The sequence below is a fragment of the Megascapheus bottae genome, chromosome 7 (genome assembly GCF_031878675.1).
Source record: "Megascapheus bottae isolate mThoBot1 chromosome 7, mThoBot2.hap1, whole genome shotgun sequence".
NCBI lineage: Eukaryota > Metazoa > Chordata > Mammalia > Rodentia > Geomyidae > Megascapheus > Megascapheus bottae.
This window is the reverse complement of record NC_143515.1, coordinates 77,775,627-77,919,805: the sequence shown is the minus strand read 5'-3', so window position 1 is coordinate 77,919,805 and position 144,179 is coordinate 77,775,627. Positions and strand designations below refer to the sequence as shown.

General features: G+C 43.4%; 3 protein-coding genes across 3 annotated transcripts; 2 read left to right on the top strand and 1 right to left on the bottom strand.

Annotated features, from left to right (window-relative positions):
- The first annotated feature begins 29,039 nt into the window (after window positions 1-29,039).
- Cimip5 (ciliary microtubule inner protein 5) lies at window positions 29,040-31,497 on the top strand. The gene is made up of 3 exons (XM_090336218.1): window positions 29,040-29,374; window positions 30,389-30,428; window positions 31,295-31,497. The coding sequence occupies exons 1-3, from the start codon at window positions 29,142-29,144 to the stop codon at window positions 31,487-31,489; spliced, it is 468 nt and encodes a 155-aa protein (XP_090192344.1). The 5' UTR covers window positions 29,040-29,141; the 3' UTR covers window positions 31,490-31,497.
- A 4,538-nt stretch (window positions 31,498-36,035) lies between these two features.
- Slc66a3 (solute carrier family 66 member 3) lies at window positions 36,036-46,024 on the top strand. Its single transcript, XM_090337441.1, has 7 exons — window positions 36,036-36,272; window positions 38,959-39,041; window positions 39,155-39,224; window positions 40,148-40,205; window positions 40,635-40,755; window positions 43,618-43,659; window positions 44,580-46,024. Exons 1-7 carry the CDS (start codon window positions 36,130-36,132, stop codon window positions 44,669-44,671), a joined length of 609 nt encoding a protein of 202 aa, XP_090193567.1. The 5' UTR covers window positions 36,036-36,129; the 3' UTR covers window positions 44,672-46,024.
- Window positions 46,025-47,849: 1,825 nt separating this feature from the next.
- On the bottom strand, window positions 47,850-138,405 carry Rock2 (Rho associated coiled-coil containing protein kinase 2). The gene is made up of 33 exons (XM_090337440.1): window positions 137,804-138,405; window positions 107,063-107,144; window positions 104,715-104,815; window positions 93,762-93,899; window positions 91,594-91,854; window positions 89,418-89,562; window positions 88,181-88,319; window positions 83,698-83,789; window positions 82,349-82,508; window positions 81,082-81,142; window positions 79,333-79,344; window positions 77,507-77,586; window positions 77,355-77,403; window positions 75,346-75,481; window positions 74,951-75,042; window positions 74,483-74,729; window positions 73,714-73,820; window positions 73,001-73,160; window positions 71,220-71,380; window positions 70,833-71,017; window positions 70,240-70,309; window positions 68,584-68,687; window positions 67,857-68,043; window positions 66,729-66,822; window positions 66,532-66,626; window positions 65,642-65,821; window positions 65,306-65,468; window positions 62,900-62,970; window positions 62,207-62,295; window positions 61,708-61,786; window positions 58,982-59,243; window positions 58,687-58,900; window positions 47,850-50,122 (listed from the first exon to the last, which is right to left on the bottom strand). The coding sequence occupies exons 1-33, from the start codon at window positions 137,942-137,944 to the stop codon at window positions 50,119-50,121; spliced, it is 4,161 nt and encodes a 1,386-aa protein (XP_090193566.1). The 5' UTR covers window positions 137,945-138,405; the 3' UTR covers window positions 47,850-50,118.
- Between the last annotated feature and the right edge of the window lie 5,774 nt (window positions 138,406-144,179).

The following is a 144,179-nucleotide window of genomic DNA, read 5'->3' as shown; positions in this document are numbered from 1 at the left end:
CAACATAAATAAAGCTAAGCGACAGTGTCCAGGTGTCATGCTCTGAGTTAAGACCCAGTTCAGGTACAAATGAAAACAAAAACCTTCACCTCCACAGTGAAGACAAGAAGCCCAGGGCCACTGGGAATGGCAGGGCTCCCACTTCATTCCTCTGTAGAGTTTTGTTGTTGCCCTGCCTGGCACGTCTCCCAACGTCCAGCCAGTGAGCCTCCACCCAGAGCTTGCTCAGTGGGAACGGCCTCTTCCCTGGGACAGTTTTAAAACCAGTCCTGGTGCCCAACACTGTGGCTACTGCCTGCAACCAAGATACCAGTTGGGACAAAGAGGGAGTTAAGGAAAAACCTTACAAAGCTCAGATGAGACGGCCGCGAAGGGCTTTGAAACACTCTTCACATTCCTGGGCATCTGGAAAGCTTGCACGTGCCTGACAGGGCCTTGTATCCAGGGGAACCTAAGAGGACCCTACATTCTCACCTCTGGCTAATTGTGAGAGTGACTAGCCAAAGTGGGAAGTGGGGGGTACAGGGTATCCACTGCCTGGCTGAGGCCAGAGAAAGATCCTTCTGGTCCATAGAATTAGTCATGAAAACCAGCGTGTGTCAGATTCCCATTCGTACCACAGAGATACCCATAATCCCAAGGGCTGGCAGAGATGTGGAGAACCTAGAAGCCTCCTGCGCTGCTGGCCAGGGATGTAAAATGGCACAACCACTCTCAAAAACACTCCAGCACTTCCTCAAAAATGGAAACTAAGTTTACCTTATGTTCTAGCTATTCCATTTGCTAGTACTCCAGGGGTTTGAGCTCATGGCTCTCCACTTGCTAGGCAGGTGTTCTACCACTTGAGCCACTCTGTCAGGCCTGTAGCAACTCCCTTTTTAGATATACATACATACATATACATTTATATATATTTATATATATATTCAAGAAAACTGAAAACATGTCTGTGTAAAAACTTGTGTCCAAATGTTTCCAGTAAGTTTATTCTTTTTTTTTTTTTTTTTTTTTTTTTTTGCCAGTCCTGGGCTTGGGCTAAGGGCCTGAGCTCTGTCTTTGGACTTTCTCAAGGTTTAGCACTCTACCACTTGAGCCTCAGCACCACTTCCAGCTTTTTTTTTTTTTCTATGTATGTGGTGCCGAGGAATCGAACCCGGGTCTTCGTGCATGCTAGGCAAGCACTGTACCACTAGGCCAAACTCCCAGCCCCAGTTGATTCTTAATAGACAAAAAATGGAAAGCAAATCCAATCAACTGGTGATCAGTTATTTCCACCCCACCAATGCATCCAGCCAGCCTTACTGAGGAGGAAAGGGCCCAGCCTTCGAGCTGCACTCTACAGCTCAAGCTGAGCAACGGCAAGCAACTGGGTTCTCTTCCACTGTTGAAAGCTGAGTATTGTTAGGTCCAAAAAACGATGGAAGAGGGGAGTTTCCCCAGGCCCAGGCCCTGGCAACCACGTTCCCACCCTCCCTGTACCCTCCATGGACCCCAAGACTCCAGCCCTGTGGATAGGGCCCACCTCCTGTGGCTCACCTCGCAGCACCTCATGCGCCTGGCACATGGCTCTGTGGGCTCAGAGCCAGCAGGTGTGGCCTGGCAGGCTTAGGCAGGGATCTTCTCCATTTCCTGAGTAGCTGGATTAAGTGGTGTGAGCCACCACCCCAGGCCCTGCCCTGGGTTAACTGCTGCGTCCCGCGCTCTGCGTGCGCTCTGCGTGTGGTTTAGGGAAGTCTGACGTCAGCTGGGTTCCCTGCCTGTCTCCAAAGCCCTCCCCCCACCACGATGCTCCCTCCAGAACCCCCTGGTTTATTCCAGCTCTTCACCTCTTCCAACACAGCGCTGGCTGCTTCTTCTGTGCTGTTCAGACAGCGGTCCACGGTTCCTTTCTTCCCAGGTGTGGTTGCTGTTAGTTTTTGTGATTGTTGTTGTTTTGTTTTCTGGTCTTGGGGGTTGAACTCTGGGCCTGGCCACTGTCCCTGAGCTTTTTTTGCTCAAGGCTGCTGCTCTATGACTTGAGCCACAATGCCACTTTGGGCTTTTTCTGGTTCATGGGAGATAAGAATGTGGCAGACTTTTCTGCCCAGCTGGCATCCATCCATGATCTCCACCTCCTGGGTAGCTAGGATTGCAGGCGTGAGCCACATCTCCAGGCTCAGCTTGATTTCCAACTCAGTACCTAATTTAAACCATTTTCACAGAGCTCCTTCCTCGGCCATGGGTTGGGTCCACCTCACCGCTCCTTCTTGTCCTGTCTCAATGCAACTTCTCCCGGTTCAAAAGGAAACAGGGCTCTGGGGTGCAGTGTAGAGAGGGTAGCAAGGTCCGGGTCTGGCCCTGGACGCTCTGTATCTGGTCACGGGTGTCCTCAGAGGGCAGGACGGGGGCTGAGAGGAGGATGAGGCTGCACTGCCCCGTGATTGAAGGAAAAGCTAACACAATGTTCCACGTGGGCTTTGACCCAAGAAGCCAGCGAGTAATTCCAATTTAATTTTTTTTACAAGGTTTAATTGCCCCCTCCCATACGTGGCCTCACAATTCCTCACGGGGGCTTCTCCCTGGAAACTCTGCCTGCCCTCATTCAAGCAAACAGCATCTCCAGCTCACGTTCTAGAACAGTCTACCCCAGGGCAAAACCAACTGGAAGGCTCCTCCCCCTGCAGGGTGCACAGAGGCCCACAGCTCCAGCACCCCACACCACCCCAACAAACAAAGCTGACATTTGTGCAGGTGCTTTTCTTTTTTTTTTTTTTTTTTTTTGCCAGTCCTGGGCTTGAGCTCAGGGCCTGAGCACTGTCCTTGGACTTTCTCAAGGCTAGAGCTCTACCACTTGAGCCTCAGCACCACTTCCGGCTTTTTTCTATGTATGTGGTACCGAGGAATTGAACCCGGGTCTTCATGCATGCTAGGCAAGCACTTTAACCACTAGGCCAAACTCCCGGCCCCAGTGCAGGTGCTTTTCTTTAGGTGAAAATACCAAGTGAAAATGGAAGAAATGTACATTTAAAACATGTAAATCCCTCACATTTCAGTCCAAGATCTCTTCTGCCCAGCACCACAAAGATTGCATTCAAGACCTCAGCGATAACACTGTGCCCAGGGGTGGGTGTTTTGGGGGTGTTTCCCCCTTTTTTGTGACCGTTGTGGGGCTTGACCTCAGGACCTGGCTGCTAGCCCTCAGGTGTTGCCGTTGTCATTGTTTTGGTCAATGTTAGCACTCTCCCACTTGAATCACAGATCCAGTTGCTGGATTTGGGGGGGTTAGATGGAGGTAAGAATCTCTCAGACTTTCCTGCCTGGCTTGCCTTGCAGCCATGATCCTCAGATCTCAGCCTCCTGAGTAGCTAGGATGACAGGCGTGAGCCCCTGGCGCCTGGATGCCCCGTATCTGTGGCCACATCTCTGACCAAGTGTTCCATTCCCGGGCCGGCATCCGTCCCCGCTGGTTCCCCGAAGGCAGAGATTAAAATCCCCAGGGGAAAATCTCCCTCCGCCTGAGCCCAAGTCTAAACAGGCGGACATAGTGTCTGGATCAAGTTACAAGTCTGGCACTTCAGACCCCAGGACATTACTGTGTGCGTGGAGAAGAAGAGGGGCGTGACAGCCTTGCGGATACCACTCCCCCTATTGGTGAAGAAGGCATCGGACACAGAAAAACAAATGTGCTCTCCACTCTAGTTAAACCTTTGCACACGTGACAAGCCCTACATATGTGAACCCGGCAACTTAGCAACATCTTCAAACACTCTGGTCCACTCTACTCTTAGCCACCTCTCCTCATGGCTGCAATATGGCTGTTGGTGTCTACCCATCACATCAAACTTCACAGGGCAGGCTGACCTTAACAACTGGTCATTGTCCGGAGTTGGTGCTCATACCAAGCTTCAAGTGATCACAGAGAGGGAGAATGAGACTACAGTGAATAAACTCTACCTTCCTCGAGCCAAATGGAGGCTGGGTGAAATGTCTAGATAGAAATAATGCCGGAAGGAAGAAGAGCTGGACTTTGAATAGGACTGACTGACTTGTGCCTTTCCACTGCACTGTACCATTCCATGTTCAGTCACTACAAAGGAGGAATTTAGATGCCAACAGCACAATTGTCACCAAGGCATTGAAAGGCACCAGAACAGTACAAATGTCCTGTGGTGCTCCTTATCACAGATCTAAATTCCATTTCATTTCATTTGGTGAAAAAGTCATATTCAGAACTCGCATTTCACTCCCTCCCAGGGGCTTCACTGTTCTGATTCATACCGCCAATAAACACTCCTACCAGCCTGTCAGATAACATAAATAAAAACGAGAACAGGAGAGATTTCTGTGCTGTGTGCCCTTAATATCCTGGGGCAGAATTTGGCTTTATTTATTTGGAACAACATTATGGCTTGTAGAGCTTTGTAAAAAGCTCTAAGAGCTGTACGTGTCTAATAAACACAGCTCTTCAAAAGCAAATTCCTGCGGCAATGGAATGGCTTTGTTCCCTGGTACTTTAGAAAAGTCAAGCTACAAACACAAATTAAAATTTCAGCTCTCACCTGAAGGCACCACACAGTTCAGATGCTGACGTGTACGCAGGCCAGCTGCCCACGAGGAGAGGAGGGGAAGGAGAGCTGGGAGCCACCCACAGCCCCATGGCCGCGGCCCATTCTGTCTGAGGCTCTTTCAAGGTGAGGGAATCCATCTCCACTCACCTGGCTGCCACCCTAACGCACTGACCTCCCTCTGTTTCTTTGCATGTCTAAAACGCCCCTCGCTAGCCGGCACCAGTGGCTCACGCCTGTAATCCTAGATCTGAGGAGCTCAGCTCAAAGCCAGCCCCCCGGGAGAAACTCTGTACAGCGCTCATTTCTAATTAATCACCAAAAGCCAGAAGCAGAGCTCGGGTCCGGGGGTAGAGGGCCAGCCTTGAGCACAAAAAGCTCAGGGAGAGCCGGGAGTTTGGCCTAGTGGTAGAGTGCTTGCCTGGCATGCACGAAGACCGGGTTTGATTCCTCAGCACCCCACATACATAGAAAAAGCCAGAAGTGGTGCTGTGGTTCAAGTGGTAGAGTGCTAGCCTTGAGAAAGCCCAAGGACAGTGCTCAGGCCCTGAGTTCAAGCCACGGGACTGGCAAAAAAAATAAATAAATAAAATAAATTTAAAAGCTTAGGGAGAGGAGCGCAGGCCCTGAGCTCAAGCCCCAGTATGGGAGCACACGCAAAGACCACCCCAGCATTCTGTGCTCTGCCCAGGGCTGCATTCCCCTTTGAAGGGGACTCCTTGGGCTTTGGGTGACCCTTCCTCATGTCTGCAGTCTTAGGGGCAACTTAGTCCTCTATGCTGCTCTCTGCCTGAGACATTGGTGCCCAGAGCCTCTGCACCCCAACCACACTGCAGGACCCCACATCTACAGTCCTGCCCAGATGGTGCCAGGCCTGCACTGGCCTCTACTTCGCTGCTAGAGGAGGCACGCACCCCCAAGCCCAAGGAGAAAGGGGGGAAGCTGGGGCGGCACAAAGCATCTCCCTCTCGGGCGAAGCCGGGGAGGTCAGAGGAGAAATGGGGAGACCTAGAGGCCTGGTCATTGTGGAACCATTACTTCCACAGAGAACCCAAAAGAGCTGGTGAACCCCGAATGGGAATCTGGCCACGCAGGTCCTGGGGGAGGTGGGGAATGGCAGTTCGGGGGTGTGGGTCCTGGCCTGCGTGCATTTAGGGAGAAGGGCTATACAGGTTTATGTGCAGCACCCCAGCTTACACTGTCAGGGCAGCCCTAGCGTGACCCTGGATTTGAACTTCATCCTCAGGGTGTTGCTGTGGGCAGCACTGTGGGGGCCTGGAGGCGTCCAGAGAGCTGGACACTGGGAGAACATATGCAATGCTGCATCAACATTCACAATGTTGCCAAGTAGTATCTCACCCAAAGCCAAGGAACTTCTGCAGACTTTGTGTAAGGAAGTTTCTTTTTTGTGGTTGTTGCTTTGGTTTCTTCTGCTTGCTTGTTTTGTATCTTATTTCTTGAGCTTAGGGCTCCTAATATAGCTGAGCTGTCCCTGGAGATCCTCTTTCCCCAAGTCAGCTCCCCAGGGCTGGAATTACAGGTGTGAACTACCATACCTGGCTCACATAGACTTCTGCTTGAAAACTGCATGCTCACCATCTCCATATTTCACCTTCCCAGGTCTGAAAATGAAGCGCATTGGGATCATGTAATTAATTTATTTCCTTCCTTCCTTCCTTCCTTCCTTCCTTCCTTCCTTCCTTCCTCCTGTCCCGCCTTCCTGCCTTCTGCAGTTCTGGGATTTGAACTCGGGGCCTCACACTTGCTCTCGCTAAGCAGATATTCTACAACTTCAGCCACGCTCCCCACCCTTTTTAGCTTTGGGACTCCTGTTTCTGGCAGGGGCTGGCCTCGGATGGGGATGCCTCTCTCTGGGACTGGGATTGCAGGCAGAGTCACCACCCCCAGCTTAGTTAAGATAGCAGCTTTTTGGCTGGCCTGGAAACACGATCCTCCTCTTCTCTGCCTCACACATAGCTGGGTTTACAGGAGTGAGTATCATACCCAGCCAGAAAGCTGGTAAATATAAAGGGGCACAGATTTCAATTGAATCTATGCTCACCGCACACTAAGCTTTGTGCTGTGCGTGTGTGCACGCACACACATGTATACACACGTACACACACATGCTGACGCTAGAGCTTGAACTCAGGGCCCTTCACTTAGCTTTTTCTCTCAAGACTGGCACTCTACCACTGGAGCCATAGCTCCATTTTCAGTTTTTTGCTTCTTGCTTAGAGATGAGGATCTAATGGCCTTTCCTGCCTATGGCAGCTTCAAACGATGATCGTCAGAGCTCCCCCTCCTGAGCAGGATCGTGGGCTGCCAGCGTCGGGCTACGTGCTGCTTTCTTTTACATTTTCTTTTACATCGCAGAGATGATGTGACATTTTTTTTAATGCTGCTTCAGAAGGCTGAGAGAGATGTGCTGGCGCTGGCAGCTGACTTTCCCAGTGAATCTAGGGATGAGTTGAAGAACTCTGGCTCTGTGCGCTTGGAGCCCCGGGGAGATGCAAGCTGGGGCGCTGTGTAGCCTGCAGAGAGCTCCTGCACTGCTCTCCCAAGCCCCGAGGTGTGGGGATGGCTTTGAAGAGAGCACTTACACGCGGGGTTGTGTGGGGATGTGTGGCCGCTGGCAGAGGCCGCCACATTGCGAGTGTAGACGCTGGTTTGAAAGCCATAATAGCCGATCGCCCGAGGAAGAAGAAAGCCCCGTTCCATTAACACCACTCGGTGCAGGAGCAGAGAAGCTTTTAACGCTTCAAGAACACGCACATACATTTTCTCCTCTTTGAAAAACAAAAATAGAATCCCCAAATTAGTGCTCACCCCTCAGAAAGGTCCCCAAATGGTGGTTTTTTGGGGGGGGAGGTGTGGGGTTTTTTTTGTCATTAACCCTGCACATATAAATTTATCAGCCTTCTGAAAGAAAACTGGTACATGCAGACCGACCGTCTGTTCAAAGCCAACTTTAGAACGGAAATCTGCCTCAGTTATGTCTGCCATCCTCCCCTTTCTGGGGGAAAGTCTAGGAGTCTCCCCTTTGTCTCCTGCTCCTGAAGACAAAGGCTCTGTGGTCCTGAGGCTGTCTGTCTGTCCTGTGTCTCATCATTCTTCATCCCTTTCTTATTTTGAATGAACCTTTTACCCCCCGGATCTCTTTTATTTCAATAGATCCTGAAAGAATGTACATTCTAATTTCTGTGGGTAAGGAAAAAACATATTATTTTTTTCATCTCTTACCCTAAAACATTTGGAGGTAGCTGGACCCTAGTGGTTTATGCCTGTAATCCTAGCTGTTCAGGAGGCTGAGATCTGAGGATCGCAGTTCAAAGCCAGCCCAGGCACTAAAGTGTGTGAGACTCTTATCTCCAATTAACCACGAGAAATATGGAAGTGGCGCTGTGGGCTCAAGGAGTAGGGCAGTAGCCTTGAGCTGAAGAGCTCAAGGACCAGAGTTCAAATCCCATAACTAAAACTAAAAACAAAACCAAAAACATGAGACTCTTATTTCCAACTTAACCACCAAAAAGCCAGAAGTGGAGGTGTGGCTCAAGTGATAGACCGCCAGCCTTGAGCAGTAAAGCCTAGAGAGAGCTCAGGGTCCTCAGTTCAAACCCAGTACCAGATATTTTGGGTCTCCCAGATCAAAAAGCCATTGTGAGTTGGCACGAAAGTCCAGACTCTTTACTGGCCTTGCTCAGTCACAGGTAGTCACAGCTGCCCTGTGAACGGCACAAGCATGAGGGAAGGCACCCAACAGGGCGCTGCAGCCCGGACATCCGTGCTCATCCCTTTGTGTGTGTGCTCGTTCCAGGACTTAGACTCAGAACCCGGGTGCTGGCATTCTGCCACTTGAGCCACACTGGGTGGCGTCCGCAGCTCCCCTTTGGCTTTTTGGTGATAAATTGGAGATAAGAGTCTGGAAAGAAAAAACAAAAGAAAGTTTGAACAGCCAGGCGCCAGTGGCTCACATCTGCATTCTTAGCTACTCAAAGGGCTGAGGTCTGGAAAATTGTAGTTGATGTTTAGAAGCCAGACTGAGCCCAGAAGTTTGTACGAATTGATTTTCTTTAACAACAGCAAATGGCAGACTGGAGACATGGTAGAGCATCACCCATGAGAAAGCAAGCTGAGCAAGTCTGAGGCTCTCCATTCAAGCCTGTACTAGAAAATAACAACAACAACAAATTATATGTACAATAAAATTGGGTCCATTTCTTATGTCATACTCTAGAACGGATACTATATGGTTAAAAGTTATAAATACAAAACACCAAATGCTTCAGAAATACTAGAGGAAAATGTGCAAACCCTGAACACTTTTTTCACAATGACTTCAAATCAGTCAGCAATAAAGAAAATGCAGAATAAATTCCAATACATTTAAAAATTTTTAAAGCAGTAAACAAAATAGTAAATTGTCCATTTTTAAAAACACCCAAAAAAACTTCTTAAAAAAATGAGCTGACAATTGCAAAGCCAACTTTGTAGAAACATAACCTGGGAACAGGAATGGGTGGTAGCTTGGATTTCAGATGTGAGTGCCAGTGCCTCGCTTGTTGGTAACTGATTCATAAGAGGAAGAAGTCACTGTAGAAGGCTTCTTCTAGCTATCCAAGAAAGGGAGAAAATGTGTGTTGAAATTTGTCAGATGAAAGTCTCCGCAATACAATATGAAAAATTGTTGTTTAGAGGAAGCAGAAAGCAATAGGACGGGGAGAACTACTTTAGAAATTAGATAACCTGGAATATGCCTGTTTCATAGATTTGATATAAATATTTCACGTATTTGAAAGCAATATTAAACTTTTAAAAACAATCTCGCAAAAGCAAAAGCAAAGGAATCTCATGGGTCCCTGGAACAGGGAGGGGGGCACCCCCCTGCCGCTGACTGTGTCTCCCTAGGGGCAGCAAGTACCCTCTGCACAGAAGAACTTGGGGAAATTAAAGATTTGCCGTTTCTAGGGCCAGTGACTCACACCTGTCGTCCCAGCTGTGCAGGAGGCTGAGGTCTGAGGATGGTGGGAAACTAGGTAGGACTCTAATCTCCAAATAACCAGCAAAAAGCTGGAAGTAAAGGTGTGGCTCCAGTGATAGAGCATCAACCATAAGCAAAGAAAGAAAATCCAAGCGTGAGTGCGAGGGCCCTGAGTTCAAATTCAGTGCCTGGGGGCGGGGGGAGAGAGGTGGAGGAGGGCGCGGGGGAGCTTACTGCTTTTTACTCTCCATCTTATTGGCCATAGCCTTTGCAGGTTTAAGATGGAACTAGTTGTGAGCTGGAATAGCTCATGAAGCTAGGTGTGCCTGGCCAATGCCTGTGATCCTAGCTACTCAGGAGGCTGAGATCTAAGGATCACAGTTCAAAGCCAGCCTCGGCAGGGAAGTTCGTGAGGCTCTAATCTCCAAAAAAAAGAACTACTCAGAAAAATCCCGTAGTGGTGCTGTGGTTCAAGTGGTAGAGCACTAGCCTTGAGCACAGAGAGGCTCATGGACAGGGCCTAGGCCCTGAATTCAAGTGCCAGGACTGTTTTTTGTTTTGTTTTGTTTTTTGTTTGTTTGTTGTTGTTGCTTTTTAAAGCAAGCTTGTGCTTTGTGGGAGTGAGAGGGGGGAGTTTTGCAGTGGGCTAAGGGAGTATAGAGGTAAGAGCCTCTAGTTTAAAACCTGTGTAGTCAACATTTTATCAACCTGAGCCACTAAGCAAGCCAGAGAGCAAAGACTAATCCAGAAGTCCTGACCACGCCCTCCCCACATTGTCCCGTAAATACTGAGTCCATATGAATAAGTGAGGGCTGCTTAGAGGAACAACCGAGCTCCAGTGCAGCCTAGGAAACACGAAGCAGAGCCCCAGACACTGCGCTGGGCCCGAGGCAAGGAAATCACCAAAGAAAACAGGGCTAACATCCACCATCCACCAAAGCTCAGCGCCTGCGCAAGGAGACTCCCACTGGCTAAACAGCAGATGGCCTGAGCAGAGTCAGGCAAACCATTTCCAAGGATTAAAACACATCCGCTATGTTTCGCTCTGCACAGTAGACGGGTACTGGAAGACCAAACAGCTGGGAGAGGGCTGAGAGGAAGCTCTAGGAAATCTGCCTCCAGCCTACATGCCAAGAGCTCTGCAGAACCTGTGGGGCACAGCTGGATTAGAATCTACTGAAGGTTTGCCCAGAGAGGCTTGGGTAGGAAATACCGTGTGTGTGTGTGTGTGTGTGTGTGTGTGTGTGTGTGTGTGTGCTGGTACTGGGGCTTAAACTCAGAGCCTGGGTCCTGTCCCTGAGTTTTCACCTCAAAGCTGGCATTCTACAATTTAAGCCACCACTCCACTTCCAGCTTTTTGCTTTTTACTTGGACATAGCAATCTCATGGACTTTCCTGCCCAGGCTGGCTTTGAACTGTGATCCTCAGATTCCAGATTCCTGAGTAGCTAGTATTATAGGGGTGAACCACCGCAATCAGCATCTACATCTATAACTATCTATCTATCTATCTATCTATCTATCTATCTATCTATCTATCTTATACACATCACACACACACACACACACACACACACACACACACACATATCATGGAATGACTGCCTCAAGTCGAGTAATAATTACTTCTTTCAATCGCAGCCTGATTTGCAGGGCTTGCTCTGTCCTGATCCTCCCCTTTCCCTAAGTGTAACTCACGTCCCCAGCAGCGGTCTGGCTCCTGTATCCCACCCACTTACAGGCCAGCATCCTGCCCTGGCTCTGCCTCCTCTTCACCCAGCTCTTCTCCCCTCCCGGCCCGTGCCTGCACACCTATGCCCACACCCCTGTGCCCACACCCCTGTGCTGGTGACCTCGCTTGCTGGACACCCCTCCCCACAGGCCACTCTCCTTGCTCCCTGTGTTCCAGCTCGCTCTGCAGGGCTGCCTCCTGCCCCTCTCCCTCTAGAAATGCCCCGATCCTCTGCCTTGGGCTTGGCCACCCCATCACCCCCATCGCTCTCTGCCTCCATCTGCTTGTGTCAGGCCACCTGCTGAGGCCTGCTTCCCACCCCATCCGGGCGCTGACTCCCTGTGCCAGGCTGTGCAGGGACACAGTCCCCCGGCCCTGCCATGCACAATGACCCCCGTTCTGGACCTGCAGCATCCTCTCTGCTTTAGCATGGACCCCTGCTCTGGCACAGGTGCCCACACTGGCACAGATACACACAGTGGCATGGACACCTGCTTTGCAGCGCCACCTGCCGGCTCCACACTGAACTGCTCAGGAAGAGAGGAAGGAAGAGAAGGGGGGCTCTGGGCGCTTCTCTCCTGGGGTGGCCTCAGGACTCGCCCTGTCCAGCCGCCATCACACCCACACAGATGCCATTTCCTGCTGCAATTCCGCTGCTTCGAGCCTCTTGTTCCCAGGCCTGCCCTTTCCATGGCCAGCACTGTTCCCAAGATCCTAAATGTCCCCCACCGCCAGCCGGTGGTCCAGGCAGGCAGGCAGTGCTCCGTGGGCTCCCAGGGCCTCCCCTCCTGTGGGTTGGGGCCTGGTCTGGAGCCGTCACACGGGGGCCCTTGCAGCTGGCTGGAGGGCAAATCAAGGTGGTCACCATGCCTTGTGGGTTGGCTCTGACCAGCCATGGGTAGGCGGGGGAGGCAGGGAGGCAAGCGCCCAGCGGTGGGGGTCACCGTGCAGGCCCAGCCTTGAGGGAGATGGAGAGAGCAACGGGGCATGGAGAAGGCAGCCCAACGGCCCAGTGGCCCAGGGTGCCCGCTCTGCACACATCCTGCTGAAGCTTGCCCTGGAGCCCTACCCCCACAGGGCCCTGCCTCCATCTCCCCCAGAAACCCTCCAGCAGCCACAACCTGGCAGAGACACAGACTGACCTCAGTTTCCCTATGTCTCCAGATCCTTCTGAGGACAGATGCTGACACCCACAATGTCACATTCTACAATAAAGTCATTTGACTCAGCATTGGAATCTGAGTACCCCAGACTGGAGATGTAGTGGGCTGGAAAAGTTCTTGGCCTCTCCCTAAGCAGCCTGGGACCACAGCAGGCCCACCGTTCTCAGCCCCACAGGGTCCTGGCTGCATCTTGACTAGCTGAGCAACCACCTCTCACTATTCTCCTGGGTACAGCCATGCTGGCCCCTCTGTGAGGTCATCTGATTCACAGGAATAGACTTCCACCCTGTCTATTAGTATCTCCGCATTGTGTCTCAAAATCCAGGTAATAACTTGCTCTCAGTTTCTTGTGTGATAAAGATTCAGCCAGGTACGATGGCTCACGCCCGTAATCCTAGCTGCTCAGGAGGCTGAGATCTGAGGATCTTGGTTCAAAGCCAGCCTGAGCACTAAAGACCGTGAGACTCTTATCTTCAATTAACCACTAGAAAAGTGGAAGTGGTGCTATGGCGCAAGGGGTAGGGCGGTAGCCTTGAGTGACAGCGCCCAGGCCCAGAGTTCAAGCCTCATGACCAAAATAAAAAATAATAATAATATTAAAGATTCATTATCCTTACAGACCCCGAAGCTCTGTCTTGTTGACTTTACTTCTTGTCAATGCTCCCTGAGCAGAGATGTGGTCAGTGATGTCAGGTATTCAAGCAAGTGAGCCATTTCTCAGGGTCAAGAGCAGCCTCTGTACCACCCCTTCCCCCATCCATCTGAGGCTTCAGTCAAGAAATGGTTGCTCTTGAGCTAACTGGCTCTTCTAAACCTAACCTGATGAATCCACATGGTAGAATATTACACCACCATTAGAAAGAATGCAATTCTCCTATGGGCCTTTAATGCCATTGGATAAGGGAAACATTGTATTTAGTGAAACGTTTCATCAGGAATGGTACAGAGGCCTGGAGGCAGCAAGGAACCATCCCCTGGGATTAGTAGGGTATCCGCTTGGCCTTGGGTGTCCAAGGCACCCACTAGGGCACAGCTGGGCCTGGTGGAGCTATCTTCTATAGATTAGGCAAATGAGGGTCCCTGCCTGCTTCTCTGCCACCAGCGGTGACACATGACAGTTATTAAGGAGAGTGTGGTCCAGCTGTCATTTTTTGACATTGAAGTCCAGAAGGTTCTGGTGACTGGAGAGCTTCCCTCCCACCAGACAAAGCCGGCCTGGGGTGTGTCCTGTCCCTCAGTCTCCCGCAGCCTGCACGTGGAGCAGGAAGCCATGTGGTCCTGGTACTTCCTGAGAGCGCGTCTGCAGCCATGAGCTCATGCAGCCGTGCTGGATCGGATCTGTCAGTTTGCACACAGACCCAATTGACAGCCAGTCCTGCCCACATCACAGAGACATGGCCACCCCTGGCAGCTGCCTGGCCCCTGCCCTGTGCTCCAACAGCACACACTGCCACACAGCCCTGCTGCCACGCCAGCACAAGAATGCCAGCCTCGGATGAGCCCTGTCCAGAGGGCCCATCACATGTGTGTGACAGCCGCACCAGCCCACAACTGCAACCTGTGCAAGGCAGGACAGAAGTGCCAGTGCACAAGGGCTGGGGACGAGGGTGGCCTAGCTGGGCTGTGCCAGAGAGCAGAGGCCACTCCAGGCCAAGCAGTGGGCTCTTGCTGGCACCTCCTGCCTGCTTCAGAGGTGGTGAGCACACTCTCCTGCTGTGCCAAGCACCCAGAGCTTAGCAAGCCTAGCAGGCTCCAATAGGTAGGTAGGTAGGTAGGTAGACAGACAGATAGACAGACAGACAGACAGACAGATAGATAGGCATACATATAGCCATGGAATATTGCTCAGTCATAAAGAAAAATGAAATTATGCCATCTTGAGCTGGATAGCATGTTGATCAAAATAAGCCAAAAGCCAAAATACCACTGTTCACTCATATGCAAAATCTAGACTTCAAAAGATGTACACAGACATGAATTTATACATATACATGTACACACACACACACACACACACACACACACACACACACACACACACCTTGATTGTAACTGGTATGGTGCAGATGAGAAAGGAAGTGGGGACAGAGTCAGTCATGGAGGATGGATAGTACCAGAACTCTTGCTGCCATGCTTGACTATGGAATCACTGAAAGGGGTGGGGTGGGGAGAGAGCAACAGAAGGGGGATTCTGATGAAACTGTCACATGACTTTGTGGAACACCACGGAGAAAACACTGAGCACAATGGACATAACTTTTTAAAGAATGACCAGAGCGGGACGTGTGCTCAGGTGTCAGCTGTGGGAGGAGGATGAGGAGGACAAGGTGGGAGTGTTTCATATGGATATGTGAAAATAGAGCAGTGAAACCTGTTAAATCCGGTACAGAGGAGGAGATGAGAGAATGGGGGGTAGTGGGGGGGGTGATGGGGTGATATAGTACGCATGTGTGGAAATACCACCATGACACCCCTTTTGCAGCTATTTACACCAATACAAAATCTTACAAAACTAAGTGGGAGAGGGAAAAGGAGGAAAGGAAAGGAAGGCAATGGAAGGGATAGAAAAAGGTGAGAAGAAATGAAGGGAATGGAGGGAAGGACAGAGCGAGAGAGGGGGAAAGGGAAGGAAGGAAAGAAAGAGGGAGAGAAAAGGGCAGGGAAGGGTAAGTGATAGAAAAAAGGGAAAGGAGGAAGGGAAGACAGGAGAGGAAGGAAGCAAGGAAGAGAGAGACAAAAAAGAAGGAAAAAGGAAAGGAAAGAGGGAGGGAAGGAAAATGAGAGAGGAAGGAAGGAAGGAAGAGGGGAGGGAAGGAGGGAGATAAGAGAAATCCCGGGAAGAATTAACTGAATGAATTAACCTGACACACTGCTAAATGTTCTTTACAAATATACTTTCTGGGCCAGGAGTGTGGCCTAGTGGGAAAGTGCTTGCCTACCATGCCCTTGGTACCACATACATGGAAAAAAGCCAAAAGTGGAGCTGTGGCTCAAGTGGTATGGGGCTAATCTTGAGAAAGCTCAAGGACAGCACTCAGGCCCTGAGTTCAAGCCCCAGGAATGGAATATATACATATACATACATATATACATATATATACTTTATTAGTTACCAAAGTAAATATAAACATTTATTATATATATAAAGCAAGTTTTTATGTTACTGAAAGTATTAAAATTCAGTTACTATTGTCTATGATATTCAGAGGAGTAATGGCATTACAATGCACAATTTAGATGTCCACACCAGATGCATGAAAAACTAAGAGACCCTGACAGCACCCAGGCCCTGAGTTTAAGCCTCAGTATGAGTACCCCCCAAAAAAGGCTCACAGACAGTGTGTAGGCCCAGGGTTCAAGCTCCAGGACAACACACACACACACACACACACACACACACACACACACATAGGAAAAGTAGCAATATGAATGTACAGAGAATAGGACCATTCTGCTAGCAAAGCTAGCAAGTTTTTCTCTTTTCATTTTTGAGTATTTCTTTTCTGCTGCTCTGGAGGAATGAATAGATTCCACCATCTTCAGCATGAATCTCACTGCATCATGGGTCCCTAAAAGGGCTGGGTAGATATTAGCATTAGACTGGTGTTTTACCATATTTATTTTTTCTCTCTTAAATTGTCTTCTGTCCTTACCTGGATCATTAGAACTCGTCGAGCTTCAGCCACTTCTCTCTTCAATACCCAGCCCTGTGTGGTTTGTTCAGTCATTTGGGTTTTTTTCCTAACCTGTTTGGATGAGGAAGAACCTGGGAAATAGTCAGTAATGGGTTCCACATCTGCCGAAGCATGAGGCAGCAAGCTCTGTGGTGAAGACACCTCTCTGCCATTATCACAGAATGAACCCAGTTTTTTTGGTCATGTCCTTTGGAACTGCAGCTTCAGCCGCGGGAAGAGAGGCCCTGAGCATGCCCAGTGAGCAAAACGCCCACCAGGGAGCCAAATGAATCTGCTCGAAGATAATGACTTCAATCACGTTTCTCCATATTCTACAGCATGAGCCTCTCCCATAGAGAGGGACTGCAAAACCCTGGCTACAGCAACTAAGCTCTCTAGACACACATTTTATTTGCAAAACAGAATTTATTCAGAAAAACATTTCACCAAGCCTCCTTTTCTACTTAAAAGAACAAAAACAAGCCAGGCTCTAGTGACTCACACCAGTAATCCTAGCTACTCAGGAGGCTGAGATCTGAAGGTCAAGGTTCAAAACCCACCCTGGGCAGAAAGTCCTCAGACTCCATCTCTAATTAACCAGTTAAAAACTAGGCTGGAGACATGGCTCAAGCTGTAGAGCATCAACCATGAGTGAAGACGCTAATGGAAAATGTAAGGCTCTGAGTTCAAGCCCCATTCTCATTAACCCTTGAACAACAGAACCAAATATGGTCTCCAACCAATGGAAACCTCACCGGTACAAGGTGGAGTCCCAATACTGCAGCATGATCCATGTTGAGAGCCCAATGCTAAGAGAAAGAAGCCAAACGGTGGAGGCACAGAGCAGTGGCACAACACCCGCTGGCAAGCACAAGGTCCTGAGCTCAATCCTTAATAAAGGAGGGAAGGAAGAAAGGAAACTGACTGGCTCCTGCTTATGTGATGTTCAAACAAGGCAAATCTAGAATCCCATTCAAGATGGCTAGAGGTGAGGCGGCAAAGTGGATAGAATGAGGGGGTGGTAACTGATAAAGGATGAAAGGCCTTTTCCTCCCTCCCTCCCTCCCTCCCTCCCTCCTCCCTCCCTCTCTCCCTTCCTTCCTTCCTCTTATTGTTCTGCTGGGGTTCAAATACAGGATCTGGGCTTTGTCCCTTAGCTTTTTTGCTGAAAGCTGGCACTCTACCACTTGAGTCACAGCTCTGCTTCTGGGGGGATTTGGCTCCTTCTTGGAGATAAGAGTCTCACAGATTTTCCTACCTGGGCTGGATTTGAATCTTGATTCTAAAAATCTTAGCCTCCTGAGTAGCTAGGATTACAGGCACGGGCCACCCAGCACCTAGCGGGTACAAGGTCCAAATCTCCATGTTGGACATCTAGACTTCATTCTTTCTATCAGGTTTTTGGGTACAGTGACGCACGCCTATAATCCTAGCTACTCAGGAGGCTGAGATCTGAGGATAATGATTTGAAGCCAGCCCAGACAGGAAAGGAGAGAAAGAGAGAAAGAGAGAGAGAGAGAGAGAGAGAGAGAGAGAGAGAGAGAGAGAGAGAGAGAGAGGGAGGGAGGGAGGGAGGGAGGGAGGGAGGGAGGGAGGGAGGGAGGGAGGGAGGGAGAGAGAGGTCTCAAGAAAGCAAGCAAGCAGGAAATGGAGCTGTGACTAAAGGGGGGAGAATGCTAGTCTTGAGGGAAAAAAAAAACAAAACCTCAGGGACAGTTCCCAGCCCCTGAGTTCAAGCCCCAGTACAGCACCAAGAACGAAAAGAAGCTGCATCTGCAATGCTAATTTAGTGGCTGAGATGATAAGGTAGGGTACCCTGGTGCAAATGATGAAGAAGACTTAACAGGCAGGTCCACCCCAACTACTTCACAGATGAATGAAGAGATTCCGTGGGCACAGGCCATCCAACCCAAGCATGGCACCCGTGAGAGATGCCAACCTGCACACCGACACTGCACCAACAGTGAGGAAGTTTGTGCAAAATCATTATTTGAAAAAGAAATGATCACATTAAGTTGACTTGGAAAAAAATAAACATAGAGTTGGGAAATCTAGTGTGGGTGAGAACTCAGCTCGGACCCCAATGTGTTAACACGCGTGACGTCCCCGAGCCACTTCACATTCAGGCACAGGCCTGGAATTAAAACGTCGCTGCTTTTCTTTAGCCAAATGGTGGCTCTAATTATAGCCATTAGACTGACATGAATATTTATTTGCTCATCTCTAGTCGGGGCTCGTAATTAGGAGTTAGCACGCCCTACCTTAGAAAATGGTGACAAATTATTACAATGTGTTCTGGGGCTGTTTCTGATTAGAGCAGGTGGCCAAGGAAACTGGGGGTGTTCTCCGTTTCTATAATTATGTCGTCATGTTACATTTAATGTGTGTGGTTGTGACCAGAACAAACACACAGGGAATGCACACAGCCCTACATCCGGACCACCCAGGAAGAGGTGCAAGGCACGCAGGCAGGCTGGCACTGCTCCTTCCCAGCCAGCGACCCAGAGAACGCACGGAGTTCAGGGGCCTGTGAGCCCACCTCTCCCGTCCTTCCCATTAAACAAATTTGCTCAGCAAATGGAGGGTGCAGGTTAGCAAAAGAATTCAGCTTGGTCTCCTGCACTGACCGTGGGGGTCATGGTGGTAATAGCCCACTGGGGGCCCCTTTTCCACAGCCCATCTACACGACTAAACAAACAATGCCTGATACCATAGGGGACATTACACAGGCCACTGTCTGTGGCCATAAGGAGTCCAACAAGGTGGCACCAGTGTCTCATGCCTGCAATCTCAGATACTCAAGAAGCTGAGCTCCTGAGGGCCACCGTTCGGAACAAACCCAGGAGAATCGGAAGCCATCCTCATGGCGTGAGGAAGTGTCAGCAGACTGTGGGCCTGGTGTTCTCCCAGGCTTTGTCCAGTCGATTGGTGGCAGGGTCCCCTCACTCAGAGCCATGAGAGGCCAGTGGGATGCTCTGGCCCTGCACAGAGCTTCAGGGCACAGAGGCCGGCTGTGTCTTACCAGACGGCCATCGTTTCTTTCCCACAAATGCCCACTGCTCCTCCTCTAGTCCTCAGGAATGGGGACAGTCATCCAGGCCAGCGTCTCATGACGGCCATTCCATAGTCCTGCCTCCATATCCCTTCTGCTCCATGGCACCGTTCTCATAGGAGGCAAGGAAGAATCCATAAAGCTTTGCTCTCACCAGAGGACTTCAAGGGAAAATCCATACGTCTCTCCTCACATAGGAGGACATTGGATAAACCCATAGGCCTCCCCCACACAGTAGGACCTCAAGGAAGAACGCATAAATCCCTCCTCTCATAGCAGGCCTTCAAGTTCTGTCCGGTGTGTCTCCTGACACACAAGACAGCCCCTCTTGGCTCTAGGAACACCATGCATCTTCCCTTTCCAAGGCTACTTAGCAAAGTCCTTAGCCCGTGGCTCCCATTCGGCCCCCCTCCTGCTACAGATTCCCATACTCTCTGACCTGAACTCTGCTCAGCCTTTACGGCTTCCTCTTGCCCTTGGGGACAACACCCACATCTGGGGTGTTAGGGACAGGGCTCCCTGGGGCCTGTGGGCCACCGCTGTTGACCTGATGCCCATTCTGCAACACGAGTGGCCTTTGCCCCCAACCCCTGCGGTAATGGTACTCACACTCAGCACCAGTGCTGTGCTTGTCCCGGACTTGAGCTCACAGAGGCAAAGTGGCATTGCTATCTAGTGAAGTGCAAATCTGGACTGATTCCCAGATTTGATCTCCACGAGAGAGTGCTGAGCTTTTAGACCCAGATTACAATCACAACTGTTACACTGACAGCATGGAGACGTATGTATTTCATACTTCTGCCGCAGTGACAGTGACCTGAGAAAACAACTGCACGAGCGAAGGGTTTATTTGGCGCAGGGCTTCAGAGGCTTCAACCCATGTTTAGTAGTCTCTGTTTCCTCTGACCTGTGGTAAGACAGACCATCACGGCAGAAGTGGAACCAGAAAAGGGCCAGGGACACACGCCCCACAGCCCGTCGCCTCCAATGGCCAGACCTCCGCACAGCCTGGACCCAGCATGGACTGAACATTGAAGTAGGTTAGCATCCTGGTTGTCTAGCCAGCTCTCCATGGTGCCACCTGCTGGAGACCAAGCTTTCAGCACAAGAGCCTTTGTGGGTAGGAATATTGCTATTTCCAAATCCTATCAGAGGGACCCTGATGTCATTTGGAATTTTACAGAAATGTCTGGAACGAAGCTTTTCAAAGTACTTCCCAGGGCTTTGGAGGGTCCCCAGAGGCCATGTTGGGGTCTCTGGAGCTCTCTAAGGGACATAACAGGTGTGTGTTATTCAATACCAAAAATAGCAGCTCCTACAGACTCTGGGTCACCCAGGCAGGGGTGTGTGGTGGAGTTCGAGATCTTCAACACTGCAGAGTGGCCATCATTTCCCAACACAGAACACAACACACACCTGGTGCCAGAGGCAGGTGACACAAGGCAGGCCCTGTCCTCGGGGAACTCCTGCCCAGGGTGACAGGAAAAAATTCTGATGTTTTCACCCAGGCTGCTTTCCTTCCCTGCAGAAATTGTGGCCCAGCAGTGATACGGTGGCAGGGCAGGGGCTACGGATACGATGGGGAGCAGAGAGTCTCAGGACTAGGACGTGACCCTTCCACCTCTATGGGTGGTTGGGACAGAGGGGCCATAGGTGGGTGGCACGAACAGGCCCTGGGGTGTCTCCTCATTCCTAGGCCCAAACAGCCAACCCAGAAGGCTCAGAGGAGCAACTGAGGGAAAATGGAAGCTGAGTCAGGGCCATGCCCCGATTCCTCTTTGGGATTTTTGAGGATTTTTTTTCCCAAATGCCCCCTCCCCAGGGACTCTGCCACCCATCTGTCCTGAGACCTCTGTCCTCACTAGGACCAGAACCACCAGAAAACACAGAGGCTCAGTGGCTCCACGTGACATGGGGGGGAGGGGACAGATGTACAGGAAATGAGGATCGGTTGAGAGCCTGGCTTGGGGACTTGTCAGAGACAGCCACTCCAGTGGAGCCATATGTCCCCAGGGGAACAGTCTGAGGGAACCAGTGGAGTCCTGACCAGACCCCAGCCAATCCACCGAGCAGCTGGAACATCAATCAGGGACAATGGCTGAGCTCCCCCAACCACAGACTCCACCAGCACGTGGTGTCATGAACGCCAGCAGTCAGGACCACCAGGAGAAGACCAGCCCCCCCCAACCTGGAGAGTGCCACCCCTCACCCATCCGTCATCCAAGGAAACTACAGGAGGATTCGGGCTGCCCCCCTCTCCCTATCAGGTGGGTGCAAACCACGCACTGAGGCTCAGCTGAGGTGAAGAAGCCATTTCATTAGCACCACAGGCTAACTATTCTCTCACCCATTAAAACCACGTGTTTTTTTCTAGGTACCATTGACGCACACCTGTAATCCTAGCTACGCAGGAGGCTGAGATCCGAGGGTCATGGTTTAAAGTCAGCCAGGTAGGAAAGTCTGTGAGACTCTTACTTACCTGTTAACCACCAAAGCATCAGAAGTGAAGGGTACTCAAGTGGTAGGGCACTAGTGAAAAGGTACCTGGGGGCCGGGAGTTTAGCCTAGTGGTAGAGTGCTTATCTAGCATGCACGAAGACCCGGGTTCGATTCCTTGGTACCACATACTTAGAAAAAGGCAGAAGCGGTGCTGAGGCTCAAGTGGTAGAGCCCTAGCCTTGAGAAAAATCCAAGGACAGTGCTCAGGCCCTGAGCTTAAGCCCAAGACTGGCAAAAAATAAATAAATAAAAAAGTACCTGGGGGCGAGGGGGACGGGTGCCCTGTGAGAATGACACAAAGACAATCTCAGGAACCAAAGTGGGGCAACTGGTGGGGGGAGCACTCCTCTCTGAGGACAAAGACTCCTGGTTCATCTCCCAGGCAGTTTTTATTGCCATCAAGATGTAGTAAGAGAGGTAGTAAACTTAGTGCATGACTATGATGAGTAAATAAAATTCTTCTCTAACACAAAGCACACATCATTTTTTAGAAAAGTGACCCCCCTCCAAGCTCAACAAATTCTAAGATAATATACTTGAGTCAACTAGCTACATTTTTATCTTGGTCTGGGAGAGGGGTTAGGGAAACCAAGCTCAGAATAGGCTTTTTTTTTTAATTAAAATATTTTATTTACACTGATTTTTTACATCATATTTCAAATGTCAAGCTTAACAAATAATCAACAATGGGATCTCTAGATGCAATCACTGGCACATAAATTTAAGAACAAAATTAAAATTAAGCTGAGAGTTTGTATTTCATAGATACATAATGATCTATATAATAGATCATTATGTCTATAGAGTATATATCCCATCATAGATTTTTATGTCTGTGTAGTTTTGTTTATATCTCCAAGACCATGTCCATAACCTTGGGTACCCAAATATTGAGTCATGGCTCTTGTACTGTTTGGATCTAATATCCACATAACAAGGAGACCATGCACCTTTTGTTCCTTTGGTCTTGACTTACCTCACTCAACGTGATTTTTGCTGTAGTTTCATCCACTTTCCAGCAAATGCCATTATTTTATCTTGTCTGTTGGGCTATGTAGAATTCCATTGTGTGTGTGTGTGTGCATATATATATACCACATTTTCTGTATCCATTCATCTGCAGTAGGGCATCTGGATTGTTTCCATTGCTTGGCTATTGTGAATAGTGCAGAGATGAACATGGCTGAGCAGGTGTCCTTATATATCCTGGGTTATGATGCTCAGGGTAGAAGCCCAGGAGTGGTATGGCGGGATCATAGGGAAGGTCTGTTTCCAGTTTTTTTTTTAAGAAACCTCCACACTGCCTTCCAGAGTGGTTGTACTAGTTTACATTCCCACCAGCAGTGCAGTAGGGTTCCTCTTTCTCCACATCCCACCAAGCTGAGCATAGACTCTTAAGCTAACATTCCTGAGTAAACTAGCTGTCTTCTGGTCTTGGTTTGGGAGAAGACTCAGGGAGCGTGGGGCAGGGCCACAGTTCTCTGTGCGGGCTCTGCCCTCTGCATAAGCAAGTGCCACCTGGGCACCCTTGGCACGGGGCCTTCAGCTTTGCAGGGAAATCAGTGGTCCCCAACACTATGACATCTGGATGGACTTTCTGCCCAGTGCACTTGCTTACTCAGTTCTCTCTAAGTAGTTTTCTAGTAAACTTTACCTTTCAAGTTGGTGTCCTTATTTTGACCTGATACCCTAATATCCCAAGACATTTCCAACAGGTCAGAAGGATGAACCACAGCCAGTAAGCTCAAGTGGTACAGCACCCACCCAGTAAATTCAGAGCTCAGAGTTCAAACCCCAGTATCATCAGGAAATAGAAAGAGAGGAGCTCTGGTCCATCCAATCCTGCTCACTCCAGATTGAAGCCAAGCAGTTTTCCTGTCACCCACAGGCTACAGGCTGGGTTGGGCTAGTATGGAGAGAACGGGGCCTGTGGTTCTGAAGGGCTGGCACTGGTCCCTCTACCACTGTCTGTGATGAAAACAGCCCATCATCTGCTATCATGCATGCCTAGAACAATCCCCAGGTGCCCTGAGGGAAGATACACAGTAACCATGGCTGCTTGCTGCCAAGGCACAGCTCCAGCTCCACAAGATGCTGTTTTAGCCACAATTGTTTCAAACAAGTTGGGTCTGACTTTTTATGTTCACAAGCTTGGTGAACTCTAGCAGCCTTTTTCCACATAGGCCAGAGCACTTCCCTCAGTGGTTCAGCAGAATTTCTTTGTTTGTTTGGTTGGTTGGTTGGTTGGTTGGATTTTCGTTGTGGGGCCTGACCTCTGGGAGCTCTTCAGCTCAGGTATACAGCTCTACCTTGAGCCACAGCACCACTTCCTGTTTTCTGGTGATTAATTGTTAGTAAGAATCTCACAGAGTTTCAGAGTTTCATGTCTGGGCCGGCTTTGAACCATGATCCTCGGATCTCTGCCTCCTGAGTAGCTAGGATTACAAGTGTGAGCCACCAGCTCTCGGCGCTTATGATTTCTGGGTATAGCAACAGGACCCAGCCAGCTGATGGTAACAGAACATAGAGGCAAAGCCACTGCTCCGTACTGGTCTTTGAGCTAGGCTTGGGCCAGGCTCCTGTAAGAGGCCCCCAAGGGGGGAATCTGGTGCCCCTGGCCAAAGAGGGGCCAAGTAACATCCTCCCTGCCATGGCAACCACAGCCAGCTGGGCTCCTCGGCCAGTCCTGGGAACAGCAGGCTGGGTGAGGGGCCATCTTACTGTACCTAGCTTCACTTGGCATTCAGAATTCCATCAGATGACCACAAATGGGCCTGTGGAGACCCTTTTTTTTCCCAATGAGTGAACACTTGATCAAGTCTCTTCCAGTACAAGCAATCTGAGTCCTCAATTTAATCTACCATATTTAAAAACCCACACATAAAACTGACTGACGTGCCGCACTGAGTTTCAATAGTTATTTGTGCTTAGACAAGGTGTAGCTGGTAACCCCACATGTTATGTTTACAAGCCCATACTGAGGCCACCGCTCTTGAAAGAAAGCTTTACTCACGTGGACACAGAATCTAAATGCAGCGACTTATTTTGTGTCCGTGGGTACTGGAATTAGGACTCAACCATGTCACTTTGAAGAGATGTCATTTTGCTTTGTTTGGGTTGGGTTTTCTTTGTTAAGGAAAAGTCTCCTTCTATAGCTCAGGTGAGCCTTGAATTTGTGATTCTTCTGTCTCAACTTCTTATGTGTTGAGATTATAGGCATGTACCACCATTCCAGGTTAACGTCCATCTTCAAGGTTTCCTTTTATCTCCATCTTTCTTTCCTTTCTTCCTTTTTTCTTCCCTCTCTCCTTCCCTCTCTTTTTTTTTTTTTTTTTGCCAGTCCTGGGCTTGAGCTCAGGGCCTGAGCACTGTCCTTGGACTTTCTCAAGGCTAGAGCTCTACCACTTGAGCCTCAGCACCACTTCCGGCTTTTTTCTATGTATGTGGTACCGAGGAATCGAACCCGGGTCTTCATGCATGCTAGGCAAGCACTTTAACCACTAGGCCAAACTCCTGGCCCCCTTCCCTCTCTTTCTTCCTTTCTCTCCTCCTTTCCCCAGAAAGCAAAGAAAACCACAATGTTCCATGTATCTCATTTGTGCTATGGATTATCACTCTCTCCACCTGCTGTCAGAATTTGGCCTCCGAGCCTCTCACAGCTGTCCACATTCCCAGCCCAAATATTACAAGAAATATTTGTGTGTGACAGTGACTGCTTTGCCAGACACTTGCTGTGCGTTTGTATCAAATTTTCAGGCTCCTTGGAAAGCTCAGGAGCAACCACAGAGTTTGAGGAATGTCGTGGTGGCCTTTCTAATTGTCATAACCACGCCTCAGCTGACAATCTGTCTGCTTCCTGGGGTCATAATCCTCAAAGTAAAAAAAAAAAATGGATATGAGCCCCAGGACTAAGAACAAAACAGGTGTAGGGCATCAGTAACTGGGCTCTACCAAGGAGCCCCGAGTGAATAGGAGGCACCGCTGGCCCATTTAACTCCATATTGGGCATTCTGTAACTTTGTGGCTGGAGTTAAAGCAGCGCAGGTTTGCCAGACACCTGTGACTCATGCCTGTAATCGCAGTTGTTCAGGAGGCTGAGGGTTGGCAGACAAATCTGGGAAACATTGTAACTCTAAGCAGCAAAAAGTAGGAAGTAGAGGTGGGCTCAAGCTGGAAAGCACCAGCCTGAGTGGAAAAGGCCAAGCAAAGGTGCCAGGACCAGCTGGGAGCTGATGGCTCACACCTGTAATCCTAGCTACACAGAAGACCAAGGTCTGAGAACCGTGGTTCAAAACCAATGTGAGTAGGAAAGTCCATGAGAGTATCACCTCCAATTAACCAACAAAAACCAGATGGGAAATTGTGATGCAAAGTGGTAGAGCAATAGCCTTAAACAAAAAAGCTCAGGGACAGTGACTGCTTGGCCAAACACTTGCTGTGCAAGGCCCTGAGTTCAAGCCCCATGACCACCACCAACAACAATAAAAATGAGAGTTCAAGGGCCTGAGTTCAAGCCCCAGTACTGGCACACATCTTCCCCATAGCAGTGAACCCAACAATTCCATCAACATGACCCCATGACCACACACTATGTCCCAGAAATCAGATTTTTATTTCCCTGGTAATGATTTAAAAATTGTTCTACACTAGAATTTTGTTCAAAATTAGCCAATCTTGTTAGCTGATTTCAAGAATTTTCCTCATGCTCATTCTTGGAAACTAGAATGGCATTTCCTATTTTCAGATTCTGGCTTTTTCCTAAGATCTTGATTCTCACCTGTGTGAGTTCTTCCACTTGCCTGGTTATGAATTATCTGAATGTGAAATTAGAGACTGTCGCTTCTCTGATTTGAGAAGCCTGATCATGGAATGTAGAGATTAAAGTTGAGTTAACATCAGTAGACCACTCAGACCTGCCAGTGAATGTTGAGAACTGATTTAATGTTTTAAAAAAAAAGAATGGAGAGAAGGTAGAAGGAAGAATGGATAAACACTGCTATAATGGCCAGTGGCCAATGTGAAACAGAACCAGGTAGCTGGGGTAGATGAGGGGGACTGGCCAATGTGAAACAGAACCAGGTAGCTGGGGTAGATGAGGGGGACTGGGAGATGCGGGGAGAGGGATGGAAGGGTGACCCTGCTCAAGACCCATTGTCCTCAGAAACCAACATGTTGAATTGAAACCCCTGGTGCAACTATTGTGAATAAAGAAATAAACATGGAAGAGGAAAGAGAAGAGGAGGATGTAGTGAACCACAGCAGGATGGCAGAAATAGTGAGGCCTACAAACATGCAAAGCTCCAGGCTGCACCCTGCTGGCCTGGGAGTGTACCATCCACTCTGCTGACGCCCAAACTGAAAGTGTACCATCCACTCTCTGACCCCCACCTGGAAGTGTACCATCCACACTGCTGGCCCTCCACCTGGGAATGTACCATCCACTCTTCTGACTCTCCACCTGGGAATGTACCATCCGCTCTGCTGACCCCCCACCTGGAAGTGTCACATCCACTCTGCTGACCCCCCACCTGGAAGTGTCACATCCACTCTCTGACCCCCACCTGGAAGTGTACCATCCACACTGCTGGCCCTCCACCTGGGAATATACCATCCACTCTTCTGACTCTCCACCTGGGAATGTACCATCCACTCTGCTGATCGCCCCACCTGGAAGTGTCACATCTACTCTGCTGACCCCCACCTGGAAGTGTCACATCCACTCTGCTGACCCCACCTGGAAGTGTCACATCCACTCTGCTGGCCCTCCACCTGGGAGTGTCACATCCACTCTTCTGACTCTCCACCTGGAAGTGTACCATCCAATCTGCTGATGCCCAAACTGAAAGTGTACCATCCACTCTGCTGGCCCTCCACCTGGGAGTGTCACATCCACACTGCTGGCTCTCCACCTGGGAATGTACCATCCACTCTCTGACCCCCCACCTGGAAGTGTACCATACACTCTGCTGACTGTCCACGTGGAAGTGTAAAATCCACCGTGCTGACCCCCCACCTGGAAGTGTACCATCCACTCTGCTGTCACCCTACATGGAAGTGTACCATCCACTCTGCTGACCCCCCACCTGGATTTGTAATATCTACTCTGCTACCTCTCCACCTGGAAGTGTAACAGCCAGTCTGCTGACCCCCCACCTGGATTTGTAACCTCCTCTCTGCTGACTCCCCACCTGGAAGTGTACCCTCCTCTCTGCTGAAACTCCACCTGGAAATGTTGCATCCATTCTGCTGACTCCTCACCTGGAATTGTACCATCCACTCTGCTGACCCCCCTCCTGGAAGTTTAACATCCATTCTTTGACTCCCCACCTGGGCCCTGATCTTCAGAAAAACAGAGAGAAATCCACCAGCTGAAGTCTAGAGGTTTGAATTCGGGGAGGGATCCCCGTATTTCCTGGTCCATGGCCCCCTGTGCCTAAACTGTGTGGAGGTGGTCTAAACGCCTGCTTCCTTCCTGGCATCTGGCATGGGGCACATGCCGGGAAGCAGGTGCCTGCAGTGACCAGCCTCCAGTGAAGACGCTGCGTGTGACCCTCCTCCAGGGAGCCTCCTGGACACTGGACCCCCGGAAGCTCCCAGAGGGGTGTCTCTGGGCCGCTCCCCGGGTGTCTCTGCCTTCCTTGGCTTCATGTCCTTTCCTCCAGCTGCTTGAGCCCCTGCTCAAGGCTGAGGCTGGTCCAGAGCCTGCAGCACAGGGCCAGCTCCAAACTGCAGCATGGATGTGCTGAGTCTGACCACTGATGCCATGCTGACAACTGCAAGAGCACCAAATCTGAACGAGGCCAAATGTGAAAAAGATGAAATCCCTAACAAAAGACATGATGAATGGTGGTTTGGCTACCTCCAAGACACCAGTTAAAACCAGAAGCACAAAGCTTACAGAGGACATGAAATATGCCTCTATCTCTAACTTGAAAGGCCAGTCCGGGCTGATGGCTGAGGTCTGCGATGGAAGGATTGTAGCGGGGAAGTTTGTGAGACTCTCATCTGTAACGAATCACCAAAAAAGCCAGAAGTGGAGCCGTGGCTCAAGGGGTAGAGCCCTAGGACTGACAGACCTAAGTTAAAGCCCAGTACCAGGGGGCTCGTGTACACACACACACACACACACACCCCTTTCCAGCACCCTCAGCAGCCGCCTGTTCCCAGGACAACGGTCAACACAGGCTCAGGGAAGGGACAGCTCTGTCTTTGCAGCCACCTGAGATCTGAGATTGTGCTGGGGCGGGGGGAGGGGGGCAATGCAGACCCTATAAAGCTCCCAGGATTAGACTAGCCAGGGTTATCCGGGAGGGAGAGCCAGCAGGAGCTCCTCAGGGTCCAGGCAGGAGGAGTGAGTGAGTCTGTCTGTCTCTCTCTGTCTCTGTCTCTCTCTGTCTCTGTCTGTCTGTCTGTCTGTCTGTCTGTCTGTCTCTCTCTCTCTCTCTCTCTCTCTCTCACACACACACACACACACACACACACAGGCTTACTGGCACCATGCAGAGTCACCTTACCCCTGAGCTCCAGAGAACCACATCAGCTGGGTATCGACTGTCCTCCACCAGGCCGCCAGCCTCAGTTTCCCCAGCTGCTCTGAGCGGCCCTGTGGCGGGCAGGGGTCTGGCCGGTGGTCGCCGTGCTCCGGGGACCCCTCGGGAGGCCCTGGGGGTGCAGCAGGACCAGCTGTGGCGAGAGATGGTGGAAGCCGAGGGCCGTAGCCGGCAGCGCTGGTGAGTGTCCCCCCCCTCCTGCCGCCCTGCCCCACCCAGGGGGGTGGTCTATGAAGCTTCTGGAATTGGGGGGCTAGGTGGGAAGATATTGGGGATAGGGGGCAGAACGGAGTCTAGGAGAGGGGGCCAGCCCTGGTCAGAGTTGGCAGGGAACGGGGAAGGAGAGGGTGGAGGAAAAGTTGGGGAGGGTACAGGAGGAGGGGGAAGGGGGAGGATGGGTAGGAAGAGGAGGCAGGCCAGCACAGCACAGCCCCTCACTGCCTAGAAGGTGTTTGAGGCGGGGCGGGGGGGGGGGGGGGGGGGGGTGGAGCCCTCTGGTCCCCAAACCAGGGAGAGCCATCTCTGAGGATGGAGGCAGGGATCGCACTGGGGAGCTGGGGGTGGGGGCCCGGGTCCTCCAGTCCCAAGCCTGGGCTGGAAGCCCCCCTGGTGGAGGCGCCCAGGGCGCCCTCGACTCAGGAGGCCCAGATCCAAGGATCGCGGTTCAAAGCCATTCTGGTCAGGACCGCCGAAAGCAGGAGATGGAGCTGGAGCTGAACTGGCTCAAGTGGTAGAAAACCAGCCTGGAGCCAAAAAGCGGAGGGACAGTGCCCAGAGCTGGAGTTCAAGCTCTAGTACAGCAGTTATCATTCATTAATGAACTAGTTAATTAGATAAAATCACCGAGGAAAGTCTCTCAGAGAAGGTGACAAGCAAAGACTCAAATAGTAGAAGAGGCCCAGAGGGAATTAGAAGAGAAAATCAAAGACTGTTCAAGCGACCCTAGCACAGTGAGGAAGTCGGCAGCCAGAGAGGGGCTGCCAGAGTAACTGCCAGGGGTCTCTGGTCTTGGAAGCCTCTGTTCGCGTTGTAGGATGCATCTGGAAATGCTTGGCTGACACTTGTCTGGTCACAGATTATTTTAGTTCTTCCATGATGACACACGGTGACGTCAACTTACATACTTGGTGTGCTGCAAGTTGATCTTAATGTCCCCAAGAGAAGTCACATTGCCAATGTGCTTTTTCTTTGCAGGACTGAGCACTGGGGGTTCCTGAAAGACTATGATCCAATGGTAAGGTGAATTCACCTCCCTCCCTCCCTCCCATCATGTGCACAGTCTCCTTTGTGTTTGGCACTGCCATGGTGGATAACACAGTCTTATGTTAAGAAACTCCAAGTCTGCAGCCAGTGGATGGTGGCGCCCACCTGTGATGCCAGCTACTCCGGAGGCTGAGATCTGAAGACCACAATGCCAAGTGAGCCCCAGCAGGAAAGTCTAGGAGACGCTTTCCTCTAATGAAACATCAAAAACACAGAAGTGGAGCTCCAATGGCTGAGTACCAGCCTTGAGCCAAAAAGCTAAGAGAGCACCCAGGCCAAGTTCCAGCCCCAGTGCTGGCACATGGCGGAAGTGGAGGAGCCCGTGTGCCAGGAGCCATGGCAGGGGGGAAAGTCTCTCTCTTCACAGGGTATATAAGCCAAGGGAAGCTAGGACTGAGGAGGGGATGGCAGCTAGGTGGCAGAGGCTATGGGATGATGCTATCCTTGTCTGTGCCAATCCGAACAGGGACGAAGCATTCAGAGAACGCTTGCCAGGACAGAGGTGGTCTGTTCTGTCCTCTCTCGTTCTAAGAGTCTCCACTGCAGGAAAGCCCTCCTTTGGGTGATGGATATGGGTTCCTGGGGCCTGAACTCAGGGTGTGGGTGTTGTCCTTAGCTTCGTGCTCAAAGCTGGTTCTCTACCACTGGGAGACACAGCTCTACTTCCAGGCCCTTGCTGGTTAACTGGAGATAAGAGTTTTGCAGACTTTCCCATCTGGGATGGCTTCAGACCCCAAGTCTCAGATCTCAGCCTCCTATCCTTCCTGTAGCTAGGATTGGCAGGTGTCAGCCACCCATGCGCCACCGTGCGGTGACCTGAACTGTCCCCTCCCTCAGGGCAATAAGAAGGAGCCTGAGACGTTGCCAGAGTCCGTGTCGCTTTTCTCAGGCACAGTCCCCAACTCCTCCAACCATGTCGTGGGCAGCAGGGTGGATACGGCGCTGGGGAGGGCACTCAGCCGCATGGATCACTTGCTCTTCTCCGAAGGGGCTCGCAAGAGGAAGCTGGCAGAGGAACTGCAGCCGGTATAGGAGCAGCCCCCCCCAGGTGGGTGTGAGCATGGTCAAGCCACGGGTAGCCCACATGGGGCTGTGGGCACCTGTGGCCCCCACTCAGCCATGCCAGGAACTGGTTCCCTGGATGGGATCTGCTCCACCCTGACCCTCCCCCTTTACCCAATCCTTCTACTTCTCCATCTAGTACTGCCTGGTAACAATGGGGCCACAAGTTGAATGGCTTAGGACCCCACAAAGTGCCATCCTACAGTCTGAGGGCTAGAAGCCCCACCCAGGAGCAGGGGTCCCACAGATGGGCTCTTGATGGCCCTGGCAAGGATTCACTCCTTCCATCTTTTCCTGACTTCTATTTGGGGCATTGGGTTGGGGGGCTCAGATTTTCTAGGCAGGCACTCTGCCACTTGAGCCACACTCCCAGGTCTTGGCCTCCAATTCCTGACCCTCCAGCCTCAGCCTTCTGGATGATGTGAGCCACCAGGTTCTTTCCTCCTCTAGTTCGAATCCTTCCTCATCTCTCTGGACTTTTCTCTTCCTCTACTCCTGTGATTCTGGCGGGGCTACCCTGGTGATCAGAACAATCTCTCCATCTTCTCAGAAGGCCTTCTGGAGAGAGGAAACCAGAGGGGTGGGGATATTGGACTAGTTGCCACTGTTCTGACATTATGGGGGTTGTATTCATCTATGGCTGACCTGTACTGTCACAACCTTGCATTTGGGAAGACTTGGAGAAAGACTGACTTCCCAGTCTCCTACGTTCACCAAGAATGGACTACCAGTGTGACTAGCAGTTACAGGAAATGTTGTTTCTTTTTTCTTTTGGTGGTACTGGGGTTTGAACTCAGGGCCTCACCCTCTCCCTCAGCTTGCTTGCTTGGCTGGCATTCTACCACTTGAGCCCTGATCACAGCCTGGCTTTTTTGCTAGGTAACTGGAGATGAAGTCTAACAGATTTTTCTGCCTGGGATGACTCCAGATCTTGATATTCCAGACCTCGTTCTCTCGAGAATCTAGGGGCGGGGGCACACACATGAAGACACGTAAGGCAGGCTGGCAGCATGCAGCCTTCACCCTTGATCTGAGACGCAGCCTTCTTTCTGTGAGTCGGATAGTGGCAGCAGCTGGGAGCCTTGTCCAATCTGAGATTATAGGTCTGGGCAACAGTCTGTGGTCAGGCAGTAGAGAGTGAGGTCATATCGTGCAATGGTCAAGTGCCTGCCGTGGGCTTGGTGGGTATAAAGATAGCTGTCAAGAATGTTTTAAAATGAGTGTAGGGACTCGGATCTGTCATCCTAGCTTTTCAGAGGTCAAAATTGGGAGGGTCCAGGTTAAAGTTCAACCCTGGCAAAAATAAAAGTTATAGAGACCCTCATCTCAACAAACAAGCCAGGCCTGGTGATTCGTGTCTGTGAACACAGGAGTCACAGGTAGGAGATTGCTGTCAGAGGCTAGATCCGTGGCAAAGCTATGAGATCTTATCTGAAAAATAAAGTGTGGGAAAGGCTGGGTTTGTGACTCAAGTGGTAGAGCACCTGTCTAGCAAGTATGTAGTACTGACCTCAGGAGGAAAAAAAAAAAGCCTGATCTGTGGTTTTGCCCCAAGGCCACAGCATGCTCTATGGTGTTTTACTCTTCTCCTGCCCTGCAAAGCATTTGAGGGAGAGGGAAAATGGAGGCTGACTGCCCCTGCGTGGAGTGGAGGGTCTTAAGCAGTATCTTCTCTACCTGTTGGGGACTGTCACCATAGCATCTCCTCTGTAAGTAGTGTTATCAGCATTTGAGAGGTCTGGAAGCCATGTCAAAGATATGGACCCCCACGTCAAGGTTAGCCAGCCTGTGGAGATCAGGGTCTGTCCCCACACCTGACTTCTCCCTACAGTCCACATTCTCCCTGCAGGCTTCAGGACATTGTCAGACCCACGGCTGTGATTTCTGAGGTGGCAGCTCTGTCGCAGAGCCACCCATCCCTGGCACTCCACTGGCTGGCTCCAAGCGTCAGGCCGAGTCACGTCTCACCTGCCTGTGTTTCATTCTCTAGGACCCTCCGCCTCCTGCGGCAGCCTCTTCTCTGCTCCTGTCATCCGCACCACGGCCCAGCCGAACCCCAGGAGCACACTGGAGGCTCGTGCGTGCCCAGTGTCTGTCTGTGCACCACTGCAGCCCGCCTGTGTGATCGCTCACCACTCCCTGCCCCGTTTGCCAACTCCCAACTTTCTCCTCGTCACTCAGGGGCCATGGGAATCAGGACAGACTGGCAGTTGGCCCAGGTTCCTGAGGCAGGCTCTTGTCTCATTTGAGCTTGAATAAAGTGGTCCCAAGGCTGCAGGTCAGGCAAACAGAAGCATGCCTGGATTCATGCACAGAGCACAGAGGGCACCTCAGCAGCCTTGGGCTGGGCAATGGCAGGGTTCCACAGGGGCTGGACTCAGGAGCTGAGGTGCCTCGGGCCTCGGGGAAGAGCGCCTCCCTTCCTTCTCACCTCTGCGCCTCCGCCTCCCTCAGCGAGCAGTGACCACTCTCTACTGAACAAAGTGAACCTGGCATCTGCCGGGCCATAGATAGAGATGACCAGGAAATGATGAGGACTTCAGGTCCTGACTTCAAACCCCAGTGCTGCAAAAGAAAGCAGGGGAGCTGGAGGCCAGTGACTCACACCTGTAATCTCTCGGGATGTTTAGATTGAGGATCATGGTTCAGAACCAGCCAGGGCAGGAAAGTCGGTGAGACTCTCATCTCCGATTAGCTAGCAAAAAACCCAGAACTGGATCTGTGACTCAAATGATAAGAGTGCCAGCTTCCAGTAAAAAGGTAAGGGACAGTGCCCAGGTCCCGAGTTCAAGTCCCAAGATAAGCACATAAATAATAATAATTATTAACAACAACAACAACAATAAGGCATCCACAGCCTGTTTTGAGAAGTATCTCCTTATTCTCCTGCTTTGGCTTCCCAAGTGCTGAGGATAACAGCTGTGCATCAGCAACGGACCCTGACAGGTTTTTAAATTTCCATATTGAAGAATGCTTCTATTGAATGTACAATAAATAAAAGAAAAAGATCACTTCTATTTCTATCATAATAATAACTGATTAAGGCAAGAATTAATAAAAGGGAGCTGGGAGTGTGGCCTAGTGGTGGAGTGTTTGCCTAGTATGCATGAAGCCCTGGGTTGGATTCCATCGTACCACACACACAGAAAAAGCTGGGAGTGGTGCTGTGGCTTAAGTGGTAGAGCAAAGAGAAGCTCTGGGAAAGAATCTAGGCCCTGAGATCAAGGCCTAGAACCAGAAAAAAGAAAAAAAAAGAATATAAGGTGTGGAAACCCTTGGACTTTCTCCTTTTCCTCCTCTGCTTTCTCCCCCTCCTCTTCTCCTCTCCTTCTTCCTGTCATGAGGCTTGAACTCTGGGCTTGGGCACTGTCCCTGAGCTCTTCAGCTCAAGGCTCTAGCAGCACCACTTCCTGTTTTCTGGTGGTTAATTGAAGATTAGAGTCCCACAGACTTTTTGTGCCTGGGCTGGCTTTGAACCTTGATCCTCAGATCTCAGCCTCCTGAGTAGCTAGTATTACAGGTGTGAGTCATGACAGCCAGCTCTTTCTCTCTCTCTCTTTCTTTCTCTCTCTTCCTTCCTTTCTTTTCTTTCTTTCTTTCTTTCTTTCTTTCTTTCTTTCTTTCTTTCTTTCTTTCTTTCTTCCTGTGTGTGGTGGTTCTTAAGAGCAAAAAAAAAAATGCCACTGATCAGTAATCTAACCAGGGCTGGGATTCAATTCTTTTTATAAATTTCCTTCTAAACTTTCTATTCTCGTCTAGCCTTGAGGGGGAGGACGCAGCACTTTCTAGATTTTTTTTCATGGTAGCAGAATGGCCTGGTCGTGGCCAGAGGCACCCAGAAAGGATGGAGCTGAGGAGGCTGAGAGGCCCAGCTCTGGTCCCTCTTCTCCCTTCCCGGAACCAGGGTGGGGAGAATCTGGCCTGCATGTGTGTGTGTGTGTGTGTGTGTGTGTGTGTGTGTGCGTGCATGCGTGTGTGCGTGCGTGTGTGTGTGTGTGCGCGTGCGTGCTCTCGGCCTCACACTGACCGGGGCCCTCATGAGCTGGAGGCCAGGCCGTCGGGGAGGTGAAAGGGCCCTGGCGAGGATGCACGCAGCTGAACTTGAGTTGTTAGACTGAGAGAAAACTTTTCAATCTCAGAAATGCTTAAAAAATGCAAAACCCTTGCAGAGAGTAGAAAATACCAACAGAACAATTCCCACCCACACACACGGGTGCCATTGGTCCGCAATTCAAGGGCGGGGCTGCCTGGGTGTCTCCCGCGGCCCGAGCGGAAAATGAATCAGCAGCGAGCGCAGCAGCCGGGGCGAGGCTGAGTCACCCCGGGGGCGTGGCCACCGGGGGCGGAGCCTCGGGGGCGTGGCCGCGCCGGGGGCGGGGCGAGCCCGGAAGCGGGGATCTGAAGCAGAGGAGGCGGGACCGATGGGAGTCCGAGGGTGGGGCTGGGCGTGGCCAGGAGGCGCGGCTGGGAGGGGCGTGGCCCGGACGGGGGCGTGTCCGGGGCGGGGCGGGAAGGCGGAAGGACGCCGGGCTGGTGTCCTCCGACGGGACCGCATCCTGAGCGGCGGTAGTTGGAGTCCGCTGCGTCTCCCGCCCTCCCCGGCCCGGACCATGGAGGCCGCGCTGCTGTGGTTCTGCAACTGGAGCACGCTGGGCGTGTGCGCCGCGCTCAAGCTGCCGCAGATCCACGCGCAGCTGGCGGCGCGCAGCGCGCGGGGCCTCAGCCTCCCGAGTTTACTCCTGGAGCTGGCGGGGTAAGGCGCGGCCGGCCGGGCGGGCGGCTGGGGACCCGACGGCGTTTCCCCGGGTGGCGCCGAGCGGACCCCGCGCGCCCATTCCACAGGGCGGGAGCCAGAGCCGGAGGAATGCGTTCGAGGACCGCGTCTGCCCGGCTGTTACAAAACCTTGACCCTTGACGCGCCTTCGTTGTCCCCAAGCCCACCCCACACTGTCCACCCTTTCCCTGGCCTCGATCTCTCGCCTGGAAGAGGAGGAGCTGGACGGCTGTCGGGGTGACGAGCTCGGGGCGGAACGGGAGCCGGGAGGCGAGGTGGTGAAACTTTGGGTTGGGACGCTAGCTGGGAAAATACGCCCGGGGCGCGCGGTCCCGAGCCCCGACGGGGTGGGGCGGAGCCCGGCGTCGCTCCCCGCCGCTCCCCGCGCCTCCGGTGGCGGGTACCGCGGAGCCCGGCCCGGTGCCGGCACCCCCGGGGTGCGTTCCACGCCCCGTGACGACCTCCCACGGGGGGCGCCCGGGCAGAACGGCGGGTCTGGAGCGGTGGGGGCTCCCTCCGCCCTGGGCCGGCCGCTGGGCGCGGGTGGAGGCCGTCGGGTGGCGCCGTCGGGAGAGCTCCAGCCGGTGGGCGGAAGCGGCCGCTGCCGAGTTCCAGCCCCGGGCTCCGACCTAAAACCGAAAGGAAGGGGAAACGCCAGGCCAGGCATTCCGGGGCCCGAGGGGAGGGGCTGGACCCTGCCGGAGGGAGGGGCGCATCCGCTTTAATTCTTGCCAAACGAACCGGCCAGAGGCGGGACCTTCGCCCGGCACGGTGCCCCCCCTCCCGCCCCCCGGCTCCACCGTGCAGCCCAGGGCATCTTATCCCCACCCCAGGAGCGATTTACTGCACCACACCACATTCCTGGACCCATCTAATACCCACCTGGCACTGCATTCCGTCACCGACGTGTAGTCACCCGCCAAGCATTATTTCCCTAGGAACAATAGAGCTTGCTCAGCAGGATCCCAGCTCTCTACATTCCCTCCTTCCCTCCCTCCCTGGCTTCCTTCTTTCTCTCTCTCCCTCCCTCCTTCCTTCCTTTTCTTTTTTTTTTTTTTTTTTGCTCTCTTCCTCTTTTTCTTTCCCTCCTTCCCTCCCCTTTCTCTCTCTCTTCCTTCCTCCCCCCATCTCTTCCTCTCCCCCCCCACTTTCCAATCCTGGGTGCCCCTGTGGCTGTAGTGGTAGAGTGCTGGCCTTGAACTAAGAAGCTTAGGGACAGCACCCAGGCGTGAGCGCAGGTATAGACACACACACACACACACACACACACACACACACACACACACACACACACACGACCTATGGCCTGAGCAAGCAGGCAGGTGCTGGTCTCAGGGAGGAGCTCAGCCTTTGCTCTAGAGAAGAGCAGGAACCTGGGGCCCGACACTCACACAGCTGGAATTTTCTTGGAGGAACTAAGATGGTTCCTACTGCTTTTTCCTCCGCCCTTCTCCACAGGGCAGCATGGGAAAGGCCACATCTGGTAGACCAACCTCCACGCCGCCCCCCAGCCACTCTGGGACATTGCCAGCCTGTTTATGCAGATGTCCCCACTGGGTGCTACCAAGGCTTGGCATTGCAGACTGGCAGGCCCCAGCCCAGACTAGTCTCTAGCGATCTTGTTCAGAGCTTTGCCACATGTGAATGTCCTTCTCATTCCTTCTCATTTCTTTCTTTCTTTTTTTTTTTTTTAAATAGTGCAGGTCCTTCCTGGGGCTTGAACTTAGGGCCTGAGTGTCTGGGTTTTTAGTGCTCGGACCCTCCTGACACACAGGAAAGATAGAGAACACACCCCAACAGGACAAGCTGAGAAAGGAGAGGGCCGACTGACCACCCGCACCCAGCCCTCCCCCACCCGAGGACAATCAGCTGTGCCAGGGAGACCTGTCAAGGCAGGAACTCGTTTATTGAGGAAGTCCATTCAACTAATATAGGATGCAGGAGCCTATCAGCACGAATGTGGGCAGGGCGGGGAGGTCCACGTGTTTACTCTCACTCTAGGTCTCAGCAGAGAGTGATAAAGCAATAACATATTCGTACCCAATGGTAATCAAGTCTCAGCAGAAAGTGATTCACAATACCGACGATACAGCTCAAATTTGACATGGCGTTCACACATGACAGCTCATTTATTTGTGTGGTTATCTTACTCAGTGATGCAGATTCATGGGCCAGCCTGAGCTTCCAACGCCTGAGCACTGTCTCTGAGCTTTGGTGCTCAGGGCTAGCACTCTACTGCCACTTGAGCCACAGCTCTACTTCCAGCCTTTTGGTGCTTAATTGGCAATAGGGTTTCACACACTTCCCTGACTGGGGTGGCTTTGAATTGTGTCTGATCTCAGCCTCCGGTGTAGCTAGAATCCTAGCTCAGGTGTGAATCACGGGCACCTGGCTCATTTTCTTCTCTTGGTGGTACTAGGATTTGAACTCCAGGCCTCATACTTACTAGGCAGGCACTCTACTACATGAGCCATGTGAGCATCCATGTGAATGTCCCTTGTAAACAACCTCTTAGCAGTCATATATATTGTTTTCCAACCCAGCATCTAGCATGTAGCGAATGCTCAGTGGCTTTCCATTGCCCGCTGTAGAATTTGGCAAATGCTACTCTTTGGGGTCCAGACAGTGCAGGTAGGGCTGTGAACATGTGCTTCCTTCTCTGCAGGTTCCTGGTCTTCCTTCGCTACCAGTGTTACTATGGGAACCCACTGCTCACCTACCTGGAGTACCCCGTCCTCATTGCACAAGGTACCAGAAAGCCCTTCCACCCTGGGCCTGCCCCTGGCTCCCTTCCGCCTTCCACCCCCTCCTGTCCCCTAACCCCAACTGCCCTTTCTCTTCTCATGGGAGGCTTCTTTCAGATATCATCCTCCTGCTGTGCGTCTTTCATTTTAATGGGAACGTGAAGCAGGCGGCGCCCTACCTGGCTGGGTATCCTTTCAGCATCTGAGAATGAAGTGGGTGGCAGGGGGTGGGGGGCAGTGGGAGAGCATGGGCCTAGCACCCTAGCATGTGCCAAATTCCAGCCCCAGATCCAAACAGAAGAAAAAAATTAGGGGGTGTTAGGGCATGGAATATACTTATACTCTTTCCATTTTAACGGAGTGTCCTCTGTTTTGGGGGGAGGGGGCAGAGTGGTACCACTGAGGCTTGGTGTCAGAGCCCCTGAGCTCTACCATTTGAACCTTAGCTCCACTTCTGGCTCTTAGGTGGTTAACTGGAGAGGAGGGTCTTAGGAAGTTGCCTGCTTGGGCTGGCTTTGAACCATGATCCTCAGGTTTCAGCCTCCTGATTAGGTAGGACTCCAGGCATGAGCCGCTGACCTGCAATACATCCTCTCTTTTTGTGGGCAAGCCCATCGTGGAGTCGGATGGCTCATTAGTCCTCCATGTGGCTATTTAAATAGAAAGCTGGTCCTGATTCAGCCAAGAGGGTTCAAAATCAAGTTTCGTCCATTTGCATTCAGGCCGTGCCGCCTCATGAGGACTCAGCTGCTAGCATTCGGCACTGCTGACTTTCCACAAGCACTATCTGTGTATTTCGGTCCTTTCCTTTAGTTAATGGGATTCATTATACTAACAGCCATCTCCGGGTCCTGTGTGTATGGCATGTAGGAGGTAGAATGAGAGGTCTACTCCAGGCGCCTTGGCTGCCCCTCTTGTCTGGTGCACCCCAAAGTTGCCCGGGGAACAGTCCGGGAACACCCAGTGGTGTTCACCTACAACCCCTTTATCTTTTCTAAACGAGTCAAGGTGTAGCCCAGTTATTTCTCCCCCCTCCATGGTCTGGGTCTGCCTCAGATGGGAGAGTGGAGCTGCAGTGACCCACAGCCACGTCCCTTAGCTCTTGGTAAGATTTGTGTGTTCTTGGTTCGTCCTCAGCCTGCAGAAGTGGATCATGGACCTGGCTATGGTGAGTGGTGCCTTTGAAAACCAGCAAGGTGGAGGAGCAGCGGGCTTTTCTCTGCACCCCACTCCCTGACCCAGTACGGTAGCTGGGGCTCAGAGTGCAGTACAACCCAAGTGCAGACATTGTTCTTACTTAAATATGTGGCGGTTTTGTCTTCTTTTTGTGCCTGTACTGGGGCTTGAACTCAGGCCTTGGGCACTGTCTTTTAACTGTTTTGTTCAAGGCTGGCACTTCATCACTTGAGCCACTTGGCTTTTTGGGGTTCACTGGAGATAGGCATCTGTCGCTCAGATTTGTCTGGCCGGGCTTCTTTGGACCTGGGATCTTCGGTTCTCAGCTTTCTGAAGTCGCTGGGATATAGGTGTGCCCAACTTGACTTTTTCTTTTTTAAACAAATAAGCTCCTGGCTTTCTCACATTTTATCTGCAACAGAATTTGTGTACATTCATCAGCGCAGCCAGTAAGTTTGCTCAGCTCCAGTATCTGTGGAAGGCACAAGACTCAGGAGCTGTGAGCGCACTGACCTGGGGCCTGTCTGCGTACACCTGTGCAAGTAAGGATGCCTTTGTGAAGACCACTGTCTCCCCAGAAAGGGGTTTAATTAGTGTCTGAGTGACCCAGTCCCTGGTATTTTATTACTTTGCAAGTACTTTACAGACAGCCTCTAATGATCCCCAGTGAAAGTATGAAGTCCTGAGTTTGAAGCTCTAGTTGTGACACCACCTTCTCCCCCACAAAATTTGAATCCTTTCTCATGTCGCGGCTTAAAAAAGATGAAAATGGTGCTGTTGCTTTTGAGAATTATGGTACTTTATATCCACAAACACTGCTAATAAGTACTCCAAATATGTATATATTGCCTGTCAATCAAAATACTTGAGACTTCAAAGTGAACGTAAATTTACCATTTCACACATGGTTCTTCTGCAACTTACAGGATATATTTCCTCATCAAGGATTGCTGTTAGGATGATTTTTTTTTTCCGTTATTTTGTGTCAGTCCTGGGGCTGGAAGTCAGGGCCTGGTACTTTTATGATTTTGCTTTTTTGGTTTTTTTTTTTTTGGTTGGTCATGGGGTTGTGAACTCAGGGTCTAGGCATTGCCTCTGAGACTTCTTGCTCAAGGCTAGCACTCTACCACTGTGAGCCACAGCTCCACTTCTGGTTTAGGGGTAGTTAACTGGAGATGAACAGTCTTATGGACTTTCCTGCCCGTGCTGGCTTTAAACTGCAATCCTCAGATCTCAATCTCCTTGAGCCACCAGCACCTGGCTTCACTCAGCTTTTTTTTACTCATGGCTAGCATTTTGCCACTTGAATCATGCCTCTAGTTCCTTGTAAAGTTTTTTATGTTGAAAATTATTTGTCTTCTTTAGTTTTTTTTAGCTCTTAAACTATTGAGAGTGCTATATAGTTATACATATATGTACATATTAAAGATAGATGGATAGATAATCTCCTGTGAGTGAAAAAGCCAAATGAGAGCTCAAGGTCCTGTGTTCAGACCCCAGACACACGAATGGAATGACATTTATAGCACTTAGTCTAGTTTCCTTCCCCTGGCTACTATATTCTAAAACTTACATCTAGGTAGTACCACGTAGTACCTCACTCAGCTTGTTTTAGGGGAATTTACTCCCACCACATAACTGGATTTTTAAACCCTTTGGGTGCTCTCTCCCTAAATCCCCGCCCCTCCGACACACATACACCTGCTCCCCATACTCCATTCTCCCCTGTGTCTATGGTTTTATATCTTGAGATTCCACACATCAGTGACATCAGAGGATTCCTGTCTTTCTGTGCCTGGACAGTTTCACATACACATAACCAGATGTCCTCCACAGGATTCCTTTGTATGGCCAAATAGCAGTCCACTCTGTATGTCTTTCCATTTTCCTTATCCAGTCACCCATGGATGGCCCCTCATCTTAATTTGAGTAATGCCACAGTGAATGTGGGCGCCGGGACATACACTCAGTAGTGGACTTGCACAGAAGACAAGCATTATCTGATCTCACTCATACGTGCACTCTTTTTTGTTGTTATTGTGTCCTAGGGCTTGAATTCAGAGCCTGAACACTGTTCTTGAGTTTCTTTTGCTCAAAACTAGTGTTCTACCAATTGAGCCACAGAGCCACTTCTGACTTTTCCTGAGTAGTTTGTTGGAGGTAAGAGTCTCACAGACTTTCCTGCACAGGCTGACTCTGACCTGTGATCCTCAGATCTCAGCCTCCTGAGTAGTTAGTATTATAGGCTTGTGCCATTGGCACCCAGCCATGGACTCTCTTCTTTTTCTTTTCTTTTCTTTTTTTTTTTTTTTGGTCAGTCATGGGGCTTGAACTCTGGGTCACTTCTTAGTTTCTGGTGATTAACTGGAGATAAGAGTTTCATGGATTATTTTTTTAGTGCCTGGGCTGGCTTTGAACCACGATCCTCAGATCTCAGCCTCCCGAGTAGCTAGGATAACAGGTATGAGCCACCATGCCTGGCTCAATGGACTCTTGTGTCTGTACTAGGGCTTGAACTCCGGGCTTGTATTCTTGCATTCTTTTTTTTTTCACCCATAAGGCAGATGTTGTACAACATCTCTACTTCCAGTTTTTTGCGATTAATTGGAGATAAGAATCTCTCAGGCTCGTCTGCTTCAGCTGGCTTTGAACCTCAATCTTCAGATCTGTCTCTTAAGTTCATAGGATTACAGGTGTGAGCCACTGGTACCTGGTAATACATGGAGTCTTAAAACTTGAACTTGACACCAGGCTCTAGTAGCTCAAGCCTGTAATCTCAACTACTCAGGAGACTAAGATCTGAGGATTGTAGTTCGAAGCCACTCCAGGCAGGAAAGTCCATGATACTCTTACCTCCAGCTAACTGTCAAGAATCTGGAGTGGAGCTGTGGCTCCAGTGGTACTGTACTAGCCTTGAGCACAAAAGCTCAGGGACATTGCTCAGGCCCTGCCTGAGTTTAAGCCCAAGGATCAGCACAAAAAAACAAATTAAAAAAAAAAAAAAAGCCAGACCCTTGAGCTCAGACATCTGACATGTAGAATGACAGTCACCAAGGATTTGGGAGTACAGGGGAGGAAGGGTAGGTGAGTTAGGGACAGGAAGGGGCTACAGTCCAGTCCAGAAACTGCTATTGGGAACAGAGGCTTGAACTCTGGGCCTGAGCACTGTCCCTCAGCTTTTTTCTCTCAAGGCTGGAATGCTACTACTTGAACTCCTTTGGACTTTTTGGCAGTTAATTAGGAGGCTACCTGACTGCCCTAGATTAAGTGGGGTGTCATGGCATGTTCTACCCCATCAAAAGTCTTCCCAGAAATAAGTTTATGTTGGTATACTAAAGGGATAAATTTGAGCTTTTATTTCCAAATGTCAGAAAATCAAGTTATTACCATATTTTCTTTTACAGCAAGAATAGTAACGACATTAATGACCACCAACGATTTCACAAGTAAGCAAAATGCTTTTGTTCTACACCTGTTTATGTTCTGTATGATGCTTCTTTATTCAAAGCCTTAGGGCTGCTGGGTGCGGTGGCTCATGCCTGAAATCCTAGCTTCTCAGGAGGCTGAGATCTGAGAATCTCGGTTCAAAACCAGCCCAGGCACTTGAGTCTATGAGACTCGTTCTCTCCAGTTAACCACTAGAAAATCAGAAGTAGTCAGAGTGCTGTGGCTCAAGGGTAGGGCAGTAGCCTTGAGCTGAAGAGCTCAGGGACAGGGCCCAGGCCCAGAGTTCAAGCCCCATGGACCGACAGAAAAAAAAAAAAAGAAAAGAAAATCCTTAGGGTGTAGCAGATCTATTTGTGTGTGCGCATGTGCACATCAGTACTGGGCCTTGAAGTCAATGAGTATGGGCACTGCCCCTTAGCTGTTTTCCCTCAAGGCTGATGCTCTACCACTTGAGCCACAGCTCCACTTCAGAATTACTTTTCTTTTTTGGATATGGGAATCTTACCGTGTTGCCCAGTTTGGCATTCTAACCAACTGAGCTAACTGGCCAGGATCCATTTTGGTCCTTTTTTGCCTCAGTCTCCTTAGTGGCTGGTATATAGGCATATATTACAATGCCTTTGCTTAACACCGTGCTTCTGAGAGGTTGGCGGATTTTGAAAAGTGCCAGCACCTCCTGGACTGAGCCAGCACTAAAAATGACACGATTGCTCGTGGGGTCAGACCAAGTCACACAAGGTAGATGAGTGGAAGACCATTTCCCCCCAATTTGAGTCAACCTTCTTCTAAGTCTCCTGATCCATACAAGTTTCATTTCTGGACTGGGAGTAGAGCTGTACCTGGTCTTAGAGCAGGAGAAATTTTCCTTTATAAAGTACAATATTTTTAACACCCAGCTTTTCTCTCCTTTTGGTTTCAGTTCTTACACGTTTTGCTGTCATGCTAGCTTTAAATATATGGGTAACAGCTACAGTACTGCGCTACCGGAAGCCTGCTGTAAAGACTGAGTGATGGATGTTGTGCTACACACAAAGGGGAACCGAAAGAAAAGCACTGAAGTCTTCTCTAAGTTTACCCAGTCACTGCAGGAACTTTGAAGGCAGAAGTTATTTAGCTTCACAAGTGCTTGTAGCCAGGCATCGTGGTTATAATCCCAGCACTTCAGTAGGAGGATCACAAATTCAAGTCCACCCAAGACTACCGTAGACCTGGGAAAGAAGGATAAAGGGAAGAACTACTTAAGTACTTGTTTTAAAATGCCACTTCTCCACCCCTGCCCACCCTCTGCTCACTGTATAGCCCAGGTGGAACTTGAATTATGATCCCCCTGAGTACAAGAATTATAGGCTGTGCCTCCTGACATCTTCACATCTGCAGCAATAGTTTAGAGTTGTCCACTTAGACTTGGAAGAGGCAACTGCAATACAGCATTCTATATCCTGCGGCTTGAGGGACAAGGCCCAGGCACTGAGTTCAAGCCCAAGTACCATCACCATAAAACAGTCTTTCCAAAACTAAAATGAACACTAGTGGAGTGGGGTTTTGCAGTCAGCAGAGAAGTAATATGTCAGTAGGGCTTGTGCCCTGGGTGTTTCATTTCAGCACAGGAAAACCAGCTCGGCCTTACTCTTCATCATAATGCAATCAACACCTGTCCAGGTTAAGCCAGGTTGTCAGAGTGAGCACAAGTGTAATTGGGTTGAGTGTGTGCCTGTTGTATGGTCTTTTAACTTCACTTGTGCCTTTAACAAATCCCTAACCTAAGCCGGATGGACAACTGCTCATGCCTGTAATCCTAGCCCCTCAGGAGGCTGAGATCTGAGGATCTCAGCTCAAAGCCAGCCCAGGCACGAAAGCCCATGAGACTCCAATTAACCACTAAAAAACCCGATAGTGGTGCTGTGGTTCAAAGGTAGGGCAGTAGCCTTGAGCTGAAGAACTCAGGGACAAGGCCCAGGCCAAGGGTAGGGTGGTAGCCTTGAGCTGAAGAGCTCAGGGACAAAAAATAAAATAAAATCCCTAACCTAAGGTACTACTAGAGGCAGTCTCTACTTAGGAAGAGGAAATTCCAACAAGCTTTCAAGCACATGTCTACATTTACTTTAAACGGCTGTACAGCTATACAATTACTATTACTGGAATTCTGCACAACATACTAGGTTGAAGTCACTGAAAACTTTGTAGTAAAGGATATTATGAGGCCCTGCCCGGTTCTTAAGGGACTGTCTCCTCCCTAGACAGCTTATCTGGTATCTGCCTCGACATTCCTCTAGGTGGCATTCCTTTTATGCTGTTAAGTAAATGATGTTTACTGGAAAATGCTTACATTTCCTACATGAAATAAATTTTAGTATCTTCAACTCAGCCCTGTCTTCAAGCTGTCAATTAGCCAGTTCATCTTTTTTGGCACTACTACCCAGGACCAGGAGGTCGAGGAAAGCTCAAGCTGCCCACCCACTGTGAAATTTCTTCAGCTGCAATTGTCATTAAAAATAAAATCCAAGTTGATGCTTTTGCACATGAAATTAGGATCTGCTAGTGGAAGTACAGATTATGTGACAGGTTTTTACCTCAAAAAATACTTTTTTTGGTACCCATCCTGGGGCTTGAACTCAGGGCCTGGGCACTGTTCATGAGCTTCTTTTGCCCGAGGCTAGCATTCTACCATTTAGGCCACAGCTCCACTCGGAGCTTTTTGGGAGCTCAGTGGACATAAAGTCTCCCAGACCTCTGCCCAGGCTGACTCTGAGCTGCGATTCTCAGATCCTAGCCTTCTGATGGCTGTGAGCCACTGGCACCCAGCTCCAACATCTTGGGCACACGTTATCAGTACCTAGCCACTGCTTGAAGCAAGCCCTAAAGACCCTGCTCATGAGCAAGGCCCAGTGCCCCGGAAAGAGCCTACTGATTACCAAAGATTACTGGAGAGACTTCTAGTATCTACCCATTGGCAGATACTGAGGGCCCCCGCCTGCTCTGCCCTCAATCACATGTAACAAATTGCTGCCAGCTATATGTATGTCCCTCAGAGACAGGCCCTGGCTCAATTCTCTGTGCTTTCCGCAAATAAAAAGGCACAAGTGCTGTACATCTGGTCTTGAGATAACACCTACCCCATCCTTCACATCTTAGGATGACACCATCTTTGAAAGATAAATCTTTAGTGTTCCACAGGAAAATAGGAAAATGCTTACATCTTCATTTCATCTATTTTATTTTATAAAAAGCAGGCATAAAATACAATTACATCACTACAAAGATGAAACAATGCTTAAAAAATCAAGGGTGTTTGATTTTTTTGTTCAGGGGAACAACTGATCAAATATTTATGATTAAACCATGCAGTTCATAACTTAATACAATTCCAAACAAAAGTCCTATGGGGAAGGGGGAGGGAGGGAGGCCCCTGGGCCTAACACCCGGCACTGTCACACAGCGCTCTTCTTCAAAGTGCTTTTCAGCCAGCAGCAGGGCCCTAGTCCGCCAGCCAGGGAAGCTGAATGCTCACCACCCAGGTGCGGAGGTGAGTTTGGTAGCGGGGCTCATAGGGGAGGAGAAACTCAAGGGACTGGCTGGCTCGAAGCCGGGCAGAGCACGTGACTTAAAGCATACTTAATGTAAGTGCAGTGTCTGAGTTTCTCTGATTTACCCTTAGAATCCTGAAAGAAAAGTTCACGACAGCAGCATAACTTCTTAAGTTGAGATTTGGCAACCTTGAGTGTCTTGCTTGGGATCTACCAATGAGCTGAGGAGGCAGCCTGGGGCCCATCTGAGCAGCCCTCACGCGCGGGTCAGTTCCGGAAGCACTGACCTGTTTCCACTGATTAGCTGAACCATTTCAAACTTTCAGATGTTTAAAAAAAATCTTGCTTTGAGACAGGGCTTTAAAAAATTAATACTTATAAAAATGTTTCACACATTCATTTTCAACAGTAACTACCGGCATTAGTTCTCCTACTTCTGTCTTGTTACCCCACAAAACAGGTAATGGAGAAAATTGCAGTACTCACTCACTCAGTTCCCCACTGGAGGTATTTGCGGTTCTAGGAGAAACCAGGTATTCAGAAATAAGCAATATTTGGTCTCCTATTTGACTTGGAAGTTTGGGGTCTCAAGGCGAGTGAAACTGGCACAAAGGAAAGTGATGCTCTTGGATTGTGCGGGAAGGAAACGTGGACGGGTGCGGGTGCGTGTGTGTGGAGGCAGCAGTGAGGGGAAGGGCCCGTTCTCCACTGAACTCAGGGGTGTTTATTCAGCACATTTCCCTTGGTTTGAAGAACCACCTCAGAATCCTGACATGAAGCCACAGTGCGGGAACCGTCTCCATGGGAGATCTCTCCGCCTCTCAGGCCCTCACCTGCAGATTTGCCTGTACAGATCCATGCCCAGCATGACTCTCCTCATTCTTTACACACACACATACACACACACCCCACAGATATATGTACAACAGTCAAAATTTAAACTTTTGCCTTCTGTATTCAAATACTTCAATTACTCATGTGTAAACTTGACATTATTTCACCTTAATAAAGTTTATTAAAAATATATATATATATACTCTCCAATTCAGAATAGGCTAGAACCTCCCATAGTGTAACAAAATCTTTATATAAAATATTCAGTCTCCTTTTTAACAACTCTGATGAATGGAAATATTTCTTCTATATATATTCTCTCTATATATTTTTTTCTTAGTCTAGGAGGGAGGGAGGGAGGGAGCGAGGGAGGGAAAGCTATGCCCAAACCAGAGCTGCAGAGTGCTCCTGTGGCACAGAAGCACTGCACATCTAGTTTTAGTCTAGGCAGCATGAAAGATGCAGATTAACTTTAAAAAAAAAAAATCACAGAATTCAGCTTCAATATCAGTAGGCCAACACTGATGTTTAATTTCCATAATAGCATCTGTAATGAGGATCAAACTCTTCTCTACACTGACCCTAGAAGGAAGTAATAAAAGCCTACTTCCTTCACTGAGATAATGGATATTTCAATATCATACCCAACTGTGATGTATATAAATGAGACTGGTAAAAGCGTACATAATTTTTTTAAAAGACAAAACTTGCTTACCATTGTTGCATATGTCATGATACAAAACATATCTATCTGGGATGAGAGATAAATCATCTTAATTGCCTTTTAAAAGTAAAAAAAAAAAAATCAAATTAAGTGCCTCTGAGGCTGCTTTTTCCAAGTTACCAGTTTTCTTAACCCAACACTAAAATATTGCCATAAGGTTGTGTTTCAAGATCACATTTAAATAGTTAAAATATATCTACATACATCTTAGTTTTCCTCATGTTTGAGACAATTTCTGAATCACGAGTGTGAAAATGTAAAGAGTCACACACGTAACCATAGCGAGGTTAGCCAGCAAATTCCATGCACAATCTTCTGTATGCACAGGCTAACACTGACGACCGGACAGGGGATGGCTGTACAAAGGCATTGCCTAAGTTCCAACTCTACCCATTATTGTTTCTATGACCAATGCATTTTTAAAAAGTGTTACACCATCAAGAGCCTGACACTGATGTAACTACTGTGTGTAAAAATAGTGCACTATGTTTTGTCCACAAAGCTGGTTTGCATTCTATGAGCTGGTAAATACTTGTTCCTGTTTTTGTTTTTGTTTTTTTTCCATAAATAGAGAAAGGGGTTGAGACTCTGAAAACAATTAAATTAAGGCATTCAACATTGGCGATGCCGCCTATCATGGAGCACTCACTAGGACACTGGCATTCACTTCAAGCTTTGTGTTGCAGTAACTGCTTTACATGAACATGCAGCTTCTACCAGAAACATGTGCATGAGAACAGACTCGAGGGTTATGGCTTTGTACAAGTGCATAGTGGCAACTGAAGAAATGATATCCAATTAATACATATAAAAATAAAATGGTAAGTTAAAAAAACCTTTTACAGTATTACAGTACTGTGTGTGTGTGTGTGTGTGTGTGTGTGTGTATTTGGATATGTCCCACAAACACACATATATATATATACATATACATACATACACATTACAAATAACACCATATCATGGTCACTTCTTGTTAAGATGCAGTCAGTGTCATTGTAGTGGAATCCAATCCCAGGTTCTTCTGGGTACATGTGCTGGTGAAATCCTGGTTGAAGCTGAAAGAAGATGTTGCGTAGCACTGCATTTGGCGGTGTGTGTAGTGTGAACGACTGCCCGCAGAGCAGAACACGGCGGGCCAGAGGAGCTCGGTGTCTACCCTCGCTCTACTCACCAGTCACTGCTGGTCAAAGCAGCCCAGAAAAATCTGTCCATGATTTCTAATTTACATTACAGGAAAAGGGGACACATGTATGGATGTGTGTATCAGTCTCTCATAAAATATAGTTTTTAATAAATTTGGGGACATCATATTTCAGTCTTCTTTTAACTGGGAGAATATAGTCACCTGGAACGACTGCTTTCACAGAAGACAGTTAACTGGAAAGAAAGGAAAAATCAAGTTAGCTGGCATGAGATAGTTTAAAAGACAGTTAAAATTATCTAGAAATGCATTCACTGAGATTATTTAACTACTGTCCTCTACATACTCATACCTCTAATTCTAAGCCATGCATACATATAATTAATCCTACTATTTTTCTTACTTTTAGGCACATGCAAATATATTCTTTCTCAATGCAACAGTGGGCTCTGGAAGCTCCAAACTGGCTTCAAACACTATGCATATGCTGTAATGCAGTTAAGAAGCTACTGGAGTTAAACAATATGCCACAGAACAACCTATGTGAATAGGAGCTTGATATGCGGTTAACTGCTGGCTGCCTCATGGAACTGAAAAGGCAGTGGAGTCACAGGCCAGGCTAAGTATAACTGTTTGACCCTATGCCATATTTCTTCCATCTACAAAAAGGAAGAAACATGTGGTTGTTGTAAAACCTGAACATAAACATTCTGATATTACATAATTTATGTTCCACAACATGCTTCTTAGAACTGATACCACTGCTTATAAATCTATTGTTTAAAAGGTTTAGAGTCATGAGGCTCAGCTATTATTCAACTTCCCTTTAAGTTATTAACCAAAGGATTTTACATGTTCTAAAACCACAGAAAATTCCATAGTATATCATCAGCATTCTTCAGCAAAAGTAACATTAGATTCTTGCAAATAATTCATTGCAACACAAGAAAGCCAAACCAGATAATACTATTTATAGCACTAATCAAACTTAGAAAGGTTTTAAGGTCTCAATTCTTGCAAGCTAGAAAGAAGGCTGAAATGGGAAAGACATAGAGGGACAAAGGAAACTCATGCTATGTTCACAAACCAGACAGTTGCAGGAACTTGAAAACACTGTAAATTTTACTTTTCCCAATACAGGTTCTTTGGATAGAATAGAAGGTACCAGAATTAGCTTCTTTTGTTATTTTAACTCTTTTTTTCATACCTAAGATTTAAAAGTATGAGTTCCAACTACACTGAAAGTTTAGTCTGTAAAGAATCTGAACATAGCATTTCACTTTTATATCTGACATGGAAATTTTAGTTAGAATAGTTCTGAAAAAAATATGTATTGTTAAAAAATGACTATGGAAGTTCAAAACTCATAAAAAATAATTAAAGCCCAAGTGCAAACCACATGCACTACTTGAAGTACTAAAACAACTCAGTTTTCATTGTTGATTTACCCCATACGTCTTCAGAAATCAAAAACATCGTCATCATCATCACCACCATCAACATCATCAAATGACCAATCCCAGTCTTTAAATGCCAAATCAAGCAATCTGTAACAGGAGTTTTGCAAGTTTATACTCTAATGCTCTCTACAAACCACAGCTTAATGTCATGGCCTAGAAATCAAACTTTGAAGGTTCAGTAGGCATTTTAACATTTCCTGCATCAGTTATGTGATAAAAATTAAGATAGGTGCATCTAGGAAACTCTTTTTCTTTATCTGTAAGTATACACAGTCATGTTGGCTAGGTACACTTCTCAGAGTACCAGAGAACTGAAGACAAGAATAATACTGGGGATAAAACGACACAATGGGCTTTCTCCTCATCCCCACTGCCCAGAAAAAGATCTAATCACCTAGACCCTCAGTGCAAGGAGAATTGTCACAACATTCCCTTCACAGAAGTACCCAGATCATCGGCTCATGTCTTCCTATAACAGCACCCAAACCCAAGAAGGAAGGGAGAATAAGAGAAAAGTCAGTCCAACAAGACCTCCTGTCCAGCGAGGCAATAGCTATGCTTACCATAGGAAAACTAGGCACAAAGGAAAAGCTATGCATATGAAAATGAAAGCAGCCCTGACAACTGATCTTGGCTACATAAATTGCATTTTGTGTTTGGGTACTTGGGATGTTTCTTTCCATTCCAACAAGCCAGACTGTAACATTGTAACTCACTAATCACCTTTAACTAGAAGCAACCTTTGATTGTGTATAACTGAGATGTTCAGGAATCAAACTTTGTCAAAGAACTCACCTGGTCCCTAAAGTTCCGGCTTGCCACATCAATGGTTCTCTAGAATGCACATTCCCAGACTTCAGCCTGGGTTCTCCATGTGAGTGGCCTGAAGTATTTGCATTCTTGTGTTCTACTTATGGTTTTTGAAAGTACTGAGGCTTGAACTCAGATTAGAGACTTGCCCTTACAGGAGGAGGAGAGGAGAGGGGAAGAGAGTTGACAGCAGAGGCAGGGAGAGAATGACGTCATGCTTAGTATGTGGTGAACACTCAACACATTGAGAACTTTCGGTACCTAAGCCTGCTGTCTCCTGTCTTTATAAAATCTCTGAATGCGTATCCATCCGTGTCATAACCTTCAAGTCTACTCACTGGAGTATCACTGCAGCCATCAAGACTAAAACCTCTTCTTACCCACTCCCTTAGTTCTGGTTATTCCAACCTAGAACATTTTTATAAATGTAGTTTTTTCTCTTAACGTTAAGTGTCTTTACTCAGTTCAGGATTTCATTAAGTGTGAACATAGCAATCCCTCACCGGAAGATCTGCAGCACAGTGAAAACAGAGTGGTCCTTTTCAGCCAGGCTCACACCTTCCCCTCTAGTCATGTTGCTTTCTACTGCTCTCCAATCACAGCACAACTACAGGCATTGAAATTCCTGCTGTTGCATATGACCTTCTGCCTGGATTTGCTTTTCCTCTATTTCTGATTCTCCATGTCTGATGTCATCTGGCAGAATTCTTTTTCCTTCCTTTCCCCTTCAATACTGTGTTCATACCATCAACAACATTTTACAGAGTACTATAACTGCTTGTCTGTCTCCTCTACTAATGGACTAATAAAGACAATCTTCAAGGGTCGGAAGTGTGGCCTAGCGGTAGAATGTTTGCCTAGCATGGATGAAGCCCTGGGTTTGACTCCTCAATATCATATACACATAAAAAGCCAGAAGTGGTGCTGTGGCTCAAGTGGTAGAACATGAGAAAGTTCAAGGATAGTGCCCAGGCCTCAGGTCTGGCAAAAGAAAAGAAGAGAAGAGAGGAGGGGAGGGGGGAGGAGGATATACTTCAAGAAGCCCTAACACTGTCCAAGTGCAGCAAAATAGGTGCGCTTGAGTCCTACTACCGCAAACCATGAAGATATCCATTTCTACCTCACCATCAATAATCTTCATTGCTGTCAGTTTGACAGGTGAACAAAGGCTTCATGTTTTAGTTTTATTTTTTTGCATAATAATCAGGTTTCCTTTTTATGTTATTTCAACAGGAATGCCATATGGTCCTCACTATTTTCATTTTACATAATGCAATCTTCTTTCTCTTAAAAGTTTACAAAACAAGTGTCTCTTTTATCCCTAGTGCTAGAGACTAAAGCGGGATGTTTTGCAGGCCAGGCATGGAACTATATCCCCAACCCAGCCCCTAAAAAGCTTTTACATACAAAGATACTACCCATACATTCTGCGTCTTTCTCACAAGATACTACAAATACATGGTGTTTTCAATTTTATAGGGCTATCATTCTGGTCCAACTCTAATATTCTCTCCATCCCACTCCCAGCTCCACCCCTTTTATTTACTGGGCTTAAACTCATGGCACTGCACTCTTTTCTCACTTAAGGCTGGTACTGGTACTTAATCACTTGAACCACACCTCCAGTCTGGTACGTTTCTGGTTAGTTGGAGATAAGACTCTCACAGATCTGTCTGCATCCTCTGGCTTGAGCCTGGATGTTCAGATCAAGCTTCTTGAGTAGCTAGGGTTACAGACTTGAGCCACTACTGGATCCCAGCTTATTGCAAAAGCTCCTCCAATACAAGATCAGATTCATATTTATTTTTTTCATTTCTGATTTGTGATACTTTAAGTATTTTCCCCAAATAAGTATTAACCTTTGGGCTGGGAGTTTGGCCTAGTGGTTAAAGTACTTGCCTAGCATGCATGAAGACCCGGGTTCGATTCCTTGGTATCACATACATAGAAAAAAGCAGGAAGTGGTGCTGAGGCTCAAGTGGTAGAGCTCTAGCCTTGAGAAAGTCCAAGGACATTGCTCATGCCATGAGCTTAAGCCCAGGACTGGCAAAAAAAAAAAAAAAAAAAAGTATTAACCTTCTATAATTTAGAAATGGGTACTAGAAAATTAAAAAATAATTCTGAGGGGTGGGGTGTGTGTGGCCTAGTGGTAGTGCTTGCCTAGCATGCATGAAGCCCTAGGTTTGATTCCTCAGTAACACATACATGGGGGTGGGAGGGAACATGACAGTTTTGATGGGGCCAGCAGTGTGATCCAGTGGTGGACTGCCTGCCTAGTATGCAAAAAACCCAGGGTTCAATTTCTCAGTACTACATACATACACACACTGGAAGTGGTACGTACTATGTCTCAAGTGGTAGAGGGATAGCCTTGACAAAGCTCAAGGACAGTGCCCATGCCCTGAGTTCAAACCCCAGGACCAGGAAAAAAAAAATCTGGTGGTTTATTGAATTAAGAGTCTCATAAAGCCAGGTGCTGGTGGCTCACGCCTGTAATCCTAGTGACTCAGGAGGCTTGAGAGCTGAAGATCACGGTTCAAAGCCAGCCTGGGCAGGAAACTCGATGAGATTCTTCTCTCTAAAACCAACTACCCAGAAAAGCCAGAAGTGGCTTTGTGGCTCAAGTGGTAGAGCACTAGTTTTGAGCAAAAGAAGCTCATAAAAAGTGCCCAGGCCTTAGTTCAAGCCCTAGGACACAACAACAACAAAAAGAGTCCACATATCAATGAGATCAGATGATGCTTGTCTTGCTGCTCAAGTCCACCAGAAATGGTGCTACGGCTTAAGTGGTAAGAGAGCTCAATTTTTTTTTTTTTTGGGGGGGGGGGGAGTTCAAGAACAGAGCCCAGGCCCTGAGTCCAAGCCCTGCAACCAACAAAAAGTAAAATAAGAACCTCTCTAAGCTGTTTCCATCAAAAAGTTAGCATTTTACTGACAAATTTCCTACTTTTCCAGCATAGTATTTCTACTTTAATTCCAAATCACCAAGATAACAGTAGGGAGAAATGGAAAAAAAGGATTTCCTGTTCCTGCCATGGGAAATGGGGTTCAAAGACTTCCCTAAGTTGTAGGCTCTCAGAGTAAATTATCTGGACCTCGGACTCATTGCTCTGCTGCTCCCTACTGTGTGTGGCTGTGGTTTTTGTGCCTTTGTTTCCTCAGAGCAGTTCTGAGGATAAGGTCCTTAAAGCTCTCCAGAAAGGTTCTGGCAGATAATCACTCAAAAATATTTGGGTGCTATTGGGTCATGCCTAGCTACTCAGAAATCTGAGATCTGAACATCAAGGTTCAAACCCAAACCAAGCAGGAAAAGTCAGTGAGACTGATCTCCAGTTAAGCACCCAAAAGCCAGAAATGGAGTTTTGGTTCAATTACTAGAGCATGGGCCTTAAGGACAAGAACTCATGGAAAGCATCCATGAGTTGAAGCCTCAGTATTAGCTCAATAATGAATAATAATAACAAGGGGCTGGGAGTGTGGCCTAGTACACATAAAGCCCATACAGTGCCACGTATGCAGGCTGTGGCTCAAGTGATAGACTGCTAGCCTTGAGAAAGCTCAAAGACAGTGCCCAAGCCCTGAGGAGTTCAAGCCCGAGGACTGGCAAAAAATAAAAAATGATGATATTAAAAACAAGTGCAGAGTGCCAGTGGTTCCGGCTTGAATCATAGCTAGCTAGTCAAGAGGCTGAGTCCTTAAGAAGTGCAGTTCAAAGCTATACTAACGTCTCCATTGACAAAACAGCTAGCAAAAAGCTGATCTAGAGGCATGGTTCAAGTGATTGAATGATAGCAGTGAGCAAGTAAACTGAGAGCATGAAACCTTGCATTCAAGCCCTAATATTAACACAAAAACAAAACAAAACAATGGAAGTGATGTTGCAGAGGCCTAACTAAATACAAATCATATTTTAAATATCACCATTTTAGTTATGTTAAAAAAAAAAACTTAGGGTATATCCAAGTTAAAAATTTCATAGAACACAGGGCCAGGAGTTTGGCCTAGTGGTAGAGTGCTTGCCTAGCATACACAAAGACCCAGGTTCGACTCCTCGGTGCCACATACATAGAAAAAAGCCAGAAGTGGTGCAGTGGCTCAAGTGGTAGAGTTCTAGCCTTGAGACAGTCCCAAGGACAGTGCTCAGGCCCTGAGTTCAAGGCCCTGGACTGGAAAAACAAAACAAAACCAACAACAACTCATAGAACAAACATTGTAACATTTCACAAAATTATAGTGTACAGTTTTAATTTTAAGTGTTTGCAGACATTTGAGAGGAAGAAATTCCTATTTTTGCTATAACGACTTAACAACAGTGAAAATTATTTGAAGAACAAGACTAGAAGAAGAAAAAAATGACAAAATCACAAGTAAATGTGCTTTTTGAACACATAATATCATGAAAACAGAACATTACATGACTGAAAGATGACCTGGTCTGAAAAAAACACTCAACATGTCATGACACAGTAAAACCATCTACTTATATTGAAAGGATTGCTGTGCATGTGTGTATGTACACATATGTGTATGTATACATGGCGTACATGTATCATAATACATACTGCATGCGTCATGTGCGTTTATTTGGTCTTGCTGCGCAGTCTCTTGATCCTTCACTTTAGCCTCCCTGGTACTGACATTACCCTTCTGAGTCTTGGGAAGGTGGTGTGGTGGTAGAGTACTTGCTAGCATGCATGAGACCCTCCATACATACCACATAAACAAAAAATAATATAATCAAAGGAAAAACATAACGAATATTATTTTTTTTAAAGTTAACAGTGCCTGTTGTACTGAAGGCCACTTGAAATCAAATCTCAGAGGAAGTTAAACAGAGAACAAAGAATGTCTGGAAACACTGTGGACACTTTTTTTCGGGGGGGGGGGGGTCAACTTATTTGGAAGCACTAATTAATTAACTGCTATGATTTGAATGTGTCCCTCAAATTTCCACACTGGAAACCTAACGCGAAGTCCAGAGCCAATGGCATTTGAGAGGTGGGCCCTGTGGTAGGTGGCCATGGAGGGGGAGCAGGGTTACAAGAGCAGGCATGCGCTCAGGCATGCTCAAGGTGATGCCTTCTAACCTGCTCTGAGGCAGTGCAAGGCCCTCAACTGGAGGTTGGACTCCTGCTCCTGGGCTTCCCAGCCTCCAGAGGTTCTAGAAGCTTGAGGTCCATAGGCCTCTGTTCTTTGCTAACCTCTACCTGCAGTGCTATTCGTTATAAGGGATTTACAAGTATTCAAAAAGCTTTTATGCATTAATTGCTGTATAATGTTAATAACAGAAACTTATTTTTTATACAAGGCATCAAAGTGGCCTTTCAGTGTCTCTGAATTCTTAAAACTTTTGAAAAGAATTACTTAACTACTACCATGTAATCACTATTTTGTAATAACTTAGTTTTATCATACCTCACTTAAAATAGTCAATATTTTCACCGCTGAACCATCAATTCTACCTTTGTCATCATGCTAAATTATTTCCTTGAGATATTAGTTTCAAGATACTGTGGTTAGAAAAATATGTCTGACAATACAGCCAATGCACATCATTATTCATATACTGAAGGCCCTGTTTTAAGGGAAAAAAAGGATATGTGGAATTAGACATCTGATCTAAATATATATTTCTTCCTTTAGCTAACCTCTAATCCCTCATGTTCAAAGAATAACAATGCTTGTAAATACTGTAGTAGCTTCAGCTAAGGGCTACTCTGAATGAAAATACTTAAATGGCTTCATCAGAATGCTTTTGTGCATATGATCATCACCAGACCCTCCTGAATATTCTTGACTCCACCTCTATCATAAGGAATGCCCACTTACAGTTAAGATTTATATATATATATTTGGGGGGGGGGGGGCAGTCCTGGGCTTGAGCTCAGGGCTTGAGCACTGTCCTTGGACTTTCTCAAGGCTAGCACTCTATCACTTGAGCCTCAGCACCACTTCCGGCTTTTTGCTATGTATGTGGAATCGAACCCGGGTCTTCGTGCATGCTAGGCAAGCACTCTACCACTCGGCCAAACTCCCGGCTCCAAGATTTATATTTTAAAAGTGTTTATGCTGATCTTTGAGCTACAGACCAGCTACTATTTTAAATGTATAGATATAAATTAACACTGAAGCTGATTTTAATTCTCCCTCCCTAGCCCCTTATCATAAAACATCTGCACTACGAGGTGAATTTGTTCACTGGATAGCTGAAGGGCTTCATGTGATGATGATGCATCTCAAAGCACTACAGTAATCCATGTTTACTAAGATCTTGACTACATGCAAAATGTGACACAAACCAACCTTTCCCTAAGTTTTAGCTGAATTTGATGTCCTTGGATGATTTATAAAATATCTATACTACTTTCCAAATTAGATATGCATACGGAAATTAAGATATTTGTTACACCACTGTGCTTTATAGTACCAAACAAAGCAAAACTGCAATTAGGAAAGTTAGCGATTTGAACAGAAAAAACTTAAAAGAAGAAAACTTTCATTTTTACCTTATTGTTTACCTTATTATTTACCTTGGTTTGTTTGGGGCAAGCTGTCGACTTGGCCGTCTGATAGACTGATTCTGCTGTATCTTCATTGAAGTTCTAGGAGATGACCGTGCAAAAGGGTCTGGAGCTGGGGGCTTTTTAGGTATTTTTTTCACCAACCGACTAACCCATTTCTGTTGTTCTTCTGTAGAATTTGCTAATAACAATAGATTCTTTGCCGTTGATATATCATAATACACTATAAAGAAATTTTGAATAAATTAATTGCTTAAAAAAGACCTGAACACAAATATTAATGAGCAAGTACTTTCCTATTTACCTTTGCATGGTGCTATAATCTCCTCCTTTTTGTCCATGTGGTCTTTATGACATTTAATGTGGCAGCGACGGCATTCTAAAGCAGGAGGGGGCTTAAACATGTGCCACAGTGGTTTCATACAAGCCTCACAGTTGGTTGGGAAATGATAAAGAGTAGGAATAAATTCATGTCCTTTATGGCAAATATAGTTAGATTTTTCTCCCACTGGCTCCACTGGAAATTCTTGTTCCTTCTTACTTTCTCCTTCATTGGCATACAGAATCTACCGATACCAGAAAGACCAAAGTCATTTTTATGAAGTGACAGCTCTGATTGTACAGATAAAATAACAACAGCTTAAACTGCCCAATACGAACAAAATGCATTGGAAGATGAATCCTAAATAGGTTTGCCGAGACACTAGTTTGTGTGAGCCGAGGGTTGGTTCAGTGGAAGATCACTTGGCTATAATGAACAAGGTCCCAAGTCTGACCCAAAAAAGAGCTCAAAGGAGAAACACTGTCTAGTCCTTTTGCTTCACATTTCAAAGAAATCGATACTACTGGGTAATGGTAGTTCATGCCTGTACTCAGGAAGCTGAGATCGGAGGAGCACAGTTTGAAGCCAGCCAGGACAGGAATACTCTTATTAATCATCAAAAAGCTGGCAGTAGAGCTGTGGCCCAGGCAGAAGAGTGCAGGGATACACATACCTCCCCCCCTGCAGATTCCTGCCAAATGCTACTTCCTCATTTTCTCTACAATCTCTTATATTTAAGAATAATATCATAATAGGCCAGCAAAAGTTGAAATTCTTCCTTTTCATTCCTCCTCTAGGAAGGAATTATTCAAAATAATCACAAGGGTGGAGTTCAGTGGTAGATTGAGTACTGGTTTAACCCCAAGAGTCCTTGAAACACCCCCTTCCCCTTAAAAGAACAACAAAAAGTAACCATCTAGAGAAATATGGCAACTAATGTAATTGGTGCTTTTCTTTAAAAGAGAATAGATTTATTATGGCTAATAGTTTCAAAGGTTTCAGTTCACTGTGGTGGGAAAGGCATGACAGAGCACATAATATGCTGGATAGAGAAAGAGAGGAGGGGGAGCAGGGGAGAGAGGAGAGGAATGAGGAGAGAGGGGAAAACAAAGCCAAAACAAAATCTAATCCACAGGATATACCTCCAGTGACATATTTTCTCTGCCTAGGCCTTCACCTTTCCTAAACCTATTCAAACCAAAAACAAAAAATATAAATAAATAAGAAATGACCCCAGAAGCTCATGTGTTCAATCAAGTCTTAGTATCCAGTTAGTGGAACTATTTTGAGAAGTTCTAGAAAACTTAGGGGAGTTTTACATAAAACTTGATAACAGATACACATACAGCTTCATTTTAAAAGATGCATGTATAAAGCAAGGAGCAGGAGCGGTGGCTCACACCTGTAATCCTAGCTATTCAGGAGGCTGAGACGTGGGGATCATAGTTCAAAGCCAGCCTGACACTAAAGAACCTTAGACTCTTATCTCCAATTAATCACTAGAAAATGGGAAGTGGGGCTGTGGCTCCTGGATAAGGTGGTAGCCTTGAGCTAAAGAGCTCAGGACAACACTCAGGCCCAGGGGTAGGGCGGTAGCTTTAAGCTGAAGAGCTCAGAGACAGTGCCCAGGCCCAAAGTTCAAGCCCCAAGACCAACCAAAAAAAAAAAAAAAAATGTGTGTGGAAAGCCAGGTATGGATGGCTCATACCTATAACCCAAACTACCTGGAGGCTGAGATTTAAGAATCACAGTTCAAAGCGAACCAGGGCAAGAAAGTCAATGAGACTCATCTCTAATTAAGCACCAAAAAGAATGTCAGAAGTGACATACTCAAGTGGTAGAGTGTTACTCTTGAGCAGAAAATTCAGAAACAGGGCGGGGAGTTTGGCCTAGTGGTTAAAGTGCTTGCCTAGCATGCATGAAGACCCGGGTTCGATTCCTCGATACCACATACATACAAAAAAGCTGGAAGTGGTGCTGAGGCTCAAGTGGTAGAGCTCTAGCCTTGAGAAAGTCCAAGGACAGTGCTCAGGCCCTGAGCTCAAGCCCAGGACTGGCAAAAAAAAGAAAATTCAGAAACAGCACCCACGCCCTGAGTTCAAGCCCCACGCCCTGAGTTCAAGCTCCAAGACAGGTACCAAAAAAAAAAAGTGTGTGAAGAGGGGGAGAGAAAAAAAAGAATAATATTACCCTACCCTCAGCTATACACACACTCAGTACTTCAGGCACAATGGGCTTTTGCATAGAAAGAAATCATTAACTGTTGGTTTGGATCATTTTAAAGCAAGAGCATGAACATAAAAAAAAAAACAACCAACTTTGAGCAAAAATACAACAAAGATTAGAAAGACAAATATAAACATACTACAGGCTTTTAACAAGGGAGAATTACAGAAACATGTAAATATGGAAGTGGTGCTGTGGCTCAAGTGGTAGAATACTAGCCTTAAACTGACGAGCTCAGGGACAGTGCCCAGACCCAGAGTTCAAGCCCCACAACCGATTCTTATTTAAAAAAAAAAGGAAAGGAAAAGAAAGATGCAAAAGTCCCCTAATGGAATAAGCACAAAGGTTACAGAAGAACAATCTATCTCTAAATAGGCTGAAATAGAAAGGGAATCTGAAGCCATCCAACAGGAAAGGAGTAGGATTGTATCATGACACTTGACAACATCCCAGGATGAAAAACAGAATGAAACAATGTTTACCTGGAAGATCCTTGGGATTTCCTTAGCATCTGCTCTATATACATCTGTCTGTGTAACTGGCCGGACATGGAATAACTTGCTATATTAATAAAAGAATAAAATATCACCCAAGGATCATAACTACTTGAGTTAATCCTGTATTTATATCAGAAGTATAAATTGACTGCTTTGGGCAATGTTAGAAGTGCATAAAATACCTTGTATTAATTCAAACATTACTTAAGATTTCCATGTATTTCCAGTAAGTCACATTTTCTAATTAGTATCGGAGAAAACAGTAGTTTAAAGACCCATGAGATGAAGATGTTTTAGATACTGTACATCCCTGACTGTCATAGCATTAAGGAGTCACAGGATGGAGCACTGTACAAAGGTTCTAGACTGTGAGTTCTTTATGACCAGCAACACACTGATTAACTGGACAGAAAAGGTCAACTACTCTTATTAAAATTTTTAAAAGACAAGAAAAGAGTCTAAATATTCTAGTAAAAGCACTTACTCTATATCTAAAACCATGTAAGGATTAGATTGCTCTTTATCTTGTTCACTGTCATAGAAAAGAATCTTCTTACTGCTTACAATCACATACTGTTAAAAAGATGGAAGAAAGAATCAAACATTGAACAATTATTATATACCATTATCTATTGATTTTCTTTTATAAGAAATCCATGTTAACAATAAATATTTAGAGGTTAAGCAACTAAAAAGCACTAGTACAGCTATAGCAAAGTCTTCTAGAAGGTAACAATACTTACATATTGATTTAGTACCTACTTTTTGTTAGTGAATACTTTAAATAAATCAACAGGAGAAGGAAAATGAAGTCAAATGTGTTTTGAACTGATTTAGTATCTGGATACAATAAGCAGTATTAGTATCCTTATTAAAAAATGTACATAACATCAAAATCACCACTGCCAACAACCTTATATGTGCTTATCTCTAGAATACAGTTCATAAACGACACATAAAAAGATTTTTTTCATACAGTAAAACTATATCCTCTTAAAGCACAGAGTAAGATTAGTTTATATATCTGAAATTGTAGGCATGTATAGCCTGTAACCCCAAAAGTGAAATAGCTGGAGTTAAACCACAAGTAAAAGGAAAGGGGGGGAAATACAAAAAATGGGAAAGAAAGAGAGGGGACAAGAAAACAGAGAACACCATATTTAAAAAGACCTATTACCTTTTTAACCCATCCAAATTTCTTAGTGTTGTTTCGAACAGGTAAAGAGAGCCATCCTTCTAATCTGGATTCTATAAACAAGCATTGATAAGAACATAACTATAATTATTCACCTTAGACAATGAAGAATAAAGTTTTACTGTAGAATTCACAAAATCAAACACATTCTTCAGCATTTATCATTAGATGTCCTCCAGGACATAACAATAATGCAGGATCAGTAGAAGCAAGTTACACAATACAAACAAAAAACAGGCATATCACACTGGAAATAAATAAGCTGTATTATAAAGTCAAATGTCCAATTGGATGAATTCATGCACTGGCAAAAGAAAAGTTGCAAACTAATAACAGAAAAGGTAAGGAATCACAATAAAACTCCTGTTTCACTGGTATATCTTGCTCTAGAATCCTTCATTTTTCTATGCTCACAGATACAACATAAACTTTAAAGACGAAAATACTTTAAATAACTTAGAGAATATGGATTTTCAGAATGGGCTATGCTAAAATAAAAAAGTGTAAATTAATGTTTAAAGCTGAATAACAATCAACAATATAACCAAAATGTTTCTGAACTCCAAAATACCACTGACAAAAGTGGTTATTAATTTTTTAAAAAAACAAAATTTTTTTTGTGTTAGTCCTGGGGCTTGAACTCAGGACGTGGGCAGTATCCCTGAGCTTCTTTTTGCTCAAGGATAGCACTCTACCACTTGAACCACAGCGCCAATTCCAGCTTTTTCCTTTTATGCGTTACTGAGGAATCTAACCTAGGGCTTCATGAATGCTAGGCCAGCACTTTTACCACATTCCCAACCCCTGGTTATTAATTATTTAATATCTGTTTATGCCAACTGTACTAGATGTAATATAAGGAATTACATCCTCAATTTAGGAAGGAAACTGAAGTTGGAAGAAACGCCATAGAGATGTCGTTTTGACTTAAGAAGAAACACTTGAGTTTCTTCATTTCAACTACAGAGTCTGTTCAGGCTAAATCTCAGGCCAAACTGTTTCATGTCCTTGTTTGAGGTCTAGTATATCATGTGCAAATGGTAGGTACTCTAGAAAACCTAACCATATTCTCTGAAGTAGTCTATGTTTTTTTCCCCCGTACTGTCACTTTTCATATAAAAATTCAAAAAGAATTCTTCTTTAAAAATGGATGGATGACACGGGGCCAGGAGTCTGGACTAGTGGGTAGAGTGCTTACCTACCATGCACATAGACCCGGGTTTGATTCCTTAGTACCATATACATTAAAAAAGCCGGAAGTGGTGCTGAGGCTAAAGTGGTAGAGCTCTAGCCTTGAGAAAGTCCAAGGACAGTGCTCAGGCCCTGAGCTCAAGCCCAGGACTGGCAAAATAATAATAATATAATAATAAATAAAAATGGATGACACAGGTTATCACCAAGTGGCACAGTGTTTCCTATCAATTGTGAGACAATCATCAGTACTGCCAAGAAGAGGAGGAGGAAGAAGAAGGAGAAGACAACGATGAAGGAGGTGGAGGAGGAGGAGGTAGGGGAGGGGAAAGAGGAGGGGGAAGAGGAAGAGGAGGAAGACTGGAAGGAGAGAAGGGGAGGAAGGCACAGGAAGAGAAGGAAGAAGAGAGGGAGGAGGAGGGAAAGAGGAAGAGAGTATTAAAAACATACATTTGTGTAAGTAATATGGTATATTATTCCATTTCTTGTAAGTTGGCAAAATAAATGGCTTATTGATTATAATAGCAGTACCATAAGAAAACTATTTTTTCATGTAGCAATATATTTCTAATGAGTTACAAATAATCAGTCTATATCAACATGTCACAGTTAGTATTAGTTATTGTTAAGAAAAACTCAGAAGAACTAACATTAAAGGTAGTAGGGAAAACTACAAAGACAAAGTGTTTTTGAGGATATCACCTGTACCGTTAGGTTCCGGAGAAATGGGTAAGTAAGACAAAGATTCTTCTTCTGAGTCAGAGTCAGAATGAAGGAGCATGTGAGAACTGGAAGGCTTAGTGGCAATATTGAGAGAAGTAGAGGAACGCTGGTAGGTGAATGACATGGATTCCATAGTGTGTGACTGAGTAATATGAACTTAATACCCATCATACAAGGAAGATGAAGAAAGAAGAGAAAATAAAACCGAGGCTTAAAAACAAAGTGACTATATAACATATAATGAATGAAGTATCTAAACATGGGAGTTTAATTTGCATTTCCATGCACAATATTGGCAAAAATCAATGAATAACTTAAGTTGAAAATGTTACTTGAATAACCCACTCCAAAGAGCAGGTTTCCCATTTTTTAAAAATGCCATTTTTTTTCCCCTCAAGAGCAGTTGTGTGTAAAAGCTAGGACAATCACCTAATGTACATTTAAGACAAATGTAAGGACTGAATGAATCTGTACCTGGAAACCCATCATCAGCATCAGCATCTCCTGGCCCACTGCCAGTACTGGAGCTGTCCAAGTGCAAGGCCTGGAGCTGGGAGCGCAGCTGCTCAATGTCACTGTCCTTAGAGTCCAGCGTCATCTGCAGTTCAATGCGAATCTGGCTCTCTTCAGCTATTTGCTACAAAAAAATTAAATCAAATTAACTGGATGAGATGTGTCTTATAACTTTTATCTTGTTTCAATAATTAATAGAAATGCCCTGACATCAAGTAATAAATAATTCTATTCCTTCAATTACAAAAATAAAAAAATATTTTTAGAAAAAAGTTTGGGTCCCAAAAGAATTCTTACAGCCTGCATTTCATTCAGTTCTTTCTGATACTTGATCATCTGCTGGGTCAGTTTTTCACGTTCAGACTTAAGCTCCATATGTAGTTTTCTATTCTCCTTCTCTTTTCTTCGTACATCTGTGTCACTGCCACGCTTGACAGGTTCTTTTCGATTCATGATTTCAGCCAATTTATTCACAGCCTTAAAATTGTAAAAGTAAGTAAAGTATAAGTAAAATTGATTATGTTGATGGTTTCGTAGTAACTCAACAAGTACAAGTTATAGAACCACGAAAGTTTTCCAAATTATTTTATTTTTTGCCAGTGCTGGGGCTTGAACTCAGAGCCTTGGACACTGTCTCTGAGCCTTTTTTTTTTTTTTTTTTGCCAGTCCTAGACTTGAGAGCTCAGGTTCTGTGAGCACTGTTCTTTGACTTTTCTCAAGGCTTAGAGTTCTACCACTTGAGCCATAGCACCACTTCCAGCTTTTTTTTCTATACTTGAGATACCAAGGAATCAAATCCTGGTCTTCATGTATGCTAGGCAAGCACTCTATCACTAGGCCAAACTCCTGGCTCTTCCTTGAGCTTTTTCAAGGCTAGAGCTCTACCACTTAAGCCACAGCACCACTTTGGCTTTTTCTGTGTAATTGGCACTGAGGAATGGAACCCAGGGCTTCCTGCATGCTAGGTAAGTACTCTACTACTAAGCCACATTCCTGGCCCCCCACATTATTTTAAATAATATACTTCCTATTCCATTCCGTAACTCTCAGTATTTCATTTTCATCATTTCTCCAGTGATAATTTTGAAAACTACCACACACTGACATAGTCAGTGAGCCCTGCTCAAGAATGTAGTGCTAGAAGTAAAGTAGCTAAAGGGAAGCATATCTGGGCTGGAGCAACATGCCTGTGTCTTGAGTGTCCTCTCTGTCAACAGCTGCTTCTCAAACTGTGCTTTAATGGCTGCGGCACTTATCTCCTCATCTTTCAGCCGTGACAGTTCTGCAACACACAGGAATGCAAAATACAAACATCATATTGACACTACAGCAAGCGGCAGGCATTGGGGAAATGAAAAATAGACTTGTCTTTGTTAATACATACGCTCTTGAACATCTTTCAATTTGTTGTTTAATTCTTCTTTCTCATTTGCAAGATTAGCAACATCACTAGTTAGTGTCCTATTCGTTTCTTCAAGCTAAGAAATGAAAGTTAAGAAAATCACATCCCAAACTTACCTAAATAAAGTCATAAAACAGTAATAGAAACAGCCTCTAGCATGCTGGCAAGTCTCATTTTTGAAGTCTACATCTCTACACTCGCTCCCCTGTGCTCCCTTACTCACTCTGCCCCCGATCACCAAAACACACTTTACACATACCTCAGGGAGCCAACAACTTGCCCTTCTCTAACAAAAGCTTAGCAATGAATGAAACAACTTAGTGAATCAATAAAAGGAGCCACAAAGCCCTTTATTCCACCACACGTAAGTTTGGAAATTGTAGAATTTTCTTTCAGAACACTGGTTTAAAATGGAAGATAAAAACTATACAAAGAGGGCCGGGAGTTTGGCCTAGTGGTTAAAGTGCTTGCCTAGCATGCATGAAGACCCAGATTCAATTCCTTAGTACCACATATAGAAAAAAGCCGGAAGTGGTGCTGAGACTCAAGTGGTAGAACTCTAGCCTTGAGAAAGTCCAAGGACAGTGCTCAGGCCCTGAGCTCAAGCCCAGGACTGGCAAAAAATATATATATACAAAGAGGCCAGGCACTAGTAGTCCATGCTTGTAATCCAATCTACTCAGGAGGCTGAGATCCGAGGATCACCATTCAAAGAGCCTGGCCAAGACAAGTCCACGAAACTACTTCCAATTAGGCATTAGAAAAACTGGAAGCTGTGGCTCAAAGCTGTGGCCTTAAACAAAAGAGCTGAGGGCCAGTGGCTCAGTTCCTGAGTTCAAACCCTATGACCAAAACAATAACAACAACTGCAGCAACAACAAAACCCCACCAACTCAATCTGTATCCCTTTGCCAGTACATAAAGTGGTTCGTACACTACCACTTCTACTACATACTAAACTCTTGCCAGCACATGATCCTCTGGCTATTCTTAATTCCCACTGAACCTGTAGCACAGGTTTTCATTCAGATATATGACAGAGTTTTAGTGCTTCTATACATAAGACTGCAATTTAAGTGTAATCCAAAAAGTACAAAGAATTTTACTTACAGATGCAATAGTAGCATCTTTTTCAGTGAGCTCTTGTTTATGTCTGGCCATCATCTCTTTGATCTCTAGCTCTTTCATGATTTTCTCTTTTTCTAAATCAGAATACTGTTCTTCAGCAATGGAGCGTGCCAGCTGCTCAGAGTCTGCTTTCGTCAAGGTTATCTCCAGTTGGGCAGCCAAGGAGTCCCTGGGTTTTAGAAAAACTACCGTTAAAACATTAAAAAGAACTCTTTTTTTAAGATGAAGACTGAACCTACACGCTATGTACATGCTCCACCACTAAGTCCCCTTAGGAAGATACACCATTTTCTTTTTTCTTTTTTTGCTAGGCCTGAAGCTTGAACTCAGGGACACTGTCCTAGGACAATTTTTGCTCAAGGATATCACCCGGCAACTTGAGCCACAGCACCACTTCTGGCTTGTTCCATGTATGTAGTACAGAGGAATGGAACCAGAGCTTCATGCATCTATCACTAGGCCAAACTCCCAGCTCCAGACAGACCATTTTCAAATGCAAGATCTGCTTTGAGTAAGTTCTTGTCAGAAGAATGATAGAGTAACATTAACCAAGATATACTGTACTTTATATATAAAGTTGAATCGAAACTCCTTTGTAAGAATTTTTGTCTCCTTGACTTCATCAGTGCATCGATACTTCGTTAACAGCAGGCATTGTTCTAGATGCTAGGCATGCATCTATAAAGATAGGGCAGCAGCTTGTCCTTACCGTTCATCCTGTAATTCCTGTTTCTTCTGCTGTAACTCTTTACACAGTTTAGTCTTTTCTTCACTTTCTTCCTTAAGTTCTCTGACTTGTGTTTTATAGAGGGTCTAAAAAGGAAAATACAACAGGAACGTGTATCATTGTAATTAAGAACATTATCTATACATTTAAAACTTACCCAGATAAAAACTGAATATTCCCAAATATTTTACTGTAATGTTGGACTCATGAGAAAATTAATAGTTTAGTGTACTCAGCTAACAGGTTGCAGTATATCTTGGGTAGAGTACATGCTTAACATATATGGAACCCTAGGTTTGGTCCCTAGCACACACTATCCCCTAAAAATGTCAGCTATTAATGTAAAAGAATGGGGCCGGGAGCATGGCCTAGTGGTAGGGTACTCGCCTGGCATGCACAAAGCCCTGGGTTCTATTGCCCGGACCACATACACAGAAAAAGCCAGAAGTGGTGCTGTGGCTCAAGTGGCAGAGTGCAAGCCATGAGCAAAAAATGTCCAAGGACAGGGCCCAGGCCCTGAGTTCAAGACCCAGAGCTGGCAAAAACAAAAAACAAAAAAAAAAAACTCTATAATAATGTAAAAGCATGATTTTAACAGGATATTACAGTGATATTTCTCATTTTAAAATAACAGCATCAGTTAGTAGAAGGATAAAGAGGCAAAAAAATTATTAGCAAAATAATCTTTTTGACTTTAATGAATAGAAAAGAGGGGATAATATCTACTTTTATCCCCCCCCCAGGGCTGAGGACTGAACTCAGGGCCTTGAACTTGCCAAGCTCTTCCACTGAGCTAAATCCCTAGTCCCCTACTTCATTTCTAAAAACTAATCTCAGAGGGCTGGGAGTTTGGCCTAGTGGTAGAGTGCCTGCCTAGCATGCAGAAGACCCGGGTTTGATTCCTCAGTACCACATACAAAGAAGAAAGCTGGAAGTGGGGCTATGGCTCAAGTGGTAGAGTTCTAGCCTTCAGAAAGCCCAAGGACAGTGCTCAGGCCCAGGACTGGCAAAAAAACAAAAAACAAAACCTAATCTCAGAGAGGTATTTAATGATTTTATTTCTTTCCATTATAAAACATATTTTTCCTTAAAAGGCAACTTTGAAGTTCTAGAGATGGTATCTTATAACATTCCCTGGGCTGTCTCTAACTTGCAGGCTCAAGTGATTCTTCCACCTTTGACTACAGGTGTGTACCACAATGCCCGCGCTAATATACGCACTTCATCATTTAAGCCAAGCTTCCAACCCATACAGTACTCTTATTATAAGTTATATGATACAAAATGTCCCATACAAAACATTCTAATGTTCACTATAAGAATATACTTTAAAAAGGCTAGGAGTTTGGCCTAGTGATAAGAGTGCTTGCCTAGCATGCATGAAGACTGGGGTTCGATACCACATACATAGAAAAAGGCAGAAGTGGTGCTCTGGCTCAAGTGGTAGAGCTCTAGCCTTGAGAAAGCTCAAGGATAGTGCTCAGGCCCTGAGTTCAAGCCCCAAGACTAGAAAAAAAATAAAAATAAATACACACACACACACCACACACTTACATTCATCCTCTTAGTTGTGCAAAATTGATTTTTTAAAAATTCTACAAATATATTAATTTCAAAGTTAATGTGTCTGAAACTTACTGAGAAATACTGCTCTGCTTCAAGCTGGTCTTGGAGCTCTTTCATTTGCCCATCTGCATCCTGACGTTCTCTATGAAGACAATTAGAAGAGTAAGTGTTGTGATATAAGGTATACATCTACTTTTGAAAACTGTCACTCCTAGCCAGGAAACAGTGGTTCACATCTGTAATCCTAGCTACTCCAGAGGCTGAAATCTGAGAATCACAGTTGAAGACAGCTCCAGCAAGGAAGTCTGTGCTACTCTTATCTACAATTAACTACCCACCTACCCTCCCCCACAAAAAAAAATTGTATTTATATAAAGTCAAAGTAGGGTATGAGAGTGGTTAGCAAGTTGGAGAATACAACATCTGTGAAATAAGTAAAAACATAAGGTAAAAAGAAGCTAGCAGGAAGTTGGTGGTTCGTTCCTGTAATTCTAGCTAGCTACTCACAGAGCTGAGATCTGAGGATTGCAGCTGGAATCTATCCCACACAGGCAAGAGACTCGTCTCCAACTACCAGAAAACTGAAATGGAGCTGTGGTTCCAAGTGGTAGCTAGCATGCATGTGGGTAATTGTGAATACTGAAACTTTGTCTCAATTAGCTTACTTGCGAAGTTCAGCATTTTGTTTCTCCAAGCTCATTTTCATTTCCATAAGATGATTGTTTTCTTGTTTTAACTGCTTTTCTGACATTTTCAGTGTATTAACTTGCTGTGTTTGCATCTTCAGGTCATTTTGGGTGAGGCAGCGCTTCTGAGTTTCCTGCTCTATCTTTAATGTCAAATTTTGAACCTTAAAACATAAAATGTAAACTTAATATAAAAGTAAATGATTTTTATTATATTATGATTAAGTTATCATTGAGTTATGAAAATACAGTAAACCCAAGTATAATGTAAGAAAAAACAGAGTTTATGAAGTCATCAATAAGCCTTTACAAATAAAACTAGATTATTAACTTTTTAAGTAGTTTATTACTAAAATCTATACTTACATCCTCATTGAGTCCATCTTTCTGTTTAAGGAGCTCATTCACCTTTTGCTGTGACTGTTTGAGGTCACAGTCCAAAATAGAGCATTTTTTCTCAGCTTCTAGTAATAGGTTCTCTACCTTCTGTTTTAAAGACCTTTCTTCTAAGAGCTTCTTCTCCATTTCTATTACAATAAAAATGGACATAAAAATGAATTTGCACATAAAACAAGCTTACCAAACATGTCGATAAAAATGATGGTGATGGGCCAGGAGTTTGGCCTAGTGGTAGAGTGCTTGCCTAGCATGCACGAAGGCTTGGGTTCGATTCCTTGGTACCACATACATAGGAAAAAAAAAGCCGGAAATGGTGCTGAGGCTCAAGTGGTAGATCTCTAGCCTTGAGAAAGCCCAAGGACAGTGCTCAGGCCCTGAGCTCAAGCCCAGGACAGGTGCAAAAAAAAAAAAAAAAAAGACAGTAATAAGTATTCTTATTTCTAATTTAATATTTTACCACTCTCAATGTATTTGAAATGTTAAGAATTTTATGTTTGCAGAATATAAAATGTATAAATTTATTTATGGTTCTATAAGAGGCTGATATCTTCTTTTTTTTTTTTCTGTTTTGGTTGGTCATGGGGCTTGAACTCTGGGTCTGGGAGCTCTACCACTTTGAGAATAAGTCTCACAAACTTTTGTGCCTAGGCTGGCCTAGAACCTTGAACCTCAGATTGCAGCTTCCTAGGTAACTAGGATTACAGGCATGAGCCACAGGTGCCTGGCTAAGATGTTGGTGCCTTTTTGGGGAGGGGGGTGGGGCAGTCCTGGGGCTTAAACTCAGGGCCTGAGTACTGTCCCTGAGATTTCTCAAGGCTAGCACTCTACCACTTGAGCTACAGCACCATTTCTGGCTTTTTCTGTGTATTTGATACCGAGGAATCGAACCCAGGGCTTTGTGCTTGCTAGACAAGCAGTCTACCACTAGGTCAAACTCCCAGCTCTTCTGTGTACTATTTTTACACAGAAGAAACTGCTGGAGATTTCTATCTTGTATCATTAGGCAAGTTATTTTTTCCAAGAAAATCTTTAATACTTAAAAATGATTTTCAAGCTACATAATCTGTATATAATCTATGCTTCTCTTAATTACAATTTGAATCTCTTCACAGATTGTCTAGCTCTTTTATATACATGGTTTCAACAACTTTTGTATAATCATATATGATCATGCCAGGAAATTTATACCAACGCTATGTAAATATTTTTTTCTTCTTCTTGTGCCAGTCCTGGGACTTGAACTCAAGGCCTGCGCACTCTCCCGGAGATTCTGTGTTCAAGGCTAGAGCTCTACCACTTGAGCCACAGCACCACTTCCGGCTTTTTCTATGTATGTGGTACCAAGGAATTGAACCTGAGGCTTCATGCATGCTAGCTAGTAGAGCACTCTACCACTAGGCCAAACTCCCAGCCCTCATCTTATGACTCTTATCTCAAATTAAGCACATAACAGCTAGAAATAGGGGCTGTGAGTGTGGCCTAATGGTAGAGCACCTGCCTAGCATGCATGAAGACCTGGGTTCAACATATATGGCTGAATAATTATGAGTTTGAACTCTACTGAGAAATAACTGTTATGAGGACCTGAAGAAAAAATAACTGCATAAAGCTTTCCTAATAGTTTTTTTTTTTCCTTTCAGCTCCTAGTATCTGCCAATAAATTATAAGCAAATAGTTTCAAGACCAAGGAATAAAATACAGAATTCTTGGAGAAATGCCCATAGAAAAATTCTTTTTAAACTGCATACCTTTCATGGCCTCTGATTTAGCTTCTTCAATGGATTCATAGATCTTATTTTTATCTGCTAGCCGTGCTTTTGTAGTCTTGTGTTCAGCTTCTTCTTGTTCTAAACTCTGCTGTATAACTTTTAGTTGGTACGTCATATCTATTTCCATGTTGCTCTTTTCCTATTAAAAGATTTTAAATGGTAGATATCAATAATAATAATAATAATAATAAGCTGGCTCCAAAACTTCTAAACTTTCAAGATTGTTTTTAAAGAAGCTTCCCTGCCCTCCCTGCTCTATCTAGTACACTGTTCAGAGGTCTCTAACAATACTGCTTCCTTCAATAACGAGGTTTCAGTATCTCCCTTCTTATAACATTTTCACAAACTTAAAATATACCTAATGTTCCCTTTGTTACATAAAACAGAACATTACCTCTAGATCTCCTATTATTAACACAAGGTATATGATTTTCCTTGGATCTGGAAAGTATCTTAATTATAAACACTGAAGGTTTCTTCATGAGCATCCATGACACTGAGAATAGCTTGTATGGTATCTGTTTCTACAGAAAGTCTTTAAACATATATCCTCCTCTATATAAGCAAGTCTAAGAGCTGATGAGTGTTTTTATACTCTTGAGAGTAATTGTCCATATTTTAGAATAATATTTATCATCAGAAATTCTACAGCAATCTTTCTACCAAAAAAAGGATAGCTTAACATATTTTACCTTTTCCAAATCAGTGAACTTTTCCTGAAGTTGTCTTTTCTCCAGTTCTACTTTTGCTAGCAAGACTTTGCCATTCTTTAAATCTTCTTCTAGGCCAGATATTCTACCTAAAAATCGCAACTTTTTAAAAACAATATATCGACACAGTTATACACATCAATTAAGGGTAAAATATTTGGAAGTTGCCTCCCATTTTGTAGCTGTTGAGAGCAAGTTTTATACTTGTTGGAAAAATGCTTTACAGTTAATTCAAGCAGAACTCAACTGATCACCTTTAACTAGAACCCAAATGATATTGCAGATACCGGTATTCTGAAATTTAAAATCTCTAGTTCATAAACATTATCAGTGTAATATATATTATATACTATATATACTATATTTTATACACACACACACACACACATACACATTCTGGGGTTTTTTATTCGGTGGTAGGGCTTGAACTCTGGGACTGGGTGCTATCCCTAAGCTCTTCAGCTCAAGGCTAGTGTTCTACCACTTTGAGCTCAGTGCCACTTCTGGTTTTCTGGTGGCTAATTGGAGATAAAAAGAGTCTTACAGACTTTAGTGCCTGGGCTGGCTTTGAACCTCAATCCTCAGATCTCAGCCTCCTGAGTACCTAGGATTATAGGTATGAGCCACTGGCACCCAGCCAGAGTACAATATTTTAAAATGTGCTATTCCAGAGCATTATCTATTATATCTTAGGTTATTCCCAAATTGAAGATAGTAAAAATTAATTCAAAGGCACATTTTATTGTCATACCTTGTAAATCATTAATTATCTCTGATCCATGGGTCCGGTCCCTCCTTTCAGATTCTAGAACTGACTGAAGATTTATAAACTCCTTCTCAAGTTTTAACTTTGCAGTTTCCAGCAGGCAGTTTTTATCTTGTAGATCTCTATTGTTAGACTCCAGCTGTTGAATCTGTTTTGAACTTTCTGCTTGTGTTTTTCTTAACCGAGCCGCAGTATCCGATTCCGTTCTCAGCAAAGCATGAGTTTCATCCAGCTGTTATCCCATTCAAAAGCAAAAAAACACAAAAAAACCCACAGGTATATATAATGAAAACACATCAATTTAATATCCCATTATAAACTACTCAAAGTAAATAATAACCGCAAAGTATTTTCCTAAGGATAGAGGCCAAGCCTTGTACAACACTGCCTATTACAATTAATGTTAACAGGTCATCATAAATAAAACTCATCTTTACCAATAGATCAACTTACTTGTTTCTGGAGTTGATTTACTTTCTCAGTGGATATCTGAGAGTTCTGATTCCTTTTTTTCAAATCTTCAAGTTGATCTTTTAGGCTGTTAACTATGATAAAATGTACTTTAGTGGCAATTTCCAACAAAAGACAGAGGGCTGGGAGTTTGGCCTAGTGGTAGAGTGCTTGCCTAGCATCCACAAAGACCCAACTTCGATTCCTTGGTACCACATACATAGAAAAAAAAAGCCAGAAGTGGTGCTGTGGCTCAAGTGGTAGAGCGCTAGCCTTGAGAAAGCTCAAGGACAATGCTCAGGCCCTGAGTTCAAGCCCCATGACTGGCAAAAAAAAAAAAAAAAAAAGACATACAGAATATATTTCTTGATAAGTAGTTAATATTCTAGACCACAAACCATCATTTTCCAAATTCCGCTTCTTGTCAGCTTCATGATCAGCCTTCCGTTGATATTCTGCATTCTTATGCTGAAGAAGGGCCTTTTCTCTTTCCAATTGTCTTAATGCTGATTCCACATTTTTCCGTAACGTAATCTGAAATAATGTTTACTGTTATCACCAAAAGAATGTATGCATACAGAAATAAAACTTCATTTAAGGGGCCTCCAAAATTAAAGCTGTCACTGATCCAACAATGGGTCAGGAGGATCCTACTTCAAGGATACCACAGGTACAAAAAATATGTGACACCATCTCAGTTGGTACTTATCTGTCATCCTGTCTACATGGATGGCTGAGTTATGGAGGACTGGGATTCAAGGCTAGCCTAGGAAAGACTCCATTTTAACAACAACAACAACAACAAAAATGTGCTTATTTTCTCTGCTGTTATGGAAAGAATAAATAGAAGGACAGAAGTTCAAAATGATACAAGACAAAAAGTGAGACCCTATCTCAAAAATGAACAGTACAAAATGGATTAGAGGTGTGGTTCGGATGCCTGACTAGCAAGTGCAGATCCCTGAGTCCAAATCCCAAAAAAAATCTGACATTATTTTCTAAAACTATTTCTCACTTTTTTTTTTTTAATAAACGTAAGTTTATTTATTTTTTTTGCCAGTCCTGGGCTTGAGCTCAGGGCCTGAGCAATGTCCTTGGACTTTCTCAAGGCTAGAGCTCTACCACTTGAGCATCAGCACCACTTCCGGCTTTTTTCTATGTATATGGAACCGAAGAATCGAACCCGGGTCTTCATGCATGCTAGGCAGGCACTTTAACCACTAGACCAAACTCCCGGCCCTCTATTTCTCACTTTCATAAAATAGTACACTCTTCTTTAAAAATTATGACCAAGTCTGTCTGTTTTGGTTGTTTTTTTTTTTTTGCCAGTCCTGGGCTTGAGCTCAGGGCCTGAGCACTGTCCTTGGACTTTCTCAAGGCTAGAGCTCTACCACTTGAGCCTCAGCACCACTTCTGGCTTTTTTCTATGTATGTGGTACAGAGGAATCGAACCCAGGTTTTCATGCATGCTAGGCAAGCACTCTACCACTAGGCCAAACTCCCGGCCTTTCTATCACTTTTTATTTAACGCTAACTTATGGGAGGTAAAATGTTATAGACAGCAAATTAAAAAATAAAAAGTAAGATTGGAGATCTGGGTCAAGTGGTAGAGCACCAGCTCTGAATAAAAAGGCCAAATGAGAGTATAAAGCCTTGAGTTCAAGCCCTGACAACAGCACCAAAACAAATTTTTTAAAAAGTCACTTTGGGGCCGGGAGTTTGGCCTAGTGGGAGAGTGCTTGCCTAACGTGCATGAAGATTGGGGTTCGATTCCTCAGTACCACACACATAGGGAAAAAAAAGCTGGAAGTGGTGCTAAGGCTCAAGTGGTAGAGTTCTAGCCTTAAGAAAGTTCAAAGACAGTGCTTAGGTCCTTAGCTCAAGCCCAGGACTGGACCAAAAAAAAAAGTCACTTTGTCTAAATCATGTTATAACAATAAAAACGTCTTTTTTAAACTTGAAATATGAAATATGTACATATACTAAATTAACTCTATAAAAACAAAATGATGACTAGGAGTGTGGCCTTGTGGTACAGCACTTGCCTAACATGCATAAAGCCCTGGGTTCAATGCCCCAGTACCACATACACAGAAAAAGCTGTAAGTGGTGCTGTGGCTCAAATGGCAGAGATCTAGCCTTGTGCAAAAAAATGTCCAACAACAGTGCCCAGGCCCTGAGTTGAAGCCCTAAGATTGACCAAAAAAAAAAAAAAAAGAAAAGAAAAAAGAAAAAAAAAAAAAAACCCAAACAAAAACAGAATGACACTCAGGTAATAGAAGTTACCACACAATTTTTATACCTCATTGTTACAAAGGTAAATTTTAATATCTATCAAGGCATGTGTGACTAAGATTAAAAAGTACAAGTACCCAGTATTGCAAAAAGGATAAGGTCGTTTTTTTACCTCTTCTTCTAGCTCTTTTGCTGTTTTTTCTAGGCGAATATTAATGCATCTAAAGAATTAAAAAGAAACAGTAATTCGAATTAATAATATGCTTAAAGTAAGTTTGTAATTACTCCAAGTTTTAAAATATACCATTTGTGTACAAGACATACTTGCACTTTTGTTCTAACTCTTCTTTGGCTTGAGTCTCTGTATTCAGTTGTTCTTCTAGTGTATATAGCTTTTTCTGAATCTGTCAAAAAATAAGAAAAGTTTTAGTCCTATTTAAAGATAATCATTACTTTGCTTTTTTTACTTAATACAGTCTCCTATGAAATCTGTCCTGCATGCTATGACTTCTATCTGCAGCGGAGACATCATTGTTTATTTTCTATCAACACACACACACATACACACACCTACGCCCATGTGCACACACGCAAATGGAGAAGCTCCTACTTAGGCTGAGCAATGCTTTGACAATAAGATTCAAAATCAGTATTAATAAAAGAGACATCTCTTGGTAGACTCTACTGTTATCCAGATTCTTCTTTTACTTGAAAATACTGTCGTTGCCTTTGTTTATGAGATGAAGATAAAAGTTCTACATGTGGGCCGGGAGTTTGGCCTAGTGGTTAAAGTGCTTGCCTAGCATGCTTCAAGGGGTTCGATTCCTTGGCACCACATACATACAAAAAAGCCGGAAGTGGTGCTGAGGCTCAAGTGGTAGAGCTCTAGCCTTGAGAAAGTCCAAGGACAGTGCTCAGGCCCTGAGCTCAAGCCCAGGACTGGCAAAAAAAAAAAAAAAAGTTTTAGATGTGAAATAAATATACAGAATATCTGCCAAGACTACCAAGAAATGTACTGCTGTTTTTAAACATAATTAGGGGCCAGAAGCATAGCTTACTAGTAGACTGCTTGCTTAGCATGCATAAAGCCCTAGGTTTGATTCCTCCATACACAAAAAAAACCCGGAAGTGGTGCTGTGGCTCAAGTGGTAAAGCGCTAACCTTGAGAAAATCTCTAGGACAGTGTCCAGGCTCTGAGTTCAAGCCCCAGGACTGGAAGAAAAAAAAAAATCAAAACCAAAAAAGAGCATTTGTTTTGCATTTTCTCCAGTATGGGGTACACTACTATGAAGAGTTATAATTAATGAGTCCTAAATAAATGATGGCTAATTATTTTAAAAGTCCTTTATTAGCTTTCCATAGCTATGTTAGTCTTTGAACAAACTAAAATTTAAAAATTATTAAGTAATTTGTGTCTCAAAATGTGATTTCCTGAGCTGGGAGTTTGGCCTAGTGGTTAAGAGTGCTTGCCTAGCATGAATAAAGACCCGGGTTCGATTCCTTGGTGCCACATACATACAAAAAGCCAGAAGTGGTGTTCTGGTTCAAGTGATAGAGCTCTAGCCTTGAGAAAGCCTAAGAACAGTGCTCAGGCCCTGAGTTCAAGCCCTGGGACTTGCCTCCCCCCTAAAAAGGTGATTTCAAGGATTTAAATTTCTAAGTTCTTGTAGTGTATTAGGTACAATATTAGGTGATTTTCAAGTTTCATCTCATGAATTTTCAGGCCAAGACAGTACAGCTAATATGCAGCATTCCCAGTGCTGTGCAGTGGCTGTGTTCTCTGTGGTATCTCAAAATTAATTCCTCGTGTACCTTAAGAAAACACCACTGTGGTCCCTAAATAAGATATATATGCTAACAAACTAATCAAGTTTAACTGTTCTGGACGGACTGACAGTGCATTAATTTGAGCACATTAATTGTTACAAGCTAATCAGAAGTTTTGGCTACTGTATATATTTGACCAAGAAAATTACATAACATACTTAAAACGACAAGGAAAAAAATCAAGAGGGATACTTGACATAATAAAGGTTGGCCCTTCTCTCAGGCAGATGTGTTATTCCAAATAACAAGTGGGAAGTGATAATATTAAAACACTGCTAGACTGATGAGCTTTTCTCAGTTTTTCAATGTATTTGACAACATACCTCTTGACTTTCCTATGAAAGAAAAAAAAACAGAAAACATTAAAATGCTTGCCATGCCTAATAAAATTCCTAAAACACCAAGTCAGACCAAAATTATCCAATCCGTGTTTTACTTCATCTTGAGCTTAAGGAAAATTTGTTTTAACATTGCCATTTACATGTATGCAGGTATGATTTAGCTTTGTATGCAGCAACAAATCATAGCAGTCACAAAATACTATGGCTGATAAAAAATATCCTTTATAGAAATGCATTCTTTTCTTTTATGGGTTGTAGGGCTTAAACCCTGGGCCTGGCTGTTGTCCCTGAGCTCTTCAGCTCAAGGCTATCACTCTACCTCTTGAGCCACAGCGCCACTTCTTAAACTCAGAATTTGAATCCCTCTGACTTATTGTACCTTGTACCTTACATCTGTGCTTTTGCATCGGGACCACAAAATTTTCTAAACATTATTAATAGCTGCTTATAAATCTATCACTTCTGCTACTAAAGGAAGCCTGAAAGCATGTACAACCCATCTCTTTATTAGCTATCATGTCTTAAACAATGAAACTGTATAAATGAATAATTCCAATGTTATGGTGACATGGATCAAACAACAAATGTCACTTCATGATTCAAGAAGTAGCATCATGAATTCCAGTACAGTGCCATGATATAGGCCTAGAAACCCAAAACTCAGTAGGCTGAAGCAACAGGATCACAAGTTTGGGGCCAGCTTGCAATAAAAAGTAGAATCAAAGTCGGGCGCAGTGGCTCACACCTATGACTCCTAGCTACTTAGGAGGCTGAGATCTGAGGATCTCAGTTCAAAGCCAGGTGGGGCACTAAAGAATGTGAGGCTTTTATCTCCAATTAAATCACCGGAAAACTGGAAGTGGTGCTGTGGCTCCAGGGGTATGTGGCAGCCTTGAGTTGAAGAGCTTCCAGGACACCACCCAGGCCCAGAGTTCAAGCCCCATAACTGACCCCCCCCCAAAAAAACAAAAGTAGAATCAAGTGATTTTATTATTATTATTATTATTAGTTCCATTTTGTTGAGACACACGCACACATGAGTGCAGATACCAGGGCTAGACTCAGAGCCTTAAATACTCTTACTTGGTTTGTTGCTTACAACTGGCATTCTAGTACTTAAGCCAACAAATCCAGCCCAGCATTTCTGGGAGACAGTCTTGAAGACTTTCCTGCCTGGGCTGGCTTCAAATAACATTTTTTTGGGGGGCAGTCCTGGCTTGAACTTGGAGCCTGAGCATGGTCCTTGGGCATCCTCAAGGCTAGAGTTCTACCACTTGAGCCACAGCACCATTTTCAACTTTTTCTATGTATGTGGAAGCGAGGAACTGAACCTGCGTCTTCTTACATGCTAGGACAAACTCCCGGTCCCATAAATCACATCTTTTGATCCCAGCCATGTGAGTAGTTAGGAGTAAAGGTCAATGATACCTGGCTTCAAGGGAACTTTCGAAACCTCATCATTATAGGTTGGGAGCATGGCCTGGTGGTAGAGTGCTTGACTAGTATACACAAGGCCCTGGATTTGATTCTTCAGTACCACATACACAAAAAAAGCCACAAGTGGTACTGTGGCTCAAACCTTGAGAAAGCCCAAGGACGGTGCCTAGGCCCTGAGTTTAAGCCCCAATACTGGCAAAAAAAAAAGGAAAAGCGAAACAAAGAAAACTCTGATTATTATTATTAAAGTTTATTACTATGAAACAACTAGTATAGTTAAAAATGTATACATACTTCATTTTTCCTTGATTGTACTGAATCATTTTCTCTACATGATGGAGAGTCACTTAATAACCTAAAAGGAATGGAGAATAGTTGTATTTCACTTTAATCTAATTTGTCTTACTCAAAAGTTATTTCCAGAACTAAGTATCAATCACAAAGGTATGTTATTCTTTTCACTTAAATTACTACATAAAACTCTTTTCCCTCTTCTCCATCTCATTTGAATTTCTCTTACCATTACAGTCTATCCCATATTCTACAAAGAAACTCTTTTCTCACAGTTATTATCCACACAATCTGCATGTCTTAAAAGTAAATTGTCACTCATGTTGTACTATCAACTTCTCCTAGGTCTTTCCCACCACCAGCCAATCTGATGGGGCTGCCCCTGGCACTGATACTCTTGACCAAGCTTCCTAGTTTTATCATAAAAATCGCATGTCTCATCCTGGGAAATAGACCTGGGGAAACTGTGACACTTGGTCACTCCAACCATTACATACAATTCCTCAACTGTTTTTATCAGTCTTCAGAGGCTCCTTGTTACCTGTCAGTCACAAGTCCTTTAGACAAGGTACACAGCATTCACTGCAATTCTTCCCCTAAATTCCAACTCCAATCTATTCTATTTCACATTCAATTTATGTTGACTTCAGTCAACCAAAATTTACTGAATGACTGTTTGCCAGGCTCTGTAGGAATCACACAGATTATTGTCCAAGAACCATGGTTTCCTCAGGCCATCCTTTGTGTCCGACTGAACTACACCACTACTCCCGATGCACATGTACATCCAAACTTCTTCCAGCCTTTTCCTCCCCATAATGTTCTGCTGCCCTCCCTACAGCCTTACCCTAGTCTTCCCACTCAAAATCCTTCACTATTATTACACAGCTAAAATGCCTCTTCCCTCACTTAGCTTCCTCACTTAACTCCCCTCACTTCCATTCAAAAGAAAATATGACCCTTTTCCCCTTTCTAATTCTTTTGGCACCTTTTCAAAGGCAAGTATCACATTCTACCCTTCTTTCTGACTATAACTTCATCAAAAGCAATTATTAGTTCTTACCCTAGATCTTCCAAAGAATTTAGAAAACTGCCTTGTCATAAATAAATGTAATATTCAATATCAATGATGAAATAAAATTAAGGACATTTCTTATAGTTCTTTAAGAAAAATCAAAATTAAAAACTAACAATAATCCTCTATTATTTCATCTCAAGATATCCTCATTAAGAGTGAGATTGTGAAAACAAAACTGAACAAATCACATACAAATTTTCTCTATAGTAGGTAAATCCTATAAAAGGCAGCTGATTTCCTACAAAAGCTTTAGGAATTGGGAAGGTTTCTACGTCTCCTTTATCATCTTCAATGTCATCAAAATTGCTGCTGTCTATATCACTGCTGAGTTCAGGCACTACAGGAGCTGCCGCTGTTAAAAGAAAAGAAATCCCTTAGTTCATTCACAGCCAAAATAGAAGACACAAACCAACTCTATTTTTATGAGAGATTAAGTCATGTGTAACTATATGAAACATCCTATTTATTATTAAATTTTAGTAATATATCTACCATTTTATTATTTCCCAGAATTAAACTTCAAAAAAAACCTTTTAATCTATTAGGTCAGCTTTAAATATGGATTGGTACATTAACAATTATTTAATTTGCTAATGTTATTCCAGGTGAGAAAAATTACAGATAGTAGTAACTTCTACATGTATTAAGGTCCTCAACTGTCTCCATTTTTTTTTTTTTTTTGCCAGTCCTGTGGCTTGAACTCAGGGCCTGAGCACTGTTGTTGGACTTTCTCAAGGCTAGAGCTCTACCACTTGAGGCACAGCACCACTTCCAGCTTTTTCCTTCTATGTATGTGGTACCAAGTAATTGAACCCATGTCTTTGTACATGCTAGGCAAGCACTCAACCACTAGGCCAAATTCTTAGCCCCATCTACATTCTTTAGTTGAAATATTCTTATCTTTAACTCAATGCCATGTATGAAGTAAAATGAAACAGAAACATTATGCTCTCCAAAATTATGATCTCCATAAATAATTGTCTTCTCTACTCAAGTGCATTCAAATTAAGAAACTACATTTCCATCATTTATGAAAATTACTGAGAGCCATACATTCTTACTCAACATATTAAGAAGTGAGCCAGGTGCACCTGTAATCCTAGCTACTCAGGAGGCTGAGATCTGAGGATCAAGGTTCAAAGCCAGCCCGGGCAAAAAAGGACCTGAAACTCTTTATTTCCAATTAACCTCCAGAAAACGAGAAGTGGGGCTGTGGCTCAAGGGTAGGGCAGTAGCCTTGAGCTGAAGAGTTCAGGGACAGCGTCCAGGTGGAGGTCAAGTCCCATGACCCACAAAATAATAATAATAATAATAAAATAAGAAATGTATGCTAGGTAAAAGAATTGGGAAGTACTACTAAATAAGTACATATTAATTAGCTGCTAAAATATGGATATTACCAGAGGAAGAAACCCTAAGATAAAATCTCTTAATATAAAAATGAAATACCGTAAGGCATACCAACAAGCCTGCTGTATTAAAAGAGGAAATTGAGATTTCAAATATAATGAACTAGAAATACGTAAGATTTATTGACTTACTCTCTCTTATGTTATCCCAATTCCACTGATCATTCTTAAAGAAAGGATGCTGTTTGATTTCTTCTACCCCATTTCTCCCAAGTCGTACCTCCCTAAGTAAGACAGTAAGACTGAATTATTAGAAAATATAATTATGAGAAAAATAAAAATTTGCCACTTATTTCAACAGTTTTAACAAAATAAGATCACAACTAAGCATTCTTTTTTACATCAAAAGCTTCAACTTAAAATGTTTGTTAAAAATAAGCAATCCAACTTTACAGTATGTGATCTCTGGATAGATTTAAAAGACTGTAAAAATCCCAGGGCGCTGGTAGTTCACGCCTGTAATTCTAGTTACTCAAGAGGCTGAGTTCTGAGGATCGTGGTTCAAAGCCAGCCTAGGCAAGAAAGTCCACCAGACTCTTATCTCTAACTACCAGAAAACCAGAAGTAGCATGTTGGCTTAAGTGGTAGAGTTGAAGAGCTCAGGAACAACATCCAGACCCAGAGTTCAAACCCCACAACTGGCCCCCCACCCCGGCCAAAAAAAATCTCCCACTTGTATGTGTGTCAAACAAAGTATATGAGTCTTTTAAGGAACAGAATTCCTCCAACACATGCCAAAGAGCAAGATTACCTACCCTCAGGATATAAGAAAGATTAAAGTTAGACAAAGAAGTTTGACAAATCCCCTGAATAAAAGTATTATTTTAAAGTTCCTTCTCCTTTGCACTTTCATTAACACTGTATGGGCAAAGATAGTACCTACATGCAGCATTTTCCTAGGACAGGAAACTGTGCTGAAAGGGACATGGCTCCCAGCCACATTTATGGCTTTACATTACTTTCAAAATAGCTTTCTCCACCTACAATCACTCCTTAGCATGTACCCTTCACAATAAACTACTAAAGTCAATCTTCCATGAACAGTATTCTTCATTAACACATGGTGTGCCCTGTTTCACATGACAATCATCCATTAGTCCCTAACCAAACACTATACAGGATATATTTTCAGTTTATCATTATTAGTTGTTCATAAACCATACAGTTAATAAATCTTAAAATTGTAGTCAATGAATGACTAACAAACACAAATCAACTTTATTATTTTTTTTATCTTATTTTTTGCTAGTCCTTGGTTTGAGCTCAGGGCCTGAGCACTGTCCTTAGGCTTTCTCAAGGCTAGAGCTCTACCACTTGAGCCTCAGCACTACTTCTGGCTTTTTTCTATGTATGTGGTACCGAGGAATTGAACCTGGGTCTTTGTACATGCTAGGCAAGCATTCTGCCACTAGGCCAAATGTTCAGTTTTTAATGGGGGGGGGGAACCCTGCTAATTGAAGTATATATTGATATAAGAACTCTGAAAAAATCAATTGTAGCTAGGTGCAGATGGCTCATGCCTATATCCTGGCTACTCAGGAGGCTGAGATCTGAGGATCACAGTTCAAAGCCAGACTGGGCAATACAAAGAAAGACTCTTTAATTAATCACTAGAGAACTGAAAGTGAGGCTGTGGCTCACTTCAGCTTTGAGCTGAAGAGATCAGAGACAACATCCAGGCCCAGGGGTAGGGTGGTAGCCTTGAGCTGAAGAGCTCAGGGACGGAGCCCAGACTAGATTTCAAAGCCCCATGACCCTCCCTACCCCTACCAAAAAAAATCAATTGTAAAACTGAATCTCAGAATTCTATCTTTAAGAGATTATACAAAAAGTTGTAAATGGTGAGTCAAGCCCATTTTAGAAAACAGGGAAGATTAAGGGTTACGTATAAAAGTTGAGAAGACACCATTTCAACAATGGCTAGGTATATATAGTAGCACAAATCTGTCATCCCAGCAACAAAAGGAAACACAAAAGGAGGATCACAGCCAAGGCCAATCTGGAATAATGTGAGACCCTTCTTCAAAAATAAGTCTTTGACTTTGAGAGCTGGTGAAATGACTCAAGTGGCAGATCATTTGCCTAGCAAGCAATCAGTCTCTCCCCCTCTCTCTCCCTCTCTCCCCTCCAACAAAAACACTTTATACAAAAATATATGTATGATGATAGCCACTATAGTGCTAACAGCACCTCTGACATAGTACTTATTGAGTTTTATGCTACAATTATGCTGTAGTAGGAACTGTAGTGCATTAGAACTAGAAATAGCCTTCGTTATGAATCTGAGCCCTTCTTTTTATGGATGGGCAGAATTATTTCCCCCAAAGGTAACCATTTCCTAGAGATCACAAAGTGATGAAGAAGTTTAGACTGTGGGTATGTGTTGGTCTTTTACTATAATTTCTATCACAGTATAAAACAGCACTTCAGGGGCTGGGAGTTGGCTTAGTGGTAGAGTGCTTGCCTAGCATGCACAAAGACCCAGGTTTGATTCCTCAGCACCACATACACTGAAAAAAGCCAGAAATGGCTCAAATGGTAGAGTGCTGGCTTTCAGGAAACCCCAAGGATGGTGCTCAGGCCCTGAGTTCAAGACCCAGGACTGGCAAAAACAAGCAGCACTTCAGGAAGAAAATTGCAAACCGAGACCAAAGAAGAAAAATCTTTCTAAGGCAAATTTTCATATCTTGTTCCTCTATTTCCTTTTTTTTTTGGGGGGGGGTGCCAGTACTAGGGCAAGGGTCAGGGCCAAAATACTCTTAGCTGAATACTCTTACTGAAGACTGGCACTCTACCACTTGAGCTACAACTCTACTTCCGGCTTTTTGCTGGTTAACTGGAGGTAACAATTTCAAGGAAATTCCTGACTGGACTTGGCTTCAAATGACAATCCTCAAATTTCAGCCTCCTGAGTAGCTAGGATTACAAGTATGAGTAACCAATGTCTAGCTATTTGTTTCTTTTTCTTTATTTTTGGTCAGGCACAGGGCTTGACCTGGAGGCCTGGCCACTATTCCTGAGCTCTTCTGCTCAAAGCTAGCACTTGGCCACTTTGAGTCACAGCACCACTTCAGGTTTTCTGATGGTTAATTGGACATAAAAGCATCACAGGGGGGCTGGGAGTTTGGCCTAGTGGTAGAGTGCTTGCCTAGCATGCACGAAGACCCGGGTTCAATTCCTCGGTACCACATACATAGAAAAAAAAGCCAGAAGTAGTGCTGAGGCTCAAGTGGTAGAGCTCCAGCCTTGAGAAAGTCCAAGGACAGTGCTCAGGCCCTGAGCTCAAGCCCAGGACTGGCAAAAAAAAAAAAAGTCTCAGGTATGGCCGGGAGTTTGGCCTAGTGGTTAAAGTGCTTGCCTAGCATGCACGAAGACCTGGGTTCAATTCCTCAGTACCACATACATAGAAAAAAGCCAGAAGTAGTGCTGAGGCTCAAGTGGTAGAGCCTTGAGAAAGTCCAAGGACAGTGCTCAAGCCCTGAGCTCAAGCCCAGGACTGGCAAAAAAAAAAAAAAAAAAAAAAAAAAAAGGCATCACAGCCTTTCCCGCCTCCACACGCTTTGTTCCACAATCCTTAGATCTCAGCCTCGTGAGCAGCTCTGATTATAGACATGAGCCAACAATGCCCAGCCTATTTGTTTCTTAAAATAATCTCCCTTACAACCACTACCCACCACTGCTAAAAAAAAAAAAAACCCACTACTACACAAGAAAAAAGAAAACCGGAATCTTCACAGGCTTGTTTCTATTGAAGAGCAAATAAAAAAGGATTGGGAAGGAGATACTATATGCTGAGCTTAAATACTTTTTTTAAATAAATTCTTTTTGCTGGAAACAAATATCTAAATTTATTTCTCCACCTTTTTTCTTTTTTTTTTTTTGGCCAGTCCTGGGGCTTGAACTCAGGGCCTGAACACTGTCATTGGGCTTTCCTCAAGGCTAATGCTCTACCACTTGAGCCACAGCACCATGTCCAATGTTTCTATGCACGCAGTACCAAGGAATCGAACCCAGGTCTTCTGCATGCTAGGCAAGTACTTTACCACTAGGCCAAACTTCCGGTCCCTCCACCTACTTACTTTAGAAACAAAAAAAAACTCAGAAGGCTAAGGAGATACCCATTGAATAAATGACATGATTAGAAATTAAGATGTAAATGGGTGATTCCCAATTTCATTAGTTCTTGAAAACGGTGAAATTAACTAGTGCAAGCACACTAGTTATACATTATTTTGTTGGACAAGGGCATACAGACATAGCTAATTTCATACAGACATAAATACTTTTTAAGATTATTGTTGAATATACATCTACACAAACTGCTCACCTCTCAAAAGTTGTAAAGAATGATATAGATTAATTGGTATAATGTGAACAGAAAAGTTTTCTTTCAAATGCATTGTTTTTACTGTTTTTTATTAGAAACGTAAATTAAATAAGAATTAAGTTACAAATGAGCTGCACACACAAAAAGATGAATGTAACTCATACTATGCTTAGCAGCAGGAAAAGAATAAACATGAAGTAAACGCAACTTAGCTAATAAGAGATATTCATTTCATATGTAAATAAAATACTCTTTCGTTTAAAAATCAAGGGCTTCAGTGTACATTACCTCTCTGTTAAAAATGCACAGATGAGACTCTTGGCATGTTTTGAAATTTCTGCATCTTCAGGGAAACAGAGAGAATTTTTGTGATCCATAATTTTGCTGTAAGTTCCTACAAGTGAATCTGCATAAAATGGAGTATCCCCTAGAATTCCAAGAAAGACAGCAAATGTAAAACAAATATGAATTAAAGGCTTTTCATCAAACATTTAAATATATTAAGCTTAAAATTACCCACATAAATGGAAGAGCAGCCAGGTGAGGTGGCTCACTCCTATAATCCTAACTACTCAGGGGGCTAAGATCTGAGGATCAAGGTTTAAAGCCAGCCGAGGCACAAAAGGACCTGAAACTCCTATCTCCAATTAACCTCTAGAAAATGGGAAGTGGGGCTTGGCTCAAGGGTAGGGTGGTAGCCTTGAGCTGAAGAGCTCAGGGACAGTGCCCAGGCCAAGGAGTTCAAGCCCCATTACCCACAAAAATAAATAAAAATAAATGGAAGAGCAAATGACAATATATTGTTTAGGGAGAGGGAATATGGGGTTTGAACTCAGAGCTTCATGCTTAGCCATTTGAGTCCACCCTTTTTTGCTCTGTTTATTAACATAGATTCTCAATTTTTGCCCTAGCTAAACTAGAGCACAAACCTCCTATTTATGTGTGTCACCACAGGATGACAGGTGTGTACACCATGTCTACCTTTATAAGCTAAGATGGGGTCTTGTGAACTTTTTTGCTCAGGTTAGCCTGGAATGTTGATCATCTTGGTCTCTACTTCCCAAGTTGCTAGGATTAGAGGCATAAGCCACCAGGGTCTGATATAATATACTTAAAAAAAAAAAAAGTAACCTTTTTGTGTGTGTGCCAGTCCTGGGGCTTGAACTCAGGGGCTGACATTGTCCTTGGGTTTTCACAAGGCTAGTGGTCTACCATTTGAGCCACAGCACCACTTCTGGATTTTTTTCTATGTATGTGATACTGAGGAATCAAACATGGGTCTTCATTCATGTTAGGCAAGCACTCTCCCACTAGGCCAAACTCCCAACCTGTACAATACACTTTCGAATCCTTTCATGGTCATTTATTTTCAGCCACTGGGCTAGTAACATGTCAGATTTTAATACAAATTTCCAGAAATTTTTCCCTGGAACACAGGCAATTCTTTTTAAATTCCCAAATGCTTGACTAAGGTAAAGTGTTAAGGAAAGGTATAGAAAGATAACAAGTTAAAAGTATTACTTACCCACTAACATCTCAAAAAGGAAAACACCTACAGACCACCAGTCACATTCTCGCCCATAATAACCATCACCCCCTTGTGATTTAAGAACCTCAGGTGATATATAATCAGGTGTTCCAACTGCTGTATCACAGTGCACCATTCCTGTCTGGGTAAAGAACAAAAATTAATAAAACAACAAAGCAGATGAGTGTTTAAACACACACATGCCGGGCACAGTGGCTCTTTCCTGCAATCCTAGTTACTCAGGAGGCGGAGATCTGAAGATCAAGGTTCAAAGCCAGTGGGGGCACAAAAGAACCTGAGACTCTTATCTCCAATTAACCTCTAGAAAGCCAGTACGTGGCGCTGTTACTCAAGGGGTAGGGTGGTAGCCTTAAGAGCTCAGGGCCAGCACCCAGGCCCAGAGTCCAAGCCCCACGACCCACAAAACACACGACACATACACTTGACACTGTATAGACATACAGAATTTCACCCAACAGAACTGACATGGCTTCAAGATACAGGGGTTATTTACATGGTAGTCCAGATTACAGGAGATGAGATCAGAGACTTTTTTCTTTTTGGCACCAGTCCTGGGCCTTGAATTCAGGGCCTGAGCACTGGCCTTGGGCTTTCTCAGGGCTAGAACTCTACCACTTGAGCCTCAGCACTACTTCTGGGTTTTTTCTATGAATGTGGTACGGAGGAATCAAACCTGGGTCTTGGTGCGTGCTACGCAAGCACTCTACCACTAGGCCAAACTCCCGGCCCTATCAAGAGACTTCAAACTCAGGTTTCATCAATGAAATAAAAAAAAAAAAAAAAAGTTGGCAAACACAAAGATTTTGTGTAAATCAACAACTTTTGTTTCTTTTTAATCACACTATATAGTAGTTATAAGGAAAATACAGAATAAAAACACTTGTAGAGAAAAGAATCATTAGGGGCTTCATGTGGTTGTACAAGGGGGTTCAATTTAACATGTCCATTTATTTGTATGCAAGTCATTTAAAACAGCATTTCTCAGCACACACTGAGACACATTCAGATGTAAATATGCAATATGACTCACATTCAAAAATGCTTTCTTTTTTTTTTGAAAAAGGGAATGAAAACAACAACATTCAGAAAATTAAGTCATGATTAGTGGTAGAACTTAGTAAGATATCACTATGATTAATTGTTATAGTAACCAATTAGCCCTTCTAATTTAAAGCTGTTGTTTTGTTACTCATGGGGCTTAAACTTACGGCCTAGGCACTGTCCTTGAACTTTACATGTGGACTAGGAATGTGGCCTCGTGGTAGAATGCTTGCCTAGCATGCACGAAGCTCTGGGTTTGATTCCTTGGTACCACATACACAGAAACAGCTGGAAGTGGTGCTATGGGTTCAAATGGTAGACAGCTAGCCTTGAGAAACCCCAAGGACAGTGCCCAGGCCCTGAGAGTTCAAGCCCCAGGACTGGCCCGCCCCCTTCCCAGCCAAAAAAAAAGAAAAAAGAAAAAGGAAGTCAAAGCAAATAACTATTACAACTAGCTATAAGGTTAATATACTGAATCTATTAATCATAACATGAATTATTTTATAAGTGAAGACATCACACTAAATTATGCCTCCAAATATATTTTATATGGTTTAATCAGAGGGAATGAATGAGAAGTGGAAGAATAAATTTCTTTCCTTACCATTATCTTCTTTAATGGTGGTAGCAATAGCCACATTTGTAGTTTTATGCTCTAATTCTTTTTTTATTTTGGGGGGGTTAGTCTTGGTTGTGGAGTTTGAACTCTGGGCATAGGCGCTGTCCCTGAGCGCAATGCCACTTCTGGTTTTCTGGTAGTTAATTGGAGTGAAGAGTCTCACAGACTTTCCTGCTTGGGCTGGCTTTGAACCACAATCCTCAGATCTCAGCCTTCTGAGTAGGCAGGATTACAGGACTGAGCCGCTGGCACGCAGCTTTATACTCTAATTCTATGCTTAGAGTTCATGCACCACTTGTGATTGGTAGCAAATGCTCATCTATATACTACGAGGAAAATAAGTTACATCTCTTTCATATTTGCCAAATCTACTAATAATTTTATAGGTGAGTAAATGATTACAGCAATGTTTTAATTTCATTTTATTTGTATTCAAACTATAAAATACTAATTTGTGCAAAAATCCCAGTATTGTTTTTCTTGCTTACTTACTTCATCCATCTTCATACATGTGCCGAAGTCTGCTAATTTTAGATGACCATGTTTATCCAAGAGCATGTTGTCAGGCTTCACATCTCTGTGGATTAAACCCATGGAGTGTATTGCATCCAGAGCCAGAACAACTTCAGCAGTATAAAATTTGGCCCATTTTTCAGGCACATCATAATTACTCATAAGGTTTACAAGGTCGCCACCAGGCATATATTCCATTACCATGTAAAGATACCTATCATCTTGAAAAGCACAAAAGAGCTAAAAAACAAAAATAAAAAGGGAAAAAGTAAAAACCAAAGAACAATACTACAAACGGAACAAAACCCAAATGATCAAATAATAAACAAAAATTATAATTAACAATGAAAAAGACAAATTACAACTAAGTTAAAATTTCTGAAATTAGCCCTTCAGGGATCTCCATTCCTGACTGATTGCAAACTAAAGGGTTCCTACAATCACCTCAGGCTCCCACAATGCACTAAGATGACTGACTCACAGAGTTCAGACAAGCACTGAGTTACAGTCTCAATATAAAGGATATACTGAGTCGGTCCAAGCCTGGCAGGAACGCCTATGTCTGTGTCCTCTCCCTGTGAAATTAGGACGCACGCTCTCCCAGCAGCTACACATAAGGATGTTCTCCAACCAGCCAGCTTCACTGTCCAGGGTTTTTACGGGATCTCATGATAGGCATAATTAAATAAATCATGGGCCAAAATTAAAGTCAATTGCCAGCCCCATTCTTTTCCATGAAGGTCTGGTAGCTGAAAGCTCCAATCTTCAGGCTATAAAACACTCCTATTATTCAGAAAACTTTGGATTTCTAAAGCTAGTCACCAGAAGGTAAGGGAAAAGACCAGATACATTCCTTATTATACCTCACCATGCAACAAAATATTCTCCAGCATCACAAGAGAGCTATAAATTTCTGTTGTTTATAATCTACACTGCTTATTTTAACAGAATGAAATACAACTGGTTAGTAGACAAAAATTAATTAATTAAAAATAAATAAGAGTGGGCCTGGGAGTTTGGCCTACTGGTTAAAGTGCTTGCCTACCATGCATGAAGACCCGGGTTCGATTCCTCGGTACCACATACATAGAAAAAAGCCGGAAGTGGTGCTGAGGCTCAAGTGGTAGAGCTCTAGCCTTGAGAAAGTCCAAGGACAGTGCTCAGGCCCTGAGCTCAAGCTCAGGACTGGCAAAAAAATAAATAAATAAATAAATAAATAAGAGTGAGCAGGTTATAAGTTGCTCACACCTGTAATCCAAACTATTCAGGAGGCTGATATCTGACTCACAGGTCAAAGCTAGACCAAGCAGGAAAATCAATGAGACTCTTATCTCCAAATGACAGCCAAAAAGCTAGAAGTAGAATTGTGGCTCACATTGTAGAGTGCTAGTGCTAAAGAAAAAAAGCTAAAAGATACCAATACCAACATACATGCATTGTGCACCACGTGCGCGCATGTGTGCACATACACACACATTACAAAACTGTTTCCATAGTAAATTTAAGTAATTATTATATGTCATGTTTTATTTTGTTTGTAGTCCTGGAACTTGAACTCTGGGCCTGAGCACTGTCCTTGGGCTTTTTCAAGGCTAGTGCCCTACCATGTAAGCCTCAGCATCACTTGCAGTTTTTTCTGAGCATGTGGTACAAAGGAATCCAAGCCAGGGCTTCGTGAATGCTAGGGAGGCACTCTACCACTATGCCATACTCCCAGCCCACATGTCATGTTTATCCAGATATATTATTTGGTGCATTAAACAAGCATAATGAAAATTATCTTATGAAAAACATTTCTATGGAAATGAGGCATGGGATGTAAAACTCTTACAAACAACCAGTACTTAACAGGGCACAGTGGCTCACACCTGTAATCCTAGCTACTCAGGAGGCTGAGATCTGAGAATCAAGGTTCAAAGCCAGCCCAGGCACAAAAGGACCTGAGACTCTTATCTCCAATTAACATCAAGAAAATGGGAAGTGGGGCTTGGCTCAAGGGTAGAGCAGTAAGCCTTGAGCTGAAGAGCTCAGGGACAGTGCCCAGGCTGAGTTCAAGCCCCATGACCCACAAAAAAACAAAACAAAAAAAACTAGTACCAAAAAGAGAATAAACATTTATAAACATTTATGAACATTAGTATGCTTACCTGAACCACCCAAGGACTGTTGGCAAAGGCCATAATATCTCTTTCTTCCCAGAAAAAAGCAGAATCTGATCTTTTTATCATTTCAAATTTACTAAGAAGCTTCATAGCATAAACCTTCTGTGATGCTTTATGACGAACCTGTGAATTTTTTAAAGCAGAAAAATTATTAACAGTTTTTTTTTGGCCAGTCCTGGGGCTTGAACTCATGGTCTGAGCACTGTCCTTGGGCTTTCTCAAGGCTAGAGCTCTCCCACTTGAGCTTTTAGCTTTTTCTATGTACGTGGTACTGAGGAATCAAACCTGGGTCTTTGGGCATGCTAGTCAAGCGCTCTACCACTAGGCCAAACTCCCAGCCCCCTACAACTACTTTAATTTTAAGGGAAGAGAAAGATACTATTAAAAACTTCAGTTGTAAAAGAGAATTATGCTACCCTTGTGAAAAAGTAAAAGCATAATACTAAAAAATAAATAAATAAAAAGAAAAACAAGGAGAAAATATATAACATCTGCTCCCCAAAAAAGAAGATAAACTAATGGAAACATACATGATGCAGTAGTTTTGACCCAAGTTTTGGAAAATAAGAAGCACAAGACTATAATCCTGAGAAAGGAGAACATTATCAAGTAATTCTCACAATAACCCAGCAACAACTTGAAATCAACATCCCAACCAGTGTATAGCAAGTGGTTGTCTAGCACAAAGCACAGTGGTCTGGCTGAGTTGAGATGGAAGATGGTTAAGGCAGCTGGATAATGAGTGGCAAATGGAAAATACGGATAAGAACCCTAGAGGTTGCAAGTGAGTGACTGGCTAAAGGCTGAGCTACTAGACATCAAGTATCCCATGTTACTAGAGAAGAACTGCAATGAGGCTGATGGCTAAATAGAAATCCCAGACATTAAGCTGCAGTAGAAAGACACTAGATTTACAGACAAGCAAAAGTGAAGAAATCTTTCTTAAATTCCTGGGCATCTAGCTGACATCTTACAAGAAAGAATTATGCTCTGAAGAAAGTCCTATTCCATACTACTTAACAAAAGCTAATGACAAACTCTAAAAGATCAAAAGAGCAGAATCTGAAGGCTGAGTTAAAAGGACTTGGGAAATACTTTGATCTTTCTGACACATCTACTTTTACAAAGTGTTAAACTAAGCCTGCACTAAAATTAAGCAAGAAACAGAGCAAACCATTAAAATGAAAATCAAAACCCTTCAAAGAAAAGTAACAAAATTCATAGTATCTACCATTTTAGCCGCAAAGTCCATTATATAATATAAAAACTAATAGAGGCAAAGGAAAATGTAATTTATCAAGAAAAAGGCAATCAACAGAAAATGTCCCAAAAGAGAATTTTGCTTTAAACTACTCATAAATATAAATACTAAAGTACTCATGTAAGAACATAAACACTAAGTGCTCAATACTACTAAGTATATAAATAGGAAAAGCCCCTTGATGTATGTTCCATCAATTAAAAACACAAAAATAATACAACTGAAAAATAGAGGAATTGAAATGAACATTTCACCAGAAATGGGGGCCTATAAGACAATTTTAAGCAGTCTAAAATATGTAAAAATATAACTGGACTAATAAATATAACAACCGATAAACAAAAGTTATCAAACTTAATTAAAAAGCAAGATTTAAGCTTATACATTTTAATGTAAGACCAGATAAGTTGAAATAATCAGAAGATATTACCATGCAAACAGCAAGGATTAAGAATAAGATGTTAGCAAAGGAATCTAATTAAGGCAGACTTCAAGGCACAATATATTACAAGATAAAATGACTATAATTTGGATAGAAAATGGAATACATCAGGAAGGCTTACAATTCTAGATATGCATACATCGGTAATAAATGACCTTCAAAATTCATGAAACAAAAAATAAGAGACAAATACATATTTTCAGTTAGAAATTTTATACCATCTCAGTACTTGATGGAGTAGATAAAACACCAATAAAGTATACCTCCATAAATTAAAAAAAGAAAATTAAGCAGGGCATGGCAGCTCACACCTGTACTCCTAGCTACTCAGGAGGCTGAGATCTGAGGATCAAGGATCAAAGCCAGCCCAGGCACAAAAGGACCTGAGACTCTTATCTCCAATTAACCTCTAGAAAATGGAAATGGGGCTTGGCTCAAGGGGAGGGTGATAGCCTTGAGCTGAACAGCTCAGTGACAGCGCCCAGGCCCAGTTCAAGCCCCATGACCCACCAAAAAAAAAAAAAAATACAACAACAACAACAAAAAAAACAGCGGGGCTCCCGCCTACAATCCTAGCAACTCAGGAGGCCAAGATATGAGGATCATGACTCAAAGCAAGCTAGGGCACTAAAGGCACTAAAGGCCATGAGACTCTTATCTCCAATTAACTACCACTAGAAAGCTGGAAGTGGTGGAAGTGGCATACTGTGGCTCAAAGGGCAGGGCAGTAGCCTTGAGCTGAAGAGCTCAGGGGCAGTGCCCAGGCTCAGGGTTCAAGCCCCATGACTGACTGACATACGTACACAAACACATATACACATACATACACACACACACACACACACACACACACACACACACACACACACAAATAAAAACAATAATACTGTAAAGCAGTATGATAACACGGGAGAGAAATGAAAGATTCAAAGACAAATGATGGTGGCTTAAAACTAGAAATCCCTATCAAAGCAGACAGACTAGAATTTAACTGACTTGTGCTGAATTACTGAATTATCTCACAGCAAACAATCATTCCAATCCTACCATTAAATACTATAAACCTTTTAATAAGGAAAAAGAAGCTGCTAAGATATTTAGCATCACTCAAATCTTCACTCACTCTTCACTCATTTGAAAAATCCAAGTTTAATGTTTCCATTAGAGAAAGCAATCTATACTAGTTAATTTATCCAATGTTATTATATATGCTTGACTCAACCATGACAAAAAGTTTTAGAAAGTCAACTATAAAGCACAAAGACACAGAAACACAAAGGTATCTGATAAGTATAAGTTGCTTTTACTAGTCTGCTTAGGTGTAAATATCAGTGAAGCCAAAGATGTTTACACATAAGTAAACAAACCTACAAAGACATAGCCATGCACCAAAATAAAGAAAAATTTACCCTACACAGCCATAAAATGATTTCGGAATGAGGAAAATGTTCATTGACTTCCTTTCTAGTGATGCAAACAGCTCCCCACTTTTGTACAGTATCTACAATCATCTAATAGATGCACTGTGTGTTCCAAAAGCTCCTTTAGAAATAGGAAAAATTCCTTCATTGTGGGACTGGCTGGTAGTTGGCACAATGGCGAACTGTACGTTCAATAAATCATTATCTCTATCTGCATGGTACTGAATAATAAAAAACTACTTTGCTTAGATGTTCTAAGCAAAGGGTTAAATACCACTTACATTGATAGAGTACAATACTTACTGGCTCATAACACAAGATATGAAAACCACAGCTTGTAGTCTTTTGGCATAATTTAATGTGCAGTATAAACATGAGAGACAATAGTCTCATTCATGTCAAATGTCTACACTGTACCTTTAAAATTCATTAGCAGTGATGTTACTAAGTACCACAATATTGTGTTTAGGAAAGATGGTTTCTTTTTTTTTTTTTTTTTGCCAGTCCTGGGCTTGAGCTCAGGGCCTGAGCACTGTCCTTGGACTTTCTCAAGGCTAGAGCTCTACCACTTGAGCCTCAGCACCACTTCTGGCTTTTTTCTATGTATGTGGTACCGAGGAATCGAACCCGGGTCTTCATGCATGCTAGGCAAGCACTTTAACCACTAGGCCAAACTCCCGGTCCCAGGAAAGATGGTTTCTATTGATCTTCCTCTGTGGATGTCTCTGAGTTGTCTATTATAATTTTCCTCAGCATTTCTTGGATTCCCTTTATTCTTCCACTCCCACTCCTCTATTCCATATAGATGGACAGAAATATAAACAATCAGGTGCAGTAGCTGTTCATTATCATTCTACAGCGTAAAGTTTTTTTAAAAACATGGATTAGACGTCAACAGACCTGGGCTACATGGCAAGTTGAGCTGATCCCTCTAAATTTCAGTAATTTCATCTACATTAAAACCTCATAGCTGCTAAGATAAAATGAGATAATGATTATAAGTACTATATAGAATAAACTCAATAGAAATGTTAGCCAATTCTACAGATAAATGGAGCACAGCTCATACTATTATGAAGTGGCACCTGTTCCACCCTGTCATTAGACTAGGACCTAAATGACAAAAACAGTGTTCTGATTCTAACTGTTCTATTTTTTTAATTCAAAATTGTCAAAGTTTCTTGTTTTTAATTCTCCAGTACATCAGTATCACAAGCATCTGACTATCTTCGAAGGGAAAAGGCCAAAAACAAGAAAGGAGAAGAGTAATAAAAGACTAGCAGTGGTTATATTCCAGATGACAGAATTTTCAGTGTCTTTTTTTTTCTTTTTCTTTGTTCCTTTCTGTAATCAGTAAGTACTGCTGTTTTTATTACTATTTAAAAGGCTTAAGTAGATGAGACATTATTAAATGAATCTCTTAGAATATTTACAAAGGCTTTTTAAAAATCATTCTAACAAAATCATTCATTTGAGGCTTTCAAATTTACTTTTACTACCAAAACTTACATACTTGAATTTTTCATAAGAAGATCCAAAGTGCCTATGTGGTAGACCTGGTAGTTATTGTCTATTGCTAATGAAGCAGCCAAAATGGAATTAACAAAACAGGAAGTGGCACTGTAGCTCAAGGAGTAGGACAGTGGCCTTGAGCTGAAGAGCTTAGGAACAACACCCAGGCCCAGAGTTCAAGTCCTGTAACTGACCAAAAGAAAAAAATCAACGAAACAAAGAAACTGAGACAGTTTTACTTAATTAAAAAAAAAAAAAGATTTATGGGCTAGGAATGTAACATACTGGTAGAATGCTTGCCTAGCATACATAAAGCCTTGGGTTTGATTCCTCAGTACCACATAAATAGAAAAAGCTAGAAGTGGTTCTGAGGCTCAAGTGGTAGCCTTGAGTAAAAGAAGCTTAAGAACAGTGTCCAGGCCCTGAGTTCAAGCCCCAGGATTGGCATTAATTATTTATTAAAAATTTGAGTTTACACGAAGAGTATTGAAAAATCATATCCCTTACATCCTTGCCTTAGGCAGATTTCTAGTTTTAAAAGCTGCTTTAAAAATAATTTAGTAATTAGGGCTGGGAGTTTGGCCTAGTGGTAGAGTGCTTGCCTAGCATGCACAAAGGCCCGGGTTCAATTCCTTGGTACCATATACTTAGAAAAAGCCAGAAGTGGTGCTGAGGCTCAAGTGGTAGAGTTCTATCCTTGAGAAAGTCCAAGGACAGTCCTCAGGCCCTGAGCTTAAGCCCAGGACTGACAAAAAAAAAAAAAAAAATAATAATAATAATTTAGTAATTAGTGCTAGTGGCTCGCTCTCGCCTGTAATCCTAGTTACGCAAGAGGCTAAGATGTGAGGATGGAGGTTCAAAGACACTACATTTTCTTTTTTTTTTTTTGCCAGTCCTGGGCTTGAGCTCAGGGCCTGAGCACTGTCCTTGGACTTTCTCAAGGCTAGAGCTCTACCACTTGAGCCTCAGCACCACTTCCAGCTTTTTTGTACGTATGTGGTACCAAGGAATCGAACCCAGGTATTCACTCATGCTAGGCAAGCACTTTAACCACTAGGCCAAACTCCCAGCCCGACACTAAAGATTCTTATCTCCAATCACCACCACAAAACTGGAAGTGCTGTTGTGGCTCAAAGTGGTAGAGCACTAACCTTGAGCTGAAGAGCTCCAGGACAGCTCCCAGGCCCAGAGGTCAAGCCCCATGACACAAAAAAAATCAGTAGAATGCCCAGAAAACAAGCTGAGTCCTGGGATCAAGGACCACAACCAACACTTCAATGAAGACTTGTCTAAGTTCTAAACTTCATAGTATTTAAAAAGACACGAAAAATTCACTATCAGATATGAAGTAGTTATTATGTACATATACACATCACCAATAAGCAGGGATGAACTGAGAAGTTGCTACACAATAAGGGGATGATTTGTCTCTGCCATTCTAGATAGTAATTCTAAGTTGTATATATATTAAAGATTATAGGGGCTGGGAGTTTGGCCTCGTGGTAGAGTCCTTGCCTAGCAAGCAAAAGACCCGGGTCTACTTTTTTGGTACCATATACATAAAAAAGGCTGTGAGTGGTACTGTGGCTCACGAGGTAGAGTGCTAACCTTGACGAAAGTCCAAGGACAGTATAGAGGCCCTGAGTTCAAGCTCCAGGACTGGCAAAAAAAAAAATATATATGTGTGTGTGTGTGTGTGTGTGTGTGTGTGTGTGTGTGTGTGTGTGTGTGTGTGTGTGTGTGTATGTATGTGTGTATACATATCCAGATTTGGGTGACCAATTTTAGATGAAAAGACATGAGAACTCCAAAGTACTTGAAAGGTAAGTTTTTGTCATTAAAAAACTGATAGAGGAGCCTAGGGTTTGACCTAGTGGTAGAGTGCTTACCTACCATGCACAAAGACCCAGGTTCAATTCCTCAGTAGCATATACAAAGAAAAAGCCAGAAGTGGTACTAGCCTTGACAAATCCCAAGGACAGTGCTCAGGCCCTGAGCTCAAGGCCAGGACTGGCAAAAAAAAAAAAAACAAAAAAATCGGTGGGCCAGGAGTGTACCCTAGTGGTAAAGGGCTTTGCCTAGCATGTATGAAGCCCTCCCTGGGTTTGATTCCTTGGCACTACATACACTGAAAAAGCTTAGAAGTGCTCTCAGCACTAGCCTTGAGAAAGTTCAAAGACAGTGCCCAGGTCAAGCCCCAGGACTGGTGGAAGAAAGCAACGGGGGGGGGGGGGGGGGGGGAGGAGTAGAGGGAGAGAGGGAGAGAGGGAGAGAGGGAGGGAGGGAGGGAGGGAGGGAGGGACGGAAGACGGACATTGGTCAGATCATAAAAGGATTTCATACTTCATTTAGTATGAAGCAAGGAGGGCAAGATCATGACTTTATCTTATAAAGGTCAGTGTAGTAGCAGTATATGTTAGATGAGATCTAGAGTTCCTGTTCTTTAACTCAACAGAAGGGGTAGAATAAAGAATTCAATGGTGCCTCTTTTAGGCTCTTTTCTTTCTTGTGTTTGTTTTGTTTCTGTTTTCATTTGAGCAGCTAGTTTACTACAATAAAAAAGATAAAAGAAGGAATGGATTTATGAAAAAAGAGCCAAGAGGAAATCAAGAATCGAATTTCTCAAGGTGAAACTGGTTATTAAATATATAAATTGTTCAGAAGGCAGCCCCACAGGATGTAATTTCTATAATAGTGTATGTTACTATTTATTGCTTCATTTAAAAATATAACTTATTAGCAGAGTGCAGTGGCTCACTCCTGTAATCCTAGCTACTCAGTAGGCTGAGATCTGAGGATCTAAAGACCCAGAGACTCTCCAAATAACCACTAGAAAACAGGTAGTTGTGTAGTAGCTCAAGGCATAGGGTGGTGGATAATGCCCAAACCCAGAGGTAGAGTGGTAGTTTTGAGCTGAAGAGCTCAGGGACAGCACCCGGGCCCAGAGTTCAAGCCTCACGACCGACCAAATATTATTATTATTATTATTATTATTAATAATAATAATATAGATAGATAATCTTATAAAACTGGGCCATGAGTTTGGCCTAGTGGTACAGTGCTTCCCCAGTGTGTATGAAGACCCTGGTTCAATTCCTTGGTACTACATAGAAAGGGCCAAAGTGGTGCTATGGCTCATATGGTAGAGCTCTAGCCATGAGAAAGCTCAAGGACAGTGCTCAGGCCCTGAGTTCAAGCCCCAGGACTAGCAAAAAATACATACATATATAACTTATAAAACTATGAACATAAATAAAAATAAAGACATCCACTGAAGATAAATCAACACTTTTTTGCAACATTTTCATAATGTTTTATAACAGTCACCACAGTAAAAGATAGTACCAGGTTGGTTATTGTTCATGTTATTGTCATCCTTAAAGTGAGGGGGCCAGGAGTATGGGAGAGTACCTGCCTAGGCACTCACGCTTGAAGCTCTGGGTTCAATTTCTCCGTACCTCATACACAGAAAAGGCCAGAAATGACATTATGGCTCAAGTGGTAGAGTGCTAGCCTTGAGCAATAAAAGCTCAGGCTCTGGAATGAAAAAAAAAAAAAAAAAAAGGAAGAAGAATCTGAAGGACTGAGTAGTAATTATCAGACCCATAAAGCTTCAAAATGTCCAATTCCAGGGACCATGCTTTAAAGTAAGTACACTACACTGAATTCTACTTTTGTTCTATAGAAATGAGATATACTAAAAGAACAGATCCAATAGCAATATTAGTGCCACATAAACATTAATACCACAGAATTTTCATGATATAAGACAAAAATATACTTTCTCTACAGGTAGGTGAAAAAAGACAAGAAACTGGGGCCGGGAGTTTGGCCTAGTGGTTAAAGTGCTTGCCTAGCATGCATGAAGACCTGGGTTTGATTCCTCAGTACCACATACATAGCAAAAAGCCACAAGTGGTGCTGTGGCTCAAGTGATAGAGCCCTAGCCTTGAGAAAATCCAGAGACAGTGCTCAGGCCCTGAGCCCAAGCCCAGGACTGGCAAAAAAAAGACAAGAAACTAAGAAAATTCTGTTATGTTAGAAAGACAGAGTTTTTCATTCTGAAAGGAATGCGTTTTCTGGACGAGAAAATGAAAGAAGTAATGGCATTTCGGGGACTCACATTCCCATATTCCCATAATGTTATATTCCTTTCAACTTCAGTCAACCCACTTCTTCCTATGTCTCCCTTACAACTTAAATCAAATTTCATTTTCTCACAGCAAGACCTTCACTATCTCTCTCCAACCTCAGTCTCTCATAGATTCTACATCTTTTCCTTCATTGTATTTAATATAATCTGAAACAGTAATTGTACTTGCTTAATAGCAATCTCCATAGGACCAGCATTTGAAGAGATAGATACTATGCTACTGTATCCTTACTAATCTATCACAGTTCCTGGAACATAACAGGTCCTGATTAAGTATTTCATTAAGAAATGGCAAAACAGGCTGTGTCTGACAAAGGTTAGTTAACATGTATGTACAAGACACGACTATGACCTAGACACTGCTCCACATGCCTTATATGTATCATATCTAATTCATACAGAAATCCTGTGAAGCATAAAGGTTATTGCCCTTTTCACTTAACAGATAAGAGATTAAAGGATAGAGAACAGGTAAGTAGACTCAGGTGCCACTAGTTAGTGATAGATAAGAAATCCAATTATAAGTCGTTTGACTGTAAAGACAGTGATCTCACATACAGTGGCATACTGATAATACACTAAAATTATTTCTACAGGAAGAGTTTTATTTGTAGAAACTGTGGTAATATTATTGTAGATTGAGATATTATTTTTAACTTGACCAGATACAGCACTTCATAAGGAAAGACTGATTACACTGTCAGGCTTGCTTTGCCTGACCAAAAAAAAGAAAACAAGGAAGTGTCAAATGTGGAACATGCCCTCCACACGTCCACCATACTAATTCACTACGTACAAATCAACTTGAAAAGGCGACAGGTAGATGAAATATTTGGACTTTTCCTTGTTATACTTCTTTTTAAAAGAATCCCTGCCTGAGGTAAAAGAACCAAGAAGTCAAGCCAAAACAAACAAGCCACAAGCTCTTAGGTCAGGCCATCAGATTAATGGAATGTTAAAATATTTTTCATTGTTAAAAACATATTACTTGGCCGGGAGTTTGGCCTAGTGGTAGAGTGCTTGTCTAGCATGCACGAAGACCCGAGTTTGATTCCTCGGTACCACATACATAGAAAAAAGCCAGAAGTGGTGCTGGGGCTCAAATGGTAGAGCTCTAGCCTTGAGAAAGTCTAAGGACAGTGCTCAGGCCCTGAGCCCAAGCCCAGGACCGGCAAAAAAAAAAAAAAACAACATATGACTTTGTTTCTGCATATTTTGTGGCCGAAACAAATCTGGAATGGAATATTAATAGCAACAACAACAAAAGTAAAAGCCTTCTATATGGCTATACAAGGCTTTTATTCAGTGTTATCTATATACTGATCAAGTAATAAAAAACAGCAAATAATCCGACATTAAACATGACAAATTGTGGCTGGGCACTGGTGACTCACATCTGTAATCCTAAGTACTCAGGAGGCTGAGATCTGAGGAATACAGCTCAAAGCCAGCCCAGGCATAAAAGTCCCTAAGACTCTTATCTCCAACTAACTACCAGAAAACTGGAAGTGGCGCTGTGACTCAAAGTGGTAGAGCACTAGCCTTGAGCTGAAGAGCTCAGGGACAGCGCCCAGGTCCAGAGTTCAAGCCCAATGACCAACCCCACCCCCCCCCCCCAAAAAAAAAAAACCACCAGACAAGTAATTCTAACTTACTCAGGAGGCTGAAATCTGAAGATCATGGACCAAACCCAGCCCAGGGAGGAAAATACTGCAATAAACTATCCAAAAAGCTGGAAGTAGAGGTGTGGCTCAAGTGGCAGAGCACTAGCCTTGAGCAAAAAAATGCAGGCCCTGAGTTCAAGCAAGCCCAAGAACTACAGCCCTGAGTTGAAGCGCACATGTACAACAAGTACATGCACACAATTGTTCTGGTGGACCACTAACTGCTAGGCAGGTCATGTGTGAAACAACGTTGGTGTTACTTAACATCAGTGTCTCAGGGTTGGCAGGACATGGTTAGTAACACAACTGCCAGCCCTTAGAGAGGACACCACTACGGCTCTTAGACAGTGATGTGACCAAGGACTTCAAGCATGACTATGCAGGTCAGAGCTATTATGCTGCAACCAATTAAAATGTTCCCACCCAGCCCACTAAAAAAGTGAAAGAAAAAATCTTAAGCTATGGTAAAATTCCTACATTCTTACCAACTGGACTTCACCAAAAGCACCTCTTCCAATAACTTTTACCACATCGTAGTCTTCTGCTTTCATCTGTAAACCTCTGATTTTTTTCACAATTTTCTCATCTGTAATAAAAATGTCATATTTGTAATAGCAGTCATCATTTTTATTAACAGTATTTTTAAATAATCACCAAACTTGTAAACATATTTTTACTTCATAAAGTGGACTTCATTTACAAAATGGCATCTAAAGACTCCTATTTTAAAATTATAAAATATACATTATTCTAACTAGCATCAGAGAACCAGAACACTCCATGTTTCTGTTTTTGTGGGTTGTGGGACTTGAACTCTGGGCCTGGGTGTTGTCCCTGAGCTCTTCAGCTCAAGGCTACTATAATACTACTTCCGGTTTTCTGGTGGTTAACTGGAGATAAGAGTCTTATGAACTTTAGTGCCCAGGCTGGCTATGAATGGTGATCCTAAGATTTCAGCCTCTTGAGTAGCTAGGATTACAGGCATGAGCCACCATGCCCAGCTAATACTCCATGTTTTTGTTTATTCATTTTGTGGTTTTCTTTTAGTGGAGGGTAGTTGTGGGGAGAAGCAGTCAACCCAGCAATGTCCCTGAGCTCTTATGCTTAAGGCCAGTCATCTAACACTGAGCCACAGCTCCACTTCTGCCTTTCTGGTGGTAAACTGGAGATTGCCTGACAGGGCTAGCTTTGAACAGAGATCATCACATCTCAGCCTTTAGGGCAGTCAGGATTTGTGAACCACCATTTCCTCTTATTCCACAGTTTTTTTTTTTTAAATATGGTTACAAGAAGACTATTAACTGGCAAAAAGCAACAATTAAGCTTCTTAGTTCCTCACTCTGTTGCTTGACAAACTGAATGTCAGCTTAACAGAGTAAGGACCCAGTAATCCTCATATGTTATAGCTCATAACAGATAGCTGCCATGAAGCATCATCTATTTTTTCAAAAAAGACTACTTATATATTTCATGTACAGTAACTACAGACAAGACTGCTTAGTGGGGTGATATCTCCCATTCATTAATTAAATTTGGCAACTCCAAAGTAAAGAGTATATTGTAGTAATAATGCATGTATCTATTATTTTAAGAATTTCTTATCCTAAGAATTAAATTAATTGCAAATACCAATACTGGCATATATTAAGGATAAGGAAGTATCTTATAGTAATTATCATCCAATCATTTTTCCTTAAATGCCTACGTATATAGAAACATAAACCTTATTAAGTCAAAAATACGGGAGATCTCAATATTAAAGTTTCTCTTGGAGCTGTCACAATTTGTCCTAAAGCATCTAGTTTGAATAATTATATAAAATTTTGAACTTTATGTACTTTACATATTACAACTTTGTTTTGTACTTTATCTTTGAAAGAATACTGGTTTTAAGCCTGTAATCCTAGCTACTCAGGAGGCTGAGATCTGAGGACTGCAGCTCAAAGCCAGCCCAGGCACAAAAGTCCATTAGACTCATCTCCAATTAACTACCAGAAAACTGCAAGTGGCACTGTGGCTCAAGGGGTAAGGTTAGGGCAGTAGCCTTAGCTGAAGAGCTCAAGGACAGATCCCAGGCCCAGAGTTCAAGACCCATAACAGACCCCCCCCCCAAAAAAATACTGGCTTTAAAAAGAACAAAGGGGGGGGGGGGAATGGGCTTGAACTTTGGGCACTGTCTTGAGCTCTGTAGCACAAGGCTGCTAGTGCACCACTTTGAGCCACAGCACCACTTCCAATTTTCTGGTATTTAGTTTGAGATGAGTCTCATAGACTTTTCTCCCCAGGCTGACTTAGTGGTAGAGTGCTTCCTTAGCATGCACATAGCCCTAAGTTTGATTCTTTAGTATCACATAAACAGAAAAAGGCTCAAGATGAGCCTTGCACATAGGAGGCTCAGGGACAGACAGCCCAGACCGGAGTTGAAGGCCCAGGATGGGGTAAAAAAAAGAAAAGAACAAAATCTAAAAAGAGTGAAGGGTTAACTATTTAAAAAAAAAAAAAAAAAACTTAGGCCAGCAGTTTGGCCTAGTGGTAAAAGTACTTGTCTGGCATACAGATTCCTCAGTATCATGTACAAAGAAAAAGCTGGAAGTGGTGCTATGGCTCAAGTGGTAGAGCTCTAGCCTTGAGAAAGCCCAAAGACAGTGCTCAGGCCCTAAGTTCAAGCCCCAGGACTGGCAAAAAAAACCCCAAAAACCAAAAACCAACCTTAAGTGTAATAAGTTAGTGAGCTAATAGATTAAGCTAATACACTTATACACTAAAATATCAAACAAAATCTAGCCAAAGCACAACTGTGTGACGAAATATGATTAAAAAGAAGCATACTTACATCTGTTTAAGAAATTATCTATATTCTTATTTTTCCTCAAAGCAGGAAAATCCAAATCAAGGACCAAGGAATTTAAGCCATCCTGTTCAAAAATAAAAATGAAAAGTTTTTATAGTTTCCAAGTAGTCAAAAATGTTTTTAAATATTATCATATATTTTCACTGAATAAACATCAACCCACTTTGTTATAATACTGTCTATTCTTCATAGCCACAGCTTTAACTGGGTTCCTAGCAAGAGAACACTAAGATTAAGGGTCTGAGTTGGTGGTAGAGTTCTTGCCTAGCCTCCATAAAGCTCTAGGTAAAATCCTCAGGACCACCATTTAAAAAAGTAAAAACAGGGCTGGGAGCTTGGCCTAGTGGTAGAGTGCTTGCCTACCACGCAGAAAGACCTGAGTTTGATTTGTAGGCACCACATATACAGAAAAAGCCTGAAGTGGTGATATGGCTCAAGTAGTAGGGCTCTAGCCTTGAGAAAGCCCAAGAACAGCACTCAGGCCCCCGAGTTCAGTCCCTAGAACTGACAAAAAAAAAAAAAAGGTAAAAACAAGTATAAAAATATAAAACAATTATGCTAGGACACAAAATTCAAAAGTAACACTATCCTGATCCTTTGGAAACTCAAGCTTCAAAACTAAACTTTCTCTGGAAAAACTGTGTGGAAACATTTAAAATGTAGTGTCTGGATTTTTGTTTTCTTAAGTCCTCTATATTTTCTCTATTTTACCAATGAGAATTCATTAAATTTATAATTGAAGTAGGAAAAAGTAAACACAGACAATTTGGTGGCGATTTTTTTAAGCTAATAAAAGTCCCCAAATCAATAAATTATTCTACAAGCATGACTGTAAAAGTGGTTGTATTTCTAAACCACTGCATGCATGACTGTGCCATCCCCTAATAACTTGAAGCATACAGGAGGGAACCATCTCAATTTAGCTATCAAAAAAATAAAATCAAGGCTCAGGGAAATGAAATGAAACAACAGCAGGAGGATGCTACCTAAGTCTTTGGATATGCTATATTTAATTCATTCCCTAATATGAACAATGAGACTGACACCCTGCTAAAAGAAATAACGGAGACTTGAAAGGGTTAAAAAAATGGATTGAAGGACTGCAGGAAAGAAAACAGTAATAAAAAGATTTCTTTTTAGATCTCCTCAGAGAACGTGGAGAAAATTACATATTTTTCCTGAAGCTTAGATTTATTTATCTTTTTTTTTTTTTGCCAGTCCTGGGGCTTGAACTCGGAGCCTGAGCACTGTCCTTAGGCCTTCCTCAAGGCTAGTGCTCTACCACTTGAGCCATAGCACCACTTCTGGAATTGAACCTGGTCCTTGTACATGCTAGGCAAGCACTCTACCACTAGGCCGAACTCCCAGCTAACATCATTTTTAAAGAAGGTTAAATCCTAGCCTGTTTTTTTGAATGTGAATAGATCCAATCAGTAGACAGGCTGAGCTATCATTAGCTCATAACTATGATGAAAGCCCGTGTCACATATACCTTAAGCTGAAGCCTGGTGGGGGGGGTGTCAATTTAAGTTTGTGATTACTTTTGTAAAAGGTAGATGTACTAAAGCTAAGATAAAGATTGTTTGTTTTTTTTTTAAGAATAAAAATACATTCAAAGCCAAGTACAGACAGCTCATGTCTGTAATCCTCCAGCCACTCAGGAGGATATGAGGGTCAGCCGCAGGAAAAGCCTGGAAGACTCTTATATCCAATTAACTACGGAGACAGGAGGTGGGGGAGAAGGGGGGAGAGGGAGAGGAAGGAGGAGGAGGAGGGAGGAAGAGAAGCTAGCTAGCACTCTACCACTTGTGCCATAGAAGCACCATTCTCGATGCTGGTACTGAGGAATTCAACGCAGGACTTCATGACAAATTCCTAGCCGACTCTTAGGAACTTCAACTGTTAAATTCAGCACCCAAACTCACCTGAAAACTGTAATTCTGCCTGTGGGTAGTATTTAAGAGTACAAAACGGAGTAGAGCTTCCAGGGATGGTGTCTAGAGGACATCAAAATGGTTCAGCAACTGACTGACATACCGCTGTAGGCTTTCCTACAATACAGCCTCTAACAAAACCAGGCTGTCCCGAACTCCTAGCAATAGAACTGTTTACCTTTACAGCAAAAAGGTCGGGCAAGCACCACAATCTGCCTGTGATGTGTGCCCAGGCTGACTTGGGGGGGGGGGGGGGGAGATACTGTGAGACCTAAAGTCTTCATGTGATTGTAAAAAAAAAAAAAAAAAAAAAAAGTCAGCAGGGCTGTTTTCTTTCCAGATGCTGATTGGAAAACTTTTTTTTTTTTTTTTTTTTTTTTGCCAGTCCTGGGCTTGAGCTCAGGGCCTGAACACTGTCTTTGGATTTTCTCAAGGCTAGAGCTCTACCACTTGAGCCTCAGCACCACTTCTGGCTTTTTTCTATGTATGTGGTACCGAGGAATCGAACCCGGGTCTTCATGCATGCTAGGCAAGCACTTTAACCACTAGGCCAAACTCCCGGCCCCGGAAAACTTATATTTTAATATAGTGTCAGGTGGTGCTGGAAAAATGGGCAGCCATATGCAGAAAACTAAAAAATGATCCTAGCCTTTCGCCATGCACAAGCATTAACTCAAAATGAATCAAAGACCTCAATATCAGACCTGAAACCTTAAAAATAAAGTTTCTGCACAGATAAAAGCATAGCTACTAAAGTAGAAAGACAGCCAACCAAATGGGAAAATATATTTACCAACAATACATCAGACAAATGCTTAATACCCAGTATCTACAAGGAACTCAAGAAACTAATCCCCTCCAAACCCAACAAACCAATCACTAAATGGGCAAGGGAACAAAGAGAGAGACTAATCAAAAGAAGAGGTTAAAATGGCAGAAAAACATATGAGAAAATGCTCATGATCCATGGTCATAAAGGAAATGCAAATAAAAACAACCCTAAGATACCACCTTACCCCAGTTAGAATGGCCAATACTCTGAACTCAGACAATGACAAATGCTGGCGGGGTTGTGGAGAAAGAGGAACCCTACTACACTGCTGGTGGGAATGTAAACTAGTTCAGCTACTCTGGAAAGCAGTTTGGATGTTTCTTAAAGAACGGAAACTAGACCTTCCCTACAATCCTGCCACACCACTCCTGGGCATCTCTCCTAAGCATCATAACCCAGGGTATGATAAGGACACCTGCTCAGCCATGTTCATCTCTGCGATATTCACAATAGCCAAGTAATGGAAACAACCCAGATGCCCTACTGCAGATGAATGGATACCAAAAATGTGGTGCAACATGGTAATGGAAATATAAACATAACTATATAGACATAAAAACCTATGACTCTATAGGCATAATGTTTTATTTCATAAATTAATGTTTCTATGACATACAAACCCTTAACCTAATTGTGATTAAGTTCTAAATACTAAGTCCCAGTGATTGTAAATAGATTCCCTCCTTGAACACTTGAATGTTAAACTTGTCATTTAAAATATGATGTAAAAATCAACGTTAATAAATTCTTTTAAAAAAATGTGGTGCGCGCACGCGCGCGCACACACACACACACACACACACACAATGGAATTCTACATAGCCAACAGACAAGATAAAATAATAGCATTCACTGGGAAGTGGATGAAGTTAGAGCAAATCATGTTGAGTGAGATAAGATCAAAGGAACAAAAGGTACATGGTATCCTTAATATGTGGATATTAAATCCAAATAGTACAAGAGCGATGACTCAATATTTGGGTACCCAATGTTATGCACATGGTCTTGGAGATATAAACGTAACTACATAGACATAAAAATATAACATTATGTCTATAGACATGTTTTATTACATACATTAATATGTACCTAGCACATACAAACCCTCAGTTTAATTTTAATTATGTTCTAAAATCTAAGTGCCAGTAATTGTATAGAGAGCTTCCCTTCTTGAATACTTGTTTGTTAAGCATAACATTTGAAACATGATGTAAAAATCAATGTTAATAAATTCTTTAATTAAAAAAAAAAAAACAGAATTGTCCCAACTAAGAAAGGAAAGACTGGGATGTTTTTTCTATTAACTCCTATCAGTCATTGATAGAGGAGTAAGTAGGAGATATTAACTTTCCAGCTTGTCTATTCTGCCCTAAAATGTATGCCAAGCAAGTACTGCAGCTAAGAGCCCTCAAACAAAAAGTAGTGGGTATTTTCTGTTGCACTGACAGGCTGCAAAGGAGTAGTTTGTGCTGAGAAGTTGTAGACAAGGCACTGACACTGTCTTGCACATTAACAAGTAACTTGTATTTCCCCAACTGGGCAAAGTTTTCCACATTGTTTCATATTTTTTTTTCAACAACTTGTATTATCTTTGTCTTTTACTTAAAAGTACTCTGAGTGGTAGTCGACACATTATTGTCTTCGCCTGTGTATTTCCCTAAACTAAGCAATGAGTTAGAGAACCTTTTCATATGAGAATTGGTTATCCTTATGTTTTCTGGATATGAATTCTTTTCAACCATAAGAACTACAAATGTTTCTACTTGCTTCACTGCTTACCCTCCCCCCCCCCCTTTTTTTGGTCTATTGTGGGGCTTACAGTTAGACACTGTCCCTGAGTTGCTGTTTGTTTTTGCTTAATGCTAATGCTCTACCACTCTGAGCCACAGCTCCACTTTGGTTTTCTGGTGGTTAATTGGAGATAAATCTTAACAGACTTTTTAGTGGGCTGACTTTGAACCTCAATCCTCAGGGCTCAGCCTCCTGAATAATTAGGATTACAAGCATTGAGACACCTGGACCCAATTAGCCTTTCACCCTTTTTTGTTGGTGGTGGTCATGGGGCTTGAACTCACGAGCCTGCTCAAGGCTAATGCTCTACCACTTGAGCCACAGCGCCAATTCCACTCTGTTTTTTAAGGTGTATCCCAGGCTGGTCTCAAACTCATGATCCTCCTGCTTCACTGGTAGGTACTACCACAGTTTGCAGCCTTTCACTTTTAATAAAAATATATTCTTAAGTTTAACTTAAAAAAAAAAATAGTGTAGGGTGAGCCGGGAGTGTGGCCTAATGGTAGAATACTTGCTTAGCATGCAGAAAGCCCTGGGTTTGATTCCTCAGTACTCAAAGAAAAAGAAAGCCAGGCATGGTAGTTCATACCTGTAATCCTAGCTACTCAGGAGGATGAGATTTGAAGATGAAGGTTTAAAGCCAGCCCAGGCTGTGTTCAAAATGTAGGACAGTAGCCTTGAGCTGAAGAGTTGAAGAGCTCAGGGACAGTGCCCAAGCCCAGAGCTCAAGCCCCATGACAAGAGGGAGGGGGGGACAGACAGAAAGAGTGGGGGGAGGGGGGAGAGAGAGACAGAGACAGAGACAGAGACAGAGAGACAGAGAGAGCTCGCTTTGGCTAAAGCAGTAGAGCGCTAGCCTTGAGAAAGCGGGGCTGAGAAAGCGGGGCGGGGGGGGGGGAGTTTCATATACCACAAGAGCAACAACTTCACCTTTTTCTGGGGTTTTGTTTTTCATTTTTTTTGTCTTATTAATGCAGTGTGCTAGTCAGTCTAATTTTGTTCAGATGACTGCAAGACCTGGAAAGACGGTTGTTGCTATTGTTGTATAACAACATGCTGTTATTATTGGTATGTACACACACGTATACACACACAAGTTGAAAAATTTGTTAAATTGACATTGTATAGAAATTAACAGCCATATTGGTCTAAAAATGTTAAACTTAATTTTTCCCATTTGTCAGGAGTAAATGCACTGTACTAAATGTATAAGGGCTTATTTACATGGGCTCGATTACAACAATAAATGAAGCTCTAGCTGAGAAAAACTTACTGTTACTCTGAATTCATATTCAGAAGACTACAAAGAACTTTAAGACTTCAAATCATGCACCTTGTACTGTGAAATCTGTTCACAAAAACTTATACAATTATACAAGTCTATACAACATTTGAATGAACAACAAGGACTTTTCTTTCTTGGCAGGGCCATGCACTTGGCTAAGTAAATGCTCTACCACTGAGCCACACCTTCTACCTTCAAACAGGTTCTCATGTTTGGTCTGGGCAGGCTGGACAGTGATCTTCCTATTTCTGCTTTCCACACAGATGAGATGACAGAAATGACCACTGTGTCAGCTTTTGGTTGGTTGCGATGGGGTGTCTCAAACTTTTTGCCCAGGTAGCCTCAAACCTCAACCCTTCCTCCTCAGCCTCATGAGTCCCTTTGATTACAGCACAAAACATTATGCCTGATTAACAGTAAGAATTTTTCTTACCACTTTGTACCATGTATGGTACAAAGCACTATAAATTAAATATGAATCCTCACAACAACACATAAGCTAGCTACTAATGGTACATTACAACAGTAGCCACAAAAACTGAAGCTCAGGGTTAAAAAGTTTCCCCACGCCAGTTTACATGTTAACAGGATTTGAATTTTATGATACTTCTGTGCTATTATTGTGCTAAGATTACTGAATTTAAAGTTAATGACGTTATTCCTATAATAGAATACGAACACTATACAGGCATTAAAGTTGTTACAGCAAAAGAAAACGGTTGTAGATCATATGAAGCATATTACTATATATCTGCTATACAAACAAGTAATCAGGAAATACTAAATTAATTTGCAATACATTTCCTAACAACTTTAAATACAAATGCGAAACGAAAAACTGCAAAACCATAATGTATGGGACCAACATGTTTTGGACTGTTTAAACAGAATTTATGTATTTTGGGGATAAGGCACAAATGTAGAGACAAAAATTCATTTCACCTTGAAATACACATAACATATATAGCCTGATGGTAATTTTATTATTATATAAGCCATACCACTTTAGTAAGTCTGAATGTTGCCTACAACCTATCATGAAGTCAGGTACACAATTCTCCACTGTACTGCTTTTAAAATGTTAGTTTTTGTGATAATACTGGGGCTTGAACTCAGGGCCTGGCATTAAGCTTTTTCAAAAACTTAAGTCTGGAATTCTACTACTTAAACCACAGTTCTACCTCCTTTTTGTTTTGTTTGCCAGTCCTGGGCTTGAGCTCAGGGCCTGAGCACTGTTGTTGGACTTTCTCAAGGCTAGAGCTCTACCACTTGAGGCACAGCACCACTTCCAGCTTTTATCTATATATGTGGTACTGAGGAATCAAACCCAGGTCTTCGCATATGCTAGGCAAGCACTCTACCACTAGGCCAAACTCCCGGCCCCTAGTTCAGTTTTAAAAATTTTTGACTTTCGGGGCCGGGAGTTTGGCCTAGTGGTTAAAGTGCTTGCCTAGCATGCATGAAGACCCGGGTTCGATTCCTCGGTACCACATACATAGAAAAAAGTCAGAAATGGTGCTGAGGCTCAAGTGGTAGAGCTCTAGCCTTGAGAAAGTCCAAGGACAGTGCTCAGGCCCTGAGCTCAAGCCCAGGACTGGCAAAAAAAAAAAAAAATTTTGACTTTCAAATTAGGAATGCTTTTTTGATCTGTATGTTTTTTTGTTTTGGTTTGGTTTGGTTTTTGGTGGGTCATGGGGCTTGAACTCGGCCTAGGTGTTGTCCCTGAGCTCTTCAGCTCAAGGCTACCATCCTACCCTGCAGCCTAGCCATTTCCCATTTTCTAGAGTTTAATTGGAGATAAGAGTATCAGGTCCTTTTGTGACCGGGCTGGCTTTGAACCTTGATCCTCAGATCTCACCCTCTTGAATAGCTAGGATTACAGGTGTACTAAACAAGTGCTCTACCACAGAGCTTTATCTCCATCTACGGCTTTTTTATCCGAGGCAGTCTGGTCAGGATGACCATGAACTTGTTATGTAGCATAGGTTGCCTCTGAACTCATGATCCTCCTGTCTTCACTTCCTGGGTACTGGAATTACAGGCATATATAAACCAGGCTTGGTGCTAGAAAAAGTAGTTTTTAAGACTTCATATTGGTTCAAAGTACAATGGAGTAACAAGCAATAAACAATAGCATTCGTATTTAGAATAAACTTTTGCTCAGAACCTGAAAGTGGCATCTTGTCCAATAATGAACACACTTCTAGATTATCTTTAGCTTTTCTAAACCTCTCTGTGTGCTTGAATTTGTTATACATAAAACATTCTTGCTGGGGCATCAACAGCTCTAATCCTAGCTATGCATAAGGCTGAAATCTGAAGATCATGGGTTAAAGCCAACCTAGGCACTGTCATTCTTGTTACCAATTAACCACCAAAAAGTCAGAAGTGGAGCTTTTTGCTGAAGGTTACCACTCCAGCAGCATTTCAAGTTTTCTTGTGGTTAATTGGAGAGAAGAGTAACAGACTTTCCTGCCTTGGCTGGCTTGGAACCATGATCCTCAGATCACAGCTTCCTGAGTAACTAGGATTACAGGCATGAGCCATTGGTGCCCAGCTCATACATACTTTATAGCCATGTTATAAGACACCTTCTAGGTGGCTGATGGAACTAGTCTTGGATAAGGAAAGTATATTTTTCAAATTAATCCATTAATCTTTATAAACATATCAATTTAAGTTAGAGTTTATTAAATTCTAAAGAAGAAATGAAGGTGGGTGGGAAAGAGCATATGACTTGTAGGAGGCAGAGAACAGTGAAATGTATTCAAATTTAAAATAGGACATTTTTTAGTAGAAATGAAGGGTTGTAGATAATAAGTAATTTTTCCCGAAAGTTTAAATTTATCAAACCTGTGTTTAGTGACTGGGCACTGTCCCTGAGCTGCTTTTGCTCAGGGCTAGCACTCTACCACTTGTGCCACATTCCCAGCCCAAGAACACTATCCTATACATCTAACAAAATGACTGTTTTCCATTCTGCCATATGGTAAGGTCATTACACAATTCACTTAACCTCTCTAAACCTTAAGTCCTCTCAGTGGTGAAAATATGAAGAACATCCATCCTACTTTTTTTTTTTTTTTGCCAGACTGGGGCTTGAATTCAAGGCCTGGGCATCATCCTTAGACACTTTTTGCTCAAAGCTAGTGCTCTGCCACTTGAGCCACAGCACCACTTCTGGCTTTTTCTGTGCATGTGGCACCAAGGAATGGAACCGGGGCTTCGTGCATGCTCGGGGAGCACTCCACCTACTAGGGTTGCCCACCTGGCCCATCCTACTTACTTCATAATATTTTGCTTTGCATTACTGAAGTTTTAAACTCAGTCTCATGTTTCTGAGCTATGCTTCCAGTCCAGCTTTTTGCTTATGATTTCAGAGATGAAGTCTAGCAGATTCTTTGAAATGTTATCTTCTACATCTCAGCCTCCTGAAGTGTAAGGAGTATGTCACAATTTTTTACATAATGCAAGACAATATGTACACAACAAGGTAATTAAAACTAAAAGACACCAAATCCTTTAGCTACAAAGAGTAGATTTCTTCTACACTAAAAGAATGGCTACTCAGACTTTATAATAACTGAAGCGCTTTGTGTTTGTTTGCTTAAGTAGAAATGTTACTGGGTTTGACTCTGAAGCCTTGTGCTTGCTAAGTAGAAGCTCTTGTTATAACAAGAGCTTTTACACTTGTTATTTTTGTGAGAATCTTGCTTCCTGTGGGATCCACCTACTAATACTTCCCACTGAGGTAGGATGACAGGAGCACAACCAGCTACTGGTTGAGAAGCAGTCCCTCAAACTTCTCTGCCTGACTGGCCTCAAACCACAATCTTCCCTCTCAGCTACGCAAGGAGCTAGAATTACAGGTATGTAATGCTTGTGTAGTTTGTGATGCTAAGGACTGAACCTCAGGCCTCATGCTTGCCAGGCAAGTGTTCTGCCACCGTGCCATGCCTCTAGCTGTTTCCGTGCCATGCCTCTAGCTGTTTTTTTTGTTTTTTTGTTTTTTGCCAGTCCTGGGCTTGAGCTCAGGGCCTGAGCACTGTCCTTGGACTTTCTCAAGGCTAGAGCTCTACCACTTGAGCCTCAGCACCACTTCCGGCTTTTTTCTATGTATGTGGTACCGAGGAATCGAACCCGGGTCTTCATGCATGCTAGGCAAGCACTTTAACCACTAGCCAAACTCCCGGCCCCTAGCTGTCATTTTTTAAGCGTTTTTTTTCTTAAAGAGCAGTGTAGGGTCACAGTGGATTTGAAAGGAAGGTACAGAAATGACAGGTATTGCCCTTGCTCCGCAACAGGAGGGGCTGCCTCATCACAACCATCTCGCACCAGAATGGTACATTTATTACAAACTCATAAACAGACATTGACACATCATTATCAGTTTACATTAGGACTCCCTGTCTGCACTGCAGGTTCTAAGTTCAGACAAGGATGGGACATGTAACCACCAAGACAGTGTACACAATGTTATCCCTCCTTCTCTTCCTAAAACCAGTGACCTTTCCAATGCCTCCATATTCTTGCCTTTCACAGGGCGTCCGGCAGTGTTAGAATCATATTCTCAGCATACAATCATCAAAAAAAAAAAAAATAGTGCTCCTTGATTTTAATCCAAAGAAATTTAGAACTTGTATCCACATAAAAAAGCTACACACACTTGACAATAGCAACTTCATTCATAATTGCTGAAACTTGGAAGCAATCAAGATATTCTCCCATAGCTGAGTAGATAAACCACTGTGACACTCCCAAATAATGGAATATTATTTGGCACTAAAAAGAAATGAGCTACTAGCCATTAAAAGATATGGAATGGAGCCAGGCTCTGTGGCTCATGCCTGTAATCCTAACTACTCAGGAGGCTGAGATCTAAGGATCTCAGTTCAAAGCCAGCCCAGGCACTAACGTCCATGAGACGCTTATCTCCAACTAACTACCAGAAAACTGGAAGTGGTGCTATGGCTCAAGGGGTAGGAGGGTAGCCTTGAGCTGAAAAGCTCAGGGACAGCGCCTAGACCCAGAGTTCAAGCCCCATGACCGTCCCCCCCACCAAAAAAAAAAACCGATATGAAATGACCTTCAATATGCTTCATAAGTGAAACAAGTCAACCTGAAAATGACATGTCATTTTGATATCACTGGAAAAATGACACAAAAATCAAACAAATTAAGTACTTCACATGTGCCTCATGTTCATAATAAGAAATCCAAATCTTGCTGGGCATAGTGGCATATACCTGTAATCTTGGAAAGCTAAGGCAAGGAAGATCTTAAATGTAAAACCAGACTGAGAGACATTGAAACCCCACCTTAAAAAAAAAAAATCTTGGCTGGTCACAGTGGCTCACACCTACTTACTTAAGTAAGCCTACTTACTTAGGAAGCTGAGATCTGAGAACTGCAGTTCAAAGCCAGTCCAGATACTGAAGTCTGTGAGACTCTTATCTCCAATTTACCACCAGAAGACAGGAAGTGGCATTATGGTTCAAGGGGTCAGGCAGTAGCCTTGAGATGAAGAGGTCAGAGACAGTGCCCAGGCCCAGAATTCAAGCCCTACAACTGACAGAAAAAAAAAAATCTTGCTAATAATAAACTTGGTCATAAAATTTCTATTCAATCACACAAGCACACAGCACTGAAAACTTATTTCAAATATTCGTATTCTGAGAGAAAAATGAAACTATTTCAAATTGTTTTAAGACAATAGAAGTGGGATAAGGGAAAATGACAGAGGAGTCCAGGTACATGTATTCATGTATATAAGTGTCAAAATAAATTCTCCTTGGGGGGCCGGGAGTTTGGCCTAATGGTAGAGTGCTTGCCTAGCATGCACGAAGACCAGGGTTCAATTCCTCGGTACCACATACATAGAAAAAAGCCTGAAGTGGTGCTGAGGCTCAAGTGGTAGAGTGCTAGCCTTGAGAAAGTCCAAGGACAGTGCTTAAGCCCTGAGCCCAAGCCCAAGACTGGCAAAAATAAATAAATAAATAAATTCTCCTAATGTGTATTAGTAATAAAAACGCTAGCCACCATTTTCTGTAGTTTAAAGGCATTTTATATGTTGAGTTTGCATGATCATTTTTGGTAAGCTGACCAGTTTATTTACATTTCTCACAACAGAAAAGCTCACTAAGAACATTCACTCATGACACACCCTCAAGTTGCAACACCACTCTAAGGGACTAAACCCATTATAATTAAATACATAACTAAGTCACTTTCTAAAAGCTATTACTATAAATATATACATACATATATGTGGTTGTATATATATCCATGTACAAACATACATGTGTGTATATATGTATATACATGTATGTATATATAGCCAACTATGACATCTACAACCTGACTCAAAACATACCAAATAGAATGCTAATTTGTTTTCCTACCTAGTAATATTTGGTATGCTTATGATTAAGAATATGAATAATGTACGTATTTTTTAAACCTTCAAAATAGGAAGCAATACTGAATAACAAGTAAAACGTGGAATCTGGGAAAAGGTAAGGATAAAAAGGTAAGTTAGACTATGAAAAGTTTGGTGATGAATTAAGTTTCTCCTAGATGAGTAAGGAATCAGTCACTAGTATTTTATATGGTAAAATTTTCATTTTAAGTTGGGTGTGGTGGCTCACACCTGTAATCCTAGTTACTCAGGAGACTGAGATCTGAGGATCTTCATTCAAAGCCAACCCAGAACTAAAGTCCCTGAGACTCTTATCTCCAATTAACCACTAGAAAACCGGAAGTGGCTCAAGGGTAGGGCAGTAGCTTTGAACTGAAGAGCTCAGGGTCAGCACCCAGGCACAGAGTCCAAGACCCACAACCAACCAAAAATATTTTTTTTTCATTTTACGGTAAGTATCTTGGAGGGTATAAGCCATAAAAACTGGAGGACAGAATCCAGAGATGATTACAGTTAATACGGAAATAGGATGGTGGTCACTTGGCATAGGAAAGTAACAGGGATGGGAAAATGGTGAGTCACATAGGAAGTACATCCTCCAGCAGGACCTGGTGACTGAATATGAGAACATTATTTCTGGCTTAACAGTGGAAATAATCTTGAGTCTGTGGCCACAGGAAATGAAGTCAATTTGAAAATAAAGGGGAAAAACAGTAGAGATGTGGGTAACAGTGATCTTCAGAAGTCTGAGTTCGGGGAGCCAGGAGTTTGGCCTAGTGGTAGAGTGCTTGCCTAGCATACAGGAAGACCCAGGTTCGATTCCTTGGTACCTCATACATAGAAAAAGCTGGAAGTGGTGCTGTGGCTCATATGGTAGTGGCTCTAACCTTGAGGAATGCCAAGGACAGGGCTCAGGCCATGAGTTCAAGCCTGAACTAGCCAAAAAAAAAAGTCTGGGGTAGGGGCCGGGAGTGTGGCCTAGTGGTTAAGTGCTTACCTCGTATGCACAAAGGGTTCAATTCCTTGATACCACATACAGAGAAAAGTACGGAAATGGTGCTGTGGCTCAAGTGTTAGCCTTGAGGAAGCCCAAGGACAGTGCCCAGGCCCTGAGTTCAAGCCCCAGGACAGGCAGAAGAAAAAAAGTATCAATGAGTAAGTTTAGTAGAAAGATAAGGATTAAAACAAAGAAAAATAGGTGTTAAATTTATAATGTAAAGCTGGAAATGGTGAGAGCCCATGTTGTTCCATAAGATTAAATGAATGAGTTAAATGAAGAGAAAGATCATGAAATGTAACAAAAACTGTAAAGCCAGGGTCCTGGACACTGTTCATATAAACAATCACAAAGGATAGTGCCACAACCTCATGTGGAACTTGCCAGATGCCTACCTACAATTAGCAAGAAGATAGAGCCAAGAACGATGACAGCTGAGGGAGAGGGAAAGTAGGAGAAAAACATGGGAAGGGGTAAGAATGTTCAAAAAGTAATATATTTACTACCTTCTATACACTTCTATGCATCACCCTGACCAAAAAATTAAATTTAAAAAAGCAAAGAAAAAATACCAAATAAAAATGGGAGTTCTCTTCCATAAAAATAAATAAAATAAAAATAAAAATAAAAAAGAAAGATGACAGCCATGACCTAAGGCAGAAGCTGAACTACACAACTCAGGAAGAATTCTAAACCAAAGTCTGCATAGTACAAACATAAGAAAGAAATCTTGCCCCTTCCTTCCCTACATTGAAGATAAAGGGAGCAAAAGCAGCTACAAGAGGATTTTCAGAAGAAAGATGTTACTTAAGGTAAAACTAATATTTGATTTGAAGATAGAAGTGAATGTTAACTGTAGAACAAAGAAGAAAAATTAAGCAAAATCAGTAAGTTCTTACATCTTATCTTCATTATTTCATAATTTCACTCAAAAAAAAAATCACAAGTCTAGCTGGGCACAGTGGCTCACACCTGTAATCCTAGTTAGGAGGTTGAGATCTGAGGATCTTGATTCAAAGCCAGCCCAGGCTCAAAGGACTGTGAGACTCTTATCTCCAATTAACCACCAGAAAACTGAAAGTTACACTGTGGCTCAAAGGGTAGAGTGGTAGTCTTGAGCTAAAGAGCTCATTTACAGCACCCAGGCCCAGAGTTCAAGTCCTTCAACCAACCAAAAAAAAAAAAATCACAAGTCGATTTTGTGCTAGTTTCTTTTCATTAGTAGTTCTAAGTTAGCTTTATTTTTATCATCTGTTGTTCTCCTATTATGGAAATGTCTTAAATATGGAAAACAATCTGCTTTCCAGAATGTCTTCAAAATTTATAGCTTTACATTCTTTTCTACAAAAAAAAAGATATTTTTGCAGTATAAATTGTTTTCAAACTACCAACAAAATCGTTTAGGTGAGTTTTCCCATTGTTTCACAATGGAAAAACCTTGCATTTATGACTGAATTCTTCTGTAACTGGAATATAACATTACAAAACATATTTCTACTCCAATTTTCAATGTTGCAATCATGAGTTATAAATTCCATTTAAGCTGTATCAAGAAATAATACTTTGAATTATTTTCAGCATGAATATGTCATACTGAGTCATGAAGTCTCAAATTTCATTTTTTCAAGTATTAGAAATGCACCTTGTACAATACTGGTTATTAAGAAATTAGAAATTCCTATCACCAGTCAGTCATGGTGGCTCATGCCTGTAATCTTAGCTACTCAAGAGGGTGAGATCTGAGGATCAGATCTCAGATCTGAGGATCTGAGGTTCAAAGCCAGCCCAGGCACAAAAGGACCAGAGACTCTTTATCTCCAATAACCTCTAGAAAACAGGAAGTGGGGCTTGGCTCAAGGATAGGGCAGTAGCCTTGAGCTGAAGAGCTCAGGGACAGCGCCCAGGCCAAGTTCAAGCCCGATGACCCACACACAAAATAAATTAATTTTAAGAAATATACAGACACCATGGCTCTACTGTGAATGAATCAGTTGGTTTTCTCTAGTTTTGGGAGACATGCAAGTTCTATCTCAAGCAATGAAAGGGGAGAGTGGCCTAGGTAAAATGATGAAAACTAATTGCAAGAATGCATTATTCAGAATCTAAACAGTACCCTGTAGCTATTATTTAATATAAGCAATAACTTGAAAGTTGCTTTGTAAAAGCATTTTTTTGGTCAGTCCTGGGGTTGGAACTCAGGTCCTGGGCATTGTCCTTGGACACTTTTTGCCCACAGCCAGTGCTCTGCCACTTGAGCCACAGTACCACTTCTGTGTACCTGGTACCGAGGAATCAAACTCAGGGATTCATGCATGCTAGGTGAGCACTCCACCACTAGGCTACACTCCTGGCCCTCAAAACTTTTTAAATAATAAATACTTCAATTTCTTACATTTGTATGATTTTACTGTTTTGGTTTTTGTGTGTGCTGGTCCTCAGGCTTGAACTCGTGCCTAGGCACTATCCCCGAATGTTTTTGCTCAAAACTAGTGCTATATCATGTTAAGCCACAGCTCCACTTCTGACATTTTGCTGGTTAACTGGAGGTAAGAGCCTCGGACTTTCCTGCTTGGGCTGGCTTCTGACCATGATCCTCAAATTCTGCCTCCTGAGTAACTAGGATTACAGGTGTGAGCCCAGAATTTTTTTTTTCCCCAAGTCCTGGGCTTGAACTCAGGGCCTGGGCACTTGAGCCACAGCATCACTTCTGGCTGTTTCTATGTAAGTGAGGAATTTCTATGTTACTGAGGAACTGAACCCAGGGCTTTGTGCATGCTAGGAAAGCACTCCACCACTAGGCCACATTCTAGGCCCCCTCCTTTTTTAACAGTTTTTATTTGGGGGGGAAGGTTGTTTTGTTTATTTTTTTGTTCTTGAGCTTTCTCAAGGCTAGAACTCCATCATGTGAGCCACAACACCACTACACTTCTGGCTTTTTCAGTGTATGTAGTACCAAGGAATTGAACCCAAGGCTTCATGCTTGCTAGGCAAGCACTCTACCACTAGACCACACCCTCAGCCCCCAGATTGTGTGTGTGTGTGTGTGTGTGCGCGCGGTGCACACATGCATGTGTGTATATATTACAGTGACTGAAATCTTGATGCATCATTTTTTCTTTTAATTGTATTTTATTGTTGGGTTACAGTTACATCATCAGGCAGTGAATACACTGATACCCCTTCCCTTGTTTTTCTCCCACTTTCCGTCCCTAAGCCCCTCCCAGTCATTTTGTTTTTCCCCTTCCCTTCCCTATTTCAAGTAAACAAATAAACGTACACACAAATATACCAGATACCAAAGTCAGATACATGAGATTAACGGGGAAAAAGAAAGAAAAGAAATAAATTCAGATAGTACATTAAGAACAACAATCACAAAGATAAACATCTTGTTTCCATATCCTGGAGTTTATTCAGATTTTGTATTTTTATTTTTTTTTCTCAGTCCTGGTCTTTGAATTCAGGGCCTGACCACTGTCCTTGGGGGTTTTTTCCTTAAAGCTAGCACTCTGCCACTGAGCCACAGCCCCCCACTTCTGGCTTTTTCTATATATGTGGTATCAAGGAATTGAACCCGACCTCTTCGTGCTTGCTAAGCAAGCACTTTACCACTAGGCCAAACTCCCGGCCGATTTTGTATTTTTAACAGTAGTAAAATATGTTACTATATGTACTTTATCATAATTGTTTTCATGTGTGTATTGATACATCTTTTCCATGATCCCTTAGAAAAGCTCTGGGTATAGAAGTGGGGGGCTGGGGCCAGGAGTGTGGCCTAGTGGTAGAGTGCTTGCCTAGTATGCATGAAGCCCTGGGTTCAATTCCTTGGTACTACATACACAGAAAAAGCTGTAAGCAGTGCTGTGGCTCAAGTGGTAGCAAAAACAGCTCAAGGGCAGTGCCCAGGCCCGACACTGGCGAAGAAGAAGAAGAAAGAAGAAAGTAGTAGTAGTAGTAGTAGCGGTAGTGGGGCTGCCTGGTCTGATGTGTCTCTGACCACCCACCATCCTCTGATTTTAACCTTTCTCCATACATAACCATATTCCAAAAGGATGTTATGCACTGTGGTATATGCCACCGACACTGCCGCCACCACCATCATCCCCCCAAAAAAACCATATCCACCATGCTCCTCATCTTTTCACCCGCAGATTACCAGTATCAGAATCACCAGAGGCTACTTTAAAACACAACTGCTTGGATCAGGAGACCTGATACCATTTCCACCAGGCACCCCAGGCATAATCCTGGTTTACATAATGCATTCAGGTTTCATCTTCAGTAAGCCATAAAATGAAAGGATAAGGAATAATGTGTTTTCCTTTTCTTGGATAACATTTTGAACTCAATAGCCACCTTTGTCAATCTTTAGCACCATTCCTTAGCTCATTGGTTCCCAAATTTTCCTACATAAAACAGGAAACTGGGGAACTTGGAGGGGGGAAAAGTATTAAAATACAATGTCTGAGCCAGATCCTGGTGGCTCATGCCTGTAATCCTAGCTACTCAGGAGGCTGAGATCTGAGGATCACAGTTCAAAGCCAGCAGGGGGCACTAGAGCCTCTTATCTCCAATTAAACAGTAGAAAACCCGAAATGATGCTTGACTCAAGGGGTAGGACAGGAGCCTTGAGCTGAAGAGCTCAGGGATAGCACCCAGGCCCAGAGTTCTAGCCCCATGACCAAAATAAATAAATAAATAAATAAATAAAATTCCAAGTTAACCAGGCACAGGTAGCTCATACTTGTAATCCTAGGGACTCAGGAGGCTAAGATCTAAATATCACAGTTCAAAGCCAGCCAGAGCATGAAAAGTCCAGGAGACTCTTATCTCCAATTAACTACTAGAAAACTGGAAGTGACACTGTGGCTTCAAGTGGTAGAGTACTAGCCTTGAGCTGAAGAGCTCAGGGACAGCTCTCAGGCCCAGAGTTCAAGCTCCATCACCGACAAAAGAAGCACAAAATATTCTGTTAACTCAAAGTAATTTTATTCTGAAGCCTGGAAAGTAAGCTCAGTGGTAGAGTACCTGCCTCATGAACAAGGCCCTAAGTTTGAACCCAGCACTTCTTAAATAAAAAAGTACAAATTGGGGGCCGGGAGTTTGGCCTAGTGGTTAAAGTGCTTGCCTAGCATGCATGAAGACCCGGGTTCGATTCCTCGGTACCACATACATAGAAAAAAGCTGGAAGTGGTGCTGAGGCTCAAGTGGTAGAGCTCTAGCCTTGAGAAAGTCCAAGTCCAAGAACAGTGCTCAGGCCCTGAGCTCAAGCCCAGGACTGGCAAAAAAAAAAAAAAAAAAAGTACAAATTGATTTTATTCAAAACTTGGAGTAGTTATAATATTGGTAAGAATACTAATTCTATCTTATATTATTACTTCCCCTGATTTGTAAATTGCTATCTCATTTCTCTTGAAAGAAAACTCTGGTTTCGGACTTTGTTCCCCTCTCATCTATACATACTGCTGGTTATTTTTGGCAATGAAGTCTTTTGGAATTTCTGCAAGGACTGGCTTTGAACTATGATCAGCTACCTCCTGACTGGGATTACAGATATGAGCCACAGGCACCCTATTTAGATATTTAAATGTGTAAGAGTACAAAGAACCACAAATTATGACCCTAAAATGTTACCTCAAGAGAGTGAACATTTGGAAGTGGCACTCTGGCTCTAGTGGTAAAGCACTAGTCATGAGCTGAAGAGCTCAGGGACAATGCCCAGGACCACCAACCAAAAAGGAAAAGGAAAAGAAAAAAAGTGGAACATTTTCAAAATCATCTATATTTTTACATTTAATACCTCAAATACTTTCACAGAGATTTTGATATATCAAAGGACATTTTCACAAGGCATTGCAAAAATCAAAGTTCATGACAACAATGTTAGTATACTTTCCTTTCAAAAAAAAAAATAGGCTGGGCACAGTGGCTCACGCCTGTAATCCTAGCTACTCAAGAGGCTGAGATTTGAGAAGCAGGGCTTGGCTCAAGGGTAAGACGGTAGCCTTGAGCTGAAGAGCTCAATGACAGTGCCCATGCTCAGGGGTAGGGTGGCAGCCTTGAGCTGAAGAGCTCAGGGACAGTACTCAAGCCAAATTCAAACTCTCTCTCTCTCTCTCTCTCTTTCTCTCTCTTTCTCTCTCTCTCTCTCTCTCTCTCTCTCTCTCTCTCTCTCTCTCTCTCTCTCTCTCTCTCTCTCTCTCTCTCTGTCTCTCTCTCTCTCTCTCTCACACACACACCCACACAGGTTCATAAAGAGCTGACGATAACCAGGAGAAAAATATAATGGGTAAGTGGAATGGATGATACGTAAACAATCAAAGGCTGTTCAGCCCACATAAGGTATATTCACATCACCTAAAACATAGAATGAAATTAGTTTTTAATCTTTTCCAAAAATTTTAGCAAGAACTAAAAAATGTTGACATTACAATTTGCTTGTCCTATATGACCTTCAACTATCTAGTACCCAAATCCATCCTCTCTGCACATACAGATGTTTGCTTATCTCCCTTCGTATGAATAGGTAAGAACTAAGCGACAGGAACATTATCAAAATGTTTATTTGGGGAATAGTGTTATGCTCCTTCTAGTGGGAATATACTTCTACAAGATATCATCTTTTTTGGGGGAGTGAGTCATGGAGCTTGGACTCTGGGCTTGAGCACTATACCTGAGCTCTTCAGCTCAAGGCTACCGCCCTACCCCTTGCTCCATAGCATAGCGCCACTTCTGTTTTCTAGTGGTTACTATAGATACGAGTCTCACAGTGTTTAGGTCTTTAGTACCCAGGCAGGCTTTGAACCGAGACCCTCAGATATCAGCCTCCAGAGTAGCTAGGCTTACAAGGTGTGAGTCAAGTGTTCCTTTGACAAATATTTATAGAACACAATAGGAAGGCAAAGACTCCCTTCCCCTAAAAAAAAAAAAAAAAAAAACTTGTATTCTGTACATTAAATGAACTAAAAAGCCAAAAACTACATAAAAAAGCAGTGTTCTGCATATTAAGCATTCCTCAACACAACCATCCAGGTAATTAACACATGCCTGTTTCCTTCTAAATAAAATATAGATGGAGATGGCTGTTCTCTTCTCCTTGGCATAAAACCAATACCAGTCATGAAGTGTTAGAAATTAATTCCAATTAATCAGCAGGCATCTGGAGTGGCTATATTAATATCAAAGGACACTTCAGAGCAAGGAATCATTTTGGTTTTTGACAGTACTGAACTGACCTACAGTCTCCATTTTCCTGATCCCCCCCATTCCAAGCACCTAGAGGTAGTGGTGTAAACCACCACACTCAGGTGAGCAAGGAAGAATTCTAAAGGCAGGAAGAGACATAAAGACTGAAGAACACAACAGTATATTCTATAAACCAACTAGAGCCTTAAAATACCATGAACCAGAAACTGACAGAACTGAAAGGGAAATAAATTCAATTTCACTGAGTAATCGATGAATAAAACAAAAAAACAAAGCATCAAAAAGTAAAGAAATAAAGCGCCTCCCCCAGCTCTAAGTCCCTTCCTGGCGGGCGCTCTCATGCGTGCGCCATGCCGTCCCTTCTGGCTTTTTGCTGACTTCGTTGGTGGTAGGAGCCTGCTGGACTTCCCTGCCTGGACTGGCCTTGAACCCCGACCCTCAGATCCCAGCCTCCCCAGCGGCTGGGGGTGCCAGGCGGGGAGCCACAGGCCCCCCAGCACGACCTCGTGTCTGTCAAGACAGAAGTCCCCAGGTCAGGTCCTTGAAGCCTTGTGAGAGACTCTGAACCAGCCAAACACCAAGCAGGAGGCATGGCTCAAATGGTAGAGCACCAGCCTCCAGCAAAAAAAGAAAAAGAAAAAAGAGCCCAAGAGCCACAAACCAGAGGACAAGGCCAGGAAACCGGTAGTGGAGCTGTGGCTCCAAGGGGGGGAACACCAGACTTGAGCAGAGGAGCTCAGGAACAGTGCCCAGACCCTGAGTTCAAGCCCCAACAACCAGCATGCATGCATAAATAAATAAATAAATAAATAAATCTTTCCACAAAGGCACCTCTGTGCCTGTGATTAGATTATATATATATATAGAGAGAGAGGGGCGGGGGAGGGAGGGAAGGAGAGAAATTAGGTCCACATCTATAATCCCTTAAAAATAAATTTTCTGAGCCAGGTTTCAGTGGCTCACACCTGTAATTCCAGCTGAAAATCTCAGAAGGATGAGATCTAAGGATCTCAGTTCAAAGTCAACTCAGGCAAGAAAGTCCATGATACTCTTCTCTCCATTAAACATGGCTCAATTGGTAAGCACTAGCCTTGAGCAAAAGCAATTCAGAGACATTATATAGGCCTTAAGTTCAAACCCCAGGACCAGGAAAAAAAAAAAAAAAAAACAGGTCCGGAGCAGGGCCTAGTGACAGTGTGTTCACTTAACATGCACGAAGCCCTGGGTTTGATTTTCTGGAACCACACACACACAAAAAGCCAGAGTGGTGCTGTGGCTCAAGTGGTAAGGGTGCTAGCCTTGAACAAAAAGTGCCCAAGGACAGTGCCCAGGCCCTGAGTTCAAGCCCCAGAACTGGAAAAAAAAAAAAATCAGAAATGTTCTGGCCTAGAATAGTGACTCACATCTGTAATCCCAGGTAGTTAAGAGGCAGAGACAAAGGTCTCAGACCTTTGTACTGAGCAAAAAGTGAGCCAGACTATTTCAAAGAACAAGCCAGGGGTGGTAGTTCATGTAATCACAACTACTTAGAAGGCACAAGTAGGAGGATTGCAGTTCCAGGTCAGCCTCAGGCAAAAATACAAGACTCTCTCTGAAAAGTAACTAAAGCAAGAATAGCAGAGGAGTGTGAGTGTGGTTCAAGCATTCAGCCTTTCTCACAGAAGGCCCTAAGTTCAAAACCCCACTTTTGCAAACTTAAATCATTTTTTAGCACTTTTTCTGTAACTTAAACAGTCTCAAAATCTTCTAGAGAATAAATGAAATTAGGCATTAAATATAAAACACTCAAAGAGTAAAAAAATTAACAGTACTTTAGACAGAGGAAATACAACCTTTTTACTCATTCTTGGTCTTAAACTACATCCCAAAAAATTATCAACAATGAACCAAAAAAAAAAAAGGAATGTACTCATTACCTTACTTATGTAACTGCAACCTCTCTCCATCACCTTTTCAATAAAATTAAATTTTTTTAAAAAAAGCACTACCAAAGAACAACAAAAAAGAACCAAAAAGAAATTGAAAGCATTTTCTTTTGGTATGTATCTCTCTCTCTATAAAGAGAAGTCCTAACTGTTATGAACCACACACTTCCAAAAAGATAAAAGGTCATTTAGAACACCAACTGCAGAACACACAAATATGTAATTTAATCAGATTTTAAAGGAAAATTATTCCAACATGGATAAAGTATGAACAGGCAGTTTTGTTGAAATGCAAATACTACTATGATTTGATACTGATTTCAATAAGATAACCCACCAATGGCAAATGTTCTTTTGTGCTATTTTTTAAAGCTCTAAAATGCACTAAAGCCCAGTAGGTCAGTTGGATGCAATGCATTTTCACATTCAATTTTTGAAGAGTTTTTCAGGGCTAACCCAATCAAGAAGAATCTTACAGTAGCTATGGAGGATTTCTATGAATTCTTGAAGTTCAAATAGAGACAAAGCCTATAATCATTACTTTCTCACTACAAGCACCATCTAAATATAAAGTATATAACATATTACACAGATGGAAACAGAGGATCCCAGTGTATATTTTGTTAATTCTAATAGGAAAATCTCTTGATAAGTAATTGGTATACTTTTTTCCCATGTTCCATAAGGATTCCAAATGCAATCAAATTATCAGTAAAAATAAATCCTGCAAAGTACTAAAAGCCAAGTAAAGTATATATTATAAGAAGAAGTTCTTAAACATGACAAGCTGGAAATCAATCCACAGTGGGAAGACTGAAAACCTGACTACATAAAGTATGTAATATTCAGAAGGTATAATAAAAATCAGTAACAAGGCATATATATGGCATAATGTTAAACATTTATATTTGGGCCAGGAGTGTGGCCTAGTGGCAGAGTGCTTGTCTAACATTCACAAAGCCCTGGGTTTGATTCCTTGGTACCACATACAAAGAAAAAGCCACAAATGGTGCTGTGGCTCAAGTGGTACAGCACTATCCTTAAGAAAGCTCAAAGACAGAGCTTAGACCCTGAATTCAAACCCCAGGACTGATGTGCGCGCGCGCGCACACACACACAGTCACAATGTTTTGGAGAAGGGGAAGGGTATAGGGTGTATGTGTATGTATATGTGTATGTGCCGAAACATCAATTTAAACAGTATTTATCTCTAGGAGGGGGACTGCAGGTCAGTGCCACTAGTATTTGTTCTTTCTACATTCCCTAAATTTGAAGAACATTTTGAGGGACCAGGAGTTTGGCTTAGTGGTAGAGTGCTTGCCTAGCATTCAGGGAAGACCCAGGTTCAATTCCTTGGTACCACATACATAGAAAAAGCCAGAAGTGGTGCTGTTGTTGCTCAAATGGTAGAGCTCTAGCCTTAAGAAAGCCCAAGGATAGTGTTCAGGCCCTGAGTTCAAGCCCCAGAACTGGCCAAAAAAAAAAAAAAGAACATTTTGTGCCAGGCATCAATGGCTCATACCTGTAATCCTAGCTACTGATGAGGCTGGGGATCTGAAGATCACAGTTCAAAGTAAGCCCCAGCAGGAAAGTCCCTAAGACACTTATCTACAATTAACTACCAAAAAGCCAAAAACAGCACTGAGGCTTAAAGTGATAGAGCACTAGTCTTGAACATTTCAAGCTCAGGGACAATGCCCAGGCCCTGTTAATTGAGGGGGAAAAAAAAACCCTCTTACTTATAATTTACAAATGACAAATCTTCACTTCAAAAAATAAAATCTATGTTCCTCTAGATTTGGCTTCCCACTTCCTTCAGGTGCACAGAAAACTAAAAGGAAACAGCTTTTGAGCAGAACTTAGGATAATAAGACTGAGTAGGGAGGATCTGCTGTAACTTATTAAGAAAACATAAAAGGTTCAACTATCAGCAAATCAATTTTCAACAATGACAAAGCAATCTAATGAGAAAAGAAAAATTATTTTAAAATGGTGCTGAATAAATGAATAGTCATTTATCACCTCACATGCTATGTATTACCTCATATCACACACTACATAATTTGTGTGTAGGGACAGGAGGAAACTGAAGAAAAGCAAAGGAAGGGGTGACACACTGTCCAAAAACAGAAATATACTCATTATCCAACTTATAAAATGGTTACCCCTCCTTCAACACTTTAATAAAATTATCTCAAAATATAAATACACAAACAAAAGTATCCCAGACTAACTGCAAAAGTTCAAACTTTAAGCTTCTAGAAAAGCAGAGGAGAACATCTTGACAATAACTACAAGAAAAAGTTAATAAATAATGAAGAAAATAATAAAGAAAAAATTGCCTACAAGTTTTCTTTTTGCATACAAAACTTCATATATGTTAGATATGAAGGAACTTATACTACAAACAACTCTATTTTTAAAAAATAAACAGATAAATCACTAAGGAAGATATCATGTATAAATGGCCAGTTAAGTACAAGAAAAAACACTTCAGTCACCAGCCATATGCCAATTAAAATCACAACTCATTATTACTGCCTACCACATAATGGCTACATTTTTTATGTGTATCAGAGAAGATCTGAACAACTGGAACTCTCATATACTGTTAGTGGGTATGTAAAATGCTAACAACCACTGTGAAAAAGTAAAGATACATGTGCCATATGACACAACAATTCCAACAGAGGTGATAAATACAGCAAAATAGTAATTAGGTATTGAATATATGGATATTCACCTTTATAATAATTATTTTATACAATAAAATGCTGGTGCCTTTTTAAATTTTCTCTATTAATTATTGTTATGTATAAAGAAAACAGATCTTAAAACTCAGTAATTCCAAGACAGGAGCATAGTCTAGTGGTAGAGTGCTTGCCTAATATGCACGAAGCCCTAGGTTCAATTTCTTGGTACCACAAACACAGAAAAAGCTGGTAGTGGTGCTGTGGCTCAAGTGGTAGAACTCTAGCACTAGCCTTGAGCAAAGAGTGTTCAAGGACAGTGTCCAGGCCCTGAGTTCAAGCAAAACAAAAACAAAAACAATAACAAAAAAACCTCAGCAATTCCCCACCTCGACATCTGTCCTAATCTACAGAAAAGCTCTGCACCTGGACTCTAGGAATGCTCCCTGTAACTCTTTCATAACAGCAAACAATGAAGAAAACCTAAGTAGACTGGAATTGTATTTTTTTTTAATGGTGGCAGTGAAAATGAATAAACCACAGTGCAAGTAACGCTTAGAAACACAATTCTGATTGGAGAAAGGGCAAGTAAGAAAAGAAAACATACAAATGTTAACTTTTTGTAAAACTAAACCATATTGTTTAGCAATACAGTGATATTCTATAAATAAAGCAGGGTAGCAGATGAGATGAACAGGGGTCTCGAATCAGGAACAACACATAGGTAGGAACGGGAATTCAGGAACTTGATTTTCAAGTCTGCATGCTGCATCCTTCAATAGTTCCAAATTCAAATAGAAAAAGTAGGAGTTTGGTCTAGTCTTAAGAGTGCTTGCCTAGCATGCATGAAGACCCGAGTCCAATTCCTCGGTACCACATAAACAGAAAAAAGCCAGAAGTGGTGCTGGGGCTCAAGTGGTAGAACTTTATCCTTGAGAAAGTCCAAGGACAGTGCTCAGGCCCTGAGCTCAAGCCCAGGACTGGGGGGAAAATAAAAGCTGGAGATGGTACTGTGGCTCAAGTGGTAGAAGGCTAGCCTTGAGAAAGCCCAAGGACAGGACAGTGCTCAGGCCCTGAGTTCAAGCCTGACAAAAAAAAAAAAAGAAAGAAAAAGAAAAGAAAAAGTATGCTATCTGACCAAGACTCAACAAAACCAAAAAACTTAGGTTTCAAGATAATTATCCACTATATATAACCAAAGGTTTTAAGAAATTAACTAAAAATAAGCCAAATGCACATAGAAGTGAAATAAACTTACTATGCACCTAAGTAATATATATAAATACATGTGTACATTTCCTTAGTGTACACTTTCTTACTCTGATATATTTCAAACTTTTGGGATTTTTGAATGGAAATACAATACATATACTGCATATTCCCTAAAGTTTTCCTGAGAATCTGTGGCAGGATCCTGAAATCAAACTTACCAGTCTCCAGTGAAAAAACTATTATCACTTACACCAAAAGGGATAAATGGGCTATACATATTCTATTAAATTGGGCCAGATGTTACCACCAAATAAATTTTAGTAAAAACTTGGTCTCAGAGCTTTTTTCTTTATCAGAATTGTAGCTAAGAAGATCTTGGTCCCTGAAAAGAAGTTCAACTTCATCTAAACAGTAAATTTCATTTCATTTAAAGATTTCTTCCAAAATGTAAGTTTTAAACTAATGCATATGCTGTGTTTTCCTTATTTCATGTACAAAACCATGTACAAATTTTTTCAACCTTTATTTCATTTTCAAATATTTCCATTAATTACATAGTGAAAGAAAGACATACAATTTCATTTTAATTAAGCAAATAACCAGCAGCAAGCTCAAAGAACCTAAGCACTTTGATAGGAAGTATTTCCAATGGACTGAAGTATCTCAGTAGGAGAACACTGGCCTATAATGTATAAGGACCTAGGTTCTTTGCCTGGACTACTGCACACAAAAATGGATCTCTGTAGAGAAATATTTCCATACAGTTTATAGGTATAATTATATCAAATTAGGTACTTTGTTTTCTAAGCCACTGAAAATTATCAATAAATGTTTAATTGTCTTTGCTCATCCACACATGTAACAGTTTTCCCAAGACTGAATTCTATAGGCTAATTATGACTATTTACCTTTTTTTTTTTTTTGCCAGTCCTGGGGCTTGAAGTCAGGATCTGGACACTGTCCTTGAGCTTTCTCAAGGCTAGCACCCTACCACTTTAACCACAGCGCCACTTCTGGCTTTTTCTGTGTATGTGGTACTGAGGAATCAAACCCAGGGCTTTGTGCATGATGGGCAAGCACTCTGCCATTAGGCCATGCTCTCAGCCAACTATTTACTCTTTGAAAGAGTAAAATAAACCACCATCCAAAAGCACAGACTTTAGAAAGACATCTCTCCAGCATAACACTAAAACATACATTCCTTTTATTATAAAAGACCAACAATAAGGAAATTTAAATTTTGACAAACAAAGGTCTCCCAGGGTGTTTGCCATTCATGCCTATAATTGTAATTCTAGCTACTCAGAAAGCTGAGATCTGAGGCTCCAGATCCAAAGGGAGCCCAGGCAGGTAAATTCTTGAGAACTTACCTCCAATTAACCACCAGAAAACCCAGAGTAGCACTGTGGATCTAAGTGGTAGAGCGCTAGCCTTGAGCAAAAAGAGCTTGAGGATAGCAACCAAGCTGCAAGTTCAAGAGCTAAGATTGACCCCCCCCAAAAAATAAACAGATAGACAGACAGATCGATCTTAGAACTTTGTTAAGAATGATGTTTTCCAGGGTAAACCAAAAGAAAGGCAACGGGAAGTAACACAGTCAATTGTGAAGCACACAGGCTTCAAATCTTTTAAGTGACACCAGCCATTATTTTATTTCTGGAAATAGAAATTTTTGTAGCATTCTTTTTGTTGTTGTTATTTTGCCAGTCGTGGGCTTGAGCTCAGGGCCTGAGCCCTGTCCTTAGACTTTCTCAAGGCTAGAGCTCTACCACTTGAGCCTCAGCGCCACTTCCGGCTTTTTTTCTATGTACGTGGTGGTATGGAGGAACTGAACCTGGATCTTACTGCATGCTAGACAAGCACTCTACCACTAGGCCAAACTCCAGGCCCTTGTAACGTTCTTTTAATGATTAATTGGCAAGAGTTTCAGTTTGGAAAGATGAAAAGGTTCTGGGAATGGAGTAGCACCGGTGGCTTGAACAACTCTCCACTGAAACATGGTTAAAATAGTAAATTTTATGCATGTCACCATAATCAAAATACTAGCTCATTCTAATACTTCAGCTTCACAGTCATTTCCCTATTCAGAGTGATACTTAATCAACTAACATGGCAGCAGTTGTTAACAGGGCTGTCAGGTCAGAAGCATCTCCAGTCTCTGCTTACATAAGTAATGTGTTACCTTAATGAATGTGTGCATTGCTATATTAAGCACTCAGTAAACGAGTAAACTGTTCATTGAACATGTGAAATGTTTCATTTTTTAAAAACTAGCCTTCAATGCTTTAGTAAAACAAAAATACATGGTCATACCACAGATCAGTTCTAAGCTCAAAATAACCCTAATAATTACAATTAACATCACTAAAGGCCCAAGATATCAAAGCGTAAAAAATTTCTATCTGGAATTTATGAACCTGATGAATACTTGAGGCTTAGATACTATTTTTGTTTTTGTTTTTGTTTCTGCCAGTCCTGGGCTTGAGCTCAAGGCCTGAGCAATGTCCTTGGACTTTCTCAAGGCTAGAGCTCTACCACTTGAGCCTCAGCACCACTTCTGGCTTTTTTCTATGTATGTAGTACCAAGGAATTGAACCCGGGTCTTCATGCATGCTAGGCAAGCACTTTAATCACTAGGCCAAACTCCCCGCCCTTAGATACTATTTTTAACTAAACTTTCTGGCCTTGGATCAAAGTTTTGCTAGCAAATACTGAAAGGAAAATGTTGGGAGTGAAGCCTGGAGTTTCCTCTAAAAAAAGACTATAACCTCCATACCATCAATTTTATGACCTTTCAAAGATAGTAAAGGTTTTATTCTTCTGGGAGAGGAATTAAGTATTATCTAGAAAATCAGTTAAAAAAAAAAAATCACTTGAGGAGCCGGGAGTTTGGCCTAGCATGCAGTAAGATCTGGGTTCAATTCCTCGGTACCACATACATAGGAAAAAAAAAAAAACAGCCAGAAGTGGTGCTGTGGCACAAGTGGTAGAGCTCTGGCCTTGAGAAAGCCTAAGGACAGTGCTCAGGCCCTAAGTTCAAGCCTCAGGACTGGCCAAAAAAAAAAATCACTCGATCTGATACAATATAACAAAATCAAAAGATCTGATACACTACATTTGGACACAATATAGTAAGGAATCAGTGAATTCTACAGGATGTATAGAAAGATCTACACTCTGGGGGTGAGGGAAGTGGGGACAAAAAATATGAGAAGGGGTATCAATGTGTGAGAAGTAATGTACCTACTACCTGGCGAATGTAACCGTAACCCCTCTATACATTATCCCGACAATAAAAAAATAAAAAGTAATAAAAAAAAAAGAAAGATCTACTCTCAAATTAACTCCTACATTTTGACCCAACAGGACTGAATCATTCTGCAAATGACTCCGAAAACCCCAAGGATATCCAAGGCCTCGAAAGAAAAATCAATCAGGGAGGGTCCGTTTTTTCACCAGTCACTAGGCTTCTCCCAGCAGAGCCCAGAACTGAACATCTGCGTTCTGGCACAGAATGTCTTTCAACCATCCTCACTCCAGTCTTCCAGGGTTAACTCAATAATCCGAGATTCTTTTCCCCTTCTGCTCCCTCTCAGGGGAGAAGTTCACACCACCTTTTCCCATAAATGCCTGATCAAATTTGCTTGTGAATACAATAACCTCACAACAAGAAATGTGTCCATTGCGGGGTGCATTTATCTGTAAAAAGGTGTTCCTTTCCTAACCAAGAGCCAATTATCAGCCTTTGCGTGGCTATTCATTTGGATTTCAAAGACCATAGGAAAGGCAGGAGGAAGGGGACAGCTTCACTTCATTCTACAACTCAGCTCTGTGGTTTGTTATTTTTGTTTTGTTTTGTTTTTTGGGGGGAGGAGAGTGGGGGGTTGGCTTTGGCGCAACAATTTTGAGAAATTAACTCTGCCCAAAATAAAAGGCACACGACAGCTACCGTGAAACACTCAACAGCAGAGGAGAACAGCAAAACGTAAGCGATCTGTTCCAATATTTCCGAGTAAAAAGGGGGGGAAGAGCCCTTTGTCGTTGTCAGGTGGCCCAGGTGGCAGTCCCCGTAGGGAGGGCCCGGCGTCGGGTTCCTTTCTCCCGGGCTGGCACCAGCTTCCCCCACGCGGCGTGACACTTTCAAAGCTGGCCAGTCCCAGGTAAAGAGAGCCAGTGCTCCACCTTTCCGCCCCAAACCCGACCGGGTAGGCGGGAAGGACCCGGAGCGCTCCCTTCCCGGCGCTCCGAGAAAAAGGGCAGCAGGGCCGAGGTGTCACGGGCCCCCGGGGAGGAGCCGCAGCCGGGTCCCCACTCTCGGACCTCAGGTCTCCGGCCCACGGGGGCCGGCAGCCGGGCGTGCGGGGTGCGACATCCCTCCTTCCCACCGATGGGTGGGGGAGCGCCCGCCCCCCCCCCCCCCCGCCGCCACCTACCAGCAAGCTCTCCACGTTGATGGGGGAACGCGGGTCCCGGATCAGCGCCTCCAGCTTCCTCTGGCGGCCCGCGCCGGCCCCGTCCCCCGCAGCGGCCTCGGGGGCGCCGGGCATTTTCCCCGTGGGCGGGGGCCGGCTCATGCCGCCACCTCCGGGCCCGCACTCCGGCTCCTCGCGCACGGATCCCGCCGCCTCCGGGCCTAGCGCCGCCCCCGACCCCGCCGGCTTCTCCAGGCGGGGCTACGCCCGGGCCCAGCGTCCGCCCCTGGCAGCGGCTACGGGTCTCGGCGCCGTCCCGGGCCCGCGGCTGCTCCGAGGCGCCCGGCCCCGAGAGGCCCGGAGCGGACGGCGTCCCCGCCCCTCAGTCAGACCCGCGCCGCCCGCTCCGCGGGTCCGCGGCGAGCTCTCCAGGACGCCGCCGGCGCGAGCCGGGAAGTGGCGGCGGCACCGGCCGCCCGGTCCTCGAGGGACCCCAGGAGGCTGAAGCTCAGACTCGGGCGACTACGGCCGCCGCCCGACCGCTCCCATGTCGCCGCCGGCCGTCTCCGGCTCCCACAAGCCCGCTGCCCTCACCGCACTCCCGCGCCTCGGCCCAGCCCGGCCGCGCGCCGCCGCTACCCACAATCCCTCCGCCTGCGGCCGCCCGCGCGCGCACCCGCCCTCGCCGCGAGCGCGCGCCCTCCGGCCCCGCCCCCTCGGCCCTGCTGGCCCCGCCCCGCACCCGCGGGGCAGCGCTCGCCGGGGCTTCCGTTCTCACCCCTTTCCCCGCGAAGCCTCCGCTCTCCGCCACTCCCGCCTAGCCGACCCCGCGGCCTCCGAGGCGGCGCCCAGGCCTGGGCCTCGGAGGAGGCGGGGCCCTCGTCCCCCACGGGCCGGCCGGGGTCCTGGCTGACTCAGCGCGCAGCTACGCGGGCCCCCGAGCGGCCGCCGTCCGCCCCGCGGGCCGCGCTGAGGGGGCCCGGGCGGGGCGTGGGGGGCGCCTGGAGCCCCGGGGTGGGGCGCGCGCCGCGTGCGGAGGCGGCTGGAATCCGAGGCCTGGGGCGGGAAGGCCTGGCCGGGGAAGTTTCCGCCCCCGGGGGTAGAAATCCTGGCTTCTAGAAAACCTCCCGGCCGGGGGCTCGGACCCCGGCCGCGGCCCGGGAGCCGGGGCGCCTCGGAAACGCGCTTCCCACCCTCGCGGGCCGGCGCTGGGCCCAGCCTTGGGTCTGGGGGGGCCGGAGAGGGGGCGAGGGCTGCGGCCGCCCTCCGCATTCCTGCCCTCTTCCCAGCCCGTCCCAGCGAGCCATCTGAAAAGTATGTGCCAAGAGCCATAAAAGTGTTCATTAGAGCCCCTTTGACCCAGCCAGCCCATGTAAGGAAGTACGTTTAGAAGGAAATGAGCCATGGGGGAGGAGAGGACTTGCATAAAGATGTTTACAGCAGGCTATTCAGAACGTCCGTGATCGGGGAAAAATAATAAAATAGGTCCAATTGTCCAGCAACTAAAAAAAAACCGAACGGCTCGGTCATTTTAACAAAGAATCCTGGCGGGTATGCAGAATGTGTGTGGAGTACCTGAGATGGTATATTGGAATCTTTTTTTTTTTAATGCAAAAAGAGTATGCAAACTATTTCAAACTAGAATGAGCAGCTGTTGAGAACGACGGAATAGAGTTTTTAAGTGAATAGGATTTTTTTTTTCTGTAAAGAAAAAAATGCTAAGATAACAGGCCGCTCCATAAAAAGAAAAAGCCACAATCTGTTATCCATAAGTAGTAAGTATCTTAAGAACCTTCTCGCTGGCAGGCCGGAGATAAGTTCACAGACAGGCTAAAGGCCTGACCTTGTAAAGGAGTATTTTAATCAGTAAGTGTCCTGGAAGCTTCATCTCCCCTTTTGGAGTTAAGCCACTCTTATGTGGACCAGTGCAGGAAGAAGTCCTGAATGATTCAATACAGTTTCTTCATCTCAGATATATCCACTGATTTCTGGTCAAAGGTGAACTTAATCCTCAAAGGATTGAACTGAAGTATAATTCCTTTAATTCTGTAGACAATTACAGACCCCACCAGGAGGACATTATGACCTAGACAGTGACCTAGACTCCTACTCAGGCAACAAGAGCAAAAGAATTACCATGACTGTGGATTTTTTTTTCTTGATGACAATATAGTATGCAAGGTTAAAAAAAAAAAAAAACACTATGTGGCTCTCGGGTTGCAACTTAACTTTGCAGTGACTGGTTATATAGTTTTATGGAGCTTGGTGGAGTAACAGGAAGCCATGGTCCCAAGTATTACCTTATTTACAAAAGAATAACATTAAACTGTTCACAGGTGGCTCACACCTATAATCCTAGCTACAAGACGCTGAGATCTGAGGGTTGTGGTTCAAAGCCAACCTGGGCAAGGAAGTTATGAGACTCTTACCTTCAGTTAAACAGCAAAAAGCTAGAAGTGGAGGTATGGCTCAATTAGTAGACCAGCCTTGACCATCTCAGAGACAGCCTGAGACCTTGAGTTAAAGCCCTATACCAAAAAAGAAAAAGAAAAAGAAAGGAAGGAAGGAAGGAAATGTAGTGACCAAACAACATATATTCACATACTGGACATCTTTTACGAATAGCCATTTACATAGACTTGAAAAAGCCAAGACTTATGCCACTGCAAGAAGAAACTTTTTTGACATGTGTTAAACCACATTTTTTAATCCATTCTCATATGTAGAAGGATATAATAAAATATGTCTTCCCTACATAAATGGAACTGTAAGTCGGGTGCAGTGGCTCACATCTGTAATTCTAGCTACTCAGGAGGCTGAGATCTGAGGATTGTGTTTCAAAGCCAGCCTGGGCACTAAAGTCTGTGAGACTGTTATCTCCTATTAACCACTAGAAAATGGAAAGTGGGTCTTTGGTTCAAGGGGTAGGGTGGTAGCCTTGAGCTGAGAGCTCAGGGACAGTGCTCAGACCCAAAGTTCAAGCCCCATGACCAACCAAAAAAGAAAAAAAAAAAAAAACAATGAAACTGTACCTCACAGTGTTTTGCAACTTGGTTTTCTGTTGTATCCTAGAAATTGTCCATCCCTGTAGACAGAAAGCTCTTTCTCTTTAAGAGCTGCACTATATCCCACACTATCTCTCTATTTGAGAGCCGAGTAGTTAAGGACCCAGTCTGGAAATATGACTGAGCTAAAATCTTGCCGCTACCACACACTATTTGTGTGATCCTGAGACCCCTAACGTGGCTTTCTAAATGGTCTTAGATGAGTGCCAACCCTCGATAAGTGTTTCCTCTGGCCTCCTTGTATTTTTTTCCTAAAAGTGGAATCATTGCAACGAATGGTAGATATACTTTAAATATAGTTAACAGCCCTTTAAAGGTTTCTCAGTATCAGTGGAAGAAATAGTCCATTTCCCTTCAGTTTGCCAATGCTAAATATAATAATTCGTGTGTGTGTGTGCATGCACATGTGTGTATACTCACGCAGATATGCATTCATGCATCCCACTATTGGGCCCTGATCTCAGAACCAGGGCACTCACCCTTAGGTTTTTGCTTAAAGCTGGTGCTCTACGATTCATGGCATTTTTTGCTGGTTAGAGATTGGAATGCCATGAACTTTTTTACCCAGGCTGACTTCAAACTACAATCTTCAGATCTCAGCCTCCTGAATAGCTAGAGTTACAGACATAAACTACTAGTATCCAGCAGTGTTTCTTCGTTTGTTTTTAAAATTTTGCCAGGTAAATGGGTAAAAAAAAAAGTGACATCTCATATTCCCTTAATTACTACTAAAGATAGACCTTTTTATGTATGTTTGTTGCTTTTGAAATGATCTATTCATATCCTTTGTCTCTTAGTTTTCCTCTTTCTTGATGATTTGCAGGCATTCGTATGCATTATCCTCATTGTTGTAATATGATGGGAAAATATCATAACTTATAAATATTTTCTTCCAGTCTGTTGCTTCTCATTCAGTGAGCTTTGGGTTTTAGTCTCTTGTCACACAAATTTGTGTGTGTGTGTGTGTGTTCATGTGCTGGTCCGGGGCTTGCACTCAAGGCCTGGCACTCTCTCTTAGCTTTTTTGCTCAAAGGTAGTGCTCTGCCACTTAAACTATAGATTCACTTCTAGACTTTTGGTGGCTAATTGGACATAGGAGTTTCATGGAATTTTCTGCCCAGGCTGGCTTTGAACACAATCTTCAGATCTTAGCCTTTGAGTAGCTAGGATTATAAGTCTCAGCCACTATGCACCTGGCTAAGCTTTTATATATATTCAAGTTTTATGCAGCCAAAGCCTTTACTGCTCCCGGTTGTTATCTGGTCTAGGAAAGAGTTCAAACCCAGTTTCAGGGTCTCTTAGAAAACTAGCATTACAAGAGGTTATAGGGAACTGGCAATGTACTACTACAGTCAGCTCTGCTTCTAATGGCAGGAGAGGCCCCTACCCCTGCTATGGGCACCAGCTCTGCATACCCCTGCTCCCTGGCTCTCCCAGTCTCTCCTCCTAAACACTGTTCCTGAAGTGTCTCGCGTACAGGTGAGTCCACAAGAACTTGGACAAAAACGTTTGTCCAATACTAGGAACAATAAGGAAATAAGCACAGAAAATGCGTTGAATCCAGCTGCCTGCCACTGTGTAAGCCTTTATTCTACCATGGCTAGCTTGCTCTCCAGGATTCAGAAGCTCCACCCACTTCTGATGAATTGTGTCTGTTCTTTTCTGTCTCTACACTCCCAGCCGGTTCTAAGCAGCTGATGTCAATTTCGCATCTACTGCCCAGCAATACATTCCTAGCCCTGCTGACACGTCATGATCCAAAAGGAGGGTCTAAGACTCCCTCTTTTATCTACTACAGACCTGTGTCCTAAATTCCAGTTTTTAATCTGTGGAATCTTCTTCTTCCCCAGGGCTTAATTAAACATTCAAATCCATCTCTGCCTTCATCCATAGTTGGGACTGGAAAGGACTTTTTTGCTTGATCTTTTATTGTAGGTCTTGTAATTACTTGTATAACGATAATTAAAATTGACCATTTGCTAGGGAGCAATTTTTCTTTATAAATTATCATCATTTTTACTCCACTTACATTACAGATGATGTAAGAGAGCTGTATGCTCATCGGATGGGTGGATAGATGGATAGATGAATGGATATATGGGTGGGTAAAAACAATGAACTGTAACTGGTCAGGCATCATCAATAAAACATGAAACAACTTTTGCCTCCCTACTTCATGCTGTAGACCTACTCAGGCTGGTGTTGCTATACAAAGATGTTTGTCCTACATAAGTCAGATTTAATAACTGAATAAAGGAATGAACTCTCAGTGCAAAGGTGTCATTATTTTGTAAACTATAAAGGATACAGGGTAAACCTCACTCCTATAAAGGGGACAGAGTTTAAAGATTTATGGGAGTTTCACCTTAGGTTTCATTCATGGCTCTGGCAAAAACTCCCAGGGTGAACGAGAAAGGAGCTGAATCTCTCTGTGAGTCAGTGTCTTCCGACACAATACAGAAATAATGAAGCTTGGTTGTCATTAAGACTCCTTAAGATCTCTAGATGAAAGATAGTCTATTCGTCCAAGTCAGGTTATTCACCAGTATACTATGAAGGATTCTCAGAGGAGAAAGATGTGGTCATGGCTCAGATGTATCCTTAGAAGTAAATAGTAGGTCACTCCCAAAGATACATACATGAGAAGAGTGGTCTCAGGCAATGTCTGGAGTCCTGGAAAGCCAGACTTGAATCCAGTTCTGCCAGTTTGGCAGGAGATCTTGATGTCATACCTGAAGATCTCATTTTCCCCATTAGCAAGGGAGAAATGGCTCCAGGATGCTTTATGGCGTCCCTTGCTTCATACCCCACATGGACTCTGCTGTAGTTATTTATAAAATCCTCCACCTGGAGTTGGAGCGTTTGCTGGGATGTGTCTGCAGCCTCCCTTTACAGGTTTCTTTTCCAGTCTAGCTTTTTCTTAAAATGAAACAAATTTGCCCCTTCCTTCCCTCTGGTTAAGTTCATTTCCTCTCAGTCAGAAGGCCATGCTTCCTTCCCTGCTCTCCACCCTGAGGTCCTACCTGTCCAACACCTCCGTCCTTTGCACACAGGGCTACGATCCTGTTGAGCTCCGAAGCCTTTAGTGAAATATTTAGCAAGGTGCCTACCTCACACAAGGAGGCAATATTTCTTACTTTTCTTGCAATGTGTTTAGCATCCAAAAAAAAGTCAATGTGTTCAAAATGAATTAGGTATATCCCATCTTTTCCATCCTCCCTATGAAGAATTCTGTTTTCTTCTTGGAATACTTTCATTTGGCCAAAGTAAGACCATGTGTTTCTCACCTCTGAGGCTTTTCCCATGCTTCCCACTCCCAGATCTCCGCTCCT

Bases quoted from the DNA above. Each gene is read 5' to 3' on its own strand.
- Rock2 (XM_090337440.1), bottom strand. From the start codon at position 137,944: ATGAGCCGGCCCCCGCCCACGGGGAAAATGCCCGGCGCCCCCGAGGCC. The intron at 107,145-137,803 runs GTAGGTGGCGGC...ATTTTTGAACAG, and splicing joins TCAACGTGGAGAGCTTGCTG to GATGGCTTAAATTCCTTGGT. The intron at 82,509-83,697 runs GTAAGTCAATAA...TTCTTTTAACAG, and splicing joins TTGGGATAACATAAGAGAGA to CGGCAGCTCCTGTAGTGCCT.
- Cimip5 (XM_090336218.1), top strand. From the start codon at position 29,142: ATGCAGAGTCACCTTACCCCTGAGCTCCAGAGAACCACATCAGCTGGG. The intron at 29,375-30,388 runs GTGAGTGTCCCC...TTTTCTTTGCAG, and splicing joins GGCCGTAGCCGGCAGCGCTG to GACTGAGCACTGGGGGTTCC. The intron at 30,429-31,294 runs GTAAGGTGAATT...CCCCTCCCTCAG, and splicing joins TGAAAGACTATGATCCAATG to GGCAATAAGAAGGAGCCTGA.
- Slc66a3 (XM_090337441.1), top strand. From the start codon at position 36,130: ATGGAGGCCGCGCTGCTGTGGTTCTGCAACTGGAGCACGCTGGGCGTG. The intron at 36,273-38,958 runs GTAAGGCGCGGC...CCTTCTCTGCAG, and splicing joins TTACTCCTGGAGCTGGCGGG to GTTCCTGGTCTTCCTTCGCT. The intron at 43,660-44,579 runs GTAAGCAAAATG...TTTTGGTTTCAG, and splicing joins GACCACCAACGATTTCACAA to TTCTTACACGTTTTGCTGTC.